At 41.2% G+C, this 144,179-nt stretch overlaps 7 protein-coding genes across 13 annotated transcripts; 1 reads left to right on the top strand and 6 right to left on the bottom strand.

Annotated features, from left to right (window-relative positions):
* Positions 1–40,434: 40,434 nt before the first annotated feature.
* Positions 40,435–49,738, bottom strand: LOC307120896 (uncharacterized protein). 2 transcript variants are annotated; one of them, XM_079808130.1, is made up of 3 exons: positions 49,705–49,738; positions 48,764–48,893; positions 40,435–44,778 (listed from the first exon to the last, which is right to left on the bottom strand). In XM_079808130.1, exons 2-3 carry the CDS (start codon positions 48,831–48,833, stop codon positions 43,244–43,246), a joined length of 1,605 nt encoding a protein of 534 aa, XP_079664256.1. In that variant the 5' UTR covers positions 48,834–48,893; positions 49,705–49,738; the 3' UTR covers positions 40,435–43,243. The 2 variants fall into 2 exon arrangements, with proteins under 2 accessions (XP_079664256.1, XP_079664255.1); XM_079808129.1 differs by having other exon boundaries at positions 49,700–49,726.
* A 1,040-nt stretch (positions 49,739–50,778) lies between these two features.
* On the bottom strand, positions 50,779–73,998 carry LOC307120892 (uncharacterized protein). 2 transcript variants are annotated; one of them, XM_079808122.1, is made up of 4 exons: positions 73,957–73,996; positions 72,945–73,108; positions 72,741–72,893; positions 50,779–57,149 (listed from the first exon to the last, which is right to left on the bottom strand). In XM_079808122.1, exons 2-4 carry the CDS (start codon positions 72,997–72,999, stop codon positions 53,530–53,532), a joined length of 3,828 nt encoding a protein of 1,275 aa, XP_079664248.1. In that variant the 5' UTR covers positions 73,000–73,108; positions 73,957–73,996; the 3' UTR covers positions 50,779–53,529. The 2 variants fall into 2 exon arrangements, with proteins under 2 accessions (XP_079664248.1, XP_079664247.1); XM_079808121.1 differs by having other exon boundaries at positions 72,741–73,108; positions 73,957–73,998.
* A 1,739-nt stretch (positions 73,999–75,737) lies between these two features.
* On the bottom strand, positions 75,738–80,576 carry LOC307120901 (uncharacterized protein). The gene is made up of 2 exons (XM_079808144.1): positions 80,485–80,576; positions 75,738–78,506 (listed from the first exon to the last, which is right to left on the bottom strand). Exon 2 carries the CDS (start codon positions 78,499–78,501, stop codon positions 77,539–77,541), a length of 963 nt encoding a protein of 320 aa, XP_079664270.1. The 5' UTR covers positions 78,502–78,506; positions 80,485–80,576; the 3' UTR covers positions 75,738–77,538.
* Positions 80,427–91,054, bottom strand: LOC307120895 (uncharacterized protein). 3 transcript variants are annotated; one of them, XM_079808128.1, is made up of 5 exons: positions 91,005–91,054; positions 87,049–87,195; positions 82,799–84,480; positions 82,396–82,559; positions 80,427–80,573 (listed from the first exon to the last, which is right to left on the bottom strand). In XM_079808128.1, the coding sequence occupies exons 2-4, from the start codon at positions 87,116–87,118 to the stop codon at positions 82,557–82,559; spliced, it is 1,755 nt and encodes a 584-aa protein (XP_079664254.1). In that variant the 5' UTR covers positions 87,119–87,195; positions 91,005–91,054; the 3' UTR covers positions 80,427–80,573; positions 82,396–82,556. The 3 variants fall into 3 exon arrangements, with proteins under 3 accessions (XP_079664254.1, XP_079664253.1, XP_079664252.1); XM_079808127.1 differs by having other exon boundaries at positions 91,000–91,030; XM_079808126.1 differs by lacking the exons at positions 80,427–80,573; positions 82,396–82,559; positions 91,005–91,054 and having other exon boundaries at positions 82,599–84,480; positions 87,049–87,153.
* An 850-nt stretch (positions 91,055–91,904) lies between these two features.
* LOC307120893 (uncharacterized protein) lies at positions 91,905–103,683 on the bottom strand. Of its 2 annotated transcripts, none has more exons than XM_079808123.1 (3): positions 103,594–103,683; positions 97,109–98,966; positions 91,905–94,470 (listed from the first exon to the last, which is right to left on the bottom strand). In XM_079808123.1, exons 2-3 carry the CDS (start codon positions 98,742–98,744, stop codon positions 93,428–93,430), a joined length of 2,679 nt encoding a protein of 892 aa, XP_079664249.1. In that variant the 5' UTR covers positions 98,745–98,966; positions 103,594–103,683; the 3' UTR covers positions 91,905–93,427. The 2 variants fall into 2 exon arrangements, with proteins under 2 accessions (XP_079664249.1, XP_079664250.1); XM_079808124.1 differs by having other exon boundaries at positions 97,160–98,966.
* Positions 103,684–106,270: 2,587 nt separating this feature from the next.
* LOC307120904 (uncharacterized protein) lies at positions 106,271–110,571 on the top strand. Its single transcript, XM_079808150.1, has 2 exons — positions 106,271–106,803; positions 108,257–110,571. The coding sequence occupies exons 1-2, from the start codon at positions 106,288–106,290 to the stop codon at positions 108,569–108,571; spliced, it is 831 nt and encodes a 276-aa protein (XP_079664276.1). The 5' UTR covers positions 106,271–106,287; the 3' UTR covers positions 108,572–110,571.
* Positions 110,572–113,187: 2,616 nt separating this feature from the next.
* On the bottom strand, positions 113,188–121,695 carry LOC307120897 (uncharacterized protein). Of its 2 annotated transcripts, XR_013815891.1 has the most exons (6): positions 121,643–121,686; positions 120,080–120,208; positions 117,684–118,986; positions 116,262–116,344; positions 114,543–114,796; positions 113,188–114,467 (listed from the first exon to the last, which is right to left on the bottom strand). XR_013815891.1 is itself a non-coding variant. In XM_079808131.1 (5 exons), the coding sequence occupies exons 2-5, from the start codon at positions 120,120–120,122 to the stop codon at positions 114,714–114,716; spliced, it is 1,512 nt and encodes a 503-aa protein (XP_079664257.1). In that variant the 5' UTR covers positions 120,123–120,208; positions 121,643–121,695; the 3' UTR covers positions 113,188–114,713. The 2 variants fall into 2 exon arrangements, 1 of the variants encoding a protein (XP_079664257.1); XM_079808131.1 differs by having other exon boundaries at positions 113,188–114,796; positions 121,643–121,695.
* Positions 121,696–144,179: the final 22,484 nt, after the last annotated feature.

The raw sequence follows: 144,179 nt of genomic DNA, 5'->3' as shown, positions 1-144,179 counted from the left end.
TCTAGCAGGAACACTCTCTCCTTATCCTTTATTCCTGACAAATTCAACCACAGATGCCTCTCCGTGCTCACCAATGCAGACATAGAACGGCCGATAGCGCGGGCCGTTTGCTTGGTAGCACGGAGAGACAAATCTGTAGCCCGGCGAAGCTCAGCAAAAGCTTCGCCGTCGATCGACCCCCCCGCACTCAGATCCTTCAATAGGTCAGCCTGGTAAGCCTGTAACACCGCCATGGTGTGCAGCGCTGCACCAGCCTGACCTGCAGCTTGATAAGCTTTCCCCACGAGCGTTGATGTTGTTCTACAAGGCTTCGTGGGGAGGACCGGTTTCTTAAGCGAAGATGCCGACCCAGGCGAGAGATAGCCCGCGAGCGTCTCTTCCACCTGCGGCATCTCCGTATACCCGCGTGCCTTCGCACCCACGATAGTCGAAAAAGTCGACGTCGAGGGCACAAACACACGCGAGGTATATGGTTTATTCCATGACCTAGATAGTTCGTCATGGAGGTCCTCAAAGAAGGGGAGAGACTGATGTTGCGTTCTCTCCCCCCCGCCAGACAGAAACCGATCCTCAAGCTTACTGCGTTTGGGGATCTCTTGTTCACGGGGCCAGTCAATCTGCAACCTGGCCACCGCGCGAGTAACCACTTCCAATAATTCCTCGACAGATTTACTACTGTGCGAGGAACGCTCGGAAAGTGGCTGCTCGAAGTCCTCAGACTCAAGAGATAATACATCCTCATCCCGCGCGCGAGCCGAAGAGGCACCGGAGTGCGCTTCGGGATCGCGCGGAGAGGGATGTGGATCTGGCAAATGAGCAGTCGAAAGGGACGGACCCGTCTCCTGCTCATCAGTCAAATCCATTCTAGAGCCCCACGGTTGTAATGCGGGTGCGGACTGAAAGAAGCCAAGCCGAGCGCGCAGCATCTTAACTGTGAACAGCTCACAATGCTGGCACTCGCCCGACTCCAATGCAGCCAACGCGTGCTCTTCCCCCAAACACACAAAGCAGTAATCGTGTGTGTCTATCGGGCGAGAGCATGGAGGCACACAACGCTTCTGCTGACTCATTCTCTTTAACTGATAGTGTATTTCTTTTTCACTTGATCAAACAGAGATGAAAGGGAGAAATTCTGCACACTAACAGCTGAAAACTAACTCCTGACACAGATCTCGAGTTGAGTTTGAAGAGAAAGAGTTTTTAGTAGAGAGTTTTTTTCTTTTTCTTTCAGAGACTTTGCAAACACACCAAACATAGAGTTGGTCTGAAAACAAAAAGACCTGGTTTGCTCCAGCGGAAGCTCATCTATTTATAACCTCGTGCAGCAGGTGCGCCCGGTGACGTCACCAGCCGAGGCTATAGATACCTCCGGGTCAATTTCATTGACGTGTTTTCACACCATTTTCATAGCTGGTTATGTCAAAGACATCCCCATTTGCATAAGCTTATGCAGCATTGAGTGTAGCTTTTGAAAGGGAACATGAATAAAGCTTGTGATATGATGTTTGTTTAAAAAAAGTTACATTACATATTGGGGCGGTACTTGTCCCCTTTAAATTGTGTGGTGGTTACGGCCCTGCTTGTTTTGTGTCTTAAAATATTCCAAATGACCCCAAGACATTTATTATAATAGGTTTGTGTGATGATTGTTTTAAGTTCACTTGGAATTGGTATAGCTTTTATTTATACTGTAATGTTCAATGTCTATCATTAATGTTTAAAAAGAAGAAAAAAATCCAAGACATCAGTAGCAGTTTTAGTAGCAGTGATACTAGCCTTCATAAAAATATGCCATTACAAAAAATATTTCAAATATACTGTCTTTAAGTTGTTTCTACATTAATTTGGAAAGTAACTGTGAACTTATTACAATATAAAAATATTAAAAACGCAGATGTTGAATGTGCGATTAATTAATTACTTTTTTAATCGAGAGGTTTTCTTAAACCTGAGGACAATTTATTTAGAAGGTTTTTGTGACCTCTTAAACTGTGCAACTCAAAAAAAAAAAAAAACACCTTTCCAAACTAGAGTCCGCTTAGTGAATTCCGGCCATTTCCACCACTGGCTATAACTAAAACTGAGCTGAATGGTTTATTCTGATGCAAGTAGAATAACATGGAGCCCTCAAAAGAGACATGGAGATGGAAAACATGCATTCACAAATGTTTCTTGGGGAATGCAAAACTTATATAACTAAACTAATGTAGTATGTCAATTAATTTCCCATTTTTTCATGACCTCTATCATTTAGGGGATTTGTAGAATCAGCAAACAATAAAACTGGACAATAAAAGTTATTGATAAAATGAGTAACAAGTTTATTCAAGGATTAGTAGGTGAATAAATAACATTTAAAAAAATAAAACATTAGATAGATTTATCTCTCGGTTGACTTACAAGATAGCCAAAGCATTTCAAGAGAAGAAGAGAAGCGAGTTTGATATTTGCATTTGGTAAATAAGCCATAAGAAAGGCATAAAAAACAAATGTAGAGAAGATTAATGGGTGACACTTTTCCCACATGGAGGGCAGTGATACGGCTTCTCTCCAGTGTGGACCTTCATGTGTTCTTTAAGGTTTCCTTTATGTGTAAAACTCTTCCCGCATTGATCACACATGTGTGATTTCTCTCCGGTGTGGATCCGCTCATGCACTTTCAGATCATTTGACCGACTGAATCTCTTGTCACAGTGTGAACACTTGTAAGGTTTTTCTCCAGTGTGAACTCTCTGATGCTGTTTCACTTCAGCGTCTGTAATAAAACTCTTCCCACAATCGAAGCACACATGATTTTTCACACCACTGTGCCGTTTCTGGTGTACTTTTAAACCACTCAGCCAACTAAAACTTTTTCCACATAAAGAACACATGTGAGGCTTGTCCTTCGTATGCATTTTCAGGTGGCTCTTCAAGGATTCTGCCCAAAGAAAGTTCTTACCGCACTGATCACTGTTATATGGTCTTTCTCCAGAATGAGAACACAGATGGGATTTATGAGCGCTTGTCTGAGTGAAACTCTTCGTACACTGATATGCATGTGGCTTCTCTCCGGTGTGGACATTCATGTGTTCCTTAAGGTGTCCGTTTTGTGTGAAACTCTTCATACGTAGATTATATGTGAGCAGCTTCTCTTCAGTGTGGATTTTTGTGTGTTTATTAAGGCTTCCTTTATGTGCAAAACTCTTCCCGCATTGATCACACGTGTGCGGATTCTCTCCAGTGTGGATTGTCATGTGATCTTTAAGGTGTCCTTTATGTGCGAAACTCTTCCCACATTGATCACATGCGTGTGGCTTCTCTCCGGTGTGGATTTTTGTGTGTTCATTAAGGATTCTTTTTAGTGCAAAACTCTTCCCACATTGATCACACGTGTGCGGTTTCTCTCCAGTATGGATTGTCATGTGATCTTTAAGGTTTCCTTTTTGTCTGAAACTCTTCCCACATTGATCACACGTGTGCGGTTTTTCTCCAGTGTGGATTGTCATGTGATCTTTAAGGTTTCCTTTTTGTCTGAAACTCTTCCCACATTGATCACATGTGTGTGGCTTCTCTCCAGTGTGGATTTTTGTGTGTTCATTAAGGATTCTTTTTAGTGCAAAACTCTTCCCACATTGATCACACGTGTGCGGTTTCTCTCCAGTATGGATTGTCATGTGATCTTTAAGGTTTCCTTTTTGTCTGAAACTCTTCCCACATTGATCACACGTATGCGGTTTCTCTCCAGTGTGGATTGTCATGTGATCTTTAAGGTTTCCTTTTTGTCTGAAACTCTTCCCACATTGATCACATGTGTGTGGCTTCTCTCTGGTGTGGATTTTTGTGTGTTCATTAAGGATTCTTTTTCGTGCGAAACTCTTCCCGCATTGATCACATGCGTGTGGCTTCTCTCCGGTGTGGATTTTCATGTGCATATTAAGGTTTCCTTTAAGTGCGAAACTCTTCCCACATTGATCACATGCGTGTGGCTTCTCTCCGGTGTGGATTTTCATATGCATATTAAGGTTTCCTTTATTTGTGAAACTCTTCCCGCACTGATCACATGTGAACGGTTTCTCTCCATTGTGAACTCTCATGTGAAGTTTAAGACTTTGTTTGTATGGGAATCTCTTCCCGCACTGAGGGCAGGTGAAAGACTTTTTTTCAGACTGTGAGCAACTCAAATATTTTTTTCCAGTTTTGACATGTTTCTCCTCCGCTTCACTCAGTTCTTCACTCTCCTCATTCTCTTCTATCGAGTCTGAAATTAAATAAAAAAGCTGTCATCAACTCTGCTTCCACACTTACAGACTCCACTCCATTGAGGGGTCAGAGGGACACTGGAAGCCACCAGAGTCAGAGATGTTGGAATAACTGCTCTCTATAGAAGGGTAGGAGGTCACTGGTAAGCTGTAAGTAAGCTAGTAAGATCTTCTATTCAGACATGGGAGCTCCAAATTTGGTCTAAAAATGTTGTCCTAGGGCTGGGCGATATGGCCTAAAAAAAAAAAATCCCTGATTTTTTTCACAAAAATCAGATTTACGATTTAAATCGTTTTTCCCCCTCCAAAAATCAATTACAATCAATCTCTAGATGACAAAGAAATAGTTCAAAACAAGTTAAAGGGTTAGTTCACCCAAAAATGAAAATCATGTCATGTATTCCTCAGCCTCATGCCGTTCCACACCCGTAAGACCTTCGTTCATCTTCGGAACACAAATTAAGATATTTGTGTTGAAATCCGAAGTCTCAGTGACGCCTGCATAGCCAGCAATGACGTTTACACTCTCAAGACCCATTCATGTACTAAAAACATATTAAAATGAGATTATGTGAGTACAGTGGTTCAATATTAATATTATAAAGCCACAAGAATATTTTTGGTGCGCCAAAAAACTAAATAACGACTTGTATAGTGATGTCCGATTTCAAAACACTGCTCATGAAGATTCGAAATGTAGTCGAATCATGATTCGGATCGCGTGTCAAACTGCTGAAATCATGTGACTTTGGTGCTCCGAACCGCTGATGAACGAAGGTCTTACGGGTGTGGAACGGCATGAGGGTGAGTAATAAATTACATTATTTAGTTTTTGTAAAATATTTGCGGCTTGGTAGCACATACCTGGGGTCCAAACTTTCAGCATGTGAATAAACTAGCCAAAGGGTTAATGAATTGATATGCAAATGAAATTAACTTTATTAACAACAGTAATGTGCAAAAATAAAGGGAAAATGTAAATATTCTGCTCTTATTAAATGTGCCATTGTTCTTTTATAGTCTCACTCTGAACTGACCAACAACAACAGTGAATATTAAGTGTGCTCTTTACTTGCTTTCTGGGTAATTCAGTCACAATTTGAAGAAAAGTTTGAGTTTTTCATGAGACTTCCTACGTTTGTCCATACATTAGGGAGTGGAAATTGCTAATAAGTCAATCAGTGCTCCTATGCTGCAATCTACTGGTTATAGTGGGCTTTCATGTCTTTTTAAAATAAAAGTGCTTGTTTGCCACAAAGTGGTGTACACCTTTAAACTTTTAGTTTTACAAATCATCACTTTAAAAATAACATTAAAATTGGATAATATTTAGATCTTTGAAGTGCTGGAAAAAGTGTGAAGCTCTTGAAAACTGTTTGAATTCTAATCTCAAAAGGTTGTATGAACCCTGAGATGAATAATGACAACATTAAAAAAAACATTTGACTATTTCTTCCACAATACCATGTGGTGTTACTACCTTAAAGGATTAGTTCACATCAAAATGAACATTTCCTGATGATTACTCGCCCCATCTCATCCAAGATGTTCATGTCTTTCTTTCTTCAGTGGAAAAGAAAATAAGTTTTTTGAGGATCATTCCAGGGTTTTTCTGCACATAATGGACTTCAATGGGAACCAACGGCTGAAGGTTCAAATCAAACCAAAACTTAATTTCTTTTCCACTGAAGAAAGAAAGACATGAACATCTTGGATGAGATGGGGCGAGGAAAATATCAGGAAATGTTCATTTTGAAGTGAACTCATCCTTTAAATCATGGTGAATGTTTATGATTTGTGGACTAAAACCCCTGAACTTCATTCATGGCTGTTTTTTCTGGGGTTTGTTCTTCGTACGTCGCAAACTCAGTAAGCCGGATTTGATTGTTGATGATTTGGCATGATCTTGGATTGTTTGGTTCTTCAACGCTCATCCTGGACTTGCTGTCATAGCAACAGGTCCATAAACTTAAACCTGATTGGGAGCAGCTTATTTCATGCAAACAGGATTAGATCACATCTTGAGGAGATCCTTAAAATCTGTCCCAGCCACTGCTACTTTATTACAAGAGTTCATTACTGAACCAGGGGCAATAATAATACTTTTAAATAATAATAATATAAAAATATATATTGTATATGTATATGAGAATGTATATAATATTATAATGTTGTGTATAATACTATAGACACATCCACTTGATGAGCGATGGAATAATTACTTTATAATTTTATTGGAGGTTTACACACGTTGTACAGTTAATCTGAGCCGTGCATTAATTTCAGTGATGACGGATATTATGGGATGCTTGATGCAGCAGAGACGCAGATAATTTGATTTGGACCCTTAAGAAACTTTAATACTGTCACGTTACAAACCTGCTTCAAATTGAATTAAAAGCCAAATTACAACATTGAAATATAAACGTAAAGGGTGTACAAATACTGTCTAAAATCGTGAATATAAATAATTGGTAATGATGTAAAAAAAATAATAATCATTTATCTATTATAACTTTAATGTTGGTTTGGTCATTTGGCTGTTTCCTTATAAAGGTCCAGAAATTCGTGCAAGTTTTTTTGTGTAATTTGTCACGTTTTTTTGCCAGGTGTCTTTTTTAATTATTTGATATTTTCCGTTGTTGTCTTGACGCCAGCCAATCGCTGCATTGCTGATCGTGGTTTCGAGTATCGACGCATCTGCCCTCTTCAGGGAACACAAGAACACGCAGTGATCTCAGATCATTTAATCCAGATATTTTAATCCAATCCACAAATTATTTGAAGAACCAAATTAACCAGACATCAGTTATCACGATTAGAAGATCTGGGATCTGTCAAATCATCTCAAATGTTTTAAGCGAGGTACGAAGAACTGACCCCTGGTCTCCACGTCTGCGCTGTTAGATCTGATATCTGTGGTTTATAACAGAGTTCTGCGCTGAACGCTTCCACTAGATCTCGATGTTATTAATTCTGTGGTGAATTCAAACTCTCTCTGTGTGTGTGTGTGTGTGTGTGTGTGTGTGTGTGTGTGTGTGTGTGTGTGTGTGTGTGTGTGTGTGTGTGTGTGGTCTATTAGCTACTGCTCCGAGCTGAGAAATGGTCCACGTAGCTTCAAACACACTTTGCAATGGGGTATTGTTTGTTTGCGACTGACGCCGAAAAACTGAACCAATTACGAATGACACTGTATGTTTAATTTTTATTATATTATATATATTATATGTGTATATATATATATATATATATATATATATATATATATATATATATATATATATATATATATATATATATACCAATGACGCCGGGTTCTGATACATGCAATGACTATCCATTATGACACGTTTTATATTTATGTACACAATAATAATCTTTTACATTTTAAACCGTTATTTTGTCATATTTAATTCCTACCATGGCTTTCTGCGCATGCACACATCAATATTCAATATTTATTTTTAAAATACTTACATAGTTTTAAGGGTAGGGGTAGGTATGAAAATTAATAAAGCCTCAAACCACATGAATATGATGCTGGTAGCACAATCTGGTTTTGCTGTCAAATTGTGCTACCTACTGTTTTAATGGGAGGTAACACAATCTGACAAAGTAGAACAAACTGATAGAACACCGGTTGTATGATCGGTCCCTAAATCTGATGAACTGCTTGAACCGTAATGTTCTTCAACATCTTTACAGAAGAGTCAAGAGTAAACACCAACCTCTTTGTTCTTCAGTATGTTCTTGTTTTATCCTGCAGGATTCTGGATCATTCATGTTATTCACTTGAAGTCTGGTGGGAATATCCCAGATTTTCTGTGAGAGGAGCTTCACTGTTGTGTGGTATGAGCAGATCTGCAGAAATAATAAATAAATCAGATATAAAATGAACGTTTTCACTAATCAACACATCTATATATCCAACTATCAGAATATAAAGTTAATGAATTTGCATATTTCTGTTTTATCTGTGAGTCGATCCATTAATCCTTTGGCGTTTTCTATCTTCCGTATGGACATTTGGACAGAGAAATACAGAAAAATATGATAAAATCTATAAAAAATATTTTCAGAAATAAATGTACAGGTTTGTAAAAAACAAATAACACTCCAATTGGGTTCAACTTCATTTAACATTCAGTTTTTGTTCACTGGTTTTTAGTTTTGGGTTGTTTTTGGGCTACGGCTTAGACCAGACTTATGTATTATTTTTTTTAATTTACTCCGGAAAACGGAAAATACAAAGAAGACGGAAAATACAAAGGTAAAAAATAACATCACCACCAAGATATAGAGAAAAAAATACAGCTTTGTTTTATACACAATTTTTGCACAGTGGTTTGTGTCTCAGTAATGATGTGATTTTGCCTCAGTAAAACGGTGTAGCTTACCTGTTGGTTTATAAAACTAAACCAGCTTGCAGTTGAACTGTGAATGCAGGGAATTCTGTTGCTTTGCTGTTTATAGTTACATATTTCCGTTGTAATCGTTTTGTGGCTGTGGTGGCAGAGGGTAATATCTTTCCACCATCTCTGTTATTAAAGGGCTGCTTCTAAGCACTGGGCCTTGTGCTTGTTTGTATTTATGTTTTGTTTGTAATGTTCAATTTCTCATTTACCTATGTGGTGTGGTGGTAGTTTTCGTACTGTGGTGGTCTAATGTAGAGAAAACACTGTAGCATTGGCTGTCTCAATGTGTGTGTTTGTGTGTGTATGCCAGTTCGCCATATTTGCATATGGACCATGTATGGGACTAAATATTTTTTTTTCCAGTAAAGTATAATGATTAAGAGGCATATTAAGATGCTCTTTGTGTAAGGGCCCTAACCACCTTAATCTGCCTCTGTATCAGGTACTAGATTTATGGTGATAGTGTAGTTTTGCCTCAGTTTGTTGACACAATGAAATGAGCTTTAAGCGCCATTTCACAGGTGATCTGAAGACATCAGCATAATGAACGAGGTGAAAACAGGAACTATTGATATGAAATTAGACTTTTCAGCAAGCCTTTCACCATCACAGAGCTCACTTTTATTCTATTCTGTGCGTTTGTGGTATAAACTAATTGTTAGAATAAAGAGTAACTGCTCTATTCTCACAATCTGAGACAAATAAAAAAAAATATTTACCAAAATAAATACAAATGATCTTTTCAATAGTTTTTATTCTGTATGGGAGACTAATTAACTTTACAATAACATACAGCAACATAATGGCCTGGTTTCACAGACAAGGCTTATATATATACACACACACACACACACACACAGCATCCGGAGAGTATACACAAAGCTTCACTTTTTCCACATTTTATGTTACAGGCTTATTCCAAAATGTATTAAATACATTATTTTCCTCAAAATTCTGCAAACAACACCCCATAATGACAATGTGAAAGAAGTTTGTTTGAGTAATCGATGATCGAAAAGTTGTATCGATAAATGTATTATCAACAATTAATTGATTGTCAATCCTCAACAACCAGATCAGTTGGGTTAAGTGATATTTTCTTCAGTACTTCTCTTAATAATTACTCCTCTGTGGTTGGTTATTTATTCATTTCAAATGTATGTTACACTAGCATAACTAGCACATCTGTTTATAATGATGCTCAGCAGGGAACGTCTTGAATGCTTTAATTCATGCAACTTTTTTCAAAAGTCAAAATGTTACTGGATAACAGGAATTACCCAAATGTGTTTAATATGATTTGCTAATATTGTAAATAATTCTGTTGCCACAACGAAAGCTTGGTCATCAGTCACGTGTTTAGTACCTGGGGCTGCACTAGTTTCCCATGAGTATCCATCCTAATGTGGTATTTTGCAGATGAATCGCTATTTAAAGTCATCTTGGAGACGTGCTATCTTGCAGCACTAAATGTTTTGTGAAAACAATACAGAAATGACACCGAATAATGTTATTTAAACGGTAAAGTGTAGGCTGTTTTATACTGTGAACTGCTCACCTCGATCACCTCAGGAGACTCCCGCGCGCGCGGACTAGCGTCGATGACGTCATCACCACGAGGCGAACTCGTTTTCAAAGCGACGCGCGATAACAGCCCCTAAAGTCCTTTTACGATTCTCTGGTCGAAATACAGAACAATTGTGAAAGTATTATGATATATCCTCTAATAAAATTAATGTGTTATAGCCTATACGACTGATGTTTTATATAAAATAAGAAATATATGGTTTCGTTGTTGACATATTCATAGTTTTAATGACTCTGTTTCCCCCTATTGTTAACACTAACACACACACACACACACACACACACACACACACACACACACACACACACACACACACACACACACACACACACACGACTGAGATTGTAGGGGTCTACTACCCCACAATTTGATCCTTGATAGGCCTATTTAATCATATAAGATCATCTACATCTTCTCCCCAACATTTTTCTCATTTATGTATTATAAAATTGAAAATAATTTATTAGGCATTTAAAAAGCTTTAGAAATAAGAAATGATACATCATTAATTGGAGAAGCTATAAAAAAGAGTGAGAATGCAGATTAATTTTTTGATTAATTATATAACAACGTTTCCATTTGTCTTAATTTTTATTAATATTTGAAATAACCATTACAAAAAAAAAACTGCAGTTGTTACATATAGAAAAAAAAAAATTGGACACGAAAAAACTGCAATATTGCAGATTTACTTCAATGTACTGCATTTATATTGCATCTATACTTCATTATACTGCAAATCTACAGTTGTACTTCATTATACTGCAGTTTTACTTCAATGTACTGCAGTTATTTTTTGTAAGGGAATGAATACATCCACAATGAATAAGCACATTTTCACCAGCAGAGGTCATTGTCACCACAGATCTGAGCATTATCAGACAGATGTTAATCATATTATAGCACATTCCTCTACTTCACCATCCAAACCAGACCATTCTAATCCTCTATCAGGCCCATGGGCGTCGGGAGATAAATAAATGTGGGTGGGTCCAAAAGTTTTTACTGGAGTAGATGCCATTTACATGCAAACACTTGCTCGCCTTGTTTACTAAACACCTGGTTGACAGACAAAATTACTGACACTGACACTGAGGATTAGGATCAATTAGGATCATTATGATTTTGATGGAATACTGGAATGACTTGTTGATAAATTCTAATGAAGATATGAGCCACAATAAACAAATTAAAACTACAACCACTACTACTAATAATAACTTTCTGTCAATGGTGATCATGCTGGATAATGTTGATGACATAAGATTAAAAAAAAAATACAATTATATGGGCGTTTTATAGTACATCACATCCTACAAGTTGTATCTGGAACATGTTAAATGATGTTATTGGAAATGGCCTTCATCACAGGGCTGTATGGGACATTAGATTAGATTCAACTTTATTGTCATTACACAAGTACAAGTACAAGGCAACGAAATGCAGTTTAGGTCTAACCAGAAGTGCAATAGCAGCAAGTGCAGGATATACAATGGTTGCATAAGTGCAGGACATGGAAATATACTGAATATATATAAATATGTATAAATAGAGAGATGGTTATTACTATAAACAGAACTGAATTTACAGGTGAGTATTGAAGGGTCAAGGGTCAAGCCAAACATCACTTGTCTCTTCATCAGACACATATCCTTCAAGAATGATATTAAATATTAAATATTTAATCAATATTAAAATAAGAATGAATGATAATCAAGTTATAACAGTGTCCTACATTTGATAAATCAGTTCTCTATATTCAAGGAGTGATTTTGGATATTGTAGTGTTTTAGTTGCTCTGTGCTTTTGAATCCAGCTCTGATGTCTGTGTCAAGACGTGCTGACAGGCAAATGTCCTTGGTGTTTGAAGTGAGAAGAGCTCAGCATGTGTTAACTGTATGTCTTCCTAAAGCGACCCCCGGGGTCATCTATGTTACAGCTATGTGACTCTTTTGGGGAGAAATGTACCTCTCTGATATACTTTTCTTTCTTTATGGAATAGAATTAAGTCACTTCTGTACTAAATGTAGTATCAGCATGTTTTGGAGAAGTGCTTTGTTGATAGTTAGTTAAGATGTCCCGACCTTGATGGAAACTGGTATTCTCTGGAATATTGTGTGTGTGCGTTGTATGATTTGTGCAGATCCAGTATTGGATATGGGCCTTCCTGCAGGCGATGCCAGACCTTTAGACGCTTTTCTGTGACCTCCGAGGTCACTGGAGACTAATCTGGGCCTGGGCGACATCAAGTCTACGCATTTTTAGAGATATATGCTTCTATCTGTCTACGTGTGGAAAGTTGCTTACATTGCAGGTTGTTAGAACCAATCAGAATCATTCCACATGGCAGTAATGACGTGTCTAGACCTTGAAAACAGTATAACTGTTCAGAAAATTGTATGTATGTTAGACGGAGGCGGGGAGACTGTTAGAGGGAGCGCGGCCTACAAACTCCTCTTGAAGCTGGCTTCTGCTGATGAAACTGCAAACTATTCTTCAGTAAAATTTTCTTTAATTAATCTGACTCCTGACTCCTGGTCTTCATTTTTCACTACTGGTCCTGGGTCCTAAGCTGTTACCCCAACAGTATGTACAGTGAATTAATATACAGATGGCTATTACTATAAACAGAATTTACAGGTGAATATGTACTATGAATATAATATACAGATGGCTAGTACTTTAAACAGAATTTTTACAGTTAGAGGTATACAATAATATGTTAGGCAAGATGAGGAATATAGCAGTGGATTAAGGTAGTGCAATAAATTATGGACAGAGCTATCCGAAAAAAAAGTGTAAAAGTGCAGTGGAAAGTGGTTGCATATTACAGTTAGAAGTACAGTGCAAAATGCAAATGTAAACATTGGTACTATAAATACAGTCGGCAGTGCAAATGAGCATAATCCAGTTAAGATATGGTGGTGCAGAATGCATAAGTAAACAGTTGTTACTGTAATAAAGAGTCGGTAGTGCAAATAACAAAGTGAAGGCAGATGTGAGGTAGGAGAGTTAGCAGTTTATGAGGGAAGTGGATCAACGGGGGTTTGAGTTCAGTAAAGAGACAGCTCTGGGGAAAAAAACTGTTCTTTAGTCTGCTGGTCCTGGTCCGGTGGATCCTGAAACGCCTGCCGGAGGGCAGGAGAGAAAACAGTCTGTGGGCTGGGTGAGAGGAGTCCTTGAGGATGCTGCGAGCTCGATGCAGGCAGCGTTTCCTCTGGATGTGCTCGATGGCAGGTAGTGGAGTCCCTGTGATGCGCTGGGCAGTTTTCACCACCCGCTGCAGTGCCTTGCGCTCTGCAACAGAGCAGCTCCCATACCATACTGCGACACAGTTGGTCAGGATGCTTTCTATTGCGCAGCGGTAGAAGTTCACCAGGATAGCCGAGGAGAGCTGATGTTCATGTTGCGTGTGAAGCAGCACACACACAAGCCTATACCGAGCCAAACTTAACAATGTCAAATTCATTTACATTTAGTCATTTAGCAGACGCTTTTATCCAAATACAGTCAATATCTATATGTTTATATAGTGGGGTAGGAAAATTGGTCATGACTTTGGCGTATAATTATGAAAGACACCACAGTAGTACTTGAGGAGATTTGTCGTTTGGAGAATTTTTTTTTATTTTTTTTTATGAATTTTTAAAATGTGTACTGACACCAAGCGCCCACACCTTTAGCCTACCACACAACCTCATGTAGACGCGCAATGTATTTTAAAGCGTAGGCCATCTATATAAGCGTAGGATCATCAGCAGAGATCTCACTTTATTAGAATACTACACTATTAATACAACACTATTTGAGTCAGGAAAATGGTAAACATGTTTTCCCTCAGATCTTCATACTGTCTGCAAATCACCAGCACGTTATAGTTTCTAAAACCTGACAGTAATCACAAAAACCAGTTGGGTGCTTGCCTATTATATATAGTTCAAATTGCTGTGACCTATTCTTGATACTGACCCTCTTTCTTCTTTTCAAATCCCTCCCCTATTCTTCACAGCACCAACTTTACTTTGAATAGTATTTCTCCCTTCAGTCTCCTTGTCCCACTGCTGTTGCCGTTCTCTAATGGTTTATTTCCATATTATGCTCTTTCCTTCTGACAAATTAATATGTACTTTTAACACTTTGGCATTCAGCCACCATAGGCTACCACTTTTGTCCCATAATATAGGGTACAACAGTGCCTTTGATTTAATTTTCCTCTAAACCGCTAGATGGCACAAAAACTTGCCGCAGCACTTTCAAAAACATTCAGTTTTGATAATGCACGTGAAAAATTGTCTGATCGTTGAAGGTTGATCCATGTTTTTTTTTTAAATGTACATTCATCATCCTACCATGGTACTTCTTTTCTAGAACACTATTTTCTAGAACACTATACAACACTATACAAATAAAACACTATTTACATTACCTCTACTTGTTTGGAATGGATTCTATTGGTATTATAATTGTCTTATTTTATTCTCAAGTGTTCTCATAATTATAATCAATTTGATTCATCCGATTTAAGCTTTGCATGCATTTAAATATTTGAACTTTTTGACAGCTAGACCGCATGTGTCCTCCAGACCGGATGTGATTTATTCTGATCAAAACCATGAGATTTGTAATAAACCTGTTCGCACATCATACTCCTGTTCACACATTATACTCCTATTTGCAATTATACCTATTGCTTGCACATTATACTTCTTTATATATATATATATATATATATATTTTATGTTAACCACTTATTTTTAAGTCTACAGTTTATCTCACTTATCATATCCACTTATTTTTATATTTTTATTTTTATATTTTTATTTTTATCTTATTTCCTATTTTTATCTTTTACTTGATTTATTTATAATTCTACTTTGTTAATACTTTTTATTCTAATTTTATTCTATTTCTATTTTAATTTCCCCTTGTGTTTCTTGTAACTGTTATTTGCACAGTCCATGGAGCGGACCTGTTTACATTTCACTGCCAGTTGTATATTGTGTATATAACTGTGTATGTGACAAATAAAACTCTTGAATCTTGAATCTTGAATTTGTAAATAACAAAGTAAGAACTACCCATTTTCCCAATAAAATGTACACTACTTCTGTAAAAAGGGCCAAGCACAAAGAAGGCAAAATAATTCATGCAAGCATGGCTGGGCATCAGAGCAACTGCAACAATGAGCAATTAAAGGCATATTAAGACTATTTTAGGCAAAATGGCTGAAAAATCATGAATACAGTCACTGGTAATATGATTTAATGGATTATCCCTTTCAACCAATAGGTGGCGTTGTTATGAAATTGATGTGGTGTGGTCAGAGTAAGGTGACAATGACCATGCAATGCAAAGTTTGGTGTCAAAGCAATGCCACATATAGCTTCAGGAGTCGTTTTGGCATCATAACAACTTGATGCGGTTAATCGATTTTATTTGGTGAAAATCGAACAAACAGATTTTTTAAAAAGTAGGTTTTAAAAGGAAATCAAAATGGCAGACAAGTTCAGCTGACTATGGAAAAATTGGTATCTATGTTCTCGGAATGACCCAATTTATCACGATAGGCTAATTTTGAGTACATTTTGAGTACTGTCAGGGCATGGTGCCAAAGACACATACCGAGTTTCGTAATGATATGCAAATGCATCTGTAAAATATAGCATTTAGTGACAAATTTCAGAATGGTTGAAGCCCAGTTGGCCGATATGGGAAAATTGGGTAAAGCTTGACACGGCATGCACACACAAATGTAAAAATCCAAGTTTGGTCAGAATACACTAAAGCATTCCGGAGATATAGCATCACATTCATTTTGGCGGGCACCTGGTCAAATTCGTTTGCAGGTTATTCAAGAACGGTTTGACCAATCAACTTGAATTCCATAACTTGTCGACATGGTCTGAAGATGATCTAGTCCCACCTTTGGGAAAATCGTAGTTTACGAAAAGTTGTTTTTTCTGAAAATTCATAATGGCGGAAAACTTTTCATGATGGAAAATGGGTGCAATCATCTAGAGCAGGGGTGTCCAAACTCGTTCCTGGAGGGCCACTGTCCTGCAGAGTTTAGCTCCAACTTGCCTCAACACCTGTCTGGAAGTTTCTAGTATGCCTAGTAAGACCTTGATTAGCTGGTGCAGGTGTGCTTAATTGGGGTTGGAGCTAAACTCTGCAGGACAGTGGCCCTCCAGGAGCAGGATTGGACACCCCTGATCTAGAGGATTCTATTTCTAGCACTTACGATTCAAAAGTGATTAGCACAAACGTAAACTTAGACACTTGGTGGTGCTAGAGGGATTGAGTTAGAGTCTCCAAAATTGATATGTTAAATGTTGGGAATGACCTCTATTAGTGTGCCAAATTTCATAACTTTTCCACAAGCGTTTCTATGGGCTGCCATAGACTTCCAGAGTGGAAGAAGAAGAACACAAACGTAACTTTGTACAGGTGGTGGCGCTAGAGCGGTTGAGTTAGAGACTCAAATTTGCTATGGTGATATTTCAGACTGTCTTTTATTTGTGGGCCAAATTTTGTAACCTCCCCACACACGGTTCTATGATTTGCCATACACTCGAGAGCGGAAGAAAGCAGACGATTACAATAGGTGCCTACACACCTTCGATGCTTGGCCCCTAATTACATCCGAAGTAATAGTCATTAAATTACAAAAAAAAATTAACAGTAATCCCATACATTACTTTTTCAAGAGAAAAACAATTAAATGACAATAATTAATTACTTAGTAATGCATTAACCCCAATACTGCTCCTACGGACTCGGAAACTCATGCAGTCCTAGCATAGACGTTAGAAGTATTATCACACCACAATATAAAATTAGTCTGTCAAAATCAACTCAAAACATTGATTTGATGGAGAGGTTTCCTCCCGTGTGAACTCTCTGGTGGATTTCCAGATCAGCATCCCACAATCAAAGCACATATAATCCTTCACACACTTCTTTTCTGGTGTAATTTTACAGTCCTTAACAGCCCTTTGTCTGAACTTTCAGGTGGTTCTTCAGGGATAATGCCCAAAGAAATGTATTCTGAAAACTGTAAGAAAACTGTATTGATGACAGTTTTTTAAGTCTCCAGAATTTAATCAGGTGTCTCTATTGTGGATTTGCATGCGTTTCTTTCCTTAATGTATGTTTTTCATCTGAAACTGTACCCAAACTAATCACGTGAAAGCTTTTTTCCAGTGTGGGTCTTCTCGTGTGTTTTCAGATTTCCTTGCCGACTGAATCTCTTGTCACAGTGTGAACACTTGTAAGGTTTTTCTCCAGTGTGAACTCTCTGGTGCAGCTTCAATTCAGCGTCTGTAATAAAACTCTTCCCACAATCAAAGCACATGTGATCCTTCACATCGTTGTGTCTTTTCTGGTGTATTTTTAAAGTATCCAGTCTACTAAAACTCTTTCCACACAAACACATGTGAGGCTTCTCCTTTGTGTGAACTCTCAGGTGGACCTTCAGGGATGATGCTGAAAGACACGTTCTTCCACACTGATCACAGTAAAATGTTTTTTCTCCAGAGTGAGTACGCAGATGTAATTTAAGAGTGATAGCATGTCTGAAACTCTTCCCGCACTGGTCACATGTGTGCGGCTTCTCTCCAGTGTGGATTTTTTTTGTGTTCTTTAAGGCCTACTTTTTGTGTGAAGCTCTTCCCACACTGATCACACACGTGCCGCTTCTCTGAGGTGTGGATCCTCATGTGTTTGTTAAGGTTTCCTTTCAGTGCAAAATACATCCCGCACTGATCACATGCATGCGGTTTCTCTCCGGTGTGGATTCTCATGTGTCTGTCAAGGCCTCTTTTTTGTGTGAAACTCTTCCCGCACTGATCACATGCGTACGGCTTCTCTCCAGTGTGGATTTTCATGTGTTCCTTAAGGTTTACTTTATGTGAGAATCTCTTCCCGCACTGATCACATGTGTATGGCTTCTCTCCAGTGTGGATCCTCATGTGTCTGTTAAGTTCTCCTCTTTGTCTAAAACTCTTCCAGCACTGATCACATGTGTGTGGCTTCTCTCCGGTGTGGGTCCTCATGTGTTTGTCAAGGTTTCCTTTATCTGTGAATCTCTTCCCACACTGATCGCATGCGTACGGCTTCTCCCCAGTGTGGATTTTCATGTGTGTGTCAAGGACAACTTTATGTCTGAAACTCTTCCAGCACTGATCACATGTGTATGGTTTCTCTCCGGTGTGGATTCTCATGTGTAACTGAAGACGTTCTTTTAGTGCAAAAGTCTTCTCACACTGATCACAGGCGTACGGCTTCTCTCCGGTGTGGATTAGCATGTGCGTCTTAAGATGACCTTTCAGTGTAAAGCTCTTCCCACACTGATCACATGTGTGCGGCTTATCTCCGGTGTGGAATAGCATGTGTATCTTAAGAGTATCTTTCAGCGCAAAACTCTTCCCACATTGATCGCATGCGTGTGGCTTCTCTCCGGTGTGGATTTTCATGTGAATATTAAGGTTTTCCTTTTTGTGTGAAACTCTTCCCACATTGATCACATGAGTGCGGCTTCTCTCCAGTGTGGATTCTCATGTGAAGTTCAAGATTTTGTTTGTATGGGAAACTCTTTCCGCACTGAGAGCAGGTGAAAGATTTTTTGGCTCGACTTTTCTGTCGAGATTTTTCTCCAGTTTTGACATGATGATGTTCTTCCTCCGCTTCACTTGTTTCTTCACTCTCCTCACTCTCTTCCATCAGGTCTAAAATGAAAGTAAAAAATATATGTAACTTTTGCAGAAGAACATCGTAGCCGGAGCTACTTCTCTCTGTTTATGTACATGATGAGTCAGGCAGGGACTGGGCTACTCTGCAGCGATTGGCATCCCACCCAGTCCCAGCTACTCTTTTGTTCTATTGACTTCCATTCATATGCATACAAATGCGTTTTAAATATATTACTATTTGTTATATGCTGAATTCATACATCATTTAATCATTAACCTCTTAAACTCGAAGGCAGGAGCCTAGACAACCCGATCCCTGGACACGGAAACTGGCTCTTGGGACATGGAATGTCACCTCACTGGCGGGGAAGGAGCTTGAGATTGTGCGTGAGGTTGAGAGGTTCCGACTAGAGATAGTCGGAATCACCTCTACGCACGGCTTGGGCTCTGGAACCACACTCCTCGAGAGAGGATGGACTCTTCACCACTCCGGAGTTGCCCATGGTGAGAGGCGGCGGGCTGGTGTGGGTTTTCTTATAGCCCCCCAGCTCTGCCGCCATGTGTTGGAGTTTACCCCGGTGAACGAAAGGGTCGTTTCCCTGCGGCTTCGGCTCAGGGATAGGTCTCTCACTGTTGTTTGTGCCTACGGGCCGAACGGCAGTGCAGAGTACCCGGCCCTCTTGGTGTCCCTGGGAGGGGTGCTGGAAAGTGCTCCGACTGGGGACTCAGTCGTTCTACTGGGGGACTTCAACGCCCACGTGGGCAATGACAGTGACACCTGGAGGGGCGTGATTGGGAGGAACGGCCCCCCTGATCTGAACCCTAGTGGTGTTCAGTTATTGGACTTCTGTGCTAGTTACGGTTTGTCCATAACGAACACCATGTTCAGGCATAAGAGTGTCCATCAGTGCACATGGCACCAGGACACTCTAGGTCGTAGGTCAATGATCGACTTTGTGGTCGTTTCATCTGACCTGCGGCCGTATGTCTTGGACACTCGGGTGAAGAGAGGGGCGGAGCTGTCAACTGATCACCACCTGGTGGTGAGCTGGATCCGATGGCGGGGGAGGAAGCTGGACAGACTCGGTAGACCCAAGCGTACTGTTAGGGTCTGCTGGGAACGTTTGGCCGAGTCTCCTGTCAGAGAGTTCTTCAACTCCTACGTCCGGCAGAACTTCGACCGGATCCCGAGGGAGGCTGGAGATATTGAGTCCGAGTGGACCATGTTCTCCACCTCCATTGTCAAAGCGGCCGCTCGGAGCTGTGGCCGTAAGGTCTCCGGTGCATGTCGAGGCGGCAATCCCCGAACCCGGTGGTGGACACCGGAAGTAAGGGATGCCGTCAAGCTGAAGAAGGAGTCCTATCGGGCCTGGATGGCTTGTGGGAGTCCGGAGAAAGCTGACACGTACCAGTAGGCCAAGCGGACTGCAGCCCGGGTGGTTGTGGAGGCAAAAACTCGGGCCTGGGAGGAGTTCGGTGAGGCCATGGAAAAGGACTATCGGCTGGCCTCGAAGAGATTCTGGCAAACCGTCCGGCACCTCAGGAGGGGGAAGCAGTGCCCTACCAACGCTGTTTACAGTGGCGATGGGCGGCTGTTGACCTCAACTGGGGATGTCTTCGGACGGTGGAAGGAATACTTCGAGGATATCCTCAATCCCGCCATCACGTCTTCCATTGAGGAAGCAGTGGCTGGGGACTCAGAGGTGGACTCGTCCATCACCCGGGCTGAAGTCACCGAGGTGGTCAAGAAACTCCTCGGTGGCAAGGCACCGGGGTTGGATGAGATCCGCCCTGAGTACCTCAAGTCTCTGGATGTTGTGGGGCTGTTCTTGGCTGACACGCCTCTGCAGCATCGCGTGGCGGTCGGGGACATTGCCTCTGGGATGGCAGACCGGGGTGGTGGTCCCTCTTTTTAAGAAGGGGGACCGGAGGGTGTGTTCCAACTACAGGGGGATCACACTTCTCAGCCTCCCCGGGAAAGTCTATGCCAGGGTACTGGAGAGGCCAAATCCGAGGCCATGGTCCTCAGTCGGAAAAGGGTGGCTTGCCCGCTTCAGGTGGGTGGAGAGTTCCTGCCTCAAGTGGAGGAGTTCAAGTATCTAGGGGTCTTGTTCACGAGTGAGGGAAGGATGGAACGGGAGATTGACAGATGGATCGGGGCAGCTTCTGCAGTATTGCGGTCGATGTACCGGTCTGTTGTGGTGAAGAAAGAGCTAAGCCGTAAGGCGAAGCTCTCGATTTACCGGTCAATCTACGTTCCTACTCTCACCTATGGTCATGAGCTTTGGGTCATGACCGAAAGGACAAGATCCCGGATACAGGCGGCCGAAATGAGCTTTCTCCGCAGGGTGGCTGGGCGTTCTCCCTTAGAGATAGGGTGAGGAGCTCAGTCACTCGGGAGGAACTCGGAGTAGAGCCGCTGCTCCTCCACATCGAGAGGGGTCAGCTGAGGTGGATCGGGCATCTGTTCCGGATGCCTCCTGAACGCCTTCCCAGGGAGGTATTCCAGGCACGTCCCACTGGGAGGAGGCCCCGGGGAAGACCAAGGACACGCTGGAGGGACTCTGTCTCCCGGCTGGCCTGGGAACGCCTCGGGGTTCCCCCGGAAGAGCTGGAGGAAGTGTCTAGGGAGAGGGAAGTCTGGGCATCTCTGCTTAGACTGCTGCCCCCGCGACCCGGCCCTGGATAAAGCGGAAGAAGATGGATGGATGGATGGAACCTCTTAAACTCTGCAGACCATGATCAGAGTCCGGAATTACATCAAGTATATACTTTAATTGTTAAATGTGTGGAGGAGCTCTGACCTCTGACCTCATTTGAAAGCTTAGAGTCTCTACTTTTTGGAGATATGCATCACTTTGGCATTTGTTTTACACAAAGTAACTTATTTACACTAAATTACTCTGGGACCATTTCCGTCTGGATTTGTCCGACCCAAATGTAAAAACTTCCCATACACACACACAGTGTCTCTAAACACACAATACTGGTGTCATTTTACAGGAAACCCTCTGAAGTTTCATAAAGCACTGCTAAAAGTGATAAACATGTGAGTATATGTTGTCTGAGCAGTAATACATTTATACCACTGTATATGGGTATGGGGGGGCGGGGGCGGGGGGGTAATATTCCTCCCTTCAGATCCATCTGAATAAATCTTGCACACATGATCCAGACAAAACTCTTTTTTTCCAGTATTTTCTGTAATCTAGTGTTTACAGCCAAAACTGTCTGCAGGGTGCTAGAGCTCACAGGGCCTGAGTTACACACTTTCAACAATCAATTTATAACCAAAAAAATCTAAAAGCGCCTTTTTTTTTTGGGGGGGGCACTTTTAGCAGTGCTTTATGAAACTTCAGAGGGTTTCCTTTAAAATAACTCCAGTATTGTGTGTTTAGAGACACTGTGTGTGTGTATGGGAAGCTTTTACATTTTGGTCGGACACATCCAGGCGGAAATGGCCCCCGGGCATTAAAACTAACCATTTATACCTGTAAGTACACCATTTAAGAGAAATTATATTATTTTAGTAACTAAAATGTTGCTCAATTTATGTTAAATTTCCAACCCAAGATTCATTTATTTGATTGATTTTGTGTATATCTAGAAAAAAAAATACAGTCACAAAAAAATCTGAATTAGGTGTAAACAGTGATGGGAAAGTTACTGTAATTAAATGACTGATTTCAGATTACTCCTTCGCATTACTGTTCTGTTACTAACTTTAAAGATTAAAAAAAAAAAAGAATATAATAACCTCTTCGGCCTGCTGTATTAAATTTAGACCTGCTCATGTTGCATCATAATTTTTACGGCCAATCAGAGATGATGAGATTAGTAATCGCTGAAACACCAGGTTTTGTTTGTTGCGCGAGATGAACTCAAACTGATTGTGCTCTTGAGACTTCGAAACTAATATAAATAGCTAGGTTTTTCTATTTACAACGCAATGTTGAGCAACGTAGCCAATCACAAACATATCTGATGATTTCTTGAACGCATTGGCCAATCAGACGCGTTTAAGGCCCTAACCACTCAAAATGTCTGAGTTTTTGTCCAGTGCTGAGATCTAAACACTCAAAATAGAATTTAACTTGAAACACAAAAGTGTAGACATGTAGGCTAGATAACATATTCATTGTACGGTCAGCTTAATCGATGAGCAGAACTTTGTGAGACCGCAATGAATTCAGATGAGGCACAGCTTAGTAATTTATGTAATTCAGGCTCTAGTTTGTACCCAGTCCCATATCTTAACTGTTATTTCACAGCTCATGTGACTTTTCTAATTACAACCACAAAAAAGAGTAAGGGTTTATGACCTTAATGTTCCCTTAAATCAAGAATCAAGAATAAACACCAACCTCTTTGTTCGTCAGTGTCTTCAGGCTCCATCCTGCAGGATTCTGGATCACTCCTGTTCTCACGGTTCAGCTCTTCACTCAGAGGCTGATGGGAATGATCCAGCATTTACTGGTGAACTGCTATGGGAGGAGCTTCAGTGAAGGTGAACTGCTGTGGGAGGAGCTTCAGTGAAGGTGAACTGCTGTGGGAGGAGCTTCAGTGAAGGTGAACTGCTGTGGGAGGAGCTTTAGTGAAGGTGAACTGCTGTGGGAGGAGCTTTAGTGAAGGTGAACTGCTGTGGGAGGAGCTTCAGTGAAGATGAACTGCTGTGGGAGGAGCTTTAGTGAAGGTGAACTGCTGTGGGAGGAGCTTTAGTGAAGGTGAACTGCTGTGGGAGGAGCTTTAGTGAAGGTGAACTGCTGTGGGAGGAGCTTCAGTGAAGGTGAACTGCTGTGGGAGGAGCTTCACTGAAGGTGAACTGCTGTGGGAGGAGCTTCACTGAAGGTGAATTGTTGTGGGAGGAGCTTCAGTAAAGTTGAATGTTGTAGGAGCTGATCTGCCAAAATAGAAAATAAATCTGTTCCTGAACCGATGTTTTTATTAATTCACACTATTTAAGAATTGTGTTTCTATGAACATCTAAAGTTATTGATTTTACCACATATTCACATTCCATGTCTATTTTGTTTGCGAAGCAATCTAATATAAATTAATCCATTTTATACTTTGCTGTATGAACAAATAAATATAGAATCATACCAAATAAATACCACAATTACAAAAATTCAAACCTAAAACTATGAATAAAAATAATAATAAATGTAATAATGTAGTGGATTTCGGATACACCACAGGATCAACCCCAAATGACGACAAACACGCCTTTTCTTGGATGTTTACTGCAAGCATGAAATGGGACAGTGTTACAACAATGATCTGTTCTGGTTTCACAATCTGCAAATACATCATTTAGTTAGTACATTGCCCCATTTTCTAATATGCAGGCGACTTACAATACCAAAGTAACAATTCACAGTTTCAGTGCTTCTCCTTAACACATTTAACATGCTTTGAGTCAACTACATTACCCAAAATGCACCGCCAATTACTGGCGCGCATTTCACTTTGTGCAGCAAGCGATCAACCACTCGCATCATCAAAATGTAATGAAATGAAACTCAGATGAGCATTAATAAACATCCTCATACTCATGAGAAGGAACATTCACTTTAACTTCTATTTAATATGCTCTAGGAACATGTTTGAGTTGTCCGTTAACAGAGACACATACCTGTCTTCAGAATGTTTCACGCAGACTGAAGGGTGCGGCACCAGGGGAATATACCATTGATCAAAGAGAGGGGTATACCACATCAGCAACACAATAGATAATAAAACATTCTTCTAAACAAACACATGCATTACAAGAAAGTAGTGTGATTATAATGTTTGATAAACCCCAATATTAAATGCTGTGTAAAAGAGACGCTATTTCCATTCTACATAAATGTTATATATACTCCCAACCCCTCCCCCATAATGAAACAATGGATCATCCTTTACCCAGTCTTTCTGCACCTGGTTTTTCTTAACCAAAGTAACAAACAAAGTTTGATGAATTATTTTACACTATTACAATAATTTGTCAAGTCAAGTCAACTTTATTTATATAGCGCTTTTAACAATGTAGATTGTTTCAAAGCAGCTTTACAGTGTTAAACAGGAAAATAATGCAGCATAATTTTATTCAGCTGTATAACCATTCTGGAAAAATTTCAAGTATCATACAGTGACAGAGTGGGCTTTAGATCAATAATTTGATCAGTAATTTAGTTTAAATGGTTAATTTAGTTTATTATTTAGATGTATTTTGATGTTTAGTTGAAAAATTTTAGTGTCCCCAACTGAGCAAGCCAAGCCAGAGGCAACAGTGGCAAGGAAACCAAAACCCCATCAGGTGACCTAATGGAGAAAAATAAACCTTGGGAGAAACCAGGCTCAGTCGGGGGGGCAGTTCTCCTCTGGCCAATTAACAAACAGCGTATTATTATTATTATTCTGGCAGTTTTACAGCTCGGAGGTCATAATAGATCAGAATATTCGAGGGACCGGGGGCAACATGCTGGAGACGGGTTTATTGAGGATGACATATCGATTTAAGTATTATTTAATTGTAATATTCGAACATTCTGAGTCAACACGCAGGAGACGGGTTTATTGAGGATGCCGTGTCGATGAGGCAGTTTCAGGGGGAGTCTAATCACGGTCTCCCAGACACTTCGGGGTCCTGTGTTGGTCTTCTCTGGGCGCAGGTCCACCATCTGAACTGGATACGGCCCGGATCCGGCTGACTGCAGTAAACCTCGGGATAAAACAGAGAGACTATCATTAGCATAGATGCCATTCTCTGATGATGTAACGAATACATCAGGTGTTATGGGAAGTGTTCCCGGTTCCGGCTGACCTAGTTAATGCAGCCTAACAATCATTTCATTGAAAAAGTGTTTTATGTGTATGCCACAGTAAAGAGATGTGTTTTTAGTCTAGATTTAAACTGACAGAGTGTGTCTGCTTCCCGAACAATGTTAGGAAGACTGTTCCAGAGTTTCGGAGCTAAATAGGAAAACGATCGACCGCCTGCAGTTGATTTGGATATTCTCTGTATGATCAACTGGCCAGAGTTTAGAGAGCGCAGTAGACGTGATGGAGGATAATGTGTTAAGAGCTCGATCAAGTATTGGGGAGCTAAACCATTTAGTGCTTTGTAAGTAATAAGTAAGATTTTAAAATTTATGCGATGTTTAATAGGCAGCCAGTGCAGTGTTGACAGAACTGGGCTAATATGGTCATACTTCCTGGTTCTAGTAAGAACTCGAGCTGCTACGTTTTGGACCAGCTGGAGCTTATTTATTAAGCGAGCAGGGCAACCACCCAGTAGAGCATTACAATAATCTAACCTTGAGGTCATGAACGCATGAACTAACTGTTCAGCATTTTGCATTGAGAGCATGTGCCGTAATTTAGATATATTTTTAAGATGGTAGAAAGCAGTTTTACAGATGCTAGAAACGTGGCTTTCAAACGAAAGATTGGTATCAAAGTGCACACCCAGGTTCCTCACTGACGACGAGGACTTGACAGAACAGCCATCAAGTGTTAAACAGTATTCTAGGTTACTACTTGTGGAGCTTTTTTGTCCAATAATTAAAAATTCCGTTTTTTCTGAATTGAGTTGCAGGAAATTACCAGTCATCCAATGTTTTATATCAGCTATGCATTCCGTTACCTACATAATTTTCGAGTCTATTCAAAAGAATGTTGTGGTCGATAGTATCAAATGCAGCGCTAAGATCGAGTAACACTAATAGAGAGATACAGCCACGATCGGATGATAAGAGCAAATCATTTGTAACTCTGACGAGAGCAGTCTCAGTGCTATGATACGGTCTAAATCTTGACTGGAAATCCTCACAGATAACATTTCTTTCTAAAAAGGAACATAATTGTGAAGACACTGCCTTTTCAAGTATTTTTGACAGAAAGGGTAGATTTGAGATTGGTCTATAATTGACTAAATCTGTAGGATCAAGTTGCGGTTTTTTAATAAGTGGTTTAATAATAGCCAACTTAAAAGTTTTCGGTACATATCCTAATGACAAAGATGAATTAATGATATTAAGAAGAGGATCTATGACCTCTGGTAGCATCTCTTTTAATAGCCTAGTTGGTATAGGGTCGAGCATACATGTTGTCGATTTTGATGATTTAACGAGTTTAGCCAATTCTTCTTCTCCTATAGCAGTGAATGAGTGTAATTTTTCCTCAGTGACACTACAATGCTCTGTCTGATGTGATGCTGTATTAGACGGCTGCATGGTTAAAAAATTTTTTCTAATATTATCAATCTTACATGTGAAGAAGTTCATAAAGTCATTACTGCTGTGCTGTTTACAATCATCAGAAGTTGAAGCTTTATTTTTGGTTAATTTAGCCACTGTATCGAATAAATACCTTGGGTTATGTTTGTTTTCTTCCAAGAGAGTTGAGAAATAAGCAGATCTAGCAGTTTTTACAGCCTTTCTGTATGTGATCATGTGCTCTTTCCACGAACTACGAAATACCTCTAATTTTGTTTTCTTCCAGCTGCGCTCCATTTTTCTGGCTGCTGTTTTAAGGGCCCGGGTGTGCTCGTTGTACCACGGCGTTGGACTATTTTCTTTAATCTTCTTTAAGCGCAGAGGAGCAACTGTGTCTAAAGTACTGGAAAAGAGAGAGTCAATAGTTTCTGTTGCAACATCGAGTTCTTCTATACTATCTGGGATACTGAGCAGATGATACTGATGAGGGAGATTATTTAAAAAGCAATCTTTAGTAGCGGCAGTGATTGTCCTGCCATTTTTAAAGCGAGGGGGCGGCTTTGCAACCTTAGCTAAATTAAGTATACATGATACTAAGTAATGATCTGAGATGTCATCGCTCTGCTGCAGAATTTCAACGGTATCAACATTTATTCCATGTGACAATATTAGGTCTAAAGTATGATTATGGCGATGAGTGGCTCCTGACACGTGTTGCCTAACTCCAATAGAGTTTAGTGTGTCTTTAAATGCTAATCCCAATACGTCTTTTCCGTTGTCTACATGGATATTAAAATCACCAACAATTAGTACTTTATCTACGGCCAGTACTAACTCTGATACAAAATCAGCAAATTCTTTGATAAAGTCTGTATTATGCCCAGGTGGCCTGTATACAGTAGCTAACACAAATGTTGAACGGGTTTTATCATGTACACTACATAGCGTTACATAAAGCACCAAAACTTCGAAGGAATTATATTTGAAACTAGACTTCTGAGTAATACTGAAGATATTATTATAAATTACAGCAGCCCCTCCCCCTTTACCTTTCAGACGCGGCTCATGTTTATAACAATAATCTTGGGGGGTGGACTCATTTAAGGTAATGTAGTCGTCAGGTTTTAGCCAGGTTTCTGTCAAACAAAGCACATCTAGATTATTATCTGTAATAATATCATTAACAATAAGCGCTTTTGGGGAAAGGGATCTAATATTCAGCAACCCAAGCTTTATCAATTGTTCATCTGTATTATATATTTTGTTTATTTGTTGGACGTCAATTAAATTTTTACTGTTGAATGGTTTTGATGTTTTTTTGTATTTACTAATTCGGGGAACAGACACAGTCTCTATTTGATAATATCTAGGTGAAAGAGTCTCTATGTGCTGGGATTTATCTGACTCCGGTAACGTGAGACAGCTAGCAGACGGTCGGTTTAGCCAGTTTGTCTGCTTCCTGACCTGGGCCCTAGTGAGTCAAGGTTTAGCTCTAAGACTATGTGCCAGATTACTAGAGAGAAGAGCGGCACCACCCCAAGAGGGATGGATGCCATCCTTCTTCAACAGGTCAGGTCTGCCCCAAAAACTTTTCCAATTGTCTATGAACCCTATGTTATTTTGCAGACACCACTTAGACAACCAGCCATTGAGTGATGATAGTCTGCTAACTATCTCATCACTCCTTTTTGCCGGGAGCGGTCCAGAACAAAAAAACAGCCTCAGACATCGTACTAGCGAGTTCACACACCTCTTTAATGTTAATTTTGGTGATCTCCGACTGGCGAAGTCGAACATCATTAGTGCCGACGTGAATAATAATCTTAGAGAATTTACGATTAGCTTTAGCCAGCACTTTTAAATTTGCTTTGATGTCAGGTGCTCTGGCTCCCGGTAAACAAGTGACTATGGTGGCTGGTGTCTCTATCTTCACGTTCCGTGTAATAGAATCGCCAATGACTAGGGCACTTTCAACAGGATACTCAGTGGGTGCTTCACTGAGAGGGGAGAACCTGTTTGATGTTCTAACCGGAACGGAAAAGCGGTTCTTTGGTCTGCGACTATGCTGCCTCACTGTTACCCAGTTGCCCTGCTGCGAGGGCCCTGCAGCCGGAACCGAAGAATGTACAGAGTTCACTAAGTTATTCGCATCCAAATCAGTGTCTAAAGCTGTTACATCCTCACTACTCTCAGATAAAGTATGGATGCGTGTTTCTAATTCTGAAATCTTCTCCGTCAGCCTAACTATCTCCTTACATTTATCACATGTGAAGCCCTGTTCGCCAGCGGAGAAGCCTACACTAAACATGCGACATGCAGTGCAGGTGATAATGACAGGAGAAGACATGACTTACCGTGTTTGTTGATTAATCCAATTTACCACTTACCACAATCGTTTGCTGGACACAATTTACTAATCCAAGTTATGAACTCAGAAAAAGGGAGGCCCGGGTGCAGAGATAACAAGCTAACAGGCTAGCAAAATGCTAACGTGTGATGGTGATTTAGATTAAAAGCTAGCGATGTCAAATTTAACGTGATAGGCAATTTTTAAACAATGTATGGTGATGAGTAAGTTATATTTAGCAGTAGAAGAAAGAGGAAATATCAAAATAAAGATTCAAACGTAAGCAAGGCTCTACAGAGCTCCAGACTTGAGCTACAGAGCAACAGACACAGCAGGCAGACAGGAACAATCGATCAGGCAGGAGAGCAATCCAACCGGTGATTTGTAAGCAACAAATAACTACAATTGAGTGAGTTGTTAATAACTGGTTGTTTTTATATGATACATGTTTTTTCACTATAATGAAATAAATGCAGTTAAGAGATTTATATCTTGTGGATATCAAAAGTGGTGATTATGAAGTCTGTACACAATGAAATGTTTTAAGTGTCAGTTTACCGGTGATCTGAAGACATCAGCATAATGAATGAGGAGAAAACAGATCTATTGATATGAGAGCAGCTGTTAACACCTGAAACAAGCCTTACAGGATCATCAGCACAGAGATCTCACTTTATTTGTGTCTGTTTGGGGTAGAAAAAAGATCTATAGTTTTATTAATCCTGACAATGTGAGACAGACCCAATAACACCATCCATCCATCCATCCATCCATCATCTCATCTCATCATCAGGCGTTCCCAGGCCAGCCGGGAGACATAGTCCCTCCAGCGTGTCCTAGGTCTTCCCCAGGGCCTCCTCCCGGTGGGACGTGCCTGGAACACCTCCCTGGGAAGGCGTCCAGGAGGCATCCGGAATAGATGCCCGAGCCACCTCAGCTGGCTCCTCTCGATGTGGAGGAGCAGCGGCTCTACTCTGAGCTCCTCCCGAGTGACTGAGCTCCTCACCCTATCTCTAAAGGAGCGCTTCAGCCACCCTACAGAGAAAGCTCATTTCAGCCGCCTGTATCCGGGATCTTGTCCTTTCGGTCATGACCCACAGCTCATGACCATAGGTGAGAGTAGGAACGTAGATTGACCGGTAAATCGAGAGCTTTGCCTTGCAGCTCAGCTCCTTCTTTACCACGACAGACCGGTACATCGACCGCATTACTGCAGAAGCTGCACCGATCCGTCTGTCAATCTCCCGTTCCATCCTTCCCTCACTCGTGAACAAGACCCCAAGATACCTGAACTCCTCCACTTGAGGCAGGAACTCTCCACCCACCTGAAGCGGGCAAGCCACCCTTTTCCGACTTGGAGGTGCCGCTTCACACTCGGCCGCAAACCGTCCCAGTGCACGCTGAAGGTCCTGGCTCGAGGAGGCCAACACGACAACATCATCCGCAAAAAGCAGTGACGAAATCGCGTGGTCCCCAAACCGGACACTCTCCGGCCCTTGGCTGCGCCTAGAAATTCTGTCCATAAAAATTATGAACAGAACCGGTGACAAAGGGCAGCCCTGCCGGAGTCCAACATGCACCGGGAACAAGTCTGACTTACTGCCGGCAATGCGAACCAAGCTCTTGCTCTGGTTGTACAGGGACCGAACAGCCCTAAGCAGGGGGCCGCTGACCCCATACTCCCAGAGCACCCTCCACAGAATGCCACGAGGAACACAGTCGAATGCCTTCTCCAAATCCACAAAACACATGTGGACTTGTTGAATTGAATTGAATTGAACTTTATTGTCCATTCTGTTTGTCACGGAACAGAAATTTATCTTTGACACTGGTGACATTACACTGCAGTTCATTGATATATACAGAAAACAGTATTGGAGACAGTACACATCCCTGCGGTACCCCAGTGTTTAAGACCAAGCAGTCTGACATGACATTATTATTAATATAGACTTTCTGAGGTCGGTCTTTAAAGAATTCTTTAATCCATAAAATCATCCAACTACTGACACCTAAATCATAAAGGCGCTTTAGAAGGAGATAAGGTTGAACAGTATTAAAAGCAGATGAGAAATCCATAAAAAGTATTCGAACATATGTATTTGAATGATCTAGATGATGTTGAACCTTACTTAAAAGAGTAACAGATGCATCCACAGTGCTCCTATTGGCCCGATAGGCAAATTGCAGAGGATCAATAGATGTCTCAATTTGGGATAACAATTCATTACACACTATACGCTCCATGCATTTGCAAAGAACTGATGTAAGTGCAATTGGGCGAAAGTCATTGAGTGATTTTACATGAGGTATTTTAGGCACCGGGATGACAGTAGAATTCTTCCAGGCTAATGGTACAAAAGCATTGTCCAGAAGAATTTGAAACAGCCTTGTACACACACATCCCAGTTGTGCTGCACATTCTTTCAAGACTATCCCCTTCAGGCCATCTGGGCCAGGTGCCTTGTGTGGTTTGACTTGACGGAGCACTATGACAACCTCTTTCTCCTGTATAGTCATAGAATCTGATTGAGTCATGTTTGGAAATTCATTACTACAGGTCGAATCATTCAAATTATTAAATCTTGAAAAAAAAAAATTAAGATCATTTGCAAAACAATGAGGGTCTTCATATTGTTGAACTCTTCTCTTTTGTCTACCCATCATTGTATTCAAACCATTCCATGCGTCTCTTACGTTCCCTGTTTTAAATTTATTTTCAACATTCTCTTTATATTCATTCTGTGCATCTTTTATCTTACGTTTTACTACCTTATTTAACTCTCTTACTTTCTGCTGATCATTTTGCAAGAAAGCAATTTTCTTCATATTTAGATAGTGTTTCAACTCTTTGTTAATCCACGGCTTATTATGTGGATAGATTCTGATATTCTTTGTTGGGACAACAGAATTTACACAGAAGTTAACATAGCAGGTTATTGTGTCATTCAACACTCCATAATTTTTACAGCAATCATCATCATTAAAAAATAAGTCCCATTCAGTACACTCAAAACAGCCTCTTAACTCCTCTGTTGAATCTCTGGTCCATGTTTGAACCTGCTGAACGGCAGGCTTAATCCTCTTTAACATTTGCCTATATTTTGGTTACAAATAAATGACATTATGATCCGAGCGTCCCAGAGGTGGATGTGACCTTGGAACATATGCACCTTCCAGGTTACCAAAGCATTTATCAAGAGTCTTAACCAGTCTTGTCGGACAGGTTACATATTGCTCAAGATTTGGCAGCAGCGTAGATACATCGCATTTATTAAAATCTCCAAGCAGAAATACTGGGTCATCGGCAGAATTGCACAGCGCTCTATTGTAACTATCAGCTATGCATTCGGCAGCAAGTACAAAGTTTGGTCCAGGCACATAAACTAAAATAATTGTTATTTGTCCAAATTCACGAGGCAAATAATGTGGCCTAAATGAGACAGTCAGTAGTTCATAGTGAGCTGAGCAATGTGTTTCAGGTACCGTAAAGTTCTTTGCCCACCTACTATTTACGAACATACACAGCCCTCCTCCGATGGTTTTGGTTGACTTAGCACTGTCGCGGTCCAGACAGATTAATGAGTAGCCGTCCAAGTTTATGTTGTCGATCGCCTCCGTCAGCCATGTCTCCGTAATGCAGATCAAGTTGGCTCTTTTAAAGTCTCTGTTATATTTCACCAATGCTGTGAGCTCGGATACTTTATTTTGAAGCGAGCGTACATTGGTGAAAGTTATTGTGGGAAGAGGAAACCGACTGCCGCGATGTTTAAGTCTGTTTCGGATTCCGCCTCTAGCGCCCCTCCGTTTCACCTTTCTCTTTCTGTTAGTTGTGTGGATAGGACACATTATTTCATGAAGAAACTTTGGTGGAGTTTTAACATTGTATCGGAGTCTCAGCAGATCTTCGCGGCTGTAAACCACTGTCTTTAGATCTCTCAAATCCACTCCGTCTCCCAGTGCACAAACACAGTCGATCACGCATTTTAGGATCCAGAACACAATGATAAGCTTAAAAAGCATTTTGCTCTTAAAAACGCAGTCTATTGAATTTTTTAAAAACAACCAAACAAACAAACAAAACACACGAGCACACCAGCGTCTGGGGTCAGCACTTGCGCATCCGCCCCCCCTGCACATGCGCCCCCCCCCCCCCCCCCCCCATGGGAGTTTGGGCAAACTCCCATGAACCCCCCAGCACCCTGGAAAGGGTATAGAGCTGGTCCAGTGTTCCACGACCGGGACGAAAACCACACTGTTCCTCCTGAATCCGAGGTTCCACTATCGGCCGAATTCTCCTCTCCAGTACCCTGGCATAGACTTTTCCGGGGAGGCTGAGAAGTGTGACCCCCCTATAGTTGGAACACACTCTCCGGTCCCCCTTCTTGAAAAGAGGGACCACCACCCCGGTCTGCCAGTCCAGAGGCAATGTCCCCGACCGCCATGCGATGTTGCAGAGGCGTGTCAGCCAAGAACAGCCCCACAACATCCAGAGACTTGAGGTACTCAGGGCGGATCTCATCCAACCCCGGTGCCTTGCCACCGAGGAGCTTTTTAACCACCTCGATGACTTCAGCCCGGGTGATGGACGAGTCCACCTCTGATTCCCCAGCCACTGCTTCCTCAACGGAAGACATGTCGGTGGGATTGAGGAGATCCTCGAAGTATTCCTTCCACCGCCCAACGATATCCCCAGTTGAGGTCAACAGCCGCCCATCTCCACTGTAAACAGTGTTGGTAGGGCACTGCTTCCCCCTCCTGAGGCGTCGAACGGTTTGCCAGAATCTCTTCGAGGCCGACCGATAGTCTTTCTCCATGGCCTCACCGAACTCCTCCCAGGCTCGATTTTTTGCCTCCACGACTACCCAGGCTGCAGTCCGCTTAGCCTGCCGGTACCGGTCAGCTGCCTCTGGAGTCCCACAAGCCATCCAGGCCCGATAGGACTCCTTCTTCAGCTTGACGGCATCCCTTACTTCCGTTGTCCACCACCGGGTTCGTGGATTGCCGCCTCGACAGGCACCGGAGACCTTACGGCCACAGCTCCGAGCGGCCGCAGAGACAATGGAGGTGGAGAACATGGTCCACTCGGACTCAATATCTCCAGACTCCCTCGGGATCCGGTCGAAGCTCTGCCGGAGGTGGGAGTTGAAGATCTCTCTGACAGGGGGCTCGGCCAAACGTTCCCAACAGACCCTCACAGTACGTTTGGGTCTGCCGAGTCTGTCCAGCTTCCTCCCCCGCCATCAGATCCAGCTCACCACCAGGTGGTGATCAGTTGACAGCTCCGCCCCTCTCTTCACCCGAGTGTCCAAGACATATGGCCGAAGGTCTGATGACACGACCATAAAGTCGATCATTGACCTACGACCTAGGGTGTCCCGGTGCCACGTGCACTGATCGACACCCTTATGCTTGAACATGGTGTTCGTTATGGACAAACCGTGGCTAGCACAGAAATCCAATAACAGAACACCGCTCGGGTTCAGATCAGGGGGGCCGTTCCTCCCAATCACGCCCCTCCAGGTGTCACTGTCACTGCCCACATGGGTGTTGAAGTCCCCCCAGTAGAACGACTGAGTCTCCAGTCGGAGCACTTTCCAGCACCCCTCCCAGAGACTCCCAGAGGGCCGGGTACTCTGCACTTCCATTCGGGCCGTAGGCACAAACGACAGTGAGAGACCTATCCCCGACTTGAAGGCGCAGGGAAGCGACCCTCTCGATCACCGGGGTGAACTCCAACACATGGCGACTGAGCTGGGGGGCTATAAGCAAACCCACTCCAGCCCTCCGCCTCTCACCATAGGCAACTCCAGAGTGGTAGAGAGTCCAGCCTCTCTCAAGAAGTGTGGTTCTAGAGCCCAAGCTGTGCGTGGAGGTGAGCCCGACTATTTCTAGTCGGTACCTCTCGACCTCCCGCACAAGCTCAGGCTCCTTCCCCGCCAACGAGGTGACATTCCACATCCCTAAAGCCAGATTCCGTGTCCAGAGATCGGGTCGTCGGGGGCCTCGCCCTCGACTGCTGCCCGATTCACTATGCACCGGCCCCTTACGCTCCCTCCTGCAGGTGGGGAGCCCACAGGAGGGCGGCCCCATGTCACTCCTTCGGGCTGAGCCCGTCCGGACCCCATGGGGGGAGGCCCGGCCACCAGGCGCTCGCATACGAGCCCCAACCCCAGGCCTGGCTCCAGGGTGGGGCCCCGGCTGCGCCATGCCGGGCGACGTCACGGTCCTTGGTGTGGTTGTGAACATAAGGGTTTGTGAACTGTTCTTAGTCTGGCCCGTCACCAAGGACCTGTTTGCCTTGGGAGACCCTACCAGGGGCATATAGCCCCAGACAACATAGCTCCCAGGATCATTCGGGTACTCAAACCTCTCCACCACGATAAGGTGACAGTTCAAGGAGAGGGACCAAGGTCTGAGGGAACAATAACACATAAAACAAATACAAAATGCAACATATCTTTACAGTAGTCTTTCTGGTTAATTTCTGTTTCATTACTTCAGGTAAACCACTATCTTACAGCACAGCAGCATTCACAGCAATAAAGGAATACATTTTTTTTATTTGGTCATTGCAGTTGCACATATAAAATGGTAAATCAATTCTATTTTTTGAACTTCATTCACATTATCTAGATTCACATTTATATCTCCTGTGATTGAATTAAAGTTGTTTATCACAGGCTTATAGTATAAAGTATTTTAGAATTATCCCTTCCAGTTGCCTACACATTTTCCTTTAGACGATAAGTAACTTAAACGAATTTAACTTGTAAAGGTAATATGTTAAAATATAAACAGAAAATAAACGTTAGTGGATTTAACCGTTTTTCACATGTTCGTTGACCTTGACAGACCCCCAGAAAGATACACAAAACGAAACCCTACGAAAAATGACCAAGAAAGGTGTATTTTATGGTAAATACACGAAACTGTGTGAACTGCTTACCTCACCTCAGAAGAATCGTGTGCGCGGGATCCGTGCTGGCGTCGATGACGTCATCACAACGTCGTGAAATAAAAAATATAGGCTACTGGTTAAAAAAAAGCTAAATTCTGTTTACAATGACAAAACAATCAAAACGTTACAATTGAAACAAACAGAAGAGTAGCACACTCAGTCGAGCTGCTCTCTTTCTGCGGATTATGTAAAGTTTGTGGTTAGCCTACAATGAAGACAGGAATGATTTTAGTCTAGTTTGTAAAAAACGAATAGTCGTTGTTCTGACTTAATGATATGCGGTATAAAACAGGCGCCTGTGTGAATATCAAACTGACTAAAACAAATTAAATTGAAATGTATTGGTTTGTTAAAAGACAAACGTCACACTTAAGGGTCAAATAGTTCATGAAGGAGACTGACATTTCATTTGATCCCAGTCATGTGTGGGGGGTGGGATAATAAATATTAGGCTATTTATTATAGGCATTTATTAGGAATCTAGAAATATAAAGTATTGAAAGCACAAATATTAATTTCAGATGAATTACAAAAAAAGGCCTATTACAAAAAAATATTAAATTGTATATTCTTGATCCAAGTATCATAGGCAATAAAAAGATGAACAATCAAAGTTGGTGATAAAATAAGTATTGGATTGAATGGTTACAAATACATAGATCAGATAAATGTCCAGAGTTGTTACATATTAAACACAAGGAATGTCCTCCATATTTAAAATGTACTTCAACAACAAAACAATAAATTCAGACAAATAACCCAAACCATTCGTAAGTTCACCCATACGAAAATCAACCATGGTTTTATTATAGTAAAAGTGCAGTAACCATGTTTTTTTTGGCTAATTGATTATCATTTATATAACTAGTTTTACCACATATACCAAGTTAAACTATGGTTAGAGTTGAAAACCTTGGTTAATTTAAAACCATGTTTTTTTTGGTTTTATTTGTAGTAAAACCATGGTTCATTAGTCTAATCCTTCCAATTACAAGAGTAATTATATTTAAAAATCTTCCCTATTAAAAATAAAGGTCAAACAAATCAAAAACGTTCTTTCTGTATTTGAATATAAAACCTATTCAAAAAGGGGAATTGTGAAAGAATAAATTGTGCAAATTAAGTTTTTCTGCTCCCTAGTGGTCAATGCAGGGGTCATTTCCTGTCACATGGTCTTGGTTTGTATTGGATAGAGGATTTCTTTGCTCTACTGAAGTCACAAAATCCCACTGATACATTAACAGATTTAACTAAAGTACCAGTAATTTCTTAGTGAAAAAAGTTCTGAGTTTTGCAAGAGAACGCAAAAGCATTGAATTTTCCATAGGAGTTCCATAGAATCAGTAAAATAATGGCTGTAAAACAAGTAACGTGTTCAGTCAATGATTAGTTGGTGAACTAATATAAATTTAAGTAAGTAACTCTTCCCACATGGAGGGCAGCGTTACCACTATTCTCCCGTGTGGATCCTCTCATGTGTTTTCAGACCTCTTGACCGTTTGAATCTCTTGTCACAGTGTGAACACTTGTAAGGTTTTTCTCCAGTGTGAGTTCTCTGGTAAAGTTCTTCCCACAGTCAAAGCACATGTGATTCTTCACACCGCTGTCTTTTCTGATGTGGTTTTAATGACTCATCTGACTAAAACTCTTAGAACACATGTGAGGTTTCTCTTTTGAGCCCAAAGAAAAATCTTACTGATCACAGTTATATGGTCTTTCTCCAGAATGAGAACGCAGATGGGATTTTAAACGGTTTACACGTGTAACTCTCCCCGCACTGATCACATGTGTGCGGCTTCTCTCCAGAGTAAACTCTTTCGTTGTTAGACTTTGTTTGTTTGGGAAACTCTTCCCACGATGAGGGCAGGCTCTTTGTTTCAGTAAATCACTTTCAGCCTGTGAGCGACCCAGCTTATGCCTGATCGGTGTATATAAATAAAGAACATTCAATAGTGATGATTGAATAAAGCTTTGTAAAGCACCAATGCTTTCATCACAACTGTATCGCAACACAGTGTACGTAAAATGAATAGCACCTACCAAAGTGCTGTTTCACATTTGGTTCTACAACAGTTTTTTTTTTATTGTATATAAATATTGGTCATTGTTGAAGAAATTAATTAGTTTTCGGTGTACTGGCACTAAAATAAGTAAAAATGAAATCTGTGATCTATTTGAACTCTGCCTTAGTTCTTACTGTTATTTCATATGTTAATTTGGGCTTCATATATAAATTACAATATTGAATAAAAAACATAAAGCTACTGCATTATAATGTGCAGGAAACGGCACTGGGATTCCTATCTTCTGAACCACTGAAGCAGTCATGTGGTGTCCAGGCGAATGAAGCTTCAGATGTCATTGATCACGCGCTTTTGGCAAAACGAATCAAGCTCTGATATACAGTGCTTTGAGAAATATTTTAACACAAGCCGAGTGTGCTCCAGCTGGAGCTAACTGTTAAATATTTTTATTAACGAATGCAAAAAACGGCCAAAAAACATATTACAGTAAAGTGATAGTTTGGTTTGAACAGATTAAAGCTTGATCTTACTCAGTAATGTTTTGATTATCATAACACTAGAAGGCATTATTAGATAAGAAATATTAATATATATTTTAAATATTAATAGTTTCACAAAAAAAATGTTAGGCAGAACAATGCATCGGTCAGCAAATTGGACGAGCATATAAATCGAGCGTTTGACGCAAAATAGACCCGCGTTTGGATGAACATTCTCTATTCTATTCTCTCTGGAGCAGAGGTGGACAAAATACACAACTATTACTTGAGTAAAAGTACTACTAGTCAAATATTATTCCGTTACAAGTTAAAGTTCTAAAAACTGATTTTTACTTAAGTAAAAGTACAGAAGTAATTGTTTTTAAAAGTACTTAACTATCAAAAGTAAATGTAATTTTGTAAGTCAATGCATTATTTTATTATTGTTGTATAAATGCACATTATGCCACCATGGTTTACATTTTTGAACATTGGGACATGCGTCACGTGTATGCCAACTAAACTAATCTTTAAAAAAAAAATCATCCACTGACTTTCAAAGCTGCTACAGAAACGACTTCCGACTTTGAGGACCTTGATAGGAATGTAGTGGAGTGAAAAGTATGATATTTGTCTTCCAAATGTCTTCTCGTGCCCAGTTTGATGACCTGTTGTCCCGCATCGGAGCGAGTATAGAGCGGGAAGGTCTGCCGCGGTTTATCACAAGCAGGCTCCTGATTAGTTAACGTGGCGCGAACAGATGCCAAAGTTCAGATTTTTCAACTCGGGCGTCAGACGTGACTTCGCTTCAAATGTGTGAATGCACAAAAAGCATAAAATAAAATCATTCACTTGTAAAGGCTGTTACATACTCAATTCTCGCTCCCAGGGCTCCGAGCCCTGGTTTGGGAGTTCTCGCAGCTCCTTCTCGACACATCATCTGAGCAGAGCTTTTTTTCTTGTGGGTGTCCGAGAACTATTGTGTGATTGGTCAGAATTTTAAAGTGGGCGGGGTTAATGCTGAGAAATGGAGATTCTCGACACCTGCTTTTCTCCTGAAGTATGGAATGTACTGGCCAGAACGAACTTTATTCTTGCCATCTCAAGAAAACGAACAAATTTCTTTGTTCTTGCGGAGTATGTACCAAGCTTAACGCGCGTTTCACGCAAGACGCTAAAAGTGTCCTTTGCATCACTCTAAACACATCTATCGTGCCGCAGGATCTCCAGATGCGCGTCATCGCAACTTTACATCGACTTAACATGGAAGTAACATTCGCGTTCGGTGTGAACGCAGCATTAGATCGGATGGATTTAGACGGCAGATATATTATATCTGAATTCCCACCAGAAGATGTCCGTTTGATCTGGTGTCCCACACCAGTAAAACATGTCAACGGACAGCCTTGTCTGCTTCCCCAAAACTCTTGAGTCTTCTATCAGTCGGAGAGTTTGACAGAAGAGCATAAACAGGAGACAAAGCGATAATAAAAAGAGCTGAGTTTATTGAATAATCTTAGTTGCATACGTTTCAATGCTCTGAATGTCAATGTCTGAATGCTCAGACTTGGATGCTCAGTCTGACAAGTACAAATCCAACAAGTGTTACTATATCAAACAAAAACAATGGAAAATGCTTCACGACATCGTCTTGTCACGTTTAACACCTTGAGATGGAGACATTCTCTTATATCTTACAAACCACACAATCATAAGATTAAACAACAACAACAGCAAGCATTGAAAGAGCAAGGAAATAAGTAAAATTATCCGTAATATAAAACCATAAAATGACAAATCAATAATAACATGATTAAATGCTAAATAAAATGATTAAATGACTAGTGATTATAAAATTAAATTGTATATAAAAACAAGAAAATAATAAAGGATGTACACGCTTCAAAACCATTTCATCTGTACTCAAAATCAAACAGAGCTTTCAGATCATACATCAGTCAATGATATAAACACTACAGATCATTCATTAGACACTACAGAAAAAAAAAGGAGAACACAGCATCCATAACGTCACAGGAAAAACTATATTGTACACAGTAAACAAATTTTGCAATTACGTAAAAAGGAATCACAACTGAGTAAGGGGAATATATAGTATACTTGATGTACTGCAGGTTTAGTGTTGTATTGAGTGTCCACATCACAGGCAAAGGGAAAAACTGACGGATCCAGCCTTGACAACACTCCACACCTCCTTCATCCTCCTCCACCATCTCTTATACGTACTCTTCCTCCGTTTCCCTCCATTGCACCGGCGCACTCTGATACTCTGATCTGGCTTATATTTCGTACAGTTGGTTTTATCACATCATTAGAAAGCGTGAACAAATTTGAGTCGTTGTGTGTAAACGATAACCACTTTGTTTTAGTTAACTTCTGCAGCTCGCATTTAGCAAACACAGCGCAACACGTTTTAGTGAGTGCAAATGTTTAAAGGAACATGACACTGTTTTTGAAAATAGGCTCATTTCCTGACTCCCCTATAGTTGAGTTTGACCGTCTTCAAGTCAAGTCAACTTTATTTATATAGCGCTTTTAACAATGTAGACTGTTTCAAAGCAGCTTTACAGTGTTAAACAGGAAAATAATGCAACAGAATTTTATCCAGCTGTACAGCCATTCTGGAGAAAACTGTGATGTCATCAGTCATTTCAATAATCATACAGTGACAGTGTGGGCTTTAGATCAGTAATTTAGTTTATATGGTTAATTTAGTTTAATAATTAGATTTATTTGGATATTTAGTTGAAAAATTTAGTGAATTCTTCGAATCCATTCAGCAGAGCTCCGGGTCTGGCGCTAGCACTTTTAGCATAGCTTAGCATAGATCGTTGAATCTGATTAGACCGTTAGCATCTCTCTTGATATGATATTACGCAGCGGCTGAAAATAGTCCCAGCGCTCCCTGTGTGAGCCGGTTGTACCATTGGTTATGTTGACGGAAGTTAGCCTATTTTCAGCCGCTGTGTAATATTGCGCGGCTCACAGCTCTTGATTATTACGCAGGAATGAGAGTATAGTTCCTGCCATATCGGCCTAGAAAATCACAACTTCTCATTTCCTGTCGGTCTTAGCACACGATGAACTACAGAATAGTCACGTTTTAAATTATCCTAGAAATATAGACACACCCTAGCGGCAGCAAATCTAATTTGACGCGAGGGTAGTCTAGCAACTCTCCGTTGGCTTGCTAGCTGGAAAAAAACAAACTCTGATCAGGCCAATCACATCGTGTATAGAGTCGGTGGGCGGGCTAAACATAATGGCAGAGTTGCGGCGGTTCCGCGTGCTACTCGTAAACAAAGCAGCTGGCGAACGGCGGTCTTTCGAATTGGCTTTGGCCGCGACTCTGGAAGACTTGTTAAGTTTTTCTTTGAGAAAAGAACAAAGAACGGCACTGAAGTCATTCTTAAGAAAGGAAAATGTGTTCAGAGTTTTGCCGACCGGATACGAAAGTTTAATCTCTCAACTAGCTCCACTTCACGTAGCTCTCTGGTTGGTTGTAGCGCTATCCTATTGCATACAGAGGGAATTTGAAAGACAACCGTTTATCCCGCCCTTCGGATTGAGCCCTGCCAATGGTGCGTTCCCAGACCCAACATCTTGATGTGGGTCTGGCTTGTCAGGCTAGTTTTAAATAGGAAAAATAATCAACTCTTTGGTCATTTTTGAGTGAGATGCTAACAGTCTAATCAGATTCAATGATCTATGCTAAGCTATGATAAAAGTGCTAGCGCCAGACCCAGAGATCGGCTGAATGGATTAAAAAACGGTAAAACTCAACTATAGGGGTGTCGGGAAATGAGCCTATTTTCAAAAATAGTGGCGTGTTCCTTTAGAGTTTAGCAAATAGAGTGCATTGCAAATAGTGTCTAACTGCTTGAACTTCTTTAGAAAGAGGGATTTATTCGACAAATTGGTTTAGGCCATTGAGAATTTGGTTCAGTGATTGGGGTTTAGTGTCTTAGCAACTGTGAAAATTGTTTACTCAGTTTATTAAAAGTTTAAAAGGTAAAAGTTAATTATTAATTTCAAAACCTGACGTGATTTCGTTGTTTTATTTATTAGTTAGAATAGGCTTAACTCGATATTTTAACTAACTGCAAAAGCTGAATAATCAATCAAAGCCTACCGATTAATCAGTGAAATAATCAACGAGCAGTCAATTCATCGATCTAATAATGTGATTAATCGAATATCAAAACAATCATTAATGCAGCCCTACACAGCACACACTGGAAGTACGGGATCAGAACTCAAACTACTTACTGTCATTTCAGGCGTGCATTTTCTTTTTATGACCGATTAGAGTAGATAAATGAGTGAAACTCTTCCCACACGGTTGGCAGTGATACGGCTTCTCTCCACTGTGGATTTTCTCATGTATTCTGCGATATTCTGACCGCTTGAATCTCTTGTCACAGTGTGAACACTTGTAAGGGGTTTCTGTAGTGTGGACGGTCTGGTGCACTTTCAGGGCTCCATCTGTAAAGAAACGCTTCCCACACTCCGGGCACACATGATCCTTCACACCGCTGTGTCTTTTTTGGTGTATTTTTAACGCAGTCGCATTGCGAAAACCCTTCCCACACAAATAACAGACGTAAGGCTTCTCCTTTGTATGAACTTTCTTGTGGTCCCTCAGGAAATCTGGCCTAAAAAACTTCTTACCGCATTGTTCACAGTTATATACTCGTTCTCTAGAATGACTAAGCAGATGTACTTTATAAACGCCTGATTTTATGAAGCTCTTCCCACATTGGTCACACGTGTGCAGATTTTCTCCAGTGTGGGTTTTCATGTGATCCTTAAGGGCTCCTTTTCGTGCGTAACTCATCCCACACCGATCACACGCGTGCGGCTTCACTCCGGTGTGGATTGACATGTGTTCATTAAGAGTTGCTTTATGTGCAAAACTCTTCCCACACTGGTCACACGTGAACGGCTTCACTCCAGTGTGGCTCTTCATGTGTTCGTTAAGGTTTCCTTTGTGTCTGAAACTCTTCCCACACTGAACACACGTGTACGGCTTCTCTCCCGTGTGGATTTTCATGTGTACGTTAAGGTTTCCTTTGTGTGTGAAACTCTTCCCGCACTGATCACATATGAACGGCTTCTCTTTAGCGTGGTTTTCTATGCGTACGTTAAGGTTTCCTATCTGAGTGAAACTGTTGGTAGACTGATCATACGTGTACAGCATTACTCCCGTGTGGATTTTCATGTGTACGTTAAGGTTTCCTTTATGTGAGAAGCTCTTCCCGCACTGGTCACATTTGTACGGCTTCTCCCCAGAGTGGGTTTTTATGTGCAAGTTAAGGTTTCCTTTTTGTGCAAAACTCTTCCCGCACTGATCACATGAGTACGGCTTCTCTCCGGTGTGGATCCTCATGTGATCGTTAAGGTTTCCTTGATATGGGAAACTCCTCCCACACTGATCACATGAGTAGGGCTTCGCTAAACTGTGTATTTTCTTGTGTTCGTCAAGCATTCTTTGTTGTGCGAAGCTCTTCCCGCACTGATCACATGCGTGCGGCTTCTCTCCCGTGTGGATTTTCCTGTGTTCATCAAGGTTTGCTTTTATTGTGAAAATCTTATCACACTGATCACATGTGTACGGCTTCCCTCCACGATGAAACTTAATGTGAAGATTAAGATTTTGCTCACATGAGAAACTCTTCCCACACTGAGGGCAAGTGAAAGAGGTTTTGTCTGTTCTGTCCAATGAGAGACTCGAGGATGTTTCTTCAGTTTTGACATGTTTCTCCGCCTCTTCAATCAGTTCTTCAATCTCCTTGTTTGTTTCTATCAGGTCTAAAATGAAAGAAAAAAAATTGTAAAGTTTGATTTTCAGTAAACCAAAAACAAAACAAAAAGAGAAATGAAAGGAAAAGCATGCAAAACATGACCTCATAGTAGAAAGTATGAACATTTGAATGGAGCACATTTAATATCCATATTTTTTAAAAACATTACAGGCACAAATTGCATGTTTTTAAGAGAGGAGTATTATTAGACTTAATAATAGACTATTATTGACTAAATTTTACACGTCAGGGTTGTAAAACGTTACAAATTTTAGTAATATGTTAGCAAAAACCATGAACCAGATATAAATTAATATAAACAGACAATATTTAGTCTGACATTCTGATGTTTGCCATCAGTATGAATGTTTCTCAAACTACATTTCAGTTGTTTCAAGAAAATAGTTTTAGGCCCTATTTTGTGCCCAGGTCATGGAGTTACCCGAATATTATTTGCTTTAAAGCTGCAGTACAGAAGTAGACTGGGTACATTTTGCCAGTGATTTGATCTGGCCCTGCAGCTCAGGCTGGAAACCAGTACATATGCTGGGACCAATCACAAACCGGTTTATCCACCTGACGCGCTATTGGGCGGGATTAACCCGATGACGGATAGAAAAGCGATGGGTCGTTGGTCTGATTGGTTGAGGGACTATCCAATTGCGTTAAGTCATTTGAACGATGCGCCTCTTGTGCAGCAGAAAATACAGAGCATACTCCCAGACCCATGTTCAATCTTAAAAGATTGGTCTGGTGATAGCCAGACAAGTACAGAAGAGTATTTGGTTTAAAATTAGGATACCTAAAGGATCTCAGGCTCGATACTGTGCAATGACTTAACATGTAAATCACTGGCACTTAACGCTACATTCACGTCTGGTGTGAACGCACCATTAAATGCATGAATGTTTCGCCGATCATTATTACATATCCAGGTCTTTAGAGACCCCAATCTATATCGAACACGGATGGATAAAATTTGATATTACAGTAACAATTACAGAAGAATAATGTGGTTCCCTAGATTATTACAGGAAAGCGGCACAGTAATCCATCACTCAAACGTTACTTTCAAGAGTCATTAGCTGTGCTCAAGGGATGTTTTTGAAGTTTGGATATTTAAGAAATTTATAATAACAAATAATAATAAAGCAATATTCCCTGTTGATACATGTACGATGTATAGTTTATTAGCAACTGCAATGCTAAAACGTAAATTAAAATGATTGTGACGGATGTGAGGGGTTTTCGGCAAGAAAGACTGTACCCGCGAACAGTTCAGAAAGAACACACGTGTGCAAAAGTATACTGATGTAAATTTAAAGTAACATCTGAAAAAATTGTAAAAAAACGCCTTCTTTAACCACTCGTTTTTAATTGACACTGATATTGATTCGTATTTTAATCTTTACTGTTTTCTGTTCCTGCCTGAACTTAACATGATCCATAAACACAGGGCGATTTGTACTTAACTGTCCCCTTTTATTGTGTTTGTTAATTTTATCATGAAATACAAGCGATACGTGTGGTTTGGCGTTCTTTAATGTGGCCTGACAGACCACTCAACATATCAACCTTGGAATGAGCTTAAATCATATCATGTAATGTCAAATTTACTTCAGAAAAGACTCAAACTCATTAGTCAGTTACAAAAATAGTCCTTATATTTTTACTTAACCTGTTGTCTACATGAGAAGGAAAATTTTATGAAATATCGCCCATATAACTGCATGTGAACAGCTGCCTTTCACCAAATTCATCAAACTATGAACAACCTAAATGATAACGGTTCATGCGGAGCAGCACTTCCTGTGAACGGAGCCGCTCTGAGACGCACGTAACTTATATGCATGTAAAATGATTAATCATTAAAGCCCATATATATTAAACCCGCAGGGCATATATTAATTTAATTGAATCGTGGCCTTTGGGAAGTCACAATAGGACTATGTTATAGTATGGTTTTTAAATGGTTTAAATACATCATGCAGTCTTAGAAAATGGTCTAAAGGCCTGTGCACACCGGGACGATTATCACGCTCTTATCGCCAGAGTTTTTCGGCGCGTCTTTGTGTTCACACCCAAGCGATTTCCACTGGCGATGCGGCGAGTGAACGGGCACATTCAGTAGATGATGCCGCTCCCGGTACACAAGGTGGCGCTGCCACTTTACGCTTCTGACACTCGCTTCTCACGCAGAAGAAGAAGAGAGACAGTATTTACTTGCTTGTCAAAACCATTCACACACTTTTGCTAACTGGCAAGCAACATTAGCAGCTCATCTTTTTTGGCCCGGTCCCAAATGGCACCCTAAACTTTTGCAGTCTTCCTACGAGTCCGCACTTTCATGAGATAACGCGGCTTTGACTGTCTGGAAGAGGTCACACCAGCGCGGGCTCGCGAGCACCCTTCTGAGACCTAAAATGACAAATGGGACACTCTACGGTCTTGTGGACTTAACGGACATGCACACGTGGCAGCCTTTGTAAGTCCACAAGACCGAAAGTGCACATGAAGTGTGCCAGTTGGGACAGGGCCATTGGCTGTGTTCGAAATCGCCTCTTGTACCCTCATTCACTATTCCTTACATTAGTCACTGATATAGTCCACTTTGAAGTCGAGTTTGTGATTTCGGACACTAATTGCGCCAGAAAGGCTGCCGTTTTTGCTGTTTATTTGAAATGTAGCAAATCGGCACCTCCAGTAATAATGAAAAGATTTATCTTGAACTCTGCCACGGAAACTAGCATGTATAAACCTTAATCAAACAATATAATCATTTTAAAAAGGAATTTATACCTGTATGCATGATATTGCGCTGGATCAGTGCGGTTCGAAAGATGGATGGATGATTGATTCAGCTGTGAACACTATTTGAGGGAACAGCCATTTAGTGGTGTCCGAAACCATAGTGGACGTTATTAAGTGCACTCATTCAATCCCACAATGCACCGCAATAACGAGTTTACAACCGATGTATGCTCGACGGCTAGAGAATACCCATAATGCACTGTGAGAGTCGCACCAGGAGATGGCATCAACCCACACACTTTTTAAGCCCAATGATATTGGACCCACTCACTTTTATTGTCTCTAATTGAGCACACGTCTGTTTACATATCCTGATAAACACTTACTAAATTTTATTTATAAAATGTTATTTATTATTTATAATATTTTCACTTTTCTAATATATTCATTTATTCATTTTCTTTGAAAATAAATGCCTTTCCGATCTGATATGTGATGGGGAAAAGGATTAGAGCGAGTTCGGCAAATCTTGACGCCATGCGTCTTACCCCTACACTATTGTTGCTGCGTAAGATATTGCGTTTTTCGTAGTTTTGTCTGCCTCAACCAGACGTTTAGTAAACAAGCAGAGATATTTGTACTTAATTCATTCAGAGCGCGACTCTCAGTGCATTGAGAGTACAGTCTGGTTGAGAGTGAGAGCGATTCAAAAGCATAAGGAGTCTTTTCTCGTTTGCTCTCGCGGGACTTTGCGGTCATACGCCGATCGGTCTGCGCAGCGCTGGTGCATCGAACAAGCATATTCTCCAGCGCATACATCTACTGTACACTCGTTATTGCGGTGCATTGTGGGATTGAATGAGTGCACTCAAAAACGTCCACTATTGTTTCGGACACCACTACAGATGGATGTTCATTCAAATAGTGCCCTATGTAGGGTATAGGGGGCAATTTCAAACACAAACCTCTTCGTTGTATCAGTGTGTGCTCGGCAAGACCGTTTTGTGCTTGAGCACACCAAGTGATGTTTTACTGTAAGTTCAGCAGCTCCAGGCCCGTCAACAAAAGCACCGATCTCATTGGTCGACCAGTTTTTAACGTGCCACGTCAAAACAAAAAAAAAAGAACTTTTTTTTAAATTACTCTTTTACGTCGGCAATAAACGCGTGCAAAAATCGTCCCAGTGTGAATAGGCCTTTAAGCATAATAACCTTATTGAAGAATCAAGAATAAACACCCACCTATTTGCTCTTCAGTGTCTTCCTCCTTTATTCTGCAGGGTTCTGGATCACTCATGGCTTCAGTGTTCATTCACACACTCTATCTTCACTATGGGCTGATGGGAATATCCCAGCATTTACTGGAGAACCGCTGTGGGAGGAGAAGCAGAGCAGCCAAAATAAAAATGCTTTGATTAATTCACACACTTAAAACATGTTGTTTGTGTTTATCTATCGAAAAGTTAAGTTATTTAATTAGTTTTAAAACAAATTCACATATTCTACTTATCTATTTTTATGTTTTTGTTAATTGTGGCACTCCCTTTCATTGAGTCTTATCAGGGAGATTATTTCATTAACTACAGTTATAACTTCCATACAGCAGCAATATGTCCATATGAACCTAAATATAGTCATAAAAACCGGACAATTAACTTTGTTTTTTAAAGGACAGAAATGGCTCTTTAAATAAAGAGAACAACAAAGCAATATTTAATGTTTCCGATGTAAAACTTTCTTCACATTTATCTACATATACAGATTTACCTCTTGTGATGGATTTAACAGCTGCTAAAAAGCCTCTTAAATGTCAGAAACAGATATTAATGCTATACAAACAAACAAAAGAAAAATTCGATTCCTATTATTCACCCTCACAGATCATACTTTGACTTTTGATCAAGCGGCATTCAGTAACAATAGCATTTTAGCTCCAAACATCGAAACAATCATAACAAAAACACAATATTTGCTCAGATCTTATTGAATTTATCATGAGTTCCTCACACGGTTTCCTGCTAGGCTAATGTTTACTTCAGTCAGCGGACGCGGGAAACACGCACAGCTCTATACCAGATCAAACCCGTACAGAAATAACCCTGTAAAGTACAGCTTTAACAAGATGTTGTTGTTTTTTTAATAATTGTATAAATATACGAAGCACCGTGAACTGCTTACCTCACCTCAAAGACTCAACGCTGTGATGGCGGTGGTGGTGACGTCGTCTTGTTTAACGGCGGGTCGGAGACGCACGTGCGCATTACCGCCATCTATCGGCCAGATGGACCTTTCACAGACTGTGTTGACGCGTTAATCCGCATTATAAATACTGCAACGTTTTTTATATACTGCACATTTATATATTGTTTTTTAATGTATGTACATTATTAACACTTTGTATTATATTACATCAAATTACAACTAGCTAACGCTGCGAGGGTGTTTCTACTTCTGCGGCTTCTGAGTCTTTTGCTATTTAAGCAAATGGGAACACAAAATATTTAATGTAGTCTCTCATTCACTGCTATGTATGTTTACCCAACTATGACGACTTCCGCTTCTGAGAAACCTGGAAATGAGAAAAGGGACACTCCTATTTTTGCCCAAATTACAATTAGGGGTGATTGGGGCATAAGGTCAAATGGGACAGAATAACTATACAGAGTTTATTTTCTCACCTAATGAGTGAAAAGAAAAACTTTTTGCTGAGCATTATTATGCTGCATCATTATTATGCTGCATTATTTTCCTGTTTAACACTGTAAAGCTGCTTTGAAACAATCTACATTGTTAAAAGCGCTATATAAATAAAGTTGACTTGACTTGAGCGCTAGCTGTGAGATCACAATCAAAATGGGATGCCCTCATTAGTGTGACAACACATGGGTAGGCAGGGAATGAATCAAACAGGGAGTTGACCCTGAAATACATGAACAGAGGAAAATTAGTAAAGGCCAAAGTATACTTCACTTTTTAAGTGTGGCGCAAATTTCGTCACCAGATGATACTGTACATGCTGTACACGCTCCGCCGGATTTTTGTAAGCGCTTATACTTTGTACACCCGTGTCGCACATCCGCGTTTTCATGGCTGTAACTCGTGGCAAGATTGCTTAAAACTGTGCATGTGTCGAATGCCTGTGTACGCGTACAAGTCAAAATAAGTATACTTTCGGCTTAAAGGGCAATGCTTAGGTAGCTAGCTTGAAGCCAGTGGGGCTGTCGGTAAGAACAGGTCCAGTCTAGTCAATTCAGTTATACAAGTCTTTATTACACACCCAGGCAGGTATTGGTGCTTATTTGTGTGTTTTCTACAAATAAAGCGCAAAAGAAACTACGAGCATGCAAAGTCTGTAGTCAATTAAGTCATGAAATAATCAAAAAGGAGATTAAAGTTGCGTGAAAACTGTGCATACATTTGTGTGTTTATTAAATATGCATCACGTCTCTGGGATAAAATATTCTGCCATGTGAGATCACAATATAAGGCACAGCTAATATGTAATTTTTTTTTATGTAAGCACTGTGCATTTGTACTACAATAGGCGCTCGCTAAATTTGTAAAGTATACAAACAACAATGGAATGCATAAATATACATATTTAAATGCACAAAATACAATGTTGACTTCTGCCCTTATTCACATTCTTGCACATGGGGATTCAAAAGAGAACACACGTTTTTCTTTTGTACCGAGTTTAATTCAAGATAGAACTGATATAGAAAGTTCAAATTTTCAGTATTTACTTTTCCAGTTGCAAGTTTTATAAACAGTCCTTAGAGTCTAACTCAGAATTGTTGAGTTCATTGATTCAATGAAGATTGAATAACTTAGGCTATGTAGTTATCTGCATGTCTCATCCATGAAGATGCAACAAAGGATAACAAGCTATTGGGTTTTTGAGAACCAGAACCAAGCTGACTGAGCAAGTTGAACTTTAGCTATAATGTGAGCCCATTTATTAATATGCCTGGAGGTGAGGAATAATGCAAAAAATGTCAAATTCACTCAGTATTCCGTGATCTAATTCACGACTATCTCAATAACATTTAAGTACAAATTAACTGTATTCAGTTGTGTTGTTCGTAGGCACTAAATCAGTCCAGTACATTATGGTCAAACTAATTTTTATGTTGAAATAATGAAGATTTCTGTGCCACCCCAGACTGCCCGGCCACAGCTATGAAAAAAATTCTGGCTCCGCCACTGCTCACAGTTGTTATGAACGGCAAAATTAGCTATATAGACCAAAACCACTTTTTGTACTAGGCTGTAAACATATTTTCAAAGTTGGGCATTTTAACATGCGGGTGTGTGTGTGTGCGCGCGCGGGGGGGTGGGGGGGGGGGTGTGATTCATAATGCTTCGAAGCTTCATGATGCATTATTTTGAAATCGGTCATCACTATATAAGTCGTTATTTTTTTTGCGCACAAAAACTATTCTCTCCGCTTTATAAAGTTATTGTAGAACCTGCACTGTAGTGAGATGGATTGTAATGACGTCTTTAGTACCTTTTATAGGTCTTGAGAGTGTAAAGTGCATTGTGCCAATGGAGGCCTTTCCGAGCCTTCGGATTTCAGCTAAAATATCTTCATTTGTGTTCCGAAGATGAACGGAGGTCTTACGGGTGTCGAACGACATGAGGGTAAGTAATTAATGACAGAATTAATTAATTTTTGGGTGAACTAACCCTTTAACCCACCGGTTTTCTTGGGTACAATGAAGTAAGAGCTGTAGAAGCCGGACTTATTGGGAAGCTCTAGCCAGGCTTGAAAGAATTGAACCAGCGGGGTCATGCGAACCACAGACGTACCCCGGGTGGGGCAGCGAAGCGGCGTGACCGGCCCACATGTGGGAGGCGTAGCATCCCGGTATTGGTGCACGGTCATCTGCCCAGTCCTGACAGAGGAGACCAGGGAAGGACATACGTTCCACTGGGGTCTGCCTGACAGGGGTCGGGCGACAGAGGGGGATGAGAGAGGCGAGGCCATTGAGCATAGCGCACTGCCATCCACAGCCTCTGGGAGCTCAAAGATGGGGACATGAGTTCTTTCTAGGCGCTGCTGACCCCCGGGAACAAAAGATTATCCCCCGGGGGAAGGAGTGACCCTGCTATCATCTCCCGGAAAGAACTGGAACCCATCTCTGAGTTGTCCGCGCCAGGAGCGCCACTTCGCCGACCGAGGCGCCTTCCTGCGACCACCTCCACAGTGCGGCCCGGGTGAAGGCTGCTGCTTGGGCCGGGCGGAAGGGGCAGGAGCCACAAGGGGGAAAGAAGGTTGAGGCGACTGAGCAGGTGGGGCAGTATACGTTTAATGACCTTAGTCTAATTCTGGGCGGCCAAGAACTGTTGGGCGAAGTTCTCGACTGCGCCGCCGAAGAGGCCAGCCTGGGATATGGGAGCGTTGAGGAAACGGGTTCACTCAGCATCTCTCAAATCGGCCAGGTTGAGCCACAGGTGTCTCTCCTGGACCACAGCTGACCAAGGGAGCATGCGGTCACCTTCATTGCCATTGGCTGGTTTTGTAAGAACTCGAAGGTGATAGACTTCTAAGCGAAACCCCTATTCGTCAGACACGTAACTCGGAGTGACTGAACGAAAGGGAACTGTTGTTTAAATGGTGAATGTAAATGCTAATTTATTTGTATTGTAAATTTATTTTACATAATAATTGTAATTGTAAACCAGTTATGATTGTTTGTAGATTAATATTTTATCAACAATATGTGAACGTGTTCTGAAATAAATGGCCTTTTGTTTTTCTGTTTCAGTTCTAAGCAATGTTGGCAGCTGAGGAGGAGGACAGAAAACTGATTGGTCAATTCAGTTGACTCAAAGTTTATTACAAAGACGGTTTCAAGTGATGTGCTTGTTTTATGTCTTAGTTAGAATATAGGGTATAACTCAACATTTTAACTAAATGCAAAAAGCTGAATAAGCAATCAAAGCCTGACTAATCTGTGAAAATCAATGAGCAGTCAATTAATCATTCTAATACTCTTTGATTAATCGATTATCAAAATAATCTCTGATGCAGCACTACACAGGTTCACACCTGGAAGTACAGGATCAGAACTCAAACTACCTACCATATTCTCAGGCATGCATTTTTTCTTATGAAAGATTAGAGAAGATAATTGAGTGAAACGTTTTCCACATGAATGGCAGTGATACGGCTTCTCTCCGGTGTGGATCCTCTCATGTATCTTCAGATATATTGACCGTTTGAATCTCTTGTCACAGTGTGAACACTTGTAAGGTTTTTCTTTAGTGTGAACGGTCTGGTGCACTTTCAGTTCACTATCTGTGAAAAAACTCTTCCCACACTCCGAGCAAACATGATCCTTCACACCGGTGTGTCTTTTCTGGTGTGATTTTAAATTATCCATCTGACTAAAACTCTTTCCACACAAAGAACAGACGTAAGGCTTCTCCTTTGTATGAACTTTCAGGTGGTCCTTCAGGAAATCTGCCCTAAAAAAGTTTTTACTGCACTGGTCACTGTTATATAGTCTTTCTCTTGAAAAAGTACACAGATGAAGTTTATAAACACTTGATTTTCTGAAACTCTTCCCACATTGATCACATGTGTACGGCTTCACTCCAGCGTGCCTTTTAATGTGTACGTTAAGGTTTCCTTTATGTGTGAAACTCTTCCCGCACTGATCACATTTGTGCGGCTTCACTCCTGTGTGGATTTTCATGTGTTCATTAAGGTTTCCTTTTTGTGTGAAACTCTTCCCACACTGATCACATTTGTGTGGCTTCTCTCCGGTGTGGATCTTCATGTGTTCATTAAGGTGCTCTTTTCGTGTGAAACTTTTCCCGCACTGATAGCACGTGTGTGGCTTCTCTCCAGTGTGGAAACTCATGTGTTTGTAAAGAGTTACTTTATGTGCAAAACTCCTCCCACACTGATCACATGAGAACGGCTTCTCTCCCGTGTGGCTTTTCATGTGTACGTTAAGGTTTCCTTTATGTGTGAAACTCTTCCCACACTGATCACATGAGTACGGCTTCTCTCCCGTGTGGATCTTCATGTGTTCGTTAAGGTTTCCTTTTAGTGTGAAACTCTTCCCACAATGATCACATGTGTGTGGCTTCTCTCCAGTGTGGATCCTTTCATGTATTTTCAGATATACTGACTGTTTAAATCTCTTGTCACAGTGTGAACACTTGTAAGGGGTTTCTGTAGTGTGAACTATCTGGTGCACTTTCAGTGCACTATCAGTAAAAAACGTCTTCCCACACTCAGAGCAAATACGATCCTTCACACCGCTGTGTCTTTTCTGGTGTATTTTTAATGCACCCATCTGACTAAAACTCTTTCCACATAAATAACAGACGTAAGGCTTCTCCTTTGTATGAACTTTCAGGTGGTCCTTCAGGAAATCTGGCCTAAAAAACTTCTTACCGCATTGATCACAGTTGTATAGTCTTTCTCTAGAATGAGTAAGCAAATGTACTTTAAAAACACTTGATTTTCGGAAACTCTTCCCACACTGATCACATGAGTACGGCTTCTCTCCGGTGTGGATTCTCATGTGATCATTAAGGTGTCTTTTTTGTGTGAAACTTTTCCCACATTGGTCACATGTGTGCGGCTTCACTCCAGTGTGGATTCTCATGTGATCATTAAGGTTTTCTTTTCGTTTGAAACTCTTTCCACACTGGTCACATGTATGTGGCTTTTCCCCAGTGTGAATTTTCATGTGTTCATTAAGAGTTGCCTTATGCGCAAAACTCTTCCCACACTGATCACACGCGTGCGGCTTCTCTCCAGTGTGGCTTTTCATGTGTACGTTAAGGTTTCCTTTATGTGTGAAACTCTTCCAACACTGATTACAGGTGAATGGCTTCTCTCCGGTGTGGATTTTCATGTGTACGTTCAGGTTTCCTTTTTGCATGAAACTCCTCCCACACTGATCACATGTGAATGGTTTCTCCCCCATGTGTACATTAAGGTTGCCCTTTTGCGTGAAAATCTTCCCGGACTGATCACATGTGAGGAGCTTCTCTCTTGTGTGGCTTTTCATGTGTTTGTTAAGATTTCCTTTTTGTGTGAAACTCTTCCCACATTGATTACATTTGTGTGGCTTCTCTCCAGTGTGGATTCTCATGTGATCCTTAAGGGTTCCTTTTTGTGTGAAACTCTTCCCGCACTGATCACATGTATGTGGTTTTTCTCCTGTGTGGATTTTAATATGTTCATTAAGGTGCTCTTTTCGTGTGAAGCTCCTCTCACATTGATCACATGTGTACGGCTTCACTCCGGTGTGGATCCTCATGTGATCATTAAGGTTTCCTTTCTGTGCGAAACTCTTCCCACACTGGTCACAAGCGAATGGCTTCACTCCAGTGTGGGTTCTTATGTGATCCTTAAGGGTTCCTTTCTGTGTGAAACTCTTCCCACACTGATCACATGTGTGCGGTTTCTCTCCAGTGTGGATTTTCATGTGTTCATTAAGGGATGCTTTATGCGCAAAACTCTTCCCGCACTGGTCACACGTGTACGGCTTCTCTCCAATGTGGCTTTTCATGTGTTCATTAAGGATTCCTTTTTCTGCAAAACTATTCCCAGACTGGTCACATGTGTCCGGCTTCTCTTCAGTGTGGATTTTCATATGTTTGTTAAGGTTTCCTTTTTGTGAGAAATTCTTCCCACACTGATCACATGAATACGGTTTCTCTCCAGTGTGGATCCTCATGTGTTCGTTAAGGATTACTTTTTGTCTGAAACTCTTTCCGCACTGATCACATGTGTGCGGCTTCTCTCCAGTGTGGATTGACATATGTTTGTTAAGGTTTCCTTTTTGTGTGAAATTCTTCCCACACTGATTGCATGTGTACGGCTTCTCTCCAGTGTGGATCCTCATGTGTTCGTTAAAGGTTCCTTTTTGTGTGAAACTCTTATCACATTGATCACATGCATACGGCTTCTCCCCAGTGTGGATTTTTAGGTGTTCATTAAGATTTCTTTTTATTGTGAAAATCTTCTCGCAGTGGTCACATGTGTACGGCTTCTCTCCGGTGTGGATCCTCATGTGTTCGTTAAGCATTACTCTTTGTCTGAAACTCTTCCCACACTGATCGCATGTGTACGGCTTCTCTCCAGTGTGGATTTTAATATGTTTGTTAAGATGTCCTTTTTGTGCAAAACTCTTCCCACATTGATCACATGTGTACGGCTTCTCTCCAGTGTGGACCCTTATGTGTTCATTAAGCATTACTTTTTGTCTGAACCTCTTCCCACATTGATCGCATGCATGCGGTTTCTCTCCAGTGTGGATTTTCATGTGCTTGTTGAGGTTTCCTTTTTGTGTGAAACTCTTCCCACATCGAGCGCAGGCATACGGCTTCTCTCCGGTGTGGATCCTCATGTGTTCACTAAGGGTTCCTTTTTGTGTGAAACTCTTCCCGCACTGATTACATGTGAAAGGCCTCTCTCCGGTGTGGATTCTCATGTGAAGTTCAAGACTTTGTTTGTATGGGAACCTTTTTCCACACTGAGGGCAAGTGAAACATATTTTGTCTCTTCTTTTCAATGAGGGACTCAATGATTTTTCTTCAGTTTTGACATGATGCTTCTCCCCCACTTCAATCTCCATGTTCTCTTCTATCAGGTCTAAAATTAAAGTAAAAAAAATATTATCATTTTGATGCATTCATTTGAATTTGGTACATTTTTCATCCAATTATTATTTTTAAAACATAACAGGCACAGTTTATGTGTTCAACAAAAGTAAAGCCAAAATGGAGAAACTAATGTGACAAACTAAGTGCACCCTAAGATTCAAACCGAAATCCGTTTTATTTTTTTCACAAATTCCATTTAATTTTTTCTTGAATTCTGTTTTTTCCGTTAAAATTTTTGCTAATTCCTTTTTTTTCCGTTTAAATTTTTGGGAATTCAGTTTTTTTACCCTTAACTGTTATTTAAGTCGTAAAAAAAAGTGTGTTTTTAATGTTAATATAATAAAACATAAAATAGGAATGACCTTAAATTTATTGAGGTAACAAACATCACATTTACTTTTCAGGTCAAGTACCGCAAGTACTTCAGGTCACAACAAAACATTAGTGCTGTGAATTGATCATTTAAAAAAAAGAATTAATCAAATTTTTTCTGTAATTAATCATGATGAATTGCAATTAAAATCATTGGAGTTTTTAATATTTTTATATTGTAATAATTTCAGTTACTCTCCAAATTAATTTAGAAACAATTTAAAGACAGCATATTTTAAATGTGTGTTGTAATGGCATCTTTTTATGAATGAAGGCCAGTATCACTGATATTAATGTCTATATGAAACATTGACGTTACATTACAGTATAACTGAAAGCTACCAACTTCAACATTTATTAGGCTTTAAAAAAATAACAACTTTTAATTTAATTGAACTTAAAACAATCTTTACATAAACCCATTATAATAAATGTTATATTTACCTGTGGCCTTCCCTGTCAGACAGTCTACAAAATTGAATAAAGTTATCAACACCTTTCTTAACAGCATAATTAATAAGTGAAATATAGATGAATCATCATTAAAGCTACAATCTTCTCGGTTCCCGTTTTTCTTTGAACATTAATGACAGACATTATCAGTGCTACTGTCACTTTAAGATCTACCTCTGCCGAACATGATGCGGATCAGACGCGCTGTCCCGCACATCTCATTTTCTCTCAAGTTCATTTAAGACATTATTTTCCATACAGTATATTAAAATGCATTAAAAACAATGCAAAATACAGCAAGCACTCCCCACAAGGGAACTGCTCAGCTCGGTACTGAGGGCTTAGCGTTGAGTTTCTTAACTTTTTCGCAGACAAAAGCAGAACCGTGGTGAGCCGCTTCGCCATACTTTCATTGTTTTGAAGGGGGAGCTGAAATGACGGGAGGGGTCCAGATTTGTCCAAATTTGCTTCCCCTGGTCTGCATTTTCCCCAGACATACATTATTATCCCACACAAAACCGCATTTCATTCCAAATATGTAAAATTCCGGGAAATTCTGCGTTAACGATTCCGTGATCGTGGAAATCATAGGGCCCTATAACAGCCATTCTGTTGTAAACTTGCTGGTGTGCTTGGGATCATTGTCCTGTTGCATGACCCAATTACGGTCAAGCTTTAGCTGTCGGACAGATGGCCTCAAATTTGACTCTAGAATACTGTGTTATGTTATACAGAGGAGTTCATGGTGGACTCAATGACCGCAAGGCGCCCAAATCATGTGGCTGCAAAACAAGCCCAAATCATCACAGTGCTTGACCGCTGGTATGAGGTGTTTGTGCTGATATGCTGTGTTTGGTTTTCGACAAAAGCAATGGCATTACGGCCAAACATGTCCACTTTGGTCTTGTCTGTCCAAAGGAAGTCTTGGTTTGTTCAGATGCAACTTTGCAAACCTAAGCTGTACTGCCATGCTCTTTTTAGAGAGAGGAACAGCTCTACCTTTCATTTCAACCAGATGATCCCACAGTAAAAACATCACCTCAACCAGGCAAAGACTGAGCTTCTCGTCTTCCCTGCCAATCCATCTATACAGCATGATTTCACCATCCAGATAGGTACATAATCAACTACCCCATGGTCAGCCAGAAATCTTGGGAGTAATTTTTGAGGACCAACTGACCTTCAAAGACCACATTGCAAAGACAGCTCGGTCATGCAGATTTGCCCTACACAACATCAGGAAGATTAGGCATTTCCTAATTGAGCATGCAAAACAACTTCTCATCCAGGCCCTGGTCCTTTCTAGGCTTGACTATTGCAATGCACTTCGGGCCGGACTACCAATTTTGCACAATCAAACCTCTGCAAATGATTCAGAACGTTCCAGCACGTCCTGTCTTCAACGAGACTGATAAGGGCCTACAGCACACATCTCTATCTCTCTGTACTGGCAACCGCTTGCTGCTTGCATCAAGTTCAAAATATACTTGCTTATCGATCTACCACAGGCTCAGCATTCTCCTACTTCCACTGGCTCTTACGAGACTACATCCCTACCAGAAGCCTACGATCGGTAAATAAGCGACGACTCATGGTACCATCACAGAGAGGCACAAAATCACTATCCAGAACATTTTCGTTCCCTGATCCTTGCTGGTGGAATGAACTCCCCGCCTTCATCCAGAAGGCAGAATCCCTGACAACAATCAAAAGACAGCTGAAAACTCATCTCTTCAGTGCGCACTTTACCTCATCTAAAAAAATAACTTTCATTTAAACCCTCCCTATTCTAGCTTATGCTACTCGAAGCAATGTCTGAAACTTAGAATTTTTAGCACTTCTTGTGTTTGTTTACCTCTGCACAGTGAATCGCTTGCTGTATTCCTCATCTGGATAAAAGCGTCTGCAAAATGATTAAATGTAAATGTTGGAAAGGCTTTCTCCTGGCAACCCTTCCAAAGAAGCTATACTCGTTCAGTCTTTTTCTAATTGTACTGTCATGAACTTTAAAATTGAACATGCTAACTGAGGCCTGTAGAGTCTGATATGTAGCTCTTGGGGTTTTTTTACTTAATTTGCTGACCACTCCTGGGAAGATTAGCAACTGTCTTGAATGTTTTCCACTTGCGAATAATCTTCCTCACTATAGAATGATGGACTTCAAAATGTTTGGAAATGGCCTAGTAACCCTTCCTAGATCGATTGGCAGCAACAATTGCTTCTCTAAGGTCTGAGGTCTTTCCTCCTTGGCATTGTTAAAGGGTAACTCAACCCCTGGTCAGAGCCTAACTCCACCCACTGGCAATATTTGAAAAATGCTGGAAAAGTGGGCAAAGCCCAGTGGAGACAGAGGGGACGAACCTGAGACTAGAGGTCTTCACGGAGCCCCCGAGACCCGTGGACCCGACCCGGGACCCGTACGGGTTCGGGTCTATATTTTAAATGATCAGCCGGGTCCGGGTCGGGTCCCAATCTATTACTACGGGTCCCGGGTCTGTTTAACATTGTGTGCAAAACCCGAGTCGATCCGGACTCGGAGAACACCTGCCCGTGATCAGAGTCAGTCAGCACTGCTTGTGTGTTTTTTGTAACTTGCAACTGTAAAATTAGGATAAGAAAAGTGTGAGCCGGGAAATAAGGTTTAAAAAAAAGAAAGAAGAAAAACACGAGCGATCTCTCTCTCTCTTGCTCGCTCGCCTCACGCGCTCGCTCTCTCTCTCTCTCTCGCTCGCTCGCTCTCTCTGCAAGCGCACGGTAATAATAATGGTTACCTTCATGAGTGATGTGTGAAAAAAGCTAAAAAACAACGAATATAAAGAAGTTAAACCCACGGGCACCTCTTCTGTCCGGGCATCCTTCATGCATATTGTGGACAAACATGAGAAAAAAGTAAGTGCTGTCTACGTGTGACGCACTGTTGAAGTTTGATTTGAAATTATATTTAAATAATATATTTAAAATCAGCAACAAAATCTCAGTTGAACTGTCACAAATGTTTTCTATGATGCTCAAATTGCGTAAAAAAGCTCATATTTCAGGTTGCTCCAGCCACCGCGCATGTGCGCAGTATCAAGCGCGTGTCATTTCTATGGCAACCCGAGCTTCCGCTGTGATTGACTTTAATAATAATATGAATGAACCGTCTTATTTCTTAAAGTTTTGGTGGTCAGGCTCGCTCACAGAGATTATAGCATATAAATAATGCGGACGTCAGCGGCCACCGAACGAGCAATCGCTATTATAGTTCAAAAAGGCAAACAGTCAAAGTTATTATGCGAGTTAACTAGAGTCGAAATGCAAATCTGCAAAGACGCATTTGTCATCCGTCACCGTGACATAAAGTGGACTTTTAAAGCTGAAATGATGAGTGAATTAAGCATGCTTGGAATAACAAGAGAGGAATAACATGGATTTAACTTTTTGGCAAGGATGTAATGCATCACAAGTAACGTTACAAGGAAGGGAGACGACGGCTAGGTAAGACAAAAAGTTATATTTTTCATAACTTGTTTATTGACTTGTTAATATCAGTTATTGTGGAATATGTGACAGTCGGGTCCAGTCGGGTCTGTGTCTTCACGCCGGGTTCGGTTCCAGCTTTTAAATAATAGACGGGTCCAGGTCGGTTCCGGGTACTACGTTTTTGGCATTTCTCGGATCTTCACGGGTCCGGGTCCAGCTTTTGAAATAATAGACGGGTCCGGGTCGGTTCCGTTAAGCACATTACGGGTCTCTTCGGGTTCGGGTATGAATTTTTGGACCCGTGAAGACCTCTACCTGAGACCCGCAGTGCCGGATTGATTAGGGCGTGGTGAGGTCGTGCCGGGGGCGTGGGCAGTGAGCCATTGGAAGAGCCAACACATGTCATGATGGCCAACAACGTCCGATATTTGCGATTTTTAAGTGTATCGGCATCGGCCGATACAAGTCTGCTGTGTTCGCCGATATTTTTTTCCCTGCATTATTTACAGACAGGCGTCCACAGGGCAGCTCTCACCGTCTTCAAACTGTCTTGCTCTCCCTCGCGCATATGAATCAAAATCAATTGAGAATTGACACGATGGTAAAAGGTGGAAAGACTGAAGTTTCACATGGAGAATTGGGAGATTTTCTCCTGAATTACCGCTGGTGTTGCTCTACAAGAGATTAAGTTAAGTGCACCTACACTCTAAAAAATGCTGGGTTAAAAATAACCCAAGTTGGGTTGAAAATGGACTAACCCATCCATTGGGTTCTTTTAACCCAGCAAGCAATTGGGTTATTTTAAGCAAACATTTAACCCAATCACTGGGTCAAAACAACCCAATTGCTAGGTTAGTCCATATTCAACCCAACTTGGGTTATTTTTAACCTAGCATTTTTTAGAGTGTAACCATTAAATGACTAGGTTGTAAATAGTTTTAAAATTAAGTATAGTACCATCACTGTGCACTTTATTATGCTGTTTGCTTGTTGATACTGTGGGCAATAGTGTAATTATTTTATTTATGCTTAAATATTTATTTTCATAATTTATTTTCACCACTGAACTCTTTTTTTCTTGTTCTACCTCACCTGTTTTTACTATTTGTTAAATATATATATTTTTTCAGTTCAATAAATGTTCCTTTTTTAAATTGTAAATTATCATCATGATAATAGTGTCATTTTTATGATGTAAATTCAATAAATGTTCCTTTTTTAAATTGTAAATTGTAAATTATCATCATGATAATTGTGTCATTTTTATGATGTAAATAGAGGGAGCAAAAGCAGTATCGGCTCCAAATATCGGCAGCCCGTATCGGTCATCGGCTAAGGCTGATGAAAAAAAATCGGTATCGGCATTGGCGCTAAAACATCCATATCGGTCGATCCCTAATCGTTACGATGATTTATCATCACATACAACTTGACGATATGAGTATTGATACAGCTGCTTCTGTGTTGACTCCACAGCAGTAGGGATGGGCACAGAGAACCGGTATCTTTTGGGGCCGGTACATAATTGGGTCAATACCAATAAACTTAAGGACAAACGATACTGTTATCAATACTTGCGTTGTTTTATCTCAGAATTTGTACCCCGCCGAAGCCTTATTTGATCAGTTATTGTGATTTATGAGTGATGTAGATGACTGCTGTGCTTGTGCAAGGACTAAACCATTGTTTTAAGTGTGAAAATATAGCAAAAGTAACATATTCAAAAACAATGGACTAGTGACAAGGCCCCTGAAATAATCAGGCCTTAATTTTAAGCTTTCATTTAGTGATATTTTGCTAGACAAAAAGTAGGAGAAATACTAGGCGAGTGTCTCAGAGCCAGCAAAAGCTATGAAAAGAGTGACTGTTTATCTCACAGAGTAAAGGCCGGTTCACATGCGCACGTTTTTTTACAGACGTTTAACTTTTAACAAAGGGCGCCAATGTGAGTGTGCTCATTAAAAAAAAAAAACGCCTTGGGTTCGTTTTTTGTTTTGACGCGGTGCATTAAAAACTGGCCAATCAATGAAATCTGCACTTTTGTTTACATCGGCTGTACACTCGTCAATGTGGGATTGAATGAGTGCACTCAGTACCGTCCACTATGGTTTCGGACACCACTTCAAATGGCTGTCCCCTCAAATAATGCCCTATTTAAGGGTATAGGGGGCAATTTCGGATTCAGCCAAAGGAGAAGATGAGCTGCTAATGTTGCTTGCCAGGTAGCAAAAAGTGTGTGAATGGTTTTGGTAAGTATGTAAATCCTGTCTCTCTTCTTCTTCTGCGTGACAAGCGAGTGTCAGAAGCGTAAAGTGGAGCAGCGCCACCTTGTGTTCTGGGAGCGCCATCATCTACTGAATGTGCACGTTCACTCGGCGCATCTCCAGTGGAAATCGCTTGGGTGTGAACACAAAGACGTGCCGGAAAAAACGTCTCGAAAAACGCTGGTGCCTGATAATCGTCCCGGTGGCACAGGCCTTATGCTGCGTTCACACCAAACGCGAATTGAGCGTCAAAATCGCGTCTACCGCGTCTAGTTTCACGCGCGAACACTTTAAATGCATTCGCGCGTCCGCAGAGAATTGGACGCGCGTAGAAATCGAGCGTTGGAAGCGAAATTGACATGCGTTCAAGGCACTCCAGGAGAAATATGTCATAAAACACCACTCTGCCTCTTTTCATTTTCATTAAACATATATATTAAGCATTAATAGCCACACAAATGTGGTCCAGGCAACTCCTACATTATCTTCACTGCATGTATGTTTAAATATCCTTAAAATATAAAGTTATGAAACTTCTCTTTGCCCTCAGTCAAAACGATTTGGCAGACAACAAATTATAGATTCATGAGAGCAAAGCTCGGCCGTTAGATCCACACAAGACGAACCACTACAGGCCATCAGAGCCAGCGGCAGACGGCAGAAGGACTGGCCGAGGAAAGGCTGCCCTCGCCGGGGTTATGAGCACTGAGAGCCCGGTGATCGCCTGGAGCTCACAACTCCAAAAACACAAGATTATTTTTTTTAAATAGGCGCTCTCTTTATAAATAAACCACAGATTTGAGATTTAAACAACTACATTCCCACCTGAAAAAGTCTTAAAACTACATTTTGTGACACAATAGTACTATTTTTAATTTATGCAGGGTTTCTCATACACGTCACTTTACCACGTGACAGTAGCAAGCAGGCTCCTGATTGGTTAACGCGGCGCGAATTGACGCCAAAGTTCAAATTTTTCAACTCGGGCGTCAGACGCGAATTCGCTTCAAACGCGTGAATGCACAAAAGCACAATTCGCGTGTAACGCGCGTATCACGCAAGACGCTCAATTGGCGTCCAATTCGCGCCATTCGCGCGAACTGGACGCGCGAATGAGGTGGATTTGCGTCCTTCGCGCCGCCTCCAGACGCGCGTCAACACGCCTTTCCATTGACTTAACAGTGAAATCAATCGCGCCAGACGCTCTATTCGCGTTTGGTGTGAACGCAGCATTAAGATGCAGCCTGCAGAAGTGACATGAATGGTTGTTGTCCCCACTGAAACCACCTACTGGAGCCAAAGCAAAATAAAGTAAATTATCCTTTCCCAAGGTCCATATTTAACAAATATAGACTTCTGGGAATCCATACTCCGGTCTCATGAGTCAATCATCAATCATTTAGGATCTAACAGTTGCTAGAGGAAGAGTACAGTGAGAAGTGCCTGGTTCCTACAGTGAAGTTCAGTGGTAGTAAAGCTCTTATATAGGGATGTATGAGCGCTGAAGGTGTGAGGGAGTTGTGCTTTATCAGTGTGTCATGAATTCACACACCAATGTGTGATGTAATACAAAAACTTGAAACAGAAGGTGCTACTCTCTCCTTATTCCCTGCGTTGTTGGTCATTTTCCAATATGTATTCTCCCAGAGTGACATGTATTTCACCCAATCTTGAGCACCTGTGGCGTATTCTGTAGATCCTTAATTTAAACAAAATTGGCTAATTTACATATATTACGGATATTAATGACATCTATTCCTCTGTTTTTATTAAGTATATGTTTAATACATTTCAATTTTGCCATCTTTCCATGAATTGTATTAGTGATCATTAAGAAAATACATGTTTTGTATTTGTTCAGAGGGGGAGTACTCGTTTATGCACTGTACATCTGTCATATGCATGTTGTTTTCATTGTGCCGAGTTTCATTGTTAATCTCTCAGTTGATTAGTTCAGCTTTCCTCCATCCCCTGCCTGTGTGTCTCCTTGGTTACAGAAGATTAGAGTCCTTAGTTCAGGTGTGTCTTGTTAATTAGTGTCATTAGTTCCTCTTGTTTGCTGTGTGTTTAAGCCCTGTGTTTAGTCCTGTTCAGTTGCCATGTACTGGATGATCTGTTCTTGTTTTTGAAGTTCGAAAGACTCATGAGAATTTCTGTTAGTTTGATTTTGTTTGCAATAAAGCTGCATATATTGATTTTTCTTATCAGCTGCTACCAACCCCTGGCATCAAGATAACTAGCATCAGACTAGCATAAACACAGGCAAGGTCAAATTCGGAGAAGTATATCTCGGGAATGGTAGTAAATAACAAAAATCCATTCAGTCATTTCTGTGTGGCTCGGTTGAAAGATCATCTTAGCCGATTTTCATTTGCTTCCATATGGCGGACAGACAAACGGATAGGTATTGACAAATGTGTTATCATCGGAATTGGCATAAACCAAGGAACATTATGACACAGAGAAAACATATTTTGAACAATGTTTTCAAAAGTTTGCAGAAAACATATCTCTGAACACTAGGTGGCGCTGTTTAAACTGCTTCGGTAACTTTCGGTACATGCCGATTATCCCTACATTTTGTGCCGATATGTCAAATTATTTAAAAGATATTGCAATTTATGACAATATTTAAAATGTCGGACACTTGGTATATCCAATCCTGGCAAAATCGGTATCCTCAGATTCCTTGGTATGACACAAGGAATCCACAGACACCAAGATCATGATTCTGACAAACTGTTCAAAAGTTATTAGCAAAAATAGCAATTTTTCAGAACTCATGACCTGTAGGTGGTGCTGTTCCCAAATTTGGATGGACCCTCAGATCATGGTTTTGATAAAGCGTACCAATTTTCATTTAGATTGCACTGAGTTTGGCCAAGATACAGCTTCTGAACCAATTTTGGGTCAACGTTGTTAAAGGATTAGTTCACTCAAAAAAATGAAAATTCATTTTTTACTAGGGTTTTTTACTAACCTTAACCCTTCATTTTTTACATTAATTACTCACCCTCATGTCGTTCCAAACCCGTAAGACTTTCGTTTATCTTTGGAACACAAATGAAGATATTTCTGATGAAATCTGAGAGATTTCTGTCCCTAAATAGACAGCCTATGCCATTGCAACTTTAATGCTTCAAAAATTCATAAAGACATCTGGAAATTAATCCATTTGAATTGAACGCGAGTAATTAATGACAGAATTTTCATTTTTGGGCGAACTAACCCTTTAAGTTCACGACATCATAACTTTTGAACAAAGATGAATTTTAAAAAATCTGTTTGGTCATTTCTGTGCAGCTCAATCTTAAGATCATCTGAGCGGAAGAACTGGAGATTTGGTGGAGGAGTGAAAAAATGGAATACTGTACTTTTCAAAATGGCCACTACTGTAATGGGTTAATGCAAGTTGATGTGATCAACATGAACAGAGGAATCGGGTGAACTAAATTAAATTTTTCTAGAACAAAGGGTTCAAAAGTAATAACCTTTTGAAAAGTGAATTTTTGTACTGAAGGTGGCGCTACAGAGTTGGCCCAAGAGACTCTAAAATTTGTCAGAGTACTATTTATTACCATCACTACAAGTGTGCCAAATATCATAATTTTCCTATGTTCCGATGATAGGGCTGCCGTAGACGCCCATTCGGGAAGAAGTAGAATAGTGAAGGAAAACTTGCGGATACAATAGGGGCTAAAAATAATAATACATTTAAAAAAAGTGATATACATCTAGATCAGAAAACGTATGTACAGATGTGTGCATTCAGGGTTTTTGGTGGTGGCACACACACAGTAAAAAGTACCCTAGCCACGTGATCTGCGAGCCTAATACTGACAACAAATGCATTTCCCATCACTCTCACTGTCATCCTTTCTTGCCCTCTTTGCAAAAAAAGCTGTGATTTTTCCAGTGGCTTTGTAAGATAAGATCCTTCTTTGCTAGACCTGATCATTATTTTTGTATATAATTAAAACAATATTAAAAAGTAGCATTAAAAAGTATAATAGTCAATTGTCTACCATATACAATTGAATAAAATTAGCAGCTAGCTAACAACAACCTTTGTTCTGGTTCCACCTCACTCCAGTTTAAACTAAATTATTTTATAGGTAATTTACCTGAAAATACTGTGGATTATTAAGGCTACATCTAACTAACCACTCTTGCTAAATGGGGTAAGCACACTAATGTTCTCATTTCTGAGTAAATGATTTGTTATACACCGTTTCAGACAGGGACGTCTCGAGAGTTCAGTGTTGGACAGATCAGTTGTTTTAACCATTCATTAAAATGAATTGGTTCAAAGGAGTCATTAGGTCACGAAATGGATATTAACGGACATGGACATGTATAATAATCCCGGGTGTTAGGACATCACAAAAAACTTGTGTCAACACAGAAAACAATCAATGAATAGGATTTATTTTTGTTTATTGAAAGTGTGGTTTATTTATTAAGTGTAGCTGCATTGGCAAAACGCTTGTCAGAGGCGGCGACGTTAATATACAACTATAACCTGCAGAGTTCAGCTCCAACCCCAATTAAGCACACCTGAACCAGCTAATCAAGGTCTTACTAGGCTTACTAGAAACTTCTAGGCAGGTGTGATGAGGGAAGTTGGAGCTAAACTCTGCAGGACAATAGCCCTCCAGGACTGAGTTTGGACACCCCTGGTCTAGGCTTCATCTTCCAGATTGCACATCAAATAGTCTAGAGACGCATCCATGAAATACATGTTAAAGGAGCACTCCACTTTTTTTGGGCTATAATCAGCGTGTGCATACTGCTTTTTTAAATGGCGGGTGGTGTTTTGCGTGCGTTCAGCCAATCATCATACACTAAAGACACTGAAGTTCCTACTGTCCTGGGTTAGACCCTACTCTGAAGTAGGAGCTAATTTAGTCCCCTAGAACTAAAATCATTCCTAGTTCCTGCAGTGCGAACACGCCAAAAACTACCTCCACTAGTTTCTAGGGACGGTGCAAAAGCCCCTAGTATTATGACATCCGGGTTACTTATGGTTTATGTGCAGGGTTTATGTGCACTGTTAGATCTGCCTGTAACTACAACCACTGGATCTGATGAAAGTCCCCATGAGATCAAAATGAAAGTTTTTCTATAAGATAGTGTGCTCCAAAACAATGACAAAATTCATGTAGAGTAGATATAAGCATTCAAAACGTACAGTCTCTCACTTCCGCCAATATGGATCAATGATTTTGATGACATTACTCAGCTTTTTGTCTGATTTCTTGTCCAATCAAATGCTCTCTAGAATCTGAAGTGTCCCGCCCCCTTCATTATAAATAGACACTGAAGCTGCGGCTGAAATAGGTCACTTGTTCACTGTTACTATTTTCTACATGGTGAATGGCAACAATGCACTACATAGGGGATAGGGAACGATTCACACGAACCGCCGCTAGAGTCCGATGATTTATTTTATCAGCCGATATAAACCTGTCGCAGATGGGATCGGCATATATGATTTTTTTTTACAGAACATATAACGTAGTTTGTCGTATTACATAGTTAGTTTCACAAACTAGTTACGTAGTTGCTAACTAGTTTGTAAAATGCATAACTTACTGTAAAGTAGGGCTGCGCAATGTATCGTTTTAACATTGATATGGCGATGTGCACATCCACGATAGTCACATCACAGGATGTGCGATGTGAAGTATAGGGATCGTAGGTGATCATAGTAATTCCCCCGTTCAGAATGCATGTGATTTGCGAAGTTTAACCATCATCGAGTGAAAGTTAGTTCCCCGCATGTGTTTTTGAGTCCTGAACCCAAGCACAAGAGGGCTGTAAGTTGTGCTGACAACAAAATGCCCACCTCTGCGAGTATCCTCGTGAACACAGTTATGTGTTGTATTCATTTTGGATAATAAAGTTTATTGTTAAATTGTTAAATACCCTGCCTCCATTACATATCTTTGTCACATCCTTATAAGTGTTTATAATGAGGCAGGGTATTTAACAATTTAACAACGTGAAAGTTTGTTTGAAATCTTCGCAAATTAATAAAAAAGTTTTTTTTTAAAATCCTGTCCATAAGTATTCACAGCCTTTGCCATGACACTCAAAATTGAGCTCAGGTTCCCACTGATCATCCTTGAGATGTTTCTACAGCTCGACTGGAGTCCACCTGTGGTCAGTTCAGCTGATTGGACATGATGTGGAAAGGCACACACCTGTCTATATAAGGTCCCATAGGTAACAGTGCATGAGCACAAACCAAGCCATGAAGGAATCGTCTGGAGACTCCGAGACAGGATTGTATGGAGGCTCAGATCTGGGGAAGGAACATTTCTGCAGCTGAAGGGCCCAATGAGCACAGTTGCCTCCATCATTCGTAAATGAAGAAGTTTGGGAGCACTAGGACTCTTCCTAGAGCTGAGCGATCGGGGGAGAAGGGCCTTAGTCAGGGAGGTCAAGAGCCCGATGGTCACTCTGACAGAGCTCCAGCGTTTCTCTGTGGAGAGAGGAGAACCTTCCAGAAGAACAGCCATCTCTGCAGCTCTCCACCAATCAGGCCTGTGGGGGCGTGGCCAGACAGAAGACACTCTTCAGGAAAAGGCACATGACAGCCCGCCTGAGTTTGCCAAACAGCTCCTGAAGGACACTCAGATCATGAGAAACACAATTCTCTGGTCTGATGAAACAAAGACTGAACATTGAATGGAGGAAACCAGGCACCGCTCATCTCCTGGCCAATCCCATCCCTACAGTGATCATGGTGGGGCAGCTCATGCTGTGGGATGTGTTTCAGCCGCAAGAACTGGGACACTAGTCAGGATCAGGGAAAGATGAATCCTTGATGAAGACCTGCTCCAGAGCGTTCTGGACCTCAGACTGGGGTGAAGGTTCATCTTCCAACAGGACACTGACCAGGCTCAGCCAAGAGAACACAGGAGTGGCTCCGGGACGACTCTGTGAATGTCCTTGAGTGGCCCAGCCGGAGCCCAGACCTGAACCCGATTGAACATCTCTGGAGATCTGAACATGGCCGACGCTCCCCATCCAACCTGATGGAGCTTGAGAGGTCCTGCACAGAAGAATGGGAGAAACTGCCCAAACATAGTGAGCCGAGCTTTAGCATCAAACTCAGAAACACCTGAGGCTGTGATTGAGCCAAAAGGTGCTTCAACATAGAGTTGAGCAAAGGCTGTGATTACTTATGGACATGTGAATTTTTGTTTGTGTTTTATTTTTAATAAATTTGCAAAGATTTCAAAAAAACTTCTTTCATGTCATCATTATGGGGTACTTTTGTAGAATCGAGGGGAAAAAATTATGAATTTAATCCATTTTGAAATAAGGCTGTAACATAACAAAATGTGGAAAAAGTGAAGTATACAGACTCTATACAGTACCAGTCAAAAGTTTGGACACACCAATGGGAAAGTGTGTCCAAACTCTTTAGCTGTACTGTACAATAATATACACATACCGGATATATCAATATCAAAAACATTTTTACTCCATAATATCGGTATTGGCATCTGCCATCAAAAAAATCCATCTGAATTCTGCACAGAATGCTGTATTTCAAAGCGATATGGGGGAGATTAGGAGAAAAGGTTAGATAGACTCAGCATTACTGACGAGTAGAAGAGATAACGCCAGTGCCATGCAATTACAAATCTCAGCATGATTATGTTCACTGTTTTGCTTTAGTTGCAGCTATTAAATCTAAAAGGGGAATCTATTAGCCTGGGGCTGTCTTAAGATGCAAATGCGACTTCGCCAAGCTCAACGGCTCTGGCCGAGTTGTGATATATAAACAAAACTAGCCTAGAAATCGAGACGCACCCTAGCGGCAGCAAATCTAATTTGCACATACGCCTATATTGCAATCATTCGCGAACATGTCACTTGCGTGTTACAAACGGAAACTGGAGAAATGAGGGAAGAGACGAGATACGCTAAAGGCAATGAAGAGCCGCTTTCCTGCGTGAGCTGAAGTTGCGCGAGCTTACCTCTCCGCGCCCTGCACAAGTGTAGATGTGAGCGTTTGTTCAGCTCCGCTTCTCACGTGTTGGATCGGATGAGAACGAAACAGACTAACTTGTGACAAAGCCGAAATACTTCTTTCTGTAGCCTAAAGAAGAACATGCTGCACTTTTGAAATGAAATACTATCAGTTCTGTAGCCTATAGGATGATCATTTATATTTGGTAACACTTTAGAATAATGGTCATTAGTTAACATTAGTTAACTACATTAGTTAACATTAACTAATAATGAACTGCACTTATAAAGCGTTTATTAATCTTTGTTAATGTTAGTTTCAACATTTACTAATGCATTATTAAAATCTTGTTAACATTAGTTAATGCTCTGTGAACTAACATGAACAAACCATGAACAGCTGTATTTATATTAACTAACGTTAACAAAGATGAACAAATACAGTAACAAATGCACTGCTCATAGTTAGTTCATGTTAGTTAATACATTAACTAATGTTAACTAATGACCATTATTCTAAAGTGTTACCTTTTATTTGACCTTAAAATTACATTGACTTAATTTGATTTAAAAAGCACCTGCTGTAGCATCTTAGTTTTTTTCGTTGCACTAAACATTATTTGATTTAACATTTTGGAACAATTATATACTTTGGTTTTATTTAATTTCACGGGTAAAGACTTTTTTTCTTTACACTGAATTTAAAAACCAATGCTGATTTAAGTAACATCGTTGTTTGGATTGCAGAATATGCAGTTGTTGCCTTTAATTTCACCTTTCAGCCTTTTCATTTCTAATTAAATTTCCTGTTAATTTCAGATTGCGGACTTGTTTTCATTAGCCAAAAGCCAATGTATCCTGTTAAATACCAAATAAACATCTTGATCATGTATACTTTCATTCTTTTATTGTGTAAAAAAAAAAAAAATCGGAAATCGGTATCGGCCAGTTTTCTTGAAAAAAATCGGTATCGGAATCGGCCATGTAAAATCATGATCGGTGCATCACTATTTATAACTTATTGAAGAATCAAGAACACCAACCTCTTTGTTCTTCAGTCTCTTCCTCCTTTATTCTGAAGGGTTCTAGATAACATCGTTGTTCTTCCGTATCTTCTTGTTTTATTCTGAAGGGTTCTGGATCACCACTTTGTTCTTCGGTATCTTCCTGCTTTATTCTGAAGGGTTCTGGACCACCTCTTTGTTCTTCAGTATCTTCCTGCTTTATTCTGAAGGGTTCTGGACCACATCTATGATCTTCAGTGTCTTCCTGCTTTATTCTGAAGGGTTCTGGATCATTCATGTTTTCAATGTTCAGCTCTGTCTTCTTCACTCAGAGACTGATGGGAATATTCCAGCATTTATTGGTGAACTGCTGTGGGAGGAGCTTCACTGTGGGAGGAGCTTCAGATCTACAAAAATAAAAAATAAATCAGTTATCAAATTGATGGTTTCATTAATTCACACATTTAAAGCATTTTGTTTCTGTTTATCTATCCAATCAAAATATAAAGTTATTTCACAAGTACATTCACAAATGTACATATTAACATTATTATTTATTTTAGACAAGAAGAGGCTTTGCAGTTGTTAGTTGTGACACTCCCTCTTATTAAGTCTTATCAGGGAGATTTCCTTAGTTCATAACTACCATACAGCACCATACGAAATTAAATATAGCTCAATTTACAACTAGTCATTGCATTGACATGTAGACACATTTTTTTTTTTTAAATAAAAGATAGTTTTTTTTGCTAGGGATAGAAATGGCTCTTTCAATAAAATGAAAGCATGAGAAAGCAATACCTTAATTCCCAATGTCCTTCACGTTCACGTACATTTACAGATTTACCTCTTGTGGTAGATTTAAATCAACAACCGGTGAAAAGCCTCTTCATGTCATCAATAGATATTAGCCTAATGTTAAAAATAGATTAACCCACAAACAAAAGATAAATCGAGATCGATTAATTACCCTCACAGTTCATACTTTGACTTTTGATCATTCAGTAACAATAGCATTATGGCTCCAAACATCGAAACAATCAAACTGACGAACATCTCAGGTTTTAATGAATTTAACATTAGCTCCAACATCGGTGCCTGCTAGGCTAAATGTTTATTTCAGTCAGCAGACGTCAGAAAAGAAGTGCAATTACTGTGCCAGATGGATACAATACATAAATGACCCTGTAAAATATAGCTAAAAACAAGCTGTGTTTGACATTTGTATATATACAAAGCACCGTGAGCCGCTTACCTCACCTCACCTCACGGACCGCTGATTGTTGACGCAAGCGCTGACGTCATCACGCACGGCCAACGTCAACATTACATTTTTTACTTTACATCTAGAAAACAACACAACAAACGAAATTAACAGCACGGACTGTAATTTAAACCGAGGGTTTGATCTCAGCTGCACTCTTTCTGTTGCTTGTAGATGTTATGAGATGGAGAAAGAGTGTAGTTCAAGAAACAGAGTGTGTTAGAAAAACAATAATTTTGGGTCATTCGCTATAGGCTACTGTATATATCAAAACAGTGATGTGGACAGACATCTCATTCGATCCAAGTCATGAAAAGTAAAATAAATAAATAAGATAAAATGTAAAAGGGCCAAAAATCATTTCTACTTCTTGGCTTTGTGATTTTCCACCACAACTGGATAAAAAATTGGTTTAAGTAAGTCATAATAATGAGAAACGTTATCATAATTATGAGAAGTATCTCATTAAATTGAGAAACCTCATAATAATGTCATGTCATATCTGTGTATGGTCTTTTGTTGCTCTTATTTTATGTATGAACACTTTAACACAGAAGGGTGATCGATTTCAAACATAGAAGAAGAGAAAGCACACGTACAAGATGTCTGTTAAATAGCGCATCATGTTGTGTACAGACATCTCATGCCCATAGGCAGAGGTCGAACAAACCACCCCTAACTGCCAAAGGTCCAGAATTTAAGTCCGTTTTTTGTAATAAACAAGTGTCATTTTAAGTAATGACGGCCAATAATTTGAATCCGGACCTCTGTATTTTTCTGATGTGTAGGCTATAAATGTTGTGAAATAATTACCTATACTAGTATTACTTTAGTTTTATAAGCTGTCATGTTCATGCAACACAAACGACGCAGAAGTATAAATTGGGCTTTAGGGTGGCCATCCTTCCACAAGCTGAACGTATCTTCCGATTATAATAAAGTATTTGTTCAACCATATAAAACCCTTTCTGTTTTCATTCTTTTAAAGTTTATTGTAACTGATAATAACAATAATTGTGTAACCGTATATTGTGAAACTGTAAAACTTTCAGACAATTATTATAGTGAAAATCTCATTCCAATGCTACTCTAATCGTGCTAAAAACTCATCTGGGCTGCGTTCAGCCCCAACCAAGCGTGATTTAAACTAAATCTGTGGTGCGTTGAACACCATGTTCTGATAACCCAAGAGTTGCTGCTATGGCAGCTGAGAAGGCCATTCTTTGTGTTCTTTTTGATTAATTTTAAGAGCCTGATGAAATCGATATAAATACGAGTTTATTACTGCAAAATACATACAGTCACTGCCCTTGCCGTCCAGAATAAAAGAGAACATCCCCATCCCATTTAATTAACTTTTTTTATCTCCTGGTAATCAATTCTAATTTAAATCATTTTATTTCTAGTTCTTACTTTTTTAATGCCTTGTATTTTCTCTCTCATTTTTAGGTAAAGCACTTAATTACCATTGTGTATGAAATTTGGTATATAAAAAAACTTGCCTTGCAATGAAGCAAAAAACTACATCATCATGTTGATATGCTATATTTTTACTGTAAAACTCTTATGACAATCATGTCTTCTGATTTCCTCAATTGTTGTATCTTCACCCACCAAACAATCTCAAACCCCGTTGCACACCGCTTCCTGGAAACATGTCGTTCAACCCGGAAACCGTAGCAAAACGTTGAGCTTGAACGTGCCCCAGGTCTCCCTCACTCTGATTGGTTAAACTGAACCAATAAGGACTGATACACAATTTCTTTCTGTGATTCTTTATTATAAATGTGTTCATGTGTGAACATGACCAAACAAAAAAACACCTGCCAGTTATAAACAGACATTTCTATCCTCCTTCTCAATTCCTTTTCCTCAAATAAAAGATGGGAGGTAAACCACCCAATCAGGAGGATGCTAGTTGTGACATCATCAATGCAAGTAAAAATAAAACAAATACTGTTTCTAATGAAAAACAATCTTCTACAAAACAACATAATAATGACCTGTTCACGTTAAGAACGATAACTATAATGATAAGTAAGATTAGTGTCCAAACCAACGGACGATAACGTTAAGTTTATTCTAAACTCGTCGTCTACTCGGATTTAAATAATAGATCAGGGGGTAAACTCGGTCCTGAAGGGCCAATGTCCTGCAGAGTTCAGCTCAACCCCAAATAAACACACCTGAACCAGCTAATCTAGCTAGTCTTAGTAGGACCGTGTAAGGGCGTTTTCACACCTGAAAGTCCGCACCAAGGTCCGAACCGAAGTTCACGTTTTGATACTTTCGGTTAGTTTTGGTTTGGTTTCACATGGCAATAACGCGAGCGCACTAAAGAACTGTACATGACACACTTGTGTCCACTCGTCATCATCTTTGTGGGCGGCATCTGGACATTGATTGGTTTGTAAACGGACGTGTGTTGTGTGTTGTAAACTGACGTCAGCGTCTTTGACAAGAATGAATGAACGGAAGCATATCATTGCCACTATTGAACAGTGGCATTGCTGGACTATTTTCTTTTTGTCACGTTTAAAAGTGGACATTTCAAGCTTTATATTCACATATTTCTCATGTTTGTGAGGCAGTAGCTGCTGAGTTTGGGTTTATTTGAGACGCTCCAGTTCATGTGTAAAGCATGTGATCGCTCCGCGATTATTGTCTGCTATAGACTATTTGCTTCTTATCATTGGGGCGGCAGTGGTTCAGTGGTTCATGTAGGTTGTCTACAAACCGGAAGGTTGGTGGTTCGATCCCCGGTTCCACCTGACCAAGTGTCGAGGTGTCCATGAGCAAGACCCCTAACCCCAGCTGCTCCCGACGAGCTGGATGGCGCCTTGCATGGCTGACACCGCCGTCGGTGTGTGAATGGGTGAATGTGAGGCAATGTGTAAAGCGCTTTGGATGGCCATTGGTCTGTTAAAAGCGCTATATAAATGCAGTCCATTTACCATTAAATCCAGGCAATTATCTGATTAAACGTTGATTAAAATGAAGATACAATTTATACAAAATGAAATTCACATTAAAGAAAGGCTCATAAGCAAAATCATACAAAATTTAGTTCAAAATCATTTCTGACCTTCTGTCTTCTGACATATTGCGCATCTTTTCACTTTTCATGATCAATGTAGCCTAGATTGAATTTAAAAATAACATTATAATATTTAAACATAAGCAGGAACTTCCTGTTAATGTTCTGAAAGTCTGAACCATACAGAAAATGCTTTCACACTAGAAACGAACCGAACCTTTGTTCAGTTTGATCCGGACCGACTACCTCTTTTCATCAGACCAAATTTCGTCTGTTTGGTCCGGACTATGGTCAGGGGAGGTTTCACACCGGTCATTTTGATTCTACCAAACTGAAAAGTCCGAAAATCCGGACCAAACAAGGTAGGTGTTAAAACGCCCTAAGACCTTGATTAGCGTGTTCAGGTGAGTTTGACTGGTGTTGAGCTGAGCTCTGCAGGACATTGGCCCTTCAGGACTGAGTTTGGAGACTCCTGCCATAGATTGTTTGATGCATTGTGTGGTGAGGATGAAGTGTGTGATCTGAAGATGAACTGCTTACTGTGATTTCAGACATTTGTTTTTTGTATGTTTGAGTAGAGACGACGAAGAAGCAAAACTTTTCCCACACGGAGGGCAGTGATACGGCTTCTTGCTGTGGGTTTTCATGTGACCCTTAAGGTGTCCTTTCCGCGCGAAACTCTTCCCGCACTGATCACATGTGAAAGGCTTCTCTCCGGTGTGAACCCGCTCGTGTGTTTTCAGATGTTCCGACTGACTGAATCTCTTGTCACAGTGTGAACACTTGTAAGGTTTTTCTCCAGTGTGAGTTCTCTGGTGCCGCTTCAGTTGAGCACCATCAAAAAAGATATTCCCACAATCAAAACACATGTGATTCTTCACACCGATGTGTCGTTTCTGGTGTTTTTTTAAAGCAGCCAACTCAATAAAACTCTTTCCACACAAAGAGCACACATGAGGCTTCTCCTTTAAATGAACTTTCAAGTGGTTCTTCAGGGCATCTCCCCTAAAAAAATGTTTACCACACTGGTCACAGCTGAATGGTCTTTTTCCAGAATGATAACGCAGATGTAATTTAAAAGTGTCTGCCTTTCTGAAGCTCTTCCCGCACTCATCACATGTGTACGGCTTCTCTCCAGTGTGGATTCTCATGTGTTCCTTAAGGCCTCCTTTTTGTGTGAAGCTCTTCCCGCACTGATCACACGTGTGCGGCTTCTCTCTGGTGTGGATCCTCATGTGATCTTTAAAGTGTACTTTCTGTGCAAAACTCATCCCACACTGGTCACACGAGTACGGCTTCTCTCCAGTGTGGATTCTCATGTGTTCCTTAAGGCCTGATTTTTGTGCAAAACTCTTCCCACACTGAGGACAGGTTAAAGATATCTTGGCTCTTCTTTTCAATAATAAATTACTTTCAGCCTGTGAGCGACTCAAAGATGTTTCACCAGTTTTGACATGATGTTTCTCATCCGCTTCCCTCAGTTCTTCGTTCTCTTCCATCAGGTCTAAAACGAAAGTGAGAAAGGTTTAATTTTCAGTAAATCAAAGAGAGAAATGTGAAGGGAAAGGACATAAAACTGAACCCTGAACCCTAAAGAGTTGTTACAAAGTCCATCTCACTACAGCGCTTCTACAACCATTTCATGAAGTGATGAGAATAGTTTTTGTGCTCAAACAAAAAATCTAAATAGCGACTTTATTCAACTTTATTCTGGGTCTCAGACGTGAATTCATGAAGCACCGTCACGACGCATGCGTGAGAATAGAGCCGGCGTTCTGACACATGACTCGGAAGTGAGGAGCTTTGTTGACATGCCGTATCTAAGCTGTTGAATTCTACATTGATTGTGCTTTAGGTCATGGCGTAGAGCTCAAAATTGGGCTAAAGTCTTACAGGATCATCAGCACAGAGCTCAATTTGTGTTTGTGTTTGAAACAGATCGAGTCAGGACGCTGGTAAAAGAATAAAACACTGCTTTATAGTATTATCGCTCACAAAATTGTATCAATAATACGATGAAACGTCAATAATATATCAAAACACATTACATACATAATACATTACATAATACATTAGTTTCATATTCAGAGAAGTTTTTTCTCTTCCTTTGTGTATTAGAGACAGTTTCATTAACCGCATAATATGTCCATCTATAGTTCGATTTTTCCAGTACTTTTATTCATAGCACCTAAAGAATTAGATCTTTGTTGCAGAAAATGGTCTTAAAAATGAAATATTCAATATTTACTTACGTCTTCTTCTGGTGTTTTATGGCAGATGGCACACCATTCACACCACCTAATGGACTGTGGAGCACATAATGGCTGGAAAGTTGGGAAACTAAGGAGATGTACCTAACTCTTAAAAATATTATTAAAACTGTATCCTAAATTCTTGTTTCGTTTCAGCAATTAAATAATTCATGGTAAATTATTTGGGCCATTTCCTAACAGGCCCTTGGAGTGGCAAATGATTTATTGGCAATGACCTTAAAGGGATAGTTCACCCAAAAATGAAAATTGTCATAATTTACTCACCCTCAAGTTGATCCAAACCTGTAGGAGTTTCTTTGTTCTGCTGAACACAAAAGATGATATTTAGAAGAATGTTTGTAACAAAGCAGATAGAGCAACCATTGACTACTGTTAGATTTTGGTGTATTTGGCCGAGCAATCATTTGGGTGGCTCGCCAATGTATTAGATTTCTCCAATACATAAAATAAGTAAGCTTGACCAGAGTTCTTGTGGGGAGAAGAATTTATTGAAGGTTTGTAGTGTAGCAGTCTTTCAGCATCGATGTTATCATGCCGCCCTTCAACAATCTTAACCCAACGTTCTGTGTTCTGAGACAGAACTTTATACAGGGAAGACAAAGGGCTTCAGACAAAGGGAAACTGTTAGGACCTCCCACAGGAGATCGTTCTTACACACCCCAAACGTTCCTGCCATCGATACTGATCCAATCAGCATAACAGTGACATTCAAATGCATAGATGCTAATCCAATCACTCATGGGCTCCAAGGGCCATTAAAGACAAATGGTGCTCATTTTACAAACAGGAACTGGCCTGGAAGATTTAAATACAAAATATATCACTACCATAGTATTTTTTTCCCTACTATGGTAGTCAATGGTTGCTCTCTCTGCTTGGTTACAAACATTCGTCTAAATATCTTATCTTGTGTTCAGCAGAACAAAGAAACTCATACAGGTTTGGAACAAATTGAGGGTGAGTAAATGATGACAGAATTTTCATTTTTGGGTGAAAAATCCCTTGAAAGCTTGATTTAGACAAAATCTTGCAAAACACCTTTTTATGTTCGGTTTCTGCTTGACCTCATGTGTCACAAACCAGTCTCATGTTACAAACCTTTCCACTTTTTTCTAATGAAGGAAAATCTCATGTTCAGTATTTTTTTTTTTACTTATGTAATATGTAGTGTTTGTTTAAAATGTGATTAAATGTACAGCTTTTCCATACCATAGTTACCCTGACCTGTGGACTCCTGGTGAAATAGTATGAAATCGTGGTTTCGGCTACATGTCTCTCATGCACGTTTTGGATGGTGACTGTAAATAAAGGAAGTGAATAAAGACCAAGCACAGATGGACACCGAAAGGGAGGGCCAAGAAGCCTCTAATTTTTACACCGCCTCTCATAACACAAAAATACTATTAAAAAATATTTTTGGAAAAATAAGATCTAGTTCTCACTAATTCTTAACTACAACTTTTGCCTCAAACTCTTAATTACTGCTTATTATATGAAAATAATAATGAAAATAATGAAAATAAGAGACATTTTGAAAGACAAAAGATCAAATTCAGTTCAGTACATACACATTACATTGCTCAGCGTAAATCTAAAACACTAAAAAAAATGGTACTATATGGCACTAAAAGTGGTTCTTGGCTCATAATCATAGGGGAACCACTTTTGATTTTATATAGCACCATATCTTAACAGGTTCTGTATAGAGTAGCGGTGCTATATAACACCTCAGTCATCCCAAAGAACCTATGAAGCACCAAGATTTGGTGCTATACAGCACTTAAAGTGGTTCCCCTATGAGTACGACCCAAAGAACCACTTTTAGAACTATATAGCACCATTTGAGTGTAGGACTTTTTTTTTAGTGTAGGTTTTTGAGTAAGAACACCATTTCTTTGATCTACAGAAAATGGTCTACCAGAACCCAAAGTGTGAAAAATTTTATGAAACTCGGCTTAATTTTATAGATCCATCTGAGACTATTATGATTTAGTCTCTAAACAACAAAAAATTCTGAGATTTAAAAAAGTAATATGTTTGAATTTGGGGCGTTTTCACACCTGAAAGTCCGCACCAAGGTCCGAAACGAAGTTCATGTTTTGTTACATTTTATACATTCGGTTAGTTTTGGTTTGGTTTCACATTGCAATCATGCGAGCGCACAAAAGAGCTTTACATGACACAATTGCATACTGTCGTCATCATCTATGTGGGCTGCATCTTGACATTGATTGGTTTGTAAACGGACGTGCGTCTCAATCAGCCCCTAGTTCAGTAGTTGAGGCACTGAACAGGGAATAAGTCAATGAGCTCACTCCCTAATCAGTGCCATGACTACTGAACTAGGGGCTGATTGAGACGCACCCGTTGTCAAGAAAGAATGAACAGACGCATATCGTTGCTTGACTATTAATTTCGAATTGTGTGAACATTTCAAGCTTTCTAAACACATGTCTCATGTCTGTGAGGCTGAGTTTGGGTTTATTTATGAGACGTGTTCAAGAGAAGTGTTGAAGCATAGTTCATAGCCTATGTGCTTCTTATTTATTAAATCCATGCAATTGGCTGATGAAACATTGATTAAAATTAAGATAAAATTTATACAAAACAAAATTCACTTTAAAAGAAAGGCTTTCTACAAAACAAAACTTAATGAAGTGGTCAAAATCATTTCTGACCTTCTGTCTTCTGACATATTGCGCATATTTACACTTTTCGTAATCAATATAGCCGAGATGAAATTTTAAAATAACATTATAAAATTTAAACAGGAACTTCCTGTAAATGGTCTGAAAGTCCGAACCATACAGGAAATGCTTTCACACTAGAAACGAACCGAACCTTTCAGTTCAGTTCAGTTTGATCCGGACCAAGACTACCTCTTTTCGTCTGCCCAAATTTCATCTGTTTGGTCCGGGGGAGGTTTCACACCTGTAATTTTGATTCGGATCAAACTGAAAAGTCAGAAAATCCAGACCAAACAAGGTAGGTGTGAAAGGGCCCTTAATTTCAACACACATCACTAGTGAGTCATGGTGATTTAGAACTGCTCTCTGTAGGCACAATATTCACAGTATACAGCTCTGCTCACATTAAACCGCTTAACAAAAACAGCTTTACCTGAGATCAGCGGTGACAATGATGGGGGATGATTATTAATGTGACTAATCTGCTCAATGAAGACCATGAGTCAAAGTTGAAGTTGACAGAGTTTACTGAAGACAAAGTTCTTTACACTTCCAAAGGCCGTAGAAAATGAGTAAAAGGATCCAGCCTCGAACTCACTTAAGAGACAGAAACACTAGTACGAATCAAATGGGTAATCAGTTCACACCATGGTTCTGATTAACAGTACAGATCATTCTAGCAATAACTCAATTAACTGCCAAAGCTGAATAATTGGTCAAAGCCTGATTAATCTGTGAAATAATCAATGAATCATCGATTAATCGATTATCAAAGTTATCTCTGATACAGCACTGGTTCTACACAGGTTCACAGGATCAGAACTCAAACTACCTACCATATTCTCAGGCATGCATTTTTTCTTATGAAAGATTAGAGACGATATTTGAGTGAAACGTTTTCCACATGAATGGCAGTGATACGGCTTCTCTCCGGTGTGGATCCTCTCATGTATCTTCAGATATATTGACCGTTTGAATCTCTTGTCACAGTATGAACACTTGTAAGGGGTTTCTTTAGTGTGAACTGTCTGGTGCACTTTCAGTTCAGTATCTGTGAAAAAACTCTTCCCACACTCCGAGCACACATGATCCTTCACACCGGTGTGTCTTTTCCGGTGTATTTTTAAAGCACTCAGCCAACTAAAACTCTTCCCGCACTGATCACATGAGTACGGCTTCTCTCCAGCGTGGATCTTCATGTGTACCTTAAGGTTTCCTTTATGTGTGAAACTCTTCCTGCACTGATCACATGAGTACGGCTTCTCTCTGGTGTGGATTTGCATGTGTTCTTTAAGGATTACTTTTAGTCTGAAGCTCTTTCCACACTGATCACACGTGTGCGGCTTCTCTCCACTGTGGATTTTCTCATGTATTCTGCGATATTCTGACCATTTGAATCTCTTGTCACAGTGTGAACACTTGTAAGGGGTTTCTGTAGTGTGGACGGTCTGGTGCACTTTCAGTGCCCTATCAGTAATAAAACTCTTCCCACACTCCGAGCACACATGATCCTTCACACCACTGTGTCTTTTCTGGTGTATTTTTAACACAGTCGCATTATGAAAACCCTTCCCACACAAATAACAGACGTAAGGCTTCTCCTTTGTATGAACTTTCCGGTGGTCCCTTTTACCGCACTGGTCACTGTTATGTACTCTTTCTCTAGAATGACTAAGCAGATGTACTTTATAAATGCCTGATTTTATGAAGCTCTTCCCACATTGGTCACATGTGTATGGCCTTTCTCCAGTGTGGATCCTCATGTGTTCATTAAGGGTTCCTTTACGTGTAAAACTCTTCCCACATTGATCACATGTGTGCGGTTTCTCTCCAGTGTGGATGGTCATGTGATCATTAAGATTTATTTTTCGAGCAAAACTCTTCCCACACTGGTCACATGTGTGTGGTTTATCTCCAATGTGGATTTTCCTGTGTTCATTAAGGACTCGTTTTTGTGCGAAAGTCTTCCCGCACTGATCACACGTGTGTGGCTTCTTTCCATTGTGGATCTTCATGTGTTCAATAAGGTTTGCTTTATGCACAAAACTCTTCCAACAATGATCACACGCGTGTGGCTTCTTTCCGGTGTGGATCCTCATGTGATCGGTAAGGTCTCCTTGATATGGGAAACTCTTCCCACACCGATCACATGAGTACGGCCTCGCTATAGTGTGCATTTTCCTGTGTTCGTCAAGGTTTCCTTTTTGTGCAAAAGTCTTCCCACATTCACCACATGTGTGCTTCTCTCCAGTGTGGATTTTCCTGTGTTCATCAAGGTTTCCTTTTATTGTGAAAATCTTATCACACTGATCACATGTGTACGGCTTCCCTCCACGATGAAGTTTTATGTGAAGATTAAGATTTTGCTCGCATGAGAAACTCTTCCCACACTGAGGGCAAGTGAAAGAGGTTTTGTCTGCTCTTTTCAATGAGAGACTCGAGGATATTTCTTCAGTTTTTACATGTTTCTTTGCCTCTTCAAACAGTTCTTCAATCTCCTTGTTCGTTTCTATCAGGTCTAAAATGAAAGTAAAAAAGTTTGATTTTCAGTAAATCATAAAAAGAGAGAAATGTGAAAGAAAAAGGACATGTGAACTCTGACATAATAGAAGAAAGTATGAACATTTTGATGCATCATTTGACCCGAGTACATTAATCGTCCAATTATGATTACTATCATAAATCACGTTTTTGAGTGCAAACTATTGAATATATTTGATAATAGGGTGGGTTCACCCAAAGATGAACATTAGCCCATGATTTACTCTCCCTCAAGTCATCCTAGGTGTGTATAGCCCCGTTTCCACCGAAATTACCCGGAACAATTTGTACCAGGAACTTTTTTTACAGGAACTTTTTTTTTAATGGCAGCCCAAAATTTGCAGCTCAAAAAAGTGCATCCTTCCTTCATATAACTGCTCCACATGGCCCCAGGGGTTAATAAAGACCTTCTGAAGCAAATCGATGGGTTCGTGTAAGAAAAATATCAATATTTAAAACCTTATAAAGGTAAAATATCTAGCTTCCGGCGGACCGCCTTCCGTATTGAACTTACAGAAAAAGTGTAAATAGCGTGTCGTATGACGTCGGATGTAGCGTAAATGCTTTTAACTGCGAGAGGGGTTACACTTTCTTCGTAAGTTGAATACGCAAGGCGGTCTGCCAGACGCATTTTAAATATGGATATTTTTCTTACACAAATGCAGCCGTAACGCTTGGATGAATGCACTTTTTGGGGTTTCAAATTTTGGGCTGCCATTATAATGCTTATGGGCACAGTAAATAGCGATATGATGCCAAAGCGATATATCATGCAGCCCTACTCACCTGTGACCCTTACTTAAGTTGCTTGCAAACACCGATCAAGCATAACATTATGACCTAATATTGGGTTGGTCCCCTGACCAGTCGAGGCATGGACTCCACTAGACCCCTGAAGGTGTGCTGTGGTATCTGGCACCAAAATGTTGGCAGCAGATCCTTTAAGTCCTGTAAGTTGCGAGGCGGGGCCTCCATGGATCGGACTTGTTTGCTCAGCACATCCTACAGGTGCTCGATTGGATTGAGATCTGGGGAATTTGGAGGACAAGTCAACATCTCAAACTCGTTGTTGTGCTCCTCAAAGCATTCCTGAAGCATTTGTGCTTTGTGGCGGCGCATTATCTGCTGAAAGAGCCACAGCCACAGGGAATACCATTTCCATGAAAGGCTGGACATGGGCTCAACAATGCTTAGGTAGGTGGGACGTATCAAAGTAACATCCACATGATGGAGGACCCAAGGTTTCCCAGCAGAACATTGCCCAAAGCATCATTGCCTCCGCCGCCACGCCTTCTTCCCATAGTGCACCTGGTGCCATGAGTTCCCCAGGTAAGCCACGCACACACACCCGGCCATCCACGTGATGTAGAAGAACACGTGATCATCAGACCAGGCCACCTTCTTCCATTGCTCCTTGGTCCAGTTCTGATGCTCACGGGCCACTGTTGGTGCTTTGGGCGGGGTCAGGGGTCAGCATGGGCACTGGTCAGCGGCTGTGCCGCCCCATACTCCACAAACTGAGATGCTCTGTGTATTCTGACCCCTTTCTATCAGAACCAGCATTAACTTCTTGAGCAGTTTGAGCTCCAGTAGCTCGTCTGTTTGATCGGACCACACGGGCATCAATGAGCCTCGGCCGCCCATGACCCTGTGGCCGGTTCTCCACTGGTCCTTCATGACCCTGTGGCCGGTTCTCCACTGGTCCTCCATGACCCTGTGGCCGGTTCTCCACTGGTCCTTCATGACCCTGTGGCCGGTTCTCCACTGGTCCTTCCTTGGAGCACTTTTGATAGAGACTGACCACTGCAGACCGGGATCACCCCACAAGAGCTGCAGTTTTGGAGATGCTCTGACCCAGTCGTCTAGCCGTCACAATCTGGCCCTTGTCAAACTCGCTCAAATCCTTACGCTTGCCCATTTTTCCTGCTTCTAACACATCAAATCTGAGGACAAAATGTTCACTTGCAGCCTAATATATCCCACCCACTAACAGGTGATGAAGAGATCATCAGTGTTATTCAGTTCACCGTTCAGTGCTCATAATGTTATACCTGATCGGTGTACATAAAACATGGTGTGTCAAAGATGATGTCTATATCTGTAATCTAATTTGAATAAAGAATAGAATACCATGTTCAGATGTTGCTAGAATTATCTGTTAGCCTATCAGAAACTATAGAATTGATGTTAGCAGATTACCCAAAGACCTATTAGTACTAGTGTTTCTGTATTTTAAGGGAGTTCGAGGCTGGATCCTTTTACTCATTTTCAACGGGCTTTGGAAGTGTGGAGAGCTTTGTCTTCAGTTAACTCTGTCAACTTATTAAACTACAACTTTGACTCGTGGTCTTTATTGAGCAGATTGGTCTCTTTATGGGGTATAACTCTAAATTCCCTACACTAAGTTCTTATAAATACACAGTGTGAAAGCCCCTTTTAGCTATGATTATTTCACCGGTCATGATTTTTCTAACAGAAACCACTAAATCTGAAGAACTGCTTGAAGTTGTATAACCTTATTAAAGAATCAAGAATAAACACCAACCTATTTGCTCTTCAGTGTCTTCCTCCTTTATTCTGCAGGGTTCTGGATCACTCATGACTTCAATGTTCATTCACAAACTCTATCTTCACTATGGGCTGATGGGAATATCCCAGCATTTACTGGAGAACCGCTGTGGTAGGAGCAGATCTGCCAAAAAATAAACAATCAGTTATCAAATTGATGCTTTGTTGTCTCATCATTCTCAAGGTTGATTCAGTAACAATAGCATTATTGCTCCAAACATTGAAACACCCAGGTAAAAAAAGTATACTTGAATGCACAAAAATACTTAAAATACAAGCAAGTACATTTGTAGTACATTCTTATTTTCTTGTGCTAAATAAAATTGTAAAAGTTATACACTATAAACACAGTAATTAAATGTATATTTCTACAACCCCAAATCAGAAAAAGTTGGGACAGTATGGAAAACGCAAATAAAAAAAAAGAAGTGATTTCTAAATTTACTTTGACTTGTATTTCATTGCAGACAATATGAACAAAAAATATTTCATGTTTTGTCTGGTCAACTTCATGTCATTTGTAAATATGCTTCCTTTCCTGTCATTCAGACCTGCAACACATTTAAAAAAAAGTTGGGACAGTAAAGCATTTACCACTTTGTAATGTTGCCATTCCTTTTCACAACACTTAAAAGACGTTTAGGGACTGAAGACACCAAGTGATGAAGTGTTTCAGGTGTAATTTTGTCCCATTCTTCCTGCAAACAAGTCTTAAGGTGGGCAACAGTTCGGGGTCTTCGTTGTCCACATTCTCTATTGGAGACAGGTCAGGACTGAGGCAGGCCAGTCAAGTACCCGAACCCTCTTCCTCCGCAGACAGGACTGCAGAATGTGTGCAGAATGTGGTTTTGCATTGTCTTGTTGAAATATGCATGGACGTCCCTGGAAAAGATGTCTTCTTGAAGGCAGCATATTATGCTCCAAAATCAAAAATGTACTTTTCAGCATTAATGGTGCCTTCACAGAAGTGCAAGTTACCTTTGCCAAGGGCACTGACACAACCCCATACCATGACAGACCCTGGCTTTTGGACTTGTTGCTGGTAACAGTCTGGATGATCCTTTTCTTCTTTGGTCCGGAGCACACGGCGTCCATTCCTCCCAAAAAAAACCTCAAATACTGATTCATCTGACCACAGTACACGTTTCCACTGTGTGATGGTCCATCCCAGATGCCTCCGAGCCCAGAGAAGTCGACGGCGCTTCTGGACACTGTTAACATAGGGCTTCCTTTTGGCACAGTACAGTTTTAACTGGCATTTGTGGATGTAACTACGTATTGTGGAACTTGACAAAGGTTTGCCAAAGTAGTCCTGAGCCCATGTGGTGATATCGCTTCTAGATGAATGACGATTCTTGATGCAGTGCCGCCTGAGGGATCGGAGATCACGGTTGTTCAGCTTAGGCTTGCGCCCTTGTCCTTTACGCACTGAAATTCCTCCAGATTCCTTGAATCTTTTAATTATGTTATGCACTGTTGAATGTGAAATATCCAAATCTCTTCCTATCTTTCTTTGAGGAACATTGTTTTTAAACATTTCAATAATTTTTTTCACGTATTTGTTGGCAAACTGGCGATCCTCGGCCCATCTTTGCTCCTAAAGGATTAGACCTTTCTTGGATGCTGCTTTTGTACCAAATCATAATTACAATCACCTGTTGACATCACCTGTTTCAAATCACATCATTATTTAACCATTTTACCTCATTACTAGCCCTAAATTGCTCTTGTCCCAACTTTTTTTGAAATGTGTTGCAGGTCTGAATGACAGGAAAGGATGCATATTTACAAATGACATGAAGTTGACCAGACAAAACATGAAGTATTTTGTGTTCATATTGTCTGCAATGAAATACAAGCCAAAGTAAATTTAGAAATCACTTCTTTTTTTGGGGGGGGGGGGGGGGGCGTTTTCCATACTGTCCCAACTTTTTCTGATTTGGGGTTGTACTTCAGTAGTCCTTCAGTGCACTGGAAAACGTATGCTAAATACCACTAATTAGTTTTATTAGTGTGCTTTGAATGCTTTAAAAATGAGTTAAATCTTAGTAGACTTTTATATAGTAATCCTAAATTTAAATTAAATTGATTTTATTAAAAATATACAACTAATGTACTAATTGTAAGTACATTTACCCAACTGTTGCACTTAATATAAATGCACTATTTAACACTAAAGGCCGATAACTATAAAGATAACGATAAAGGTTCTAAAAATGATTCTCAATATTAAAGAATAGCAGAGTTCACACCACAATGATAACGATAAAGGCACTGAGAAACGTTATCGTTGGAATCACTTTCAGAGCGATTTTATATAGCGGATGAACGAGAAAAACATTGACAGCCAATCAGAATACATCCTGCTGTAACAAGCTCGAGCATTTAAAGTGACAGACAAACACGCGATTAGGCTACGTCTACATTAATCCGGATAGATTTGAGTTTTTTTTGGTACAATACGCGTCACATGACAGGGATTGCTTTCGATACGATACTGATAATTTCAAGGCTAGTATTACCGTTATCGATACCGATACGATACTTCTAAACTGAACTTTTTAATTATTACATTTAATAAATTATAACAACTATTCAGTATAGGTTATTTGTATTGCATGCATAAAATAATCTCTTTCTTTAAATAAACAAAATTACCAGGGAAAAAAACACATTAGTATCGATATTTTTATTTGAGTATCGATACTTTTCGATGCTCACATCAGTATCGATATATCCGCCTTGGAGAGCGTTTTCAAAAAGCTACGTTTTCATTGACTTAAAACGCTGTGTCAGTGTGGACGGAAGGCCAAAACGGAGAGAAAGAGATGCGTTTTAAAACGAAAACTTATTAGTGTGGACATGGCCTAAGTATAAACAGAACGATATCGTCCGCTGGTGTGACGCTAATATAGTTATCATTCTTGGTGTGAACAAGCCTTAACACTTAAAAGTATTTTAAGTGTAGTCAGATGAAGTAAACCAAATATACATAAGTGCATTACTTAAAAGTGTGCTATGAATGCTTTACATACAATTTTATGTATACTGTCAGTCACGTTTGGTTTGTCTTTGTTTTCATGGACTTTCTAGTTCCCATAAACACTAATCATCACAGCCTCATGTCTTTTAGTTCATCACCATTGTATACTTAAGCCCCAATATCTAAATCATATAAAAGGAATATTTACAGTTACAATACATTTGAAATTGATTATTTAATGTATAAAATGTGGGCAATTCATTACAAATGATTCTTTGCTATATATTTATTATATATTATTCTTATATTTTAAATCATCCATGTTAAAAGCAAATTTTTAATTCATATGGTGTGTAAAAATAGCAGTTGAGTACACTTAAGATTATTTAAGAATACCCACATGAAAAAATACTATAGTATATTATAGTAAAATTACTGTAGTAAATACTATAGAGTTTTAACTGTACTATAGTAAATATACTACAGTAAATTAACAAAGTGTAGTAAATACTATAATATACTACAATTTACTGTAGTATCTTTACTATAGTATGGTTCAAAAACACTATAGTATTTACTAGAGTAATTTTACTATAATATACTATAGTATTTTTTCATGTGGGTATTTTTAGTATATTAAATCCAAATTAGTGGGCGAAAACAATTAAGCACTTTAAGTATATTATGCAAGTGTACTGAAATAATGTGTTTTATTGCAGTTTTTCACCTTGGCAATCATACAAACGAACATATAAAGAGAAACAAAATCGCTCAGGTCTTTAACATTAGTTTCTCACATGCTAGGCTAAACGTTTATTTCAGTAAGAAAAGACACATAAATAGCTCTGTGCCAGATGAAAACAATAGAAATCACCCTATACAATGTTGCTTTAACAAGCTGTGTTTTAATAATTGTATAAACATACGAAGCACCGAGCCGCTTACCTCACCTCAGGAGACTCGGCGCTGTGATGGCGCGTGCGTGACGTCATCGACGCGCGGCGAAAACGGCACAAACTGCAGAGTACACAGTGCATACTGCCTAATATTTAGAATAGTGTGTGAAATAGAATATACATTCAACAAACGCTACAATGTCACATGAAAAACACTGAACATTAATTTAAAACAAATACTAACCATTCTTTTAATGTGCAAACCTGAGTGAAAATGTCCTACCTTTCGACTGTAACCCATACAATCTCTTTCTTGATGTAAAATCAAGTTGATTCTGTGAAATTAAATAATGTTTTTCACTTAAAATCAATTTATTTTATTTTGCTTGATAAAAAATAAATAAATGTTCACATAAAAATATGCTTAATGTAATTAACTGGCTTGACTTAAGTCAAAAATATAAATATGTTTTAATCAAATTGACTAAATTAAGCTGGCTATAGGGATTCAAGTACCAATATAGCTCCTTACAGGAACACCTATCACTTTTTACTAGAATACTTAAATACAGCAATTCTGCAATAATCAATATATTTATTTATTTGGACTCAAACGTGGTTGGGGCATCTATTGATTAACTAAATCAGGCTACCGGTAGTTAACATTTTCCTCATTCTCGTGTTGAGCGCCACCTTGAGGAGCCATGAAGTAGCAACGCAGGGAAATCTATTTATCACGCCTTATTTTACTAATTAAAATATCAATATTTGGCGCCAGAGTATCGATTCTCATATCGCACAGAGAACATTTTGTCCCACCTCAGCATTTGTATTACAATGATATCAAATAATTAACTCAACAATATATACAAATAATACTTAATGTAAACTGTCATGCTAGCAAAAGCCATAGAATCGTCCACATTGCCTAACAAGAACAAATGCTTTAAAATTAATTTAGAGTGTTTATTTAATAAATGTGAAGGGTAAAACAGTGAATGTTGTAGACAGACAGCCATTCAATCTCAGTCAATAAGGTCAAATATATTTTTAGGCGTTCAGAAGCTCTAATGGGAAATTTAAAACATGGAAATGCCCAAAAGTATTCATAATACTTCATATAAGACTAGTGTAACAGCATTCAGCCTAACAAAATACAGAAATCAGATCACAGTCAAAATTGAACAGATAAATCCAACTTTATTGCTCAAAATATTAAACCAGGGTTAATCATGTGGGGGGAAAAAGGCTTCATTACTTTTTTGATTTGTTTCATTGATATCTGAACATGCTTTCCCCAGTCTTAGAAAGCCACACACTAACGTAATATAAAATAGAATGGTCATTACAGGGTTTTTTTTTGCTCTTTTAGGAGGAACTTTGATCTGAAACTCACATTTGAAATGGTTGGTCTGGGACACACCGGTCGGACGTCGTAGGGGAGCAAGAACTCTGATTGGCCGTTCAGATTAGTCAGTGCTCGAGAATATTAGTAAAACGATCAAAGAAGTCAAACGATATAGATGAATATATCTGCAGAAATAGACATATCTCCTTTACACGCAGGAGTAGAACGTGTGTGCTAGTTGACAGTCGGCTATAGTCCTTTTACCTTTTCCACCAAGGCAGTTTGAGTGATGGTTCGGAGCCAGAGCCTAGTTTCCAATTGTCTTTCCACACCCAAAGCACCAGCTCTGAACCAGGAGAAGTGGTTCTTATGTCGCACCAGAACATTGCTGGTCTAGAAGTAAGAACCGCTTGTGTTAGGGGCTGGGGACTGGGTTACCATGACCAACAAGACCAACACAAACTTGTGACCGCCATTTTTGAAATAGCGGCTAATGGAGCCAACAGCTGCTCGATTGTAATCTCCGTCTATACAAATGACGGCGAGCTGCACGAATGCGTTGGATTCGCTGTGTTTTGATGCTGATGTAGGATCTTAAAGCCATGAGCATCAATAGTAACGCAACGCTCGCCATTATTGATGGAAGGCTTGTTGGAGATGTGCAGACCGATCGCCGTATGACATCAGAGTACAGCGAGAGCACACGACTCCTTATGCTTTTCAATCGCTCTTGCGGTACTTTGATCTCATACGCTGATCGGTCTACACAGCGCCAATGCATCTCGAACACGCTGTGTGTGTGTGTGTGTTTCCCGCTGAGAGAGATGAGATGTATACAGTGACGTAAGACTGGCTCTGTGGCGGCTCTCTAGCCCGTGGAAAGACAAACCGGTTCTTAGAAGACTCGTCAGTCAAACCAACTCCGAACAGGCACTAGCACTAGCTCTGAACTAGCACCCGGTTCATGCTGGTGGAAAAGGTATAATAGTGTGTTCAGGTGTAGCTTTTTGGCCCCCGACGCAGGCGACACAGTCTGCTTTCATCAGCGCTAATTCTTTGGCGTCGGTTTGGTGTGTCCCTACCCTTAAAGATGAACTTCATTCACTTGCTGGATCGGAAGATTAACTGCTTACTTTAGACATTTGTTTTTTGTATGATTGAGTAGTGAATTCAACCGAGCAAAACTTTTCCCACACGGAGGGCAGTGATAATGTCCAGTGTGTGTATTCATGTGACTCTTAAGGGTACCTATTTGTGCAAATCTTTTCCCACACTGATCACATGTGTGCGGTTTATCTCCAGTGTGGATTTTCATGTGACTCTTAAGGTGTCCTTTTTGCGTAAAACTCATCCCACATTGATTGCATGTGTGTGGCTTCTCTCCAGTGTGGATTTTCATGTGACCCTTAAGGTGTCCTTTCCGTGCGAAACTCTTCCCGCACTGATCACATGTGAAAGGCTTCTCTCCGGTGTGAACCCGCTCGTGTGTTTTCCGATGTTCCGACTGACTGAATCTCTTGTCACAGTGTGAACACTTGTAAGGTTTTTCTCCAGTGTGAGTTCTCTGGTGCCGCTTCAGTTGAGCACCATCAAAAAAGATATTCCCACAATCAAAGCACATGTGATTCTTCACACCGGTGTGTCTTTCCTTGTGTTTTTTTAAGGCACTCCGCTCACTAAAACTCTTTCCACACAAAGAGCACACATGAGGCTTCTCCTTTAAATGAATTTTCAGGTGGCTCTTCAGGTAGTCTGCCCCAACAAAGTTTTTCCCGCACTGATCACAGTTAAATGGTCTTTCTCCAGAATGACAACGCAGATGTGATTTAAAAGTGCTTGCCTGTCTGAAACTCTTCCCGCACTGATCACATGAGTACGGCTTCTCTCCGGTGTGGATCTTCATGTGTTCCCTAAGGCCTCCTTTGTTTCTGTAACTCATCCCGCACTGATCACACATGTGCGGCTTCTCTCCGGTGTGGATCTTCATGTGAAGTTTAAGACTTTGTTTGTATGGGAAACTCTTTCCGCACTGAGAGCAGGTGTGAGATTTTTTGGCCCTTCTTTTCAATAAAAAATTACTATCACTTTGTGAGTGACTTAAAGATTTTTTTCCAGTTCTGACAGGATGTTTCTCCTCCGCTTCCCTCAGTTCTTCATTCTTGTCCATCTGGTCTAAAATGAAATAAAGAAAGTTTTAATTTTCTGTAAATAAAAAAATAGCCCTGATGTAATAGCAGCAATAATAGAAATGCTACACAACGCCTCCACTGTAGACTAGACTAGACTAGTAAAATTTATTCTACACAAGTAATGTCCCAATTTAGCTTAGTTAAAGCAGCACTAGGTAGGTTTTGCTCTCGGGGTCCCCCTACAGTTGGGAAACAGTATTGTCCTCTACTACTGTCGTAAACTCTGTCATCTTACATCAGTGGATGCATCGCATGTGCATTTGTTGACATGACAACTATGATATCCCTGAACACTGCAGGAGTTCACATGCAGGTGTTCTGCTTGCGTCGCGTGTGAAATGTCTTCATCCCAGGTACAGGGGCATATGTTTCATATGAATATCATTTCATGGGTTTTATTTTTTTCAAACGCCAAATGATCGCGATGCTCACGTTTACAAGCCAGCGTCATTATAGTAGCCTAGTCTATTGGTTCTCGTTTTACGGAATCTATATGATACTTCAATTCAATGTTTGAGTGGTAGGAAATAACCATATAGCGTCAATATTATAATATCAAGCTACTAGATGAATCTGCAAATTTGAAAAATCGATTTGCATTATAGCTTGAGGCAAGACAAATAAACAAATATCACAGACATGTTAGGTATCCTAAAATATGATTTTGTACGTCTTATGTATTTACTTGCAAGAATGTAGCCCCTCCTCCTTCAGCTCACGCCAACGAGCAAACACTGGCCCAATGTTGATCCTCGTCCTGCCTTTAATCCCATCACTTTCTCCTTTCCTCTTTTTGCTTTCCTCCGACAAAACCTTTGCTTTCTTATTTTTCTGTGCTGCTTCGGCCATGACTATAACATTCGGCAAACAAATGATAGTTGGGCTTGCATGTCCGAACTTAAGGAAGTGGGAGGAAGTGACGTATATGCCGTAAAGCGGTCGAATTTTGTAGTTCTTTTTTTTCTCGGGTTATTACCCGAAACCCAAAGTTTAAAAGTACGATTAAAAACGATACAGACCCCGTCAGGCTATGGCAGACGTGTCATTCAACCTATTGTAAGTCAATGTATCATCACAAGAGTCTTGAAAATATATTATGAAGGTTGAAAAGTTACCTAGTGCTGCTTTAACAAAAACAAAAATTTTATGAATATGACTAATACTGATGAATAAATAGGCCTATAAAGGTAAAGCTATTAAATAGCAGTTTTTGTTAATACAATAAAGTAGCCACCACACTAACTGAAAAATATACAAAATAACAAAGTGAAATTAAAGTGGCATTTTGGGGTTATGGAAACAACAGCGAACCAAAACGTGGCATTGGTGTATGGTTACACCCCTTCTAATAAAGGCAGGAATCTGGAGAAGTGGCGCGCCTCACGCGGGCAGGGCTTATGCTCCGAGAACGGACACTGCACTATTGATACAAAACACGAGTGCGATTGCTGTATTCACACCTGCCCAAAAGATCCGCACCAAGGGGGAAAACGAACTTGAGTTCGATTCAATCGAACCAAACAAGACAGGTTTGAATACACCACACATCTAGACTTCAAACACATCTCTTTAACTTGTCTGTATTGTATAGTAACAAAATAAAAGTGACTTGAAAGGTAACTTGACAATTTGTTTAAAACAAAAACAAAGGAAAATTGAGTTTCAAGCTCCATTTTGTCAAGTTAACTTTGTGAAGCTGCTTTGAAACAATCTGCATATAAATAGTGTTAGACAGGAAAATTATGCAACAGAATTTGATTCGGCTGTACAGCCGCTCTGGAGAAAACGGTGATGTCATCAGCTCATTTCAATTATCATACAGTGACAATGCGGGCAGATCAGTAATTTAGTTTCACATTTATTTGAATATTTAGTAAAAAATTTAGTGTCCCCAACTGAGCAAGTCAAGCCAAAGGCGACAGTGGCAAGGAACCAAAACTCCATCAGGTGACCTAATGGAGAAAAATAAACCTTGGGAGAAACCAGGCTCAGTCGGGTGCCAGTTCTCCTCTGGCCTTCATGCCATGTCGGTGAGACAATTATTAGATAGGAATATTCAAAAGATCGGAATCATTACGCCAGAGACGGGTTTATTGAGGATGCCGTGTCGATGAGGCAATTATTAGATAGGAATATTCAAAAGATCGGAATCATCACGCCAGAGACCGGTTTATTGAGGATGCCGTGTCGATGAGGCAATTATTAGATAGGAATATTCAAAAGATCGGAATCATCACGCCAGAGACCGGTTTATTGAGGATGCCGTGTCGATGAGGCAATTATTAGATAGGAATATTCAAAAGATAGGAGTCATCACGCCGGAGACGGGTTTATTGAGGATGCCGTGTTGATGATGCAATTATCAGATAGGAATATTCGAAAGATCAGAGTCATCACGCCGGAGACAGGTTTATTGAGGATGCCGTGTCGGTGAGGCAATTATTAGATAGGAATATTCGAAAGATCTGAGTCATCACGCCAGAGACGTGTTTATTGAGGATGCCGTGTTGGTGAGGCAATTATTAAATAGGGATATTCGAAAGATCGGACGAACTGCTTTAAGTTTTATAACCTTAATGTTCTTTGGCATAATTAGTGAAGAATCAAGAATAAACACCAACCTCTTTGTTCTTCAGTATCTTCTTGTTTTCTTCTGAAGGGTTCTGGAACACCTCTTTGTTCTTCAGTGTCTTCCTGCTTTATTCTGAAGGGTTCTGGACCACCTCTTTGTTCTTTTGTATCTTCCTGCTTTATTCTGAAGGGTTCTGGACCACCTCTTTGTTCTTTTGTATCTTCCTGCTTTATTCTGAAGGGTTCTGGACCACCTCTTTGTTCTTCAGTATCTTCTTGTTTTTTGCTGAAGGGTTCTGGACCACCTCTTTGTTCTTCAGTGTCTTCCTGCTTTATTCTGAAGGTTTCTGGACCACCTCTTTGTTCTTCAGTACTTTCCTGCTTTATTCTGAAAGGTTCTGGACAACCTCTTTGTTCTTTAGTATCTTCCTGCTTTATTCTGAAGGGTTCTGGACCACCTCTTTGTTCTTCAGTGTCTTCCTTCTTTATTCTGAAGGATTCTGGACCAGCTCTTTGTTCTTTAATATCTTCCTGCTTTATTCTGAAGGGTTCTGGACCACCTCTTTGTTCTTCAGTATCTTCCTGTTTTATTCTGAAGGGTTCTGGACCACCTCTTTGTTCTTCAGTATCTTCCTGCTTTATTCTGAAGGGTTCTGGACCACCTCTTTGTTCTTCAGTATCTTCCTGTTTTATTCTGAAGGGTTCTGGACCACCTCTTTGTTCTTCAATGTCTTCCTGCTTTATTCTGAAGGGGTCTGGACCACCTCTTTGTTCTTCAGTATTTTCCTGCTTTATTCTGAAGGGTTCTGGAGCACCTCTTTCTTCTTCAGTATCTTCCTGTTTTATTCTGAAGGGTTCTGGACCACCTCTTTGTCCTTCAATGTCTTCGTGCTTTATTCTGAAGGGTTCTGGAGCACCTCTTTGTTCTTCAGTATCTTCCGGTTTTATTCTGAAGGGTTCTGGACCACCTCTTTGATCTTCAGTATCTTCTTGTTTTATTCTGAAGGGGTCTGGATCACCTCTTTGTTCTTCAGTATCTTCCTGTTTTATTCTGAAGGGTTCTAGATAACATTGTTGTTCTTCAGTATCTTCCTGCTTTATTCTGAAGGGTTCTGGACCACCTCTTGGTTCTTCAGTATCTTCCTGCTTTATTCTGAAGGGTTCTGGATAACATTGTTGTTCTTCAGTATCTTCCTGCTTTATTCTGAAGGGTTCTGGACCACCTCTTTGTTCTTCAGTATCTTCCAGCTTTATTCTGAAAGGTTCTGGATAACATTGTTGTTCTTCAGTATCTTCCTGCTTTATTCTGAAGGGTTCTGGACCACCTCTTTGTTCTTTAGTATCTTCCAGCTTTATTCTGAAAGGTTCTGGATAACATTGTTGTTCTTCAGTATCTTCCTGCTTTATTCTGAAGGGTTCTGGACCACCTCTTTGTTCTTTAGTATCTTCCTGCTTTATTCTGAAGGGTTCTGGACCACCTCTTTGTTTTTCAGTATCTTCCTGTTTTATTCTGAAGGGTTCTAGATAACATTGTTGTTCTTCAGTATCTTCCTGCTTTATTCTGAAGGGTTCTGGACCACGTCTTTGTTCTTTAGTATCTTCCTGCTTTATTCTGAAGGGTTCTAGATAACATTGTTGTTCTTCAGTATCTTCCAGCTTTATTCTGCAGGGCTTTGGATAATTCATGTTTTATATGTTCTTTCATAAACTCTGTCTTCTTCCCCTGTAGCAATATTGCAATATTCCAGCATTTACTGGTAAACTGCTGTGGGAGGAGCTTAACTGAAGATGAACTGCTGTGGGAGGAGCTTCACTGAAGATTAACTGCTGTGGGAGGAGCTTAACTGAAGACGAACTGCTGTGGGAGGAGCTTCACTGAAGATGAACTGCTGTGTGACAGAAGCAGATCTGCAAAAATAAAAAAATTAATTAGTTATTGAATTGATATTTTCCTTAATTTACATTTAAATGTGTTATGTTTAACTATCCATCCATCAGATGTCGAGTCGAGGCCGAGGCCGAGATGTCGAGTCGAGATGGCGCCGAGGATGGCCGCAACGTCGCAAGCTCTGCTGAAACATTGTAGTTTTTTGTTTGTTCTGTTTATAGTTTTTGTGTTTTTTTGTCTTGGATGTTGTCTGCCTCACTACGTACGACAGACAGACACTTTTGGACATTGATTCGGCAATCGCACACCGAAAACCGGACTTTAAATTCTCCAGTGACGAACCGCTGCTTACAAACACAGCAGCGGATCCTTTTGTTTGGGCGGCCCGACCACGTAAACGCCGCCGGAGAAGGGGAAGCAGAGCCGGCGTGCTCATCAGAGTAAGACGCCGCGCAAACCGACCCCCGCTTCCCAGTATTTTACTGGCAAATGTTCAGTCTCTGGACAATAAACTCTGCGAGCTGAGAGCACGGATCTCTTTCCAACGAGAGACGAGGGACTGCTGCATTATCTGCCTTACAGAAACTTGGATGTCCGCTGAGATTCCAGATTCGGCCATCGAAACCACGGGGTTCTCCGTGCATCGGATGGACAGAGAAAAAGATCTCTCCGGGAAAAGCAAAGGCGGGGGTGTATGTTTTATGATCAACCGATCCTGGTGTGATCAGAGGAACGTACATTCTATCAAGTCTTTCTGTTCTCCTGATCTGGAATTTCTCACGGTTATGTGTCGACCATTCTGGCTACCGAGGGAATTCACAGCGGTCATCATCACAGCTGTGTATATTCCCCCACAAGCCGACACAGACCGGGCACTGAAGGAACTGTATAGGACAGTGAGTGAGCAGGAAACCGCGCATCCTGAGGCTGCGTTTATTGTGACCGGGGACTTTAACAAAGCCAACTTCAAGCGCATCGCACCCAAATACCACCAACATGTTAGCTTCAACACACGAGGGAACCGAGTTCTGGATCATTGTTACTCTCCCTTCAAGGATGGTTACAAATCACTCCCGCGCCCACCATTTGGCAAATCGGATCACGCTTCCATCATCCTTTTGCCCGCATACAGGCAGAGGTTGAAACAGGAAGCACCCGCCCTCAGAACCATCCAGTGCTGGTCGGACCAATCGGACTCTATGCTACAAGACTGTTTTGATCACGCGGACTGGGAGATGTTCCGGTCGGCCTCTGATGACGACATCGAGGTCTACGCCGATAGCGTAACGTGTTTCATCAGGAAGTGCGTAGAAGACGTTGTTCCGACCAAAACAATACGGCTGTACCCAAATCAGAAGCCGTGGCTAAATGTGGATGTTCGCGCGGCACTCAATGCGCGGACCTTCGCCTTTAACTTCGGTAATGCGGAGGAGCATAAACAAGCAAGTTATGCCCTCCGGAAAACCATCAGAGCAGCAAAACGCCAGTACAGGGACAAGATTGAAGGACAGTTCAACACCACCGACTCCAGAAGCATGTGGAGGGGAATTAACACCATCACGGACTACAAAGGGAACACAAACTCCACCGTGAACACCGCTGCCTCTCTCCCGGACGAGCTAAACACCTTCTATGCTCGCTTTGAGGGAACTAACACCGCCCTCGCGGAGAGAGAGCTTGTGGCTGAAGATACAGAGGTTAGTGCACTCTCCGTATCTGTAGCGGATGTAACCCGATCCTTCCGGCGGGTGAACGTCCGTAAAGCCGCGGGTCCAGACGGCATTCCGGGCCGCGTCATCAGAGCGTGCGCGCGCCAACTGGCTGGAGTTTTCACGGACATCTTTAACCTGTCCCTCTCCCTGGCTGTGGTCCCCACATGCTTCAAAACGTCCACCATTGTTCCTGTACCGAAGCAAGCAAAAACCACCTGCTTAAACGACTGGCGTCCTGTTGCTCTGACCCCCATCATCAGCAAATGCTTTGAGAGACTAGTCAGAAACCACATCTGCTCTGTTCTCCCCCCCTCACTGGACCCACTGCAGTTTGCATACCGCAAAAACCGCTCCACTGATGATGCCATTTCATCCACTATTCACACTGCTCTCTCCCACCTGGAAAAGAGGAACACGTATGTGAGAATGCTGTTTGTAGACTACAGCTCAGCATTCAACACCATTGTGCCCTCCATACTTGACATTAAACTCCGGGCTCTCGGCTTAAACAGCTTGCTATGCAGCTGGATCCTGGACTTCCTGTCAAACAGACGCCAGGTGGTCAGAATGGGCAGTAACATCTCCTCATCACTGACTCTCAACACTGGAGCCCCTCAGGGCTGTGTTCTCAGCCCACTCCTGTACTCTTTGTACACACATGACTGTGTGGCAACCCACAGCTCCAACACCATCATCAAGTTTGCTGACGATACGACGGTGGTAGGTCTCATCACTGACAATGATGAAACGGCCTACAGAGAGGAGGTGCACACTCTGACACGGTGGTGTCAGGAGCACAACCTCTCCCTCAACGTCAGCAAGACCAAGGAGCTGGTGGTCGACTTCAGGAGGAATGAGAGAGAACACCGCCCCATCACCATCGATGGAGCACCGGTGGAGAGAGTCAGCAGCTTCAAGTTCCTCGGTGTCCACATCACAGAGGAACTCTCATGGTCCGTCCACTCCGAGGCCGTTGTGAAGAAGGCTCATCAGCGCCTTTTCTTCCTGCGACGGCTGAGGAGGTTTGGAATGAGCCGCCACATCCTCACACGCTTCTAAGCCAGCACTACAGAGAGCCTGCTGACTGGCTGCATCACCACCTGGTACGGCAACAGTACCGCCCGCAGCCGCAAAGCCCTGCAAAGGGTAGTGCGCACGGCCAGCTGCATCATCGGAGGTGAGCTTCCCTCCCTCCAGGACATTTACGCCAGGCGGTGTGTGAAGAGAGCTCAGAGGATCATCAGAGACTCTAGCCACCCGAGCCATGGGCTGCTCTCACTGCTGCCATCAGGCAGACGGTACCGCAGCATCAGAACACGCACCAGCCGACTCCAGAACAGCTTCTTCCCACAAGCAATTAGACTCCTGAACTCTTGATCCATCAGGATCAAACACACACTGGACAGAATATCACTCAGCACAACCCACTGTAGATACACACACATTATATACACATTTATTATAATTTATTATTTATCATATAGCACCTATTGTACATTGGATCTCTACTGTGAATAATAATGTATACTGTACATTGTATATTATTATTATTATTATTATAGCGTAATGTATATTGTTTAATGTATGTTTTAGTGTGTATATTGTTTAAAGTATATTGTTTAAAGTATATGTATATTGTAAGTATGTGTATATTGGTTAAAGCTGTGAGAACCACACTCACATTGTGTAAATTATTTATTGTTTATTGTAGAGTTTACTGTGCTGTGAGTAATTGTGGGCGCATCAGTGTAATCTGATGCTGCTCTAAATGTTGTACATGTCATGTCGTGACTACTATGTTGCTCGGAACTGCACCAAGAATTTCACCTGCTGTTGCACTTGTGTACATGGCTGTGTGACAATAAAGTGATTCGATTTGATTTGATTTGATCAAAGTTACTGATTTTTATTATTTTATACCATAATTAAAAAAGAAAATCAAAACTAGATTTAAATGTACAGATTTGTAAGAAACAAATAACTAATGAATAAACTAATGATTGATTTCAACTTCATCTAACTTGCCATGTACCTGTGCTTTTAGCTGGTTTTATTTCCTGTTTAAATGAAAATGAGGAATCCGTCTCAGACTATAAGAAAATAAATGCTCTTTAGAGACGTGTATCTTACAGAAAAATTGGTGATCATGTAGTTTAAATCAGTGTGTTGACACCAGTGTTGGGTAAGTTACTCTAAAAAGGTCTAATCTTCAACAGTGTCATTAGATTACTGTACTAATTACTCTCTCTGCTTTATTACTTATTACTTTCAAAATCAACCTCAACCGGATGAACAATACAAGGATAAACATGAAACTGTGCTTTTAATTCTTTCAAATAAATGCATAAATGATTCCTAAACTTACCAAAATATTTTAAAAAGCTATATAAAAGCATACATTTTAACATTAGATGTTAAATCCACTATTGTTTTATATAGAATTGTTCTCAAGTCTATATAGTATTTAATGAATTACATCAGAGGTACAGAATAATAAGAGTAATCTGTTTCAATTTTTTCAAGTTTAAAGTTATTAAATTACTTAGTAATTAATTAGTAATTTAAACTACACCCAACACTGGTTGACAACAGTGAAATGAGCTTTTAGTGGCAATTTATTATAATGAATATATGAGGTGGAATAGAGGTTTTCTGTTTATAGTATTACCCTGTCTTCACGTGCTATGGGAATTATCGTAAATACTAGTTTCCTAGTTTGCAAAAAATAAATAAATTGGACATGAACGGCCTCTCAAGTTAAAATTGAACGCAATGAGCTCGTAATCACGACTTCAGAAGTGGGAAATGCGAAATGTCCGAGAGCACGTGCACCCCACGCGTCATCCTGATCATCAGCACATCTCACTGTGTGTTTTCAGTCAGGATGCTGCTAAAGGAGAGTGTAAAACTGCTATATAATGGTATTACTACTCACAATATGAGACGCATAACATTTCCCTAGCTCTCAGAAGACTTTGGCCAGCAATAACATCCTCTTCTTCTTCGTCTTACTGGCGGGTCGCGTATCAGCTGTTCAGGCGCACAGCGCCACCTCCTGTGCTGGAGTGTGAAGGGATCTCAGTCTAGGTTAACATGATGAGATCTGTATTCTTAATCTGTAACCCTTAATCGTCCCTCAGGGTTTACGTTTGAGGCCCTTGTGCTCAGATAGACCCCAAACTTTTACAGAGCGATTGCATAAGGAAATATAATTTTTTTTACATGGAAAACTATATATCATTTTTTTTATTTCCTTCTCAACTATACATTTATGCTGTGTTTTTGTGGGTATTTGGTAGTTTTTTACCTATTTACTGCACAAATACTTAACTATGTCATAAATTGGCTCATTAAAAATTATTTTTTTATGAAAAAATCACTTGAATGATGATCTTAAATAAATATAGATAGTTTTTGGACATTGCTCTGTGTTAGGGATAGAATACCGCCGTCTGTAGGTTAGTGGAAAAACTTTAGGAATTATAGTTAAAGAGAAAGAGAGAGAGAGAGAGAGAGTGCAATGACCACATTATCCACTAGAGGTCCAGAGGGAAGTTATGCAGAAGTTAAGCTGCCTTTCATCTTTCTTTATTTGCCCTTTTCCCTCTTTCTCATGATTGTTCCATGTTGCATTTGTGCTCTAGTATTAGTCCTTCATTTATGTATGGAATTTTTTCAGATTTATGCCAGTTTTGTTGATTTTATTTGCCAATTTCAATAAAAATACTCTGTGTTGCAGTCACACTCATGTGTGTGTTTGTGTGTGTGTGTGTGTGTGTGTGTGTGTGTGTGTGTGTGTGTGTGTGTGTGTGTGTGTGTGTGTGTGTGTGTGTGTGTGTGTGTGTGTGTGTGTGTGTGTGTGTGTGTGTGTGTGTGTGTGTGTGTGTGTGTGTGTGTGTGTGTATGAGATAGAAAGTTTGTTCCACTTTGTGTTTATGCTCTAGGACCAGACCTTGATATAAATGTGGAAATTTCCAGATTTATACTGGATTTAATTAATTTTTTTTTTTTGACAAAAAAAGTGTTTTTTTTTTTTTTTTTTACACTTTCCCATTCATTTTCAATGTGGGGTCAATCTGACCCTGAGGGACTTAAACGGTAAACATTTTTTACACACCTTTAGAACAACCAAATCAAGCCCAGATTTTTTGTGCATGTTTAGATTATGTAGGAAAAGTCCCAGAGTCTCATGGCCCTGAGATGAAGGGAACACTTTTTAAAAATGGAGGAACAGTCCAGTGGGGTCAGCTGAACCCCAAGGGCCGATTAAGGGTTAATGAACTTTAAAACTGCGTTTACACATGAATAAATTCTGGAACATAGAATGCTGTTCGGTTCAGTAACACTTAATTTTGCAAAGTAACTATCAAGTAACTTAGGCCACGTCCACACGAAGCCGGTGCATTCCCTATCCGATAATTTTTTTTCCTCGTTCTAAAAAAAAATTCCGTAAACACGGCGTCATCTCAAGAAATATCTGCGTACACACGAAACCGACTGAAAACCACTGTTGCCAACAAATTTTCAGGGGAAGTTGCTAAAGGCAGATAGAGTTGTTGCTAAAAGTTGCTAAATGAACGTCATTTTGCAAGGCAAAACTATGCCATTATGTAACGCGTAGATATTATTTGATATGCTAATTTAGATTTGTTTGTAAAATTAATGAAAGCAATGTGTTAGTTAATATGTACGGATCGAGCCCCACACATGACGTGCAAGAAAAAAAAAAAGTAAATTGTGCGCAAAATTTACAAATTTGTTCCTTCGATTTGCTAAACCGTCCACACGATTTACTCATTTGTTCCCACGATTTAGTCTACTAGTTTTTTTCCTGCATGTCATATGCAGGGCTCCGTAAATATGCTACCTAAATGATCTTCCGGTTTTTACAGTGATTTCCACATTTCCACTAGCCTGACGTCGTCATACTCAATTCTAGTCAGAATTTGAGTCTGATTCTGCTCCGTTGGGCTGTGATTATGGGGCGTGTTTCAACCGAACCAGGAAAGACCTCAATTGGATACACCTACAACCAATCAGAGCAACGGAGCGACCGAGCGACGCATAACGTTAGTTGTCAAATGTCAACAGAACTCAACTGCACTGTGTTGCCAAGTCCACGGGTTGAAGCGACCGCAATTATGTGATATACAGACCCAGGAATGCGAATTTTAGCAGGCAGTCCTGCCAAAATAACACATATTTTACCCCTCAAATGCCTTTTTTTTCCCGTTGTGGGCGGGGCTAAGTTCGGCTGGCATCCAGGCTACATTTCCACAGGAATTATGAATGAACCGCTCGGCCTATTGAGCTAGCTTGTACATGTGTTGTTTGGATTAGAGTCACTTTCCAGAAGTTGCTAAAAGTTGCCAAATAAATTTAAAAAATTGCTAAATTTGTTGCTAGGTGCTTTTAGAAAAAAAAGTTGCTAAGGTAGTCTGAAAAGTTGCTAAATCTAGCAACAAAATTGCTAAGTTGGCAACACTGCTGAAAGGTGTGTAGTATATATGCCAGACCAGTATGGGGCGCTGTAATTCTGCCACAGATATACACTATACACGGAGAAGAAGACTTTGAGCATGCGCATAACCTTGCGCGCTGTATACGAACCAAGAAGAAGAAGACGAAGATGGCGAACGCAACAACTTCAAGAGCAAGATTAAGAGTGGAGTCTTTCGTATGGACTGACGACGAAGTCGAACTACTACTTAGAGTCACACTCGACTACAAGTTCATTAAGCTCCAAGAAAACGTTGACTGGGAGTCGTGTCACTCTAAATATTGTGATATAACGGACGCGTTTCAGGCACAGTATCCGAGGGAGCGAACCGAGAAGGATTTCCCTCACGATGCTTGCACGGTCTCTAAAGCCCAAGTCACCGCAAAGTTGAAAAATATACGCAACAAATACAGGCATGCGGTTGACACAGGGCGTCGAAGAGGTCAAGGACGGGTTATACTCATATTTTATGAGCTTTGCGAGGAGATCTGGGGTGGGTCGCCGGCTACACGCTCCATCGACACCGGCATCGAGACCGGGGACCTGGAAGAGTCTGAAGAGCTGCCCTCCGGTTCTCCAAACTCCACTGAATCCCTCCACTGTCTTCCATCTGCGGTTGTAAAGCAGCGCCGGGATTTGCTCCAGGTAAAATTTGCTCCAGGTTTATGATTTCAAGCTTATGAGTTGAACTTAAAGGGTTAGTTCACCCAAAAATGAAAATTCTGTCATTAATTACTTACCTTCATGTCGTTCGACACCCGTAAGACCTCCGTTCATCTTCAGACACAAATGAAGATATTTTAGTGTAAATCTGATGCTCTGAAAGGCCTCCATTGGCTCAACTTTACACTCTCAAGACCCTTAAAAGACACTAAAGACGTCGATACAAAGTCCATCTCACTACAGCGGCTCTACAATAACTTTATGAAGACGAGAATAGTTTCTGTGCGCAAAAAAAAACCTAAATAACGACTTATATAGTGATGACCGATTTCAAAACACGGCATCATGAAGCTTCGAAGTGTTATGAATCAGTGAGTCGATTCAGCGGTTCTGAGCGTTATGAATCAGTGAGTCGATTCAGCGGTTTGACACGCGATCCGAATCATGATTCGAGTCACTGATTCATAACGCTTCGAAGCTTCATGATGCCTTGTTTTGAAATCGTCATCTCTATATAAATCGTTATTTAGGGTTTTTTTGCGCACACAAACTATTCTCGTCACTTTATAAAGTTATTGTAGAGCCGCTGTAGTGAGATGGACTTTGTATCGACGTCTTTAGTGTCTTTGTTGAGAGTGTAAAGTTGAGCCAATGGAGGCCTTTCAGAGCATCAGCTTTACACTAAAATATCTTCATTTGTGTCTGAAGATGAACGGAGGTCTGACGGGTGTCCAACCACATGAGGCTCGGTCATTAATGACACAATTTACATTTTTGGCTGAACTAACCCTTTAAAGGAATAGTCCACCTCAAATTTGAAAATTGTATCATCAATTACTCACCCTCATGTTTCAAACCTGTATGAATTTCTGTCTTCTGCTGAACACAAAGAAAGTTATTTTGAAGAATGTCGGTAACCAGACAGTTGTGGAAGTCATTGGGTACCAACACCAACAACTGTCTGGTTACCGACATTCTTCAAAATAACTTTCTTTGTGTTCAGCAGAAGACAGAAATTCATACAGGTTTGAAACATGAGGGTGAGTAAAGGATGACACAATTTTCCACTTTGAGGTGAACTATTCCTTTAATTTTAGTTCAATTTAATGCATTTGTTTAAATGTAGCTCAAATCAATTGTGTGGAACCACTTACCATAACATTTAGTAAATTCAATGAATAATTTTTTTTTCAGTGTAGTAAGGATGGATGCATGTTCTTTGTGTAGGTGCCCACTAAGCAAAATAATGTCCGAAAGACGTCTTTTTCATTCTGGCTCCTCAGTGGACGTCATTTCAACGTCCGATTTTTGTTACAAAGACGTCTTTCGGACATCATTTTGCTTAGTGGGTGTGTTGGTTTAGTGCATTATTCACATAGCTTTTCTGAACTTATTTTGCGTAGTAATAATGCAAATTTTCTCTGCTATATTTAAGGCAAAGTTGAACAGCCATAGAGGAGACCGGCTGAAGAGGAAGGTTCCCACCGATCCAGCAGAGGAGGACCTTAAAATAAAGAGGAGGATGTTGGAGTTGATGGAGGACTCTTCTAGACGCAACTCCGACAACATGCTGCAGATAAACACAAACATTGCTAACATTACCAGCACCATTCAGGAGGGGTTTTCCTTTATGAGGGAATTATTCCAACGGCAATTTACACCCCCCCACAGCAGCAGTGGGCAATTCCAAGGGCAATTTGCAAAGGAAAATGTCAAAAGAGAAATAAAGGAAGAAAATATAATCATATAAAACATGAAGATAAAAGTAAGGACTGCGGATGAAGGAGTAGAGAAACAAAAACTTTATTCATTTTACAACAGAAAACAACAGAACTGAGGGCTTAAAAGAACGCCCTGAAATCAAAATGTTCTTTTATTCAGGATAAAAAATAGAAGTGTAGTGTTATGTATTTAGGATTCATGCATAATTGTTTATTGTCTTTTAAACCCACACACAGCACAAATCCTCAAGAAACATCTAACAATAAAGAGACTGACAGCAACAAGAAAATAGTTTTTCTTCAGAAAATGTTTATTGCACATCTTTTGATAATTATAGTTATACAACTATAATACAACATACAGTCAATAATACTAATGTATTTAAGACACTGAGCCGGGACAAAGTCACGTGACAGACTCAAAACTCAAAACTAATCATTTCTGTTTCCGTTAAAATGTTGAAAAGTAAAATAAAAAAATTGCTATAATAGAAGAATATGATTTGAAAACTAAACCCTAGATATTTAGTTTAATGTATTATTTTTAGTGTTTTTTTCTTTTCTTCTTGTGATCAATGTTTGTGTAGATATGGTGGGGAATTGAAATAACATTTAAATTATATTCTTCTGAAATGAACAAAATTACTTATTATAGCTGATTATAGTAAGATCCGAATTTCACGTTAAAGAAGGCGGAGCCTCAGACCACACCCACCTATGACGTATCGCCACGGACCAATAGAAGTACGAAGAGGTTTACCAGCGAGATTTTGAACTCCTAAAACAAACTTTATCTTGGCCTGATTTTATTTGAAATGACGTCACTTTGTTCTTAGATTTCTCTTGAAGTATCACGGAGCATTAATACTCATAGACATTTATAATACTGAGTTTTATGTCAGACAGACACCTCCAGAGGGAGCTACAGACAACATTTAAAATCTAGAAAATAAATATAATGATAATAATGGACAATATGGCCACTTTAATATTCACAGCAACAGTGATAAAATCAGGGCGAATGAGTCAACACAATGGAATGACGAGATATATTTCCTGCTAAAGTTCAGTGTTTGTTGCCTATTTGAGATGCTTTACTAACCAGTTATATAACCAAGAAACAGTTCTGTGACACACACTGGACCGGCTCAGATTCAGAGTTAAGACCCGCTGTGGGCTTTGGTCAATGGAAATACAAGGCTGATGTTCAGCCAGAATGTGCTGTAGTTCGTCTGGCATGTTTCATAGCCACTGACAGCAGAATGAAATAAGAACAAACGGACAACTCTTGAATCATTTCACTGTATAATGATCAACTGAATTAATTACAAAACAAGAACATATTCTCTGGGTCATCACAGAAAACACAAAGGTCATTACGGTTTTCAGATGGGAAATCTGGCACAGGACAGTAAACACTTTCTCTGATAGCAACTTTATTACTTATTTCACATTTATTATGAATAGGTGAAGCCCTGTTTCTCTACTCCAAACCGAGTCATCTCATATTCATGGAGGTAAGAGAGTTTCCTATCTAGGCAACTCGACTCATTTATGCCCAGTCCTGGTTCAGCTCAGTGCTAGTCTCAGCTAGGGTTGGGCGATATGGCCAAACAATCATATCTTTGTATTTTTTTGGTTAAATGGCGATACGCAACAGTTTTAAATCTAGATCTAGATTTCTAATTTCACTTGTGAATTAATCCACCAGTTAGGCCAGAATTCAAGTATGAAAACTAGGGCTGGTCGATACGGCCAAAAAATCACATCTCTGTATTGTTGGGTTAAATGGCGATACGGTATGTTTCTCTGTATTTTCTACGTTTTTCTATTTGGATAATAAAATAAGTATTTATTTAAAAAATAAATGTATTTCACATCCACATTCTATATCCAATGTTGTCCTACAAACTATGTTGATATTGAAGGCTATGAAAACATACTATATAGTGAATGTAATAAATGTAGGCGATGCACAAATCACATTACATTTTAACATTCTATTTTATTCTAAAAACTTAAATTCACTAAACTTAAAATGAAAATAAAAACAAAAGCACAGACTAATTATAGTAGCCTACATCTTATTACCCCATTATAATGGTCACTTTCATACACTTGCACGCGGTCTACTATTGCAGGGACATTGGCCTTACATTTTTACACCCATAAACATGACGCGGAACAAATCGAACTGTGATTGGTTGCGTTACATGTCAATCAAACAACCTCTTGGGCGGCCCTTGACTCATGCTGCGTTCACACCAAACGCGAATTGAGCGTCAAAATCGCGTCTACCGCGTCTAGTTTCACGCGCGAACACTTTGAATGCATTCGCGCGTCCACGGCGAATTGGACGCGCGTAGAAATCGAGCGTTTGAAGCGAAATTGACGCGCATTCAAGGCACTCCATGAGAAATGTCATAAAACACCACTCTGCCATTTCATAAAATATATATATTAAGCATTAATAGCCACACACATGTGGTTCAGGCAACTCCTACATTATCTTCACTACATGTATATTTAAATATCCTTAAAATATAAAATATCCTCTTTGCCCTCAGTCAAAACGATTTGGCAGACAACAAATTATAGATCCATGAGAGCAAAGATCGGCCGTTAGATCTACACAAGATGCACCACTACAGGACATCAGAGCCAGCGGCAGGCGGCAGACGGCAGAAGGACTGGCCGAGGAAAGGCTGCCCTCGCCGGGGTTATGAGCGCTGACTGCCCGGTGTTCGCCTGGATCTCACAACTCCAAAAACACAAGATTCGTTTTTTTTAAATAGGCGCTCTCTTTATAAATAAACCACAGATTTGAGCTTTAAACAACTACATTATCACCTGAAAAAGTCTTAAAACTACATTTTGTGACACAAAAGTTGTATTTTTAAATTATGCAGGGTTTCTCATCACGTCACTTTACCACGTGAACGCAGCGAGCAGGCTCCTGATTGGTTAACGCGGCGCGAATTGACGCCAAAGTTCAAATTTTTCAACTCTGGCGTCAGACGCGAATTCGCTTAACGCGTGAATGCACAAAAGCACCATTCACATGTAACGCGCGTATCGCGCAAGACGCTCAATTCGCGTGAACTGGACTTGAATGAGGCGGATTCGCATCCTTCGCGCCGCGCGAAACACACCTTCCGCGCCGCGGGACCTCCAGACGCGCGTCAACGCGCCTTTCCATTGACTTAACATTGAAATCACTCGCGCCAGACACTCTATTCGCGTTTGGTGTGAACGCAGCATCATGAAAGCTGTGATAGAGATTATCTACGCGAGACTAGCTCAGTACTGCAAGCTATGGGAATCCTTTTTGCCCTCCTCCTCCCCAGCACCACCTGTGTAAGAAGATCTAGTCCACCAAGACCAATTCTACCCACACTATATTCTTGCCAACACAATCTTCTACACTGCGACAAATCTTCACTCTGGGTGACTAAATAATGTCTATCACTAGCCATTAGACTTTACTTGAAAGTTTAAGTTTAACACAAATATATTTTCACTCGCTGAACAGTTTCACTTACATGTAAACGATATTCTTTGCTTTGCTTTTCTTATGCTTTATTTTCCTGGCAAAATAACGGAACAAGCAGAAGATATGCTAGTTTCTCTGGTAGTGGGTGGAACTAATGAGCAAACGCGCTAGGGCTGGGCAATTTTATCGATTCTGCGATATAAATCGATATTTTTCTCCCAAGAAAGTATCGATTTTTAAGCCGCGAGTATCGATACAGAAGTCCCATTCAAATCCCTGTGTTTATCCCCATTTGCGTTGCAGGAAGAGCGATTTGGTCAGCCAGCCGCTAGTATCGCTGTAGAGCAAGTTACCCGTACTACTAACTTTACGCCGACGTCTATCTCTTCTTGTTTACGGAGTCAGAGCGAGGAGATTCAAATAAATGGCGGCGAATATAAATCCAGCGCCTTCATGCTTAAAAGCAGATGTGTGGGAGCACTTTGGGTTTAAAAAGAAGAAGGAAAGCGACGACTTAGGGGTCAACAACATGAGTCGCCCGCAAGCACCACACGAGTTGCCCGTGGGTCTGTTCTAAAAATAGCTCACTATAGCAGCTGCGTTCAGTCGCTTCCGTGTTCATTTAAGCGCAGGGCTCCAGACTGAAGCCGAATATATACTAGTGTCTGTAAATACTAAACTGCAAAACACTATTTAAATATTACTCCTGCATGTTCTGCGTCTGTGTGGATGACGAGCGCCGCGCGCGCACTCGCTCTTGTAGTCTCTGCCGACACGAACACAAACCTCACTTCATGAGAATTTACCGTTTCATTTGAGAAAACTGGCTGCGTCTCATTCTGCTCCTGGTTCAGTAGTCAGGGCACTGATCAGGACATGACTCAATGGGCTGATTCCTGACTGAACCAGGAGCAGAATGACTGAGACGCGCACCCACTGTCATATCATGAACACAGACACTGGTAATCACGTCAACCCGTCAAAATAAAAGTTCGGTTTAACGTGAAGAGATTGACTACAGATTGTAGCCTACAGTACATTTAGCTACGTCTCTATGTAATAATAATATGTCTCTACTAATAATAATAATTATGAAATAAATAATACTAATTATATAATTATTAATGGTTGCTTATTTTTTTTCTTATTTTTCACTTGATCTTTCATTTATAAACAATGTTTACTTTTAAACAGCATACAGCCTTTACATGTTTATGTATTATTTACTTATGATTATCATCATATATAATAAAACATTTATTTAAAAAAATAAATAAATAGTGGTATTGTACCGACTACTGGAACTACTACTGGAACTACTACTATACTCTTTCAGGTGTAAAACAGTTTGGATAGTTGTTAATATGAGAATTATGATGCATTATTTAAGAGTTTTAAGTATTATATACTAAGTAGCTCTCTGTGACTTTCTTTTTTTAAAAGTAGCTCTCAAATGAAAAAAGGTTGGAGACCCTTGACTTAGACAAAGCATTGCGGTTGATTTGCAAGCTGTGTGACACAAACGTGAAATACTACCAAATGTCAGTGTCAAGCTAAAAAAGCTGTCAAAGAAACTGTTCAGAACAGGCCACTTGCTGCAATTTTTAAAACTCCATTGTTAATTGCAATACTGCACTTTATTTACTTTTCAAAGGCTTGTAAGCTACAGTTTGCACTGTTTCAATAAATGGAACTAATTTTCTGAACACATCTTTGATTCATTTTGTCCAGCATTTGCAAGCTGTAGACTCTCTGTCCAGTCAGACACATATATTGTGTAATTGATGATTTTAGTTTTCAGTTCAGTTAATTCAATCCAAGTAAATGAAACACTCACAAGATGTCACCAAAATCACTCTGTCCCTTTTAAATCTTTCAGAAAATGATGTAAGAGTATCGAATTATATCGAATCGTATCGTTGGCTGAATATCGTGATATATATCGTATCGTGAGCTGAATATCGAGTATCGTATCGTGAGATTAGTGTATCGCTACAGCCCTAAAACGCGCAATCTCATTGGCTGGCGCTCATCTATTGTTTTGATGTCAACAAATCAGTTTGAGTGAACGCAGACAATGTGATTAATATTCATGAACCCAGCAGCTAATCAATCATTAGTGTGGATAGTAAACTTAAAAAAAAGACTATCCAATGGCGGTTCTATTGCCGAGGTGTGCGTAGAGCGATGCAATAAATGCTGTTAATCCTTTTTTTCTGAGTTGCCGTGATTGAAAAAGTGAACTACTCACCTCCCCTCAGAAGACTTGAGCTGACTAACTCTTTAAACAAGGCCTTCCCACACTCACAGCACATCTGAAACTTTACACCACTGTCTCTTTTCTGGTGTGTCCAGTCATGAAAAACTTTCCATACAAAGAACACACGTGAGACTTTTCCTTTGAATGAACTTTCAGGTGCTCTTCAGGGAATCTGCCCAAAAAAGACATTTACTACACTGATCACAGTTCAATGGTCTTTCTCCAGATGTAAATTAAAAGCACTTACATGTGTCTAGCGTGGGTTTTCATGTGTATCTTTAGGCTTTTAGTGTCAAAGTCTTCCCGCACTGATCACATGTGAAAGGAATGTGAAGGTTTTTTGCATGGGAAACTGTTTCCCAGATGAGAGCTTTTGTTTTACTCTTTTAGTGAAAGATTACTTCCAGTCTGTGAGCAACTACGATTCTTCTCCAGTATTGACATAAATTTTCTCCTCCGCTTCACTCAGTTCCTCACTTTCCTTATTCTCTTCCATCAGGTCTAAAATGAAAGTTAAAATGTGTTAATTTTCAGTAAATCATAAAAAAAATCTGAGAGAAATGTGAAGGGAAAGGGATGTAAGAATAGAAAGTAGACAACGGCTTAACACAGCTGAAATTGCACAACGTTTTGTTTTGTTCAACACAAATCTTTTCATTATAACCACATGTAGACATGATGTAAATAAAAGATTCATAAATAAAAGTTTTTGCAAGAGTGCAGAGTTCAGTGAGCTTTAGAGACAGTCTAACTGTGCGTACACACCTGACGTGACTTGTGTGAATAAATCGCTTGAACATTTTGAGTTTACTCGCTTCATTTGCGCGTGACATTCACAACAGACATGAACTCGTGTCATGGGAGGGGCTTCTGCTTCAGTCTCGTTGTGAAATGGCTGACATGGATTGTTTTAAAATACGGTGAATAAGCTCAATTTGCCGGCTTTAGCTAGCTTGTAGTCTCAATATGTGTATATAGAGCTCAAATTGAGTAAAGAGCGCTTTTTACAACTCACCAGACTGTCCGACCTCCTCACTCACTTTCTTCCAAGCAAGATCCTTTTTATTCCTGTTTCTATAAAGTATGAAGATGTGTCGTACAGCTCCGGGTATCCACACATGATTGTGTCCTCATTGTTGTCACTACTAGAGCAAACTCCTGATTGGTTAACACGGCGCGAATATCCACCAAAGTTCAGATTTTTCAACTTTCGTGTGAATCACGCTCAATTTGCGCCGCAGAATGTCTATTCGCGTCTTTGTATTGACTTAACATGTAAATCACTTGCACTTCATATCGACATATAGAAATCCTGCTAAAAGTTTTGAAAACTCCACCTACTATGCGAAGCGCAAATCTCTTTGTATCTGAAGGCCTGCGCTGAACCCAGCGGCCAGCGCAGCGCATTCCGCATCCTGTGTGAAAAGCCCATAACACATGATTCACGCAAATCGTGCAAGTTGAAAAATCTGAACTTTGGCGGATATTCACGCCACGTTAACCAATCAGGATGAAGATCTGATGATCCCAGACACCATCTTGCAACGAGACTGAAGCAGAAGCCCCTCCCATGACACAAATTCACGTCTGTTGTGAATTGAATTTCACGCACAAATGAAGCGAGTAAACTCAAAATGTTCAAGTGTCCAACTACACGTGAATAGCGTGATTTAGCCGCGCAAGTCGCGTCTGGTGTGAACACACCATTACTATGATCTTTAGCCACCAAATTTAGTGAAACGCCTGGATCAATTCGTCACCATCATGTCCTTCCTGTGCTTTCCTGTAGCTCAAACAGTAGAGCATGGTGCTAGCAATGCCAAGGTCATGGGTTCGAATCCCAGGGAAAGCAAGAACTGACAAAAATGTGTACCTTGAATGCAATGTAAGTCGCTTTGGATAAAAGCGTCTGCCAAATGCATAAATGTTCAACATTATTAATAAGAAATCAAGAATAAACACCAACCTCTTCGTTCTTCAGTATCATGAAGAACTGTCCACTCCTCAACATCATCTTCTTCCAGTGTAACTGTGATCTCCGTCATTGTTCTGCCAAAAACAGTTCACAACAAAAAATGACAAGATAAATATTCAACATTTCAGATTCTGCACTCATTCCTAGTGACTAATCACATGTATGTAAATGAGTGACAAGCTCAGGCTTGATAACATAAATTGTTGTCAAAGTTTGTTTTTTTTGTTTGTTGTTCATTTTTAAGTTTGTCTTAAAGGGATAGTTCACCCAAAAATTTTAATTCTGCTTAACACGAGAATGAACCTCAGTGGTTCTCGCACATCAAGTGTGTTGATGAATGTTTATATGTGAATAAAAGCCTAAGTTCAATCTGTTTATCATATAAAGTGATTTTGTCTCTTCAGAAAACGTGGACTAAAGTGCTCAATTAATAAGGATTAGCTTTACGTTCTCTTTATGAACTTTTTGAAGCGCAAGTGTTGCGTTGCTTAAATGGAGGGACAGAAGCTCTCATTTGTGTCATTTGTGTTCTGAAGATGAACGAAAGTCTTATGGGTTTGGAACGACGTGAGTGTGAGTACTTAATACATTTTTGGGTGAATTATTCCTTTAAAGCTGCACTATGTAATTTTTTTTTAGTAAAATATCCAAACACCACTAGGCCAGTGTTATATATTTTGTTGAGTACTTACAATATCCCAAATGTTTCCAACTATTAAAATCGTGAGAAATTGCTATTTTACCCGAGGAACCGAGACGTGAGGGTGTGGCCTGTTGATGACATCATATCATATCAAATAATACCTGCACGGTATGAATTTTGGAAGTTTTCGTTGCGTTTCGGCCAAATTATGAGCCTAACCCTAACCTTCCGCCATTCCGGAAAAACACTGGCATCTTGCGAACTTTCAAGTTTCAACTTTAACCGGCTGTAGCTCGGGACCCCCGCAGAGTTCCACCTTTCCTTCGCAGAGATACAAGCGAAAAAAACACTGAATTGACTCGCTGATTCATAACGCTTCGAAGCTTCATGATGCCGTGTTTTGAAATCGTCATCACTATATAAGTCGTTATTTAGGGTTTTTTGCGCACAAAAACTATTCTCGTCTTCATAAAGTTATTGTAGAACCACTGTAGTGAGATGGACTTTGTAACGACGTCTTTAGTGTCTTTTAAGGGTCTTGAGAGTGTATCGTGCATTGTGCCAATGGAGGCCTTTCTGAGCGATCGGATTTCAACTAAAATATCTTCATTTGTGTCTGAAGATGAACGGGGGTCTGACGGGTGTCGAACGACATGAGGGGAAGTAATTAATGACAGAATTTTCATTTTTGGGTGAACTAACCCTTTAAGACTTTTCACTTATTGCATCATATTTGGAGAGGATGCAGATTTTGAGAATGAAGTACATACCGTGAATTTGGACAACTGTTTTTTGCGTGCGTGAGTAGAGTAGCTAACTGAGTGAAACTCTTCCGACATGCATGGCAGTGATACGGCTTCTCTCCGGTGTGGATCCGCTCGTGTGCTGTCAGATGTTGAGACTGACTGAAGCTCTTGTCACAGTGTGAACACTTGTAAGGTTTCTCTCCAGTGTGAACTCTCTGGTGGCGTTTCAGTTTGTTAGCTGTGGTGAATGTCCTCAAACACTCAACGCATGCATGAGCATCAAAGCCGGTGTGTATTTTCTGGTGTATTTTAAAAGCGCCCAGCCATTTAAAACTCTTTCCACATGAAGAACACATGTAAGGCTTTTCATTTGCATGAACTTTCTGGTGCTTCTTCAGGGTGTCTGCCCCAAAAAAGTTTTTACCGCATTGATCACAGAAATATTTTCTTTCTCCGGAATGAGAATACAGATGTGATTTAAAAGCGCTTACATGTTTGAAACGCATCTCGCACTGATCGCACGAGTACGGCTTCTCTCCGGTGTGGATATTCATGTGATCATTAAGGGTTCCTTTATGTGTGAAGCTCTTCCCGCACTGATCACACGTGTGTGATTTCTCTCCGGTGTGGGTCTTCTCATGTATTCTCATGTTTCCTGACTGACTGAATCTCTTGTCACAGTGTGAACACTTGTAAGGTTTTTCTCCAGTGTGAGTTCTCTGGTGCTTTTTCAACTCAACATTTTTAAAAAAGGTCTTCCCACAATCAAAGCACATGTAATTCTTCACACCGGTATGTCTTCTTTTGTGGTGTAATTTTAAAGCAGCCAGCTGACTGAAGTTTTTCCCACACACAGGACACGCATGAGGCTTCTCCTTTAAATGAACATTCAGGTGGTTCTTCAGCGCATCTGCTCCAACAAAGCTCTTCCCACACAGTTCACATGAGTACGGCTTCTCTCCGGTGTGGATTCTCATGTGTTCTTTAAGGTTTCCTTTTCGCGTGAAGCTCTTCCCGCATTGATCACACGTGTGCGGTTTCTCTCCGGTGTGAACTGCTGTGTGTTTCTTGAGGTTTCCTTTTAGTGTGAAACTCTTCCCGCACTGATCACATGAGTACGGCTTCACTCCGGTGTGGATTCTTATGTGAAGTTTAAGACTTTTCTTGTATGGGAAACTCTTTCCGCACTGAGAGCAGGTGAAAGATCTGTCAGCTTCTTTTTTCAGTTCAAAATGACTTTCCGTCTGTGAGCAACTTTCTTCAGTTTTGACACACTGATCTTCTGCTTCACTCATTTCTTCACTCTCCTTGTTCTCTTCCATCACGTCTAAAATGAAAGTAAAAAGCTAAAAAGCAAAACTCAGAGAGAAAGTGACATTACCCAGCTCATGGAACGTGGTCATTTATATTATTTGCTACTTCAGTGTAGTTTCAAGTTATGACTTCTCTAACTAAAACCACTAAATCTACTGAACGGCTTAAAGTTTTATAATCTTAAAGGGTTAGTTCACCCAAAAATAAAAATTCTGTCATTAATGACTGAGCCTCATGTGGTTGGACACCCGTCAGACCTCCGTTCATCTTCAGACACAAATGAAGATATTTTAGTGTAAATCTGATGCTCTGAAAGGCCTCCATTGGCTCAACTTTACACTCTCAAGACCCTTAAAAGACACTAAAGACTAGTTACAAAGTCCATCTCACTACAGCGGCTCTACAATAACTTTATGAAGACGAGAATAGTTTCTGTGCGCAAAAAAACCCTAAATAACGACTTATATAGTGATGACGATTTCAAAACACGGCATCATGAAGCTTCGAAGCGTTATGAATCAGTGAGTCGATTCAGCGGTTCAGAGCGTTATGAATCAGTGAGTCGATTCAGCGGTTCAGAGCGTTATGAATCAGTGAGTCGATTCAGCGGTTCAGAGCGTTATGAATCATTGAGTCGATTCAGCAGTTTGGATCGCCAAATTTCAGCAGTTTGGCAGTTTGACACGCGATCCGAATCATGAATCGACTCACTGATTCATAACGCTTCGAAGCTTCATGATGCCTTGTTTTGAAATAGTCATCACTATGTAAGTCGTTATTTAGGGTTTTTTTGCGCACAAAAACTATTATCGCCGATTCATAAAGTTATTTTAGAACCACTGTAGTGAGATGGACTTTGTAACTTTAGTCTTTAGTGTCTTTTAAGGGTCTTGAGAGTGTAAAGTGCATTGTGCCAATGGAGGCCTTTCAGAGCCATCAGATTTACACTAAAATATCTTCATTTGTGTTCCGAATATGAACGGAGGTCTGACGGGTGTCGAACGACATGAGGGTCAGTCATTAATGACAGAATTTTCATTTTTGGGTGAACTAACCCTTTAATAATCTTCAGCATCATTAATAAAGAATCAAGAATAAACACCAACCTTCCTCTTCCTGCTTTATTCTGAAGGGTTCTGGATCATTCATGTTCTCACTGTTCTTTCATAAAATCTTCACTTGTTGCGAATATTCCAGCATTTATTGGTAAAATGTGGTCATAGAAGGAGCAGGATCTATAAAAATACAACAACAAAAATCCGTTATTAAAAGCTGCACTAAGTAAGTTTTCCGTCACGGTAACCCCAGCCTGACGCAAGTGGTTCTTACTTCTAGACCAGGAATGTTCTGGTGCTACTTAAGAACCGCTTCTCCTGGTTCAGAGCTGGTGCTTTGGGAACCGGTTTGAGACTAGGCTCTGGCTCCGAACTTGTCTGCTATCACCAGGCCAAGCTCAATTTAAGATTGAACATTGGTCTGGGAGTCTGCTCTGTATTTTCTACTGCACAAGAAGCATGATCAACGAGCATAATTCAAATGACACGGTACACAATTGGATAGTCCTTCAACCAATCAGACCACAAGAGGCGTGATCAACGGACAACGACCCATCGCTTCTCTATCTGTCATCGTTTTAAACCCGCCAATAGCGCGCCAGGTGGATAAGCCAGTCTGTGATTGGTTCCCGCAAAAGTGTAACAGAAGAAGTAGAAATTAATGTACAGGTGTCAAAATCAAAAAAAATCTAAAATCTGGGTTTACCCAGTCTATCTCTGAACCAGCACTGCCTCAGTGGAAAAGGGGTATAGGGGAGTTGGAAAATGAACCTATTTTCAAAAATAGTGGCGTGTTCCTTTAAGATTAATTAGAAGTTATTAGACATACATGGAAGAGATACTAGTCACTAAAATGTATTTGTAATTGAATTATTGAAATTTGGAAGCCGTAGAATAAAAAAAAACATTATTTATTTATTATAATCTTTTTATCTTTATTCATTAAAATATCATTATTATACAGGGCAGTCATAAATCGCAATCTAATTTATTTGTTGAAACGTGGTAGCCATAGAAACAACACATCATGTTTTTTTTTTATTCGACAACATACAATAAAATAATACATTTTTATTGGCATTAACAGTCCGAAGTCTTACTATAATTGGTAAAACCTAAAAGCAAAAGTTTTAATTTTCTTTAAATCTATCCTACTCTGCATATTCTTATAAAATAATATTTTTCTCATAGTAAAATCCTACATAGCCTATAAGTTAGTTCATAACAAAAGCGTTGTTTAGCGTAAATCATGGCAAAGATTAGCGGTCAGATGATAAGCTATTTCCTTCCTTCGGTTTATTCAGCATCTGTGAAGCCTCTCCGTGGACATCCATTAAACAAAAACGGCCTCTTTTCGACTTGCCTTCAAGAGGCTTTACTGCATCGATCCTCACAGACTAACATTATCGAGACGATCACACACACCCACACACACACACACTGAGCTCTCAATGAATTAACGTTAAACAGTTCCTCACATTGTCGCTAAAGCTAAACGTGTATCTCAGTCAGACACACCCCAGAAGAGACACAACAATAGCGGCAATGAACACAATACAGAAGTGACCCAATAAAACGTAAAATTAGTTTATGAATCAGTAAACATGAACCCACCTCAGAAGAGACTGCGCTGTCGAGAGCCGTGACGTCATCAGAGCGAGGCGAACGTGTGTGTGTGTGTGTGTGTGTGTGTGTGTGTGTGTGTGTGTGTGTGTGTGTGTGTGTGTGTGTGTGTGTGTGTGTGTGTGTGTGTGTGTGTGTGTTTGTTTGTTTGTTTGTTTGTTGTGAACCGGCGACTGCTGTCTGGTTGTAAAAGTCACAGTGCTGAAAAATGTCATTGTTTTTTTCACGTTTCCAATACAATACAATAAAATAGTTTTAGGAATTACAAACAAATATAAATTTAGCCTAGGCTACAAATTAAAATTACCACAAGGTTTAAGGTTCCACTTACACTGTGAAACCAAAAATTCCAGAACACCTGAATTATTACACTGATTTCCAATAGAAGAGCAGATAAAGAATATTCTTATGAACAGATTGAGATTTAATTGATTTATTGTTATGCTCTTCTTTAAAACTGTTATCCCTCTGACTGAAATAACATCCACAACCATATCAGTGGCCTATAAACATTCTGCAACACTGATATTACTGTCTGTCATCTGCTCTGTCTTTGACCATGAGTTGCTCTGTGTGCCTGGATCAATGATGGTCATTTATACCTACATGATCTATTTTGATCCACAACAAACACTCATTTATTGGTCATAAAGGGCAATAACCATGAAGCCGGTTTAGCTGGTTAGCCAGATGTGTTTAAGCTTAGTTTGTGCCAATCCTGGGTTTTAGGTACCATTAAAGTGGTTTGGCTTTTAGCCGTATTCATCGCCATAGTAACTTACACTCCACGGCTAACCTGCTCCAGGGCAGGTTATGTTCTGGATAAGAGATCCCAAACTGAAATTAGACCAATCAGCAATGAGCACACCTCGGATGCAATAAAGCCACTCCCCCTTTTTCTACTACAAATTAAAGGTCACTACATAGCAAATGGTTTATAAAGACTAAAGCGTCTGGCTTTTGACAATGCTTATTTATAATAATAATAATTTTGAATGATTTAGATATCATTTATGTAATTATATCCTTAATCAATTACACATATAATTTTAGTTAATCAATCATTAATAGGCCCTCAGTTAAAATGAATATACATAGCCTATATAAAGATCATACAAATAAGCTAAAATCAATAAATAAAGCAATAAAAATGACTACATGTGAGCTTAAATGTTCAATTATATCAACAAAACTAACTTCATAACTTTGACTTGCATTGACGGAGTGAATATTTTCTTTAAGTGGTCCTCTTTTATAGACAGCTCTTTTCTTCTTGCTGTGTAAATTTGTTTAAATTCTTAATATTTTCCAATCATGTAATAGTCTGCAGAAGAGAGAAATGAATCTCAGTGTGTGATTGGCTGTTCACTGCTGATGTCACAGCTAAACTCCTAAACTCAGGATCAAAGCCTGAATAGATTGCTTTGGTTTTGTCAACTCGAAACTAATCCTGTAACCCTGAGTTTGTTAAACTACCATCATGGTACAGGCCCCAGGTTTCACAGGGTTTAGATTAAGCCAGCATTAGGCTAAATTAGGACATTTAGCTTTAGCATTAAACATGCCTTAATAAAACACATTAAATGTTGCATCTTGAGACAAAACAATGGCACTGACATATTTTAAAATATGCTTTCAGTTAAAACAGCTTAATTCTTTTCTGTGAAACTGAGGGTATGTTTCATAAACATAATTGGGCTTCATTAGAAGCACTTTTGACTTTACAGAAAATCTTGAAAAATGTAACTTCTTTAAACGATTGATCCTATGTTAAAACATTTATGAAGACTGGAGCTCTGCCATTACAAGATTTATATATTTATATTAAATATAGACAACAGTTGGTAAAAATATTTCACAACATTACTGTTTTTTTTAATATGGTAAATGCTTGGTGAACATAAAAACAAAGACCTTTGAACAGTATTATTAGCCTATAACAAAACAAGTAGACTTTTCTCATGACACTTTTAATCCAAATTGTACTCATGTAGACCTATTAAATCAACACATTCATGCTTGTGTGTGGTTTTAAGTTATTTGATGAATAAAAATTAACAAGAATTTAAGAACAATGACACCAGGATAGATTAACTTTTTAGTCCACAAATACATTTATACAGGTTTATGAACAAAAGATAACAAATAATAAAAGACAGTTTTAAAGTATCTCATGGTACAAAGGAAAATAAAAGCACAATGAAATGAAATCAATACAACTAGTTGAAGTTTGCTTGAATTAAATGAAATGTAATGCCTGCAATCTTTCAGTCAACTGCACAAAACTTGCAAACTAATAAATACGTTGTAAACGCAATAAAAAATTGAAGTGTATGCATAAATTTGCGCGACATTGTTCCACGCGCATATCTGAGAAACTCATGAATATTCATGTAAGCTCCGCCCAGACCTGGGCTGCGTTCAGCCCCAACAAAACGTTGCAAAACGTTTTTTAAACGGAAACGGTGCTGCGTTGAACACCCTGTTCTGAAGACGCAAGAGTTGCAACAATGGCAGCCGAGAAGGCCATTCTTTGTGTTCTTTTTGAGGAATTTTCGGAGCCTGATGAAATCGCTATAAATACATGTTTAATAGCTACTGCAAAATACATGCAATCACTGCCCTTGCCGTCCAGAATAACTGACAACATCCCAATTCCATTTAATGAACCTTTTTTTTATCTCCTGGTAATCAATTCTAATTTTATTTTATTTCTAGATCTTACTTTTTTAATAGCTTGTATTTTCTTTCTCATTTTATGTAAAGCACTTAATTACCATATGAAATTTGCCTTGCAATGAAGCTAAAAATATAAATAAAACATCATCATGTTGATATATATACTGTTTCTTTTCTTTTTTTTACGACAATCATGTCTTCTAATATCTTCAATTGTTGCGTATACAAACTGAGCTGCAGCGGACACATTTGTAAACAACTTTACTTGGACCCATTGTGTGAACTGTCTCTTTAATACAGCGTGTTTTATATACATAATGTTGCTGCTTCTTCTTCTTTTGGAGTTTTACGGCAGCTTGCATCCAATTTGTTGCATTACCGCCACCTACTGTATTAACTTCCCTTCACACTATATTCTTTTGTCCAGTCCCGTTTCCTTTACAAAAATCTAATAAATATTCTCTTCCTTCCTGTTTCTCTGCACATTGTAAAATACATTTAAAATTTCTCTCTACTAAAACTGGGTCATCATTACTTGCCTTTCTTTCTTAAACTTCCCACAATATATTAAAACATGCTCAACTGATTCATACTCCCTACACTGACTGCACATTCCTGTTGGATGTTTTCCCATAATATGAAGAATACCATTAAGGTTATATTGCCCCATTCTAACTCTGCTTATAATAACTTGTTCTTTCCTACTCTTACTATAATTTCTTGTTCCACCCACTTTATTTTGTATACAATATAAATGCCTCCCTTTTGTTTCATTATTCCACTGCTGATGCCATTTATCCCTTATTTCATTCCACACTATACTCTTTCCCTCTGACTTAGATAACTTTATACTAATTTCAACATTTTCCTTTTTTGTTGCATTTTTTGCCAACTTATCTGCCCTTTCATTACCCACATAAATGCAATATTCTTCCCTTGCCTAACTGCTGTTGTATAAATAAATAAAATATCATAAATCAAGCCCTGATGACTTCTAGCTGTACCTGATTCAATGCTTGCAAGAGCTGATGCAGAATCACTACATATTAAAAAACTATTGGCACTGCTTTCTACAAGCCACTCTACTTCTTGCAAAATGGCAACTAACTCCACAGCATACACACTTAAATAATCAGATGTTCTTTTACTAATATCTACCATATATTTTGGCACAGTAACTCCTAAACCAGTTGAATTTACTTCCTTAGATCCATCTGTAAAGATTTGAATACTGTTTTTATACTTGTAATCCCAATACCTATAATATTCTTCTATTATATCACATGACCTATCATATTGTCTGATCTTCAATAACTCTAAATCTACCTTTGGACATTCTAATACCCAAAATGGCTTCATTGGCCATATTATATTTTCCTCAAATTCTTTATTATATACTTACATCTTTTGCTATTTGATGTCCTGTCCATCCAAAGCTTTCTCTGTGTACTTTCTCCTCTCCCAACTCAACTGTAATACATTTTTAACTGGATGTTTTTCTCTATTTCCTCTTACATTAATCCAAAAGTTGGCTGCCAACTGAAGTCTGCGTAAACCCAAAGGCATTTCCCCAGCTTCCACCTGCATTGCACATACTGGTGTAGTTCTAACCGCTCCAAAACATATTCTAAGAGCTCGAGCTTGTACTATATCTAGGCTTTTTTAAACAGACCTTGATGCTGATCTATATGCAATACAACCATAATCTAATCTTGATCTTATCATTGCTATATATATATTTCAAGGCTGTAACATTAGCTCCCCATTTTAGACCAGATAAACATCTCATGATATTTATTACTTTGCTACACTTCTCAACAATATACTTTATATGTTGTTTCCATGTTAATTTTTTATCAAAGAAAACTCCAAGGAACCGAAAGAACTCAACATTTTCTAAAACATTTCCATATAGTTTCAACTGATTTCCTCTTGTCTTTTTCCTTGTAAAAAACATAACTTTAGTCTCTTCATATGAAAATTTAAAACCCCATTTTACACCACAACTTTCCACTTTATTTATCCCTCTTGTACCTTCCTACCTATATACTCAACATTTCTTCCTCTTTTCCATAACGCCCCATCATCAGCAAACAGTGACTTACCCATATCTAATGTTATGTTTGAAAATATGTCATTAATCATTATAGAGAACAAAGTTGGACTCAGAACACTTCCTTGCAGTGTCCCATTCTCTACTACATACTGTTTATATACCTCTATTCCCATCTTCACTTGTATCTTTCTTTTATCAAGGAAATCCATTACCCAATTAAACATTTTCCCTCCAATACCCATTATATGCATTTTGATTAAAAGACCCTCTTTCCACAGCATATCATATGCCTTTTCAACATCAAAAAATACTGCCACCACTGTTTCCTTATTTATTTGGGCTTTCCTCACTTCATCCATTAGACATATTATTGGGTCCATTGTACCTCTTCTTTTTCTAAAACCACTTTGATTTGCTGTTAAAATGTTTCTACTTTCTAAGAAATGCATTAATCTCTCATTTATCATACGCTCCATAATTTTACAAATATGCGACGTTAGAGCAATAGGCTTGCTTGCTGTTATCCTTACCTGGCTTCTTTATTGGTACAATTATTGCTTCTTTCCAACTTCCTGGTATACTGCCTTCTTCCCATACTTTATTGTATAATAATAACACTTTCTCAAGACATGTTGCTGCTGATTGGGCTGACATTTTTTACACACCCACCAAACGAGAGAAAACGATAAAACGCATCTCAAACCCTACGATGGCCCAGTAGTGCACAACACAACGAAATTTAAAAAGCATACATAAGTTCACAACACAACGAAATAAATCCACAACACAACGAAATCAAGACACAACACAATGAAATCAAGACACAACACAAAGAAAAATCCACAACACAACGAAATCAAGCCACAACACAACGAAAAATCCACAACACAACGAAATCAAGCCACAACACAACGAAAAATCCACAACACAACGAAAAGTCCACAACACAACAGAAATGCTCCCGACCACTAGGGGACTCTCGGAGTGCGGTAAAGTTTGTTCCCTTTCGTTCAGTCACTACGACGTACGTTAGTGACTAACGAATGGGGGTTTCGCCTAGAAGCCAATTACCTTCGAGGTGTTTAACAGCGCCCAATGGCGTGCCAATGCCATGGGCATGCGGAATTTGCATGCGTAACTCCGCCCCACCGCGAGGGTATATAAGGAAGTACGCTGGCAACATCGCATTATGTTTCTGCTTTGGAGCCAAGAGAACCTCTTCACTCCTTCAAGCCTACAACTGAGTCTTTGTCAAGCCTTCGAGACGAGCAGCTTTCCAGAGGCGTTGGATCTACGGCGCGTTCCAGTGATCGCATACTGCCTTCCTGCTGATCTGCGCAGTGGTCCGTCTGACAGCTGGTGTGTGGTCCCTGGGCGCTTCGGCGTCTCTGCGAAGCTTCCTCTAATAAAAGAGCTTACATGTGGCACGTCCTTTTCAGGATGTCTCGCCCGTGTACTTCTGGGTGTGGCCGGTCGCTGAATTCTTTTGATGGGCACGATCTCTGCTTGGTATGCTTGGGCGTTCAGCATGCTCAAGCAGCGTTCGTGGATGAGTCAAGTTCCCACTGCGGGAACATGACCATCGCGGTCCTGCGGTCAAGACTCAAGGATCTTCGTAATGAAGTGAGAGTCCCCTCAACCACACCCCGATCTACCGTGCCCCCCGTGGTCGGTACTTCGGCTGGTGGTCAGGGTGACCTGAGGGTTACGGTGTGGAACAAAGCCCCGACGCTCATGCCTCGGGCCACACCTCCCTCTAGCGTTCCGCAACCCGCGAGTGTCCAGGCTGAAATCGCGGGGCCAGCTCCGGCTCCCCCGCGCTTTTCGTTTGGCGCTCCGGAGGATGATGCGATGTCGGTCACCGCATCACAGGGTGGGCTCGAGTCCTCTGAGGATGATGACTCGGCTGTGCTGCCGCCTTCGGGCGCGCCAGCATTGCCCGAGTCGGACCCAGAGCTGACAGCCATGTTGTCTCGGGCAGCCGCGAGTCTAGGGATAGAGTGGAACCCTCCGCCCTGTCCCGAACGCTCGCGGCTCGATGATTGGTATCTGGGGGCCCGCGCTGACTCACGTCAGTCCCCGCCCTCAATACCTTTCTTTCCCGAGCTGCATGAGGAGATTGCCCGGTCCTGGAAGTCCCCGTTGTCTTCCCGTGACCGGTCTGCAGTCTCCTCCGCCTTCTCCATCCTCGATGGGGCCGCGGCCAACGGGTACAGAGCGCTTCGACCTGGCGAGGCGACCCTAAGCACCCCTCCAAAGCCTGTCGATTCACATCAACATTGGTGGCGAAATCGCACAGAGCTGCGGGGCAGGCTGCCGCCTCTTTGCATGCCATGGCGATCCTACAGGTCTACCAGGCCAGGATCCTCAGGGACATGCACGAGGGTGGAGTTGCGCCCCTCCCACCCGGTCCAAGCAGCAGCCTTCACCCGGGCCGGGTCGCGGAGGAAGCCGTAGGAAGGCGTCCAAGTCCCCTCAGGCCGCCCCGCGCCCAGCTAAACGCCAGGCCAAGCGGCGCTCCTGAGACGGATGGCTCAGGGATGGGAAATTCTTTCGAGGAGATGGTAGCAGAACCACTCCTTCCCCCGGTGGAGGGCCGGGGGAGAATCCTTTGTTCAGCTGCTGGCCCCCGGGTCAGCAGCACCCTAATCTGGTCAAAGAAAGAATTAACACTCCCATCCCTGAGCCCCCAGAGATCGGTGATGTCAGTGCGCGCCACCCACGGGTCCCGCCACTCGCATCCCACTCTGTCGCCAGCCTCCTGGCAGAGCAGACCCCAGTGGAACGCGTGTCCTTCCCTGGTCTCCTCTGTCAGGACGCAGCCGTTAACCGCACCCCCACACCGGGATGCCCAACAGCCTCCCTTGTCCGGGTCGGTAACGCTGCATCGCTGCCCCACACCGGGTACACCTGTAGTCCGAATGACCCCGCTGGTGCAGTTCCTGGGAGCCTGGCTTCAGATTCCAGGGCTGTCCGGCTGGGTCGAGAAGACAGTCAGGCGCGGCTACGCGATTCAGTTCGCGCAGGTTCCTCCCTGTTTCCGGGGAGTCCGCTTTACTATGGTCGGGGCCAATGCCCCTGTCATGCGAGCGGAGGTTGCCACCCTACTGGCGAAGGGTGCGATCGAACCTGTCCCTCCAGCCGAGATGAAGTCCGGGTTTTACAGCCCCTACTTCATTGTACCCAAAAAGACCGGTGGGTTGAGACCAATCCTGGACCTGCGCATCTTGAACCGTTACCTTCACAAGTTTCCGTTCAAGATGTTGACAGCGAAACGCCTTTTCGAATGCGTTCGTCCCGACGATTGGTTTGCAGCGATCGACCTGAAGGACGCCTACTTTCATGTCTCCATCCTACCTCGACACAGACCGTTCCTACGGTTTGCTTTCGAGGGGCGGGCATACCAGTACGCGGTCCTCCCATTCGGGCTATCTCTGTCCCCTCGCGTCTTTACGAAGATTGCCGAGGCAGCCCTTGCGCCCCTACGGCAGCACGGGGTTCGCATCCTGAACTACCTCGACGACTGGCTCATACTGAGTCACTCTCGAGAGCAGGTTTGCGAACACAGAGATCTGGTTCTCCACCACTTAGCCTGTCTGGGCCTTCGGGTCAACTGGGAGAAGAGCAAACTTTGCCCCGTGCAGAGGATCTCTTTTCTCAGTATGGAGATCGACTCGGTCGCCATGTGCGCGCAGCTTACGAGCGAGCGCGCGCAGTCTCTGCTGACTTGCCTCCGTCAAATCGAGAGCAAGAGTGCGGTTCCACTGAAACACTTTCAGAGGCTCCTGGGGCATATGTCATCTGCAGCCGCGGTAACGGCGCTCGGATTGCTACATATGAGACCGCTTCAGCACTGGCTTCGCCATCGAGTCCCGAGATGGGCATGGCGGTCTGGCACGCTCCAGGTCCAAATAACCCGGGCCTGCTTACAGACACTCACTCCGTGGTCGAACCTCAGTTTTCTACGGGCCGGCGTGTCCTTAGAACGAGTTTCCAGGCATGTTGTTGTATCAACGGATGCCTCCTCCAGGGGCTGGGGTGCCATGTGCAATGGACAAGCAGCCGCGGGCTCCTGGACAGGACCCCAGCGCCTTCTGCATGTCAATTGCCTCGAGTTGCTGGCAGTACGGTTCGCCCTGCACCGCTTCCGAGCGTTGCTGAGGGGTCAACACGTACTTGTCCGGACAGACAACACGGCCACTGTAGCGTACATCAACCACCAGGGCGGTCTACGTTCCCGCCGTATGTCTCAACTCGCCTGCCATCTCGTTTTATGGAGTCAGAAGCACCTGAGGTCCCTTCGTGCAATCCACATCCCGGGAGACCTGAACCGTGCAGCCGACGAGCTCTCACGGCTTCAGCCACTTCCTGGAGAATGGAGACTCCATCCCCAGACGGTCCAGCTGATTTGGTAACAGTTCGGCGACGCGCAGGTAGATCTGTTTGCCTCCCAAGACTCTTCCCACTGCAGCCTGTACCATTCCCTGTCCGAGGGCACGCTCGGCACGGATGCACTGGCGCACAGCTGGCCCCAGGGCCTACGCTTATATGCGTTTCCCCCAGTGAGCCTTCTCGCACGAGTACTGTGCAAGATCAGGGAGGACAAGGAGCAGGTCATGTTGGTCGCCCCGTATTGGCACGGCCAGACCTGGTTCTCAGAACTGCTACTCCTTGCGACAGCCCCTCCCTGGCCTATCCCTCTGAGACCGGACCTCCTCTCTCAGAGACGGGGCACCCTATGGCACCCGCGTCCAGCGCTCTGGAAGCTCCACGTGTGGCTTCTGGACGGGACGCGGCAGGTTTGAGTGGCCTGCCACCTACGGTGGCCGCCACCATCACTTCCGCTAGGGCAGAGTCTACACGACACCTCTATGCGTTGAAGTGGAACCTCTTCGTCACCTGGTGCTCTTCCCGCCAAGAAGACCCCTTGGAATTGCCCGATCAGGTCCGTGCTTGAGTTTCTCCAAGAGGGGCTGGAGCGAAGGCTGTCTCCCTCCACCCTCAAAGTGTATGTGGCTGCAATATCTGCCCATCACGACCTCTTGGGAGACAAAAAGGTAAGTCAGCACGACTTGATCATCAGGTTTCTGAGGGGAGCGAGGAGACTGAATCCTCCTCGCTCTCCTCTTGTTCCCTCTTGGGACCTCTCAGTAGTCCTAAGTGCTCTGCAGAGGCCTCCCTTTGAGCCTTTGCGGTCGGTTGACATTAAGTTCCTGTCAATGAAGACGGCTCTGCTGACCGCATTGGCCTCTCTTAAGAGGGTCGGGGACCTGCAGGCTTTTTCAGTTGACGAAGCGTGCCTAGTATTCGGACCGGCTAACTCTCACGTGATCTTGAGACCCCGGCCTGGATATGTGCCCAAGGTTCCTACCACTCCCTTCAGAGATGAGGTAGTGAACCTGCAAGCGCTGCCTTTGGAGCAGGCAGACCCAGCCTTGGCATTGCTCTGTCCAGTACGCGCTCTCCGCGCTTACGTAGACATGACGCAGTGTTTCAGGACCTCAGACCAGCTCTTTGTTTGTTATGGTGGAGAGCAGAAGGGAAGAGCTCTCTCAAAGCAGAGGTTGTCTCACTGGATAGTGGACACCATTGTTTTGGCTTACCAGCAGCAAGGTAGACCATGTCCCCTTGGTGTGAGGGCACACTCCACTCGGAGTGTGGCCTCCTCTTGGGCTCTAGCGCATGGCGCCTCGCTAACAGACATCTGCAGAGCTGCAGGCTGGGCGACACCCAACACATTCGCCAGATTCTACAATCTCAGAGTGGAGCCAGTGTCCGACTATGTACTCGCCCCCCCGAGGGGCCGGTAATGGACCAGGCTCTGGTGTCTTCGCTTGCTCGCCATTCCACTCCACGGACTGGATACGTGCGATATTCTCCTCAGGTGAGCTCCCCGAGAGCCTTGAGCTCCTCCAGCACTGTCGACCCCGACATCAGTTCAGTCTGCCCTCTCGAGCCCAGACCCTCATGTCCGGCCAGGTGCCCCGTGTGCATGGTTCCCTCCGGCGACCCCCACACGAGTATTTCCACCGTAAGCCTCCTCAGTGAGCAGGTGTCTTTCCCTTGGCAAGCCCCTGCCACCCCTAGGGTTAAAAATCCACCTTCGGCTGGTACCCTAGAGTTTCCCATATGCAGCCCACAGCGGGTCATATGTGTACTCTCTAAGTCCTCCCCACAGGTAGGCATCTTTGGCATTCCCTCACTGGGATATGCTTCCCAGTGTACCTTGGTAATCCTGTGATAAGTGGGAGTCCTGCGGCCTTAAGTGGCGGGATCTCACACTTACGCAGGGCACTGGATGACAGCTGAGTGGCGCGGTTATATTGGAACCCCCATTCGTTAGTCACTAACGTACGTCGTAGTGACTGAACGAAAGGGAACGTCTCGGTTACGTATGTAACCCTCGTTCCCTGAGGAGGGAACGGAGACGTACGTTCCTCAGCCACGTCAGCTGTGCTGCTGGAACGCGGAGTTCAGATCTTGGCTCCGCAGCAGATACATAATGCGATGTTGCCAGCGTACTTCCTTATATATCCTCGTGGTGGGGCGGAGTTACGCATGCAAATTCCGCATGCCCATGGCATTGGCACGCCATTGGGCGCTGTTAAACACCTCGAAGGTAATTGGCTTCTAGGCGAAACCCCCATTCGTTAGTCACTAACGTACGTCTCCGTTCCCTCCTCAGGGAACGAGGGTTACATACGTAACCGAGACGTTTTCCTTGCCTTGTTCTATATAGATTCGCCAATCTTACAAATATTTAAACACTACGATCAGTTTTAAGTATGCAGTTGTATATCGACATGAAATATCAATTAAAAATCACTTACGTGCATAATAGCTGCATATTTATACTCGAGAACGCTTTGACCCGCTGCCTCTGCACTAAGGGAGCGTCTGCCAATTCCACCAAGTTGAAAAATAATTTGTATGAATTAAATTAACTTTTTTTTTTTTTTTTCAAATTCCAATGTTGTATTGTGCATTATTAAGTCAATTTTACCAATACAATCAAGCTGTGGAATTTTAACATGTCTGTTTTTAAATGTTAAAAGTAATTTTAATTCATACAAATTATACATTTCAACCAATTGGTGGAATTGGTAGACGTTCCCTTAGCGCCGTGGTATCGGGTCAAAGCATTCTCGAGCATAAATATGCAGCTATAATGCATGTAGGTGATTTTAAATTAATATTTCATATAGATAAACAATGGTTAGCCTACATACTTTTAAAGGGGTGGTAAACCACGATTTCACTATTCGAACTTTAGCTAGCGTGTAATGTTGCTGCTTGAGCATAAACAACATCTGCAAAGTTACAACGTTCAAAGTTTAAAGCAAAGGGAGATATTTGCTTTTAAAGAAATCAATTTCTAAGAACTACAGCAAACGGCCAGTAGGCGACTACAGACATTCCTCCAGGGTTGGTGACATCACCAGGCTCAATATTTACATAAACCCCTCCTCCGAGAATATTAAATATGGGGGGGTGAGGCCATTTTGTATCGCGGCGCTGTTGTGGTATAGTTAGGCTGGAGTGTTGTTGCCGCGATGCCGAGGAAACGCTGTTATTTTCATCTGGATTTCAGGTCTGGGGTACTTGCTTTCTTCAGCCTTCCTTGGGACAGGGGTGCGTTGCAGAGCGTTTAACATACAGCATGTTATATGCACGTGTGTTTGAGACAGAAGGGAACAGGCGCGTGCGGGGCTCCAGCAGCACATCTCACGGAGGAAAACTTGCACAATGTTCGCGAGTTCAATGCCGGATTTGCACAACGTCAGCTGCGTGAGACAAACGCGGCCAGTGTGTGAATGCACGACGCGTGCGGGGCTCCCTCCCGCAGCACATTTAACGGAGAAAAACTTCCACCATCTTCGCAAGTTCAATACAGGATATGCACCTCGGCTTGTCCTGAAAGCTGGATTTACAAACAGAAGCTGTTTACGGGCCACAACCTGTAAGTCTGATTTATTTTTCATCGATGTGTTTTCCTGTAATAGGTTAATTGTACGTTGTAGCAAGGAAGTAAACAGATGACAACGCTATTCTGCAAACCAGTCTGTTAAATGCTCATTCATACTTAACGTTATCCGACGAACACCTAAAGTTACAAACACTAACGTTAAAATCTCAACAGCGAACTTGGCATTAGTGTAAATGATTCTTTGATTAGAGCTTTTATGTATTATTTATCTACAGGCTTGCTAAACATGGTTCTGTGTGTGATTTGGCAACTAGTAAAGCCAGTGTTTAGTGTTCGTTTTGGGTTAATAGTTCTTTCGACAGATATTTGGCTATAATCGTTCTAAAAATACAAAAGTAACAGTGCATTCAGTAGCGATCATCACTATAGATCTGCAGTCTTTACTCTTGAGGACTGAACAGGTTCTGCTCGATCATCTTCACTAAAATGTTCTGGGTCTGATTCGGGCTCAGATTGGTATGTTTTTATTGACGCAATGGTTTCTAATACTGACCAAAGCACAGCCTCCGGTAAGGGAAGGGGCGTGGCGTTCCCGATAACCGTGCACTGCGGTAAGCGAATCACAACACACTGGGCCAGCTAACCAATCAGAGCCCATTGCGTATTTTTGAGGGACTGGCTTCATACAACCCGGAAAGCATCAGACCGTTTTACAAGGAGGGACAGAGCAGTGTAGAATAAAGGTCAAATATATGAAAAATAATGACATTTTTTTTTAAACGAAGCATGAACACATGTTACAGTGCAGCCCACAAACACAATCAAGCCTTCAAAACAATGTGTTTTACCACCCCTTTAAAACTAATTGTGGTATTGATTTCTTTGTAAGATTGCCGACTCTATAGAACAGTGCAAACTTTACAGCGAGTGGTTGGGAGCATTTCCGTTGTGTTGTGGACTTTTCGTTGTGTTGTGGCTTGATTTCGTTGTGTTGTGGATTTTTCTTTGTGTTGTGGCTTGATTTCGTTGTGTTGTGGATTTTTCTTTGTGTTGTGGCTTGATTTCGTTGTGGATTTATTTTGTTGTGTTGTGAACTTATGTATGCTTTTTAAATTTCGTTGTGTTGTGCACTACTGGGCCACTGTACAAACCCGTTACACACCGTTTCCAGGAAACATGACGTTCAACCGGAAACCGTAGCAAAACGTTGCGCACCGGTTTGAGCTTTGACCCCTGGGGCACGTTCAAAGCTCAAACCGGTGCGCAACGTTTTGCTACGGTTTCCGGTTGAACGTCATGTTTCCTGGAAACGGTGAGTAGCGGTGTGCAACGGGTTTGAGATGCGTTTTTTCTCGTTTGGTGGGTGTGTCAAATATGTCAGCCCAATCCATAGCTGTCAACCCTCCCGTTTTTTCCGGGTTTCTCACGTATTTTAGATCTTTTCCCGCTGTTTTCCCGTTTGAGTATTTTCCCGTAAAATATCCCGTATTTTTACGCTCTGATTGTGTTAACTCAGAACACGCAACTATCTGTGTCTGTGAAGTGGCTTGCTCTTGGGTTGCTAAACCTCCAGTCCAGCAGGTGGCAGTACACAGACAGTAGCTCAGGCCAGTGTTTCCCAACCGGGGTGCCGTGTAAAAGTCCTTCAAATATTTTTTTTTTTGTTCAAATTTTTCAAATGATTCTCTCTTTGTAAACTTTGTTCATTGCATGCCGTATGTTCGAATATGACCATTTTCACCGTCATCACCTGGGTTTAGTGCCAGAAGACGCGAATGAGAAGTCGCGCGCGCTGTAAGAAAATGTGTCTCTGTGCACTCATCCGAAAGCGCGCACACGTCTCACAGCGCGCAAATATTGAGTTCTCTTTCAAGTCTTGCTCTTGAACGGACAAACTCATGCAAAATGTATGTCAACATGTCCATCTTGATGAGTATTCTAGCAGACATAGTCTGTATATGCCTTAAGTAAACTTTATACAGTCGAAAAAGATGATGCATATCCATGCATTAGGTCTTAAAGGGGCAGTAGCCTTAGGTCTTAAAGGGGCAGTAGCCTTAACTGCTGTCTGTTTAATGTCAAACAACAAAAGACAAGGACATCACTCACTGCTCTTGATTGAATAGCTTTTGTAAGCTTAATAGGATTAATCTTTAATTTATACAGTCAAACATGCAATGTTATTTTACATTTAATCAATTTCTGTACCTGAAAACTAATGTTAGACGTACCTGAAAAGCATAGTTTATTTTATTAGTATCTTTGCTCAATAGTATTTATTTGTGCTGCTGCTTGTATTTAAATGATTTGTTCTTATTATTTTCTTTATTTTTATTTGACAATAGTCCTTTTTTCCCTGAACATAGCAAATACTGAACCGTACCGAAACCGTGAACCTAAAACTGTGACACAAACCGAACCGTGAGCAATCTGTACCGTTACACCCCTAGCGTAACGTATGCGAGGGGGGGCCACAAAATGGAGAACATTTTCAAAGGGTGCCATGATGACTGAAAAAAGGTTGGGAAACACTGGCTTAGGCTATATCGAAGAAGAAGAAGACAGTTGCAGCGGCGGCGGGAGGAAGAGGGAAAAAGTAGCGGGAAGTGAACTTCAAGGAGAGTAGAGTAGATGAGTGTGATGTGCGATGATGGATCAGGACGCTGACGGACAAAATCTAAATATATTGTGTAGTAGTGCTGGGCGGTAGGCTATACCGGTTCATACCGAATACCGGTATTTATTTATTTTATGATATGAATTTTGATGATACCGCTATACCGGTATATGTCGCTTAAACAACGTGGCGCAGCACGTCATTGTTTGAGAGGGGACCCATTTCATTGATGCACTGTAGTAAGCAGTCAGAGCACATTAACAGAGATCGCATTAACAGCACAGCCTATGGCTGAATCCTATACTCTCATTCATTATTCCCTATGTTATCACTTTATTTGAAGGAGTGAATGAAAACGTGCGTGAAGTCGGACAGGCAATGTGTGTACATCGGCTGTACACTCGTTATTGCGGTGCAACGGGATAGAATGAGTGCACTCAATAACGTCCACTAGGGTTTCGGACACCACTAAAAAGCGCCGTCCCCTCCAAATAATGCCCTATTTGAGGTTATGGGGGCGATTTCGGATTCAGCCCTTGATTATAGTGGATAATTCGAACTACACGCGGCGCGCGAGAGAGAGCGGTTTCTGCGCGGAGCGCCGCTATGGGATTAACAACGATCACCACATGGATCATATAGCACTGATATAGACCGGAGCGAGCGAGTTTTCATTTTTTATGGACATATTTCATAAACTCTAGTGCTCTAGACATGAACCAGAAGCGTGTATGCGCGCATATTTCATCACGTCTTATTAAAATGAAATGCACTGATTACACTGATACAACCGTATGTCTGATCACGAACGCGCTGACACGATGGATTATTCTGCTACACAAAAGACAATGATGTAAATTAATAAATAAACTGACAATTCAAAGAAGAATGGGCAAAAAGTTACTGCTTTATTCTTTCTGTGTTAAACTGATGTGTGTCATTCGTTCATAAAGTGCTCTTAAGTGTATTGCAAATATCCGCGTTTCTCCTCGTTTTTGTTGTTATATAGGGTTAGATTTTTTAAATGCTTAAGGTGCCCTCAACTCAACTTTTAATATTCAGGTGTCTGTAAGTATGACTCTGAGTGTGTTGCAGGTCTGTGTTTTATTGGTTGTTGTCTCTCCACAGCATCATTTTGTGAGGCTTGGTAAACCAGGCCTATTAACTCTAGTGTGGAATTTTTCTACAATATTCACTCGTCATGACAGTAAAACAGGGCATTCTAGTGAATCTCCTGCAGTATTTCCTCTCTTAATCAGCATAAAATGTGATTAACACAGTCATGCATAGGGGAAAAAATACCGTCATATACCGTGAAACCGATATAATTTAGAAAAATACCGTGATATACATTTTTGGTCATACCGCCCAGCACTATTGTGTAGTTATAAACTCTTTAGACTGTTAATGATTAGTGCTTTTTTTTAAGTTTGTGGGTAAGAATCGTGGGGAAAAAAATCCCTTATTTTTAGATTAGATTAGATTCAACTTTATTGTCATTACACAAGTACAAGTACAAGGCAACGAAATGCAGTTTAGGTCTAACCAGAAGTGCAATAGCAGCAAGTGCAGGATATACAATGGATGCGTAAGTGCAGGACATGGATATGTACTGAATATGTATAAATATGTATAAATAGAGAGACGTTATTACTATAAACAGAACTGAATTTACAGGTGAATATGTACAGTGAATAAATATACAGATGGCTATTACTATAAACAGAATTTACAGGTGAATATGTACTATGAATACAATATACAGATGGCTATTACTATAAACAGAATTTTACAGTTAGAGGTATACAATAATATGTTAGGCTAATATGAGGAATAGCAGTGGATTAGGGTAGTGCAATAAATTATGGACAGAGCTATCCGGAAAAAAAAAAAAAGGTAAAGTGCAGTGGAAAGTGGTTGCATATTACAGTTAGAAGTACAGTGCAAAATGCAAATGTAAACATTGGTACTATAAATACAGTCGGCAGTGCAAATGAGCATAATCCAGTTAAGATATGGCAGTGTAAGATGCATATGTAAACAGTTGTTACTGTGATAAACAGTCGGTAGTGCAAATAACAAAGTGAAGGAAGATGTGAGGTAGGAGAGTTATCAGTTTATGAGGGAAGTGGATCAACGGGGGTTTGTGGATGGATTCCGGGAAATCTCCCTTATTTTCAATGTTCAATGTTGACAGCTATGGCCCAATCAGCAGCAACATATATAAACCACGCAGTATTAAAGAGACAGCTCACACAATGGGTCCAAGTAAAGATGTTTACAAATGGATAAAGATGTTTACAACAGCTCAGTATACGCAACATTTGAAGATATTAGAAGACATGATTGTCATAAAAAAAATACAGCATATATATCAACATGATGATGTATTTATTTATATTTTTAGCTTCATTGCAAGGCAAATTTCATATATGGTAATTAAGTGCTTTACATAAAAATGAGAAAGAAAATACAAGCTATTAAAAAAGTAAGAACTAGAAATTAAATTAAATTTAATTACCAGGAGATAAAAAAAGGTTCATTAAATGGGATTGGGATGTTGTCTTTTATTCTGGACGGCAAGGGCAGTGATTGCATGTATTTTACAGTATTAAACACGTAGCCTATTTATATCGATTTCATCAGGCTCCGAAAATTCCTCAAAAAGAACACAAAGAATGGCCTTCTCAGCTGCCATAGTTGCAACTCTTGCGTCTTCAGAACAGGGTGTTCAACGCAGCACCGTTTCCGTTTAAAAAACGTTTTGCAACGTTTTGTTGGGGCTGAACGCAGCCCTGGTCTCAGAAACCAAAAATCTTGTAACACCGGTTTGAGCATGAGCGTGCCTCAGGCAGAGCTGCCAACTCTCACGCATTGGCCGTGAGACACGCATTTGATTGGTCTCACACGCCACACCCCCGATTTCTCACGCTGAAGTGCCAACCCGGTCTGTCAAATGCCTGAAAGATGAGTTTATCTATATATCTACATCTACATGTTGAGCCGATCATGCTTTCGGTGAGGGGGTTCAAGATAAATGGGCAAATAAATACGGTGTTGCGCGACCTAAAGCTACATTCCGTTTTGGGTTCTGACGAGAACGAGCCTGTTATGAGCGAAGTGGAGCTGTGACGCTCAGAGGTGCGTTTCCCCAAAGTGTCGTTCGCTAACTATGGTCACAACTTCCGTCATTATAAGCATAGTTAAACGAGTCGTGTTTCCCGAAACCATAGTTCCAACGAACTTTCGCAAACAGCATCGCAAAGTTGATTTGCATACATTTTGTTCTTGCACTGATGTTAAATTTGTAGCCATTTTGCACTTGGGCAGCCAGTTTGAGATATAGGCTATATTTGAGTATTGTGTGTAATGATTCTGACAGTTTTTTCCATTGAAATGACTGGGGAAAAGTGTCCCAATAACCCTGAATGCCTATACTCTTTGAAATCATAATTACATTGCATTATGAAGCTTGAAACCCCAAATATTATAACATTCTTCATGAACAATTATTCAGTTATTTGTAACAATCTCATTGTAAAAAAGAAGAAGAAAAAGAAACATGGTTTCAATGTAGCCAGCTACTTTTTGATAGTAACTTGTAGTGTAGCTATTTTCAAAAGGGTAGCTTGAATATAACTTAACTACTCAAAGTAGTTTTTACTACAACACTGTTTTTTAAAAAAGAACCACACAACAGACAGAAGAGCAACAGACAGGACAGACAGTTATTTTCCTTTTTCTTCCCTGTAAAACTATGCTGTAGGTTGATGTATAATCAATTTGTTCTATTTAAACAAAACGATACTCGGTTACTTAACGTAACCTCGGTTCTCTCTAGAAGAGGGAACGAGTATTGCGTAAGTTCCTTACGCATCGGGAAAGTATTCTTTCTTCGAGATTTCTGAAAAACCCAAAATTATCCTTAATTTTGTAACATTGTCAACGCAGTGCGGCAGCCTGGCAGACCATAGCAGGCTATTCCAGCGTGCTATTGGCTGCTCTGCTGGCAACTGCAGCAGCCTATCGGTGAGCCCGCGTGACGTGCCGACCAATGAGGGCGCTTCGCGCCCACCTGGCTTCATTTGCCTACAGGTGGGGCGTGGCCACGTGTATATAAGCAGGGCTCACGGGCTGCATATTCGGTTTTCGTAGTTCTGAAGCGTAAAAGCCCGCGGGGCGCACGGCAAGGAACGCAATACTCGTTCCCTCTTCTAGAGAGAACCGAGGTTACGTTAAGTAACCGAGTATCGTTCTCTTACGAGAGGTTCTCTCGTATTGCGTAAGTTCCTTACGCATCGGGAACACATTGTCAACGCCGTGCGCGCCTCGCGTACAGCATATGTATCCCAGGGAACCGGGGACCATAACACTGCTCGGGCAGGGTGGCCGGTAAGGAAAACGGGCGACCACATATACAGACACTCCCTTCGAACTGACGGGTGGTTACAACGGGTGGTTACAACAATGTCTTATGAATGAGGGAACGGCACCTGCCGGTCGCCTTCAAATTCACCACACCTTGTCTCATGAATGAGGGAACGGCAACGCCGGTCACCTTCAAACTCACAACAGCTCTTTTCGTAAATGAGGGAACGGCACCGCCGGTCTCCTTCAAATTTACATAAGCCTCATACCGAACTTACTACCAGTATGTGAGCTATGTCTGCGCGGAATCACTGGGCAGAACCAACAGCCTTATTGAACTGATAACACTTTCGCCTGTAAGGCAGGAACTTCCAGATTGTAAAATCTCACGAACGTAGACGGGGAGGCCCAGCCTGCCGCCATGCAAATATCGTGGATGGAAATCCCTCTGGCCCAAGCCCACGAAGAGGCCATGCCTCTAGTGGAGTGTGCTCTGACACCTAGCGGGCACTGCAGGTGTTTGGAAGCGTAAGCTACTGCAATCGCGTCCACTATCCACCTGGACAGGGTCTGTTTCGAGGAGGCGAGACCTTTAGTGCGCCCTCCAAACGGAACAAATAGCTGCTCAGAACGCCTGAAGGCGGCGGAGCGTGTGACGTAAACCCTCAATGCCCTGACAGGGCAGAGGACATTGCCACCGTCCCCCTCGTCGGGTGCTGGCAGAGCCGAGAGGGAGACAATCTGCGCCCTGAAGGGAGTGCCTATCGCTTTGGGGATATAACCATGCCTCGGCCTAAGAATGACCTTGGAGTCATTTGGGCCGAACTCCATACACGTCGGGCTCACTGAGAGCGCGTGTAGATCCCCCACGCGTTTTACTGAAGCCAGAGCTATCAGGAACGCGGTTTTTAGCGAAAGGAACCTTGGTTCCACAGTCTCGAAGCGGTTCGAAAGGATGAGCCTTCATGGCCTCTAGGACCAAGGCCAGATCCCAAATAGGAACCGATGGGGGCCGCGGGGGATTCATCCGTCTGGCTCCTCTGAGGAAATGGATGATGAGCTCGTTCCTTCCTAGCGTGCTGCCTAGCGTCGTCTGAGCGAACGCTGCTATAGCCGCTACATACACTTTGAGCGTGGAAGGGGACCTGCCCAGTTCCAACAGCTCCTGGAGGAAGGAGAGCACCCGCTGGACCCCACATTGCTGTGGATCCAATCCCTTGGAAGCACACCACTCAGTGAACACCGACCACTTAGAACTATATAACCGCCTCGTCGAGGGGGCTCTAGAGTGTGAAATCGTGTTCATAACCCCTTCGGGCAGGTCAACGGGTATCCGTTGGTCACCCATACATGCAGAGACCATCGCTCTGGATGGGGATGCCAAACTGACCCTCCTGCTTGAGAGAGGAGGTCTGCTCTCAGCGGAACTGGCCAGGGGGGTGAGTGCGACAGCTTCACCAGCTCTGGGTACCAAATCTGGTTCTCCCAGCGCGGCGCTATAAGGAGCACCGGGCGGCGCGTCTCCCTGATTTTCGCTATGACCTGGGTCAATAGGGAAATCGGCGGGAAAGCATACAGCGGGAGGCTGGGCCAAGGTTGGGACAGCGCATCCTCGCTTTTGGACAGAAACGTCGGGCAGCGGGCGTTCTCTTTGTTGCAAAGAGGTCGAGCTCCGCTCTGCCGAATAGGCGCCATACCAGCTGGACTGTCTGGGGGTGCAGGGACCATTCTCCTGGGAGAATGAGGACCCTGGACAGCTTGTCCGGGCCCACATTGAGGTGGCCCGGTCCGTGCGCAGCCCTCAGCGAGCGCAGCGAGCTGTGTGCCCACACGAGCAGGCGTTCCGTCAGATTGCCCAGACACCTGGACCTGACACCGCCCTGCCGGTTCACGTAGGACACCACCGTGGTATTGTCCGACCGGACCAACACGTGGTGTCCTCGTATAAACGGGAGAAACTGCTTGAGCGCGTTCTCTACCGCTATCATCTCCAAACAGTTTATGTGTAGGAGTTTTTCTCCGCTCGACCAGAGGCCCGAGGCCGGTCTGCCCTCGAAAACGGCGCCCCAACCCGAGGTGGAGGCATCCGTCGAGATGACTTTGCGGTGTGAGATGGCTCCCATTGTCACTCCCCGCTGGTACCAGTCGGCTACTAACCAGGGCTCTAGGGCTGAAACGCAGCCCTGAGTCACTCTGATCCTGAAGCCTCCGGACGCCCAGGCTCTGTGAGGCACTCGGGCGTTTAACCAGCGTTGCAGCGGGCGCATGCGCATTAAGCCCAGCTGGAGCACAGCTGCAGCTGAGGCCATACGTCCCAGCATCCTCTGAAAAAGCTTGAGAGGTGCGATTTTGCCCGGCCGGAAGTACGCAGCCATGCGCCGAACTTGGCGCGCGCGTTGGGGTGACAGGCGGGCTGACATAGCCACAGTGTCCAGATTCAAACCCAGAAATGAGGTTGATTGCGTGGGCACTAATGAGCTCTTGGTCCAATTGACCGTGAGCCCCAGGCTGTCCAGATGGCTGAGCAGCATTGCCTTGTGGGCGAGGAGCTCGGCCTCTGATTGCGCCAGGATGAGCCAATCGTCCAGGTAGTTCAATATTCGCATCCCTCGGAGGGCCGCGTCCATGCACTTCGTAAATGTACGGGGTGCTAGTGACAGGCCGAACGGAAGGACGGTGTATTGATAAGCCTGGCCGTCGAAGGCGAATCGTAAGAATGGCCTGTGACGCGGCGTTATCTTGATTTGAAAATATGCGTCTTTCAAATCTAGGGAAATATGCTCTCTCGGGCGAATATGCGCGAGGATCTGCTTGGTCGTGAGCATCTTGAACGATCTCCTCATAAGAGCTTTGTTCAGACGCCTCAGATCCAGAATCGGTC

Source organism: Gobio gobio, assembly GCF_949357685.1.
Source record: "Gobio gobio genome assembly, chromosome: 24".
Lineage (NCBI taxonomy): Eukaryota > Metazoa > Chordata > Actinopteri > Cypriniformes > Gobionidae > Gobio > Gobio gobio.
Note: the sequence above shows the minus strand (reverse complement) of the source record. Positions and strands in the feature narration are given on the sequence as shown.

Excerpts from the sequence above, each read along its gene's own strand:
- LOC307120892 (XM_079808121.1), bottom strand. The coding sequence starts at position 72,999 with ATGAATGATCCAGAACCCTTCAGAATAAAGCAGGAAGACACTGAAGAT. Across the intron at positions 57,150-72,740 it reads AGAGACTGAAGAACAAAGAG|ACCTGATAGAAGAGAACATG; the intron begins GTTGGTGTTCTT and ends CTTTAATTTTAG.
- LOC307120893 (XM_079808123.1), bottom strand. The coding sequence starts at position 98,744 with ATGAATTATCCAAAGCCCTGCAGAATAAAGCTGGAAGATACTGAAGAA. Across the intron at positions 94,471-97,108 it reads AGATACTGAAGAACAAAGAG|ACCAGATGGACAAGAATGAA; the intron begins GTTGGTGTTTAT and ends ATTTCATTTTAG.
- LOC307120901 (XM_079808144.1), bottom strand. The coding sequence starts at position 78,501 with ATGGAAGAGAACGAAGAACTGAGGGAAGCGGATGAGAAACATCATGTC.
- LOC307120896 (XM_079808130.1), bottom strand. The coding sequence starts at position 48,833 with ATGAACACTGAAGCCATGAGTGATCCAGAACCCTGCAGAATAAAGGAG. Across the intron at positions 44,779-48,763 it reads AGACACTGAAGAGCAAATAG|ACCTGATAGAAACAAACAAG; the intron begins GTGGGTGTTTAT and ends CTTTCATTTTAG.
- LOC307120904 (XM_079808150.1), top strand. The coding sequence starts at position 106,288 with ATGGCGAACGCAACAACTTCAAGAGCAAGATTAAGAGTGGAGTCTTTC. Across the intron at positions 106,804-108,256 it reads AGCGCCGGGATTTGCTCCAG|GCAAAGTTGAACAGCCATAG; the intron begins GTAAAATTTGCT and ends GCTATATTTAAG.
- LOC307120895 (XM_079808126.1), bottom strand. The coding sequence starts at position 87,118 with ATGAACATTGAAGTCATGAGTGATCCAGAACCCTGCAGAATAAAGGAG. Across the intron at positions 84,481-87,048 it reads AGACACTGAAGAGCAAATAG|ACCTGATAGAAACGAACAAG; the intron begins GTTGGTGTTTAT and ends CTTTCATTTTAG.
- LOC307120897 (XM_079808131.1), bottom strand. The coding sequence starts at position 120,122 with ATGAATGATCCAGAACCCTTCAGAATAAAGCAGGAAGAGGAAG. Across the intron at positions 118,987-120,079 it reads AATAAAGCAGGAAGAGGAAG|ACGTGATGGAAGAGAACAAG; the intron begins GTTGGTGTTTAT and ends CTTTCATTTTAG. Across the intron at positions 116,345-117,683 it reads AACAGTTGTCCAAATTCACG|AACAATGACGGAGATCACAG; the intron begins GTATGTACTTCA and ends TGTTTTTGGCAG.